This window comes from Cajanus cajan, chromosome 1 (genome assembly GCF_000230855.2).
Source record: "Cajanus cajan strain Asha chromosome 1, NIPB_CcT2T_4, whole genome shotgun sequence".
In the NCBI taxonomy this organism is placed as follows: domain Eukaryota; kingdom Viridiplantae; phylum Streptophyta; class Magnoliopsida; order Fabales; family Fabaceae; genus Cajanus; species Cajanus cajan.
In genome coordinates this window covers 90,787,867-90,906,848 of record NC_138517.1, presented here as the reverse complement: position 1 = coordinate 90,906,848, position 118,982 = coordinate 90,787,867, and the positions used below count along the sequence as shown (strand labels likewise).

Genomic DNA, 118,982 nt, shown 5'->3' with positions numbered 1-118,982 from the left:
CAAACATGAGATGTGCGCTTCTATTAATTACTGGACGAGAGTAAAAGAAAAAGGAGAGAGTAAGAATTGAGAAAGATAAATAGATGACAAGGTTGGGATGCGATCCTCTCGAGTGTGAGCCCTTTTAAATTTATAAATACTATGCAGTGGCTAATCTCCCTAACCTTGTTTAAGCGTGGATCAACCCCTACCACTGAACCACATGCTTGGGTTACAAACATGGTGCTTTAGTTATTTAAGAATTTAATAATACTTTTTTTCATACAAATAAAATATAAAAATCATCTTAAATAAGATAAAATTTAAACTCAATTAAATATAACTATTTAATACTTTAACTTTGTAGTATTGTTTGTGAGTGTCTTTTTGTTTTACTAATTTTGTGTACCAAAAAAAAGTCAACACTTTAATGACTACCACGTCAACATTTTTTTTATACAATTAACATAAATTATTTATAAAGTATATTCATAATTTAAAAATTGTATATTTAATTATATATAAATTTATATGGTTCAATCAATATATAGTTTGATTGGTATGTTCGTATAATATTGATTACAATTTTTTTGAAATTTTTTTAAATGATATAAATTTTATTAAAATAATAAAATTTATATATATAGATATGACATGAATATTTTGAAAAAAATAATAAATGTTAGGTCATGCAATTAAATTCATAATTTATTAGTTTAATTTTTATCCATTGACTTAGCATCTTGACTAATTCGATAATTAATCTGATTTTTTAAAATAATATTTAAAAGAAATATTTGATTTTTTAATTGTTGAATTTAATTAAGAGGTAGTGTTTTAAATTTTTTTACACACAGATAAAAAGTTTATGTGAAACCGCATTTAAAAAAAAACTAAATCACTTTTTATCTCCTTGTAAAATCCAATTCATGATTTTATTATCTATTTTTTAATTCTTCAATTTTATAAAATTTATAATTTTTATTTTATTATTAAATATTTATTTTTATCTATTAAAATTGTAATTTTAGATGATATAATAATTAATATTTAATTTAAATTATCTTTATAGTTCTCATTTTTTTTATCCCATTTCTATTTTATTTTACTAATTTTATTATAAAAGAAGAATAAAAATTTAATCTAACCTAAATATTATTAAGTATTAATTATCATCTCATTTATTTAATGTTAGATTATGATATATTATAACTTTAAAAGTTAAATAAACATTTAGTTGTGAAGCTGAAATTATAAATTTAATAAAATTGAGTGACTAAAATAATAAAATTAAAAATTAAAAATCAAAATTATAAGTTACCACAAGGACTAAAGAAAAATGTATATATATATATATATATATATATATATATATATATATATATATATATATTATTAAGATGAAAAAGAGACAACAACCGTAACAAATATTAGGTAGAGAACAACGGATATACAAATTGGCCAGTTGTATTGAAATAAACCATATATGAATAAAGAATAATATAATATTTATTTTCATAAGAACTACAGGGAATTGATAGCCACAGTGCCATATGGTCGATCAGAGAAATAATAAAGAAGAAGAGGGAGAGATTTACAATCAAATCTGAAGAAAGACTCATTAATTAAAAAATATATATTTTATTTTGATATTTTGGTGGAAATATTCATTTTGTGTCAAATTAAGAAATATTTCTTTTTGAAAATTAAGAACTAATAACTCAAAGTACGAAAATTTACTCGAAGGACTTACCTCTTCTAATAATCCTTTTCCAGAAAATATTTAATTTTTTGAATAGAAGAAAAAATTAATCAAGATCCTATGGACCCTCGATCAAGATATTCTCGCTTTTTGATCTAATACAAAAATATGCAAATCATGGAATAAAAAAAATACTACGGAGACAACATTATTAAGAGCTAAGATAAAGATACATTCTTATCCTCATTTCATGCATTTCACAATTATTTTTAAATGTATGTAAAATACTTATCATATACATTAAACATTATCTCTAACTGTAAAACATTCCATATTAAGTTCAAGCAGATATAAAAATAAAAAAGATACAAATATGCAAATAACTAATTTAAGCATAAAAAATATCCAATTTAAAATATAATAATAATAATAATAATAATAATAATAATAATATTTTTCTTTAATGGAGAGTATATATATCAATAGATTGATCACTCCCCTTTTCCTAAAAAAATTATTTAACATACAAGATAAATTAATAGGAAATTTATGTATTAATATATAATATGTAGCGAAGTAGGGGAAATGATGTTGGAAGCGTGTGGGTTTTGTGAGAAGCGAGCAGAAGAAGGAGAGAAAACAAAATTGAAGAAGCATCCAACCAGTAACCACCAAGAATTTGATAGTACGTAGCAACTTTCTCGGTGGTTGGATTGTTCACATATGCTTGTCCTCTCCTAACAACCTTCTAACTCCATACTCATACATTTCACCTTACTTATTTCCTAAACATTTATTAAATCAACCGTCTTTTGCCAAACATTATAATCTTTTTTCTCTCCTGTGTAAGGCCTTCATATTCATTTACATTTTCACAAATAATTCTCATACAAAACAATAGTTACGTGGAATCACTATAGTGGTATTTGTCAATTTATAAATTTTCTGCAAAATGAGATAATGAAAATACAGTTCAGTTGGTGTCTTGTTTTTTATTAGAATTTTTCATTCCAGAGAAAACTTCAAAACTACTTTATTAAAAAGAACATTCTAGAACTTAAATTAAATTTTCGCTAAAGTGTATTATGTTTTTCTTTTTAATTCTTAATCTTTAATTTTGGTATTTCTATTTTTAATTATGTAAGTTTAGTTTTTCATTTTTTAAAAATTCATAATTTTTATTCAACTAACAAATTTGTATAACTATAATGCATTAATATTGATATATAATTCATAAGTGTCCATTTTATTTTAAATGTTTGATCAATTAATTTAACACTTATTTAAGTAGGTTTAAAAGAAACTTATAATTTAATCTCTAAAATATTAAAAAATTCAAAAGGATGTGTAATTAAGTAATTTGTAAAGAATTGATGTGCATTTTACTAATAAACCTTTGTTTCATATCTTGTAGGAGTCAATGAAAATTCAAATTTTTAAAACACTCAAAATCGTTCAATTGTTTGAAAAGGGTTAAGTAGATCAAAGACATAAAGCACGATAAGGAGTAGAATCAAAACAACTCAACCATTTGAAAATGACTGAGCACACCAAGCCCAAAGAAAGGTGAAAATTGGTCTTATAAGGGCTTAGTAATTTCAAAAGGGCTTTACTAATAGAGTTTTTTAGCAACTATTTTTGAAAGGGTTGAACAATTTACTTTTTCTCCTTCATACTTTGTTGATCATATTTAAAGAAAGAAGGGACAAAAAAATAGAGGAATTATCAAGGAGAATAAAGCAAAAATAGCAAAGCAACAAAGGAGTTCAAGAATCAACTAGGAACGAAGATTTTATGATTACTTACTCTTTTTTCTACACCTTCTTCATGTACAGTATTTTGAATTGACTTTCATCACTGTGCATGACTAATCTTTCTTTTTTGTTGGGGTTGAATGTATTATTCAGTATTAGTGAATTTGATTATGTTTTTAATACTAATGTGACTTTATTACTTATCTTTAATCTTAGATTTTGATTTTGATTTGAAGACATTTTTTAAATCTGGTTTTGAATCAAAGCACCTAATAACTCTAAAGATCAAGGATAGTTTTGGAACTGTTAGTTGATTAAATTCTTAAACTTGATGCAATGTTTCTATTTTGATAAGTAGAGGAGTCATTTGTTAAGTTGAATTCCTTGAAGTTTTTAAATACAAGAAATTGATTTGAAATGATTTTAATGAACTTAATAATATTGAATGATATAAATCATATATAGATATTCCTAAGAGATCATAAGGGTGAAATAACCAAAACTCAATCTCAATAGTTTTTTGTACTATTATCTCTCAATTTTACCAATATTTGACTTGTTATATTTTTTTACAAACTTAAGATTGAAATGAGCATGTTTATATTCCATTGTACATCTTTTTATTACAAGTTTTAATTAGGATAATAGATATTACAAAATATGTACAAAGTGTATCTAAATTGACAATTCTTACTCAATTTCTATATTATAATTGATTTATTATGCTTGCAATAAAATCTCAACAACAATGTTAAGTGAAAGTGTTCAAATCACATGCATATTAATCTCAACAACAATCTTAAGTGAAAGTTGTTAAGTCACATGCATATAAATAATTAACGTGACAACATAAAAAAAATCTATAAGTTCTCACTTTTTGTATGAGTATTTTTTTGAATTCAAACAATCTTGTCTAATAATCATTTATTTTTAATATTTATTTGCAAAATACAAGAATTGTTTTAAACTTATTCAAAATGTTTTTTGATATTAAATAAGTTTTACATTTAAGACTTAAATATGTTTTTTAATTTCTATAAAATAAGCAACTTTTATAATCTATTTTTTTTATATAGTTTTTATAAAGTTTCAGACGAATGGAAAATAAAAATAAAAATTTACAGAGATAAAATTAAAATTTATTTATTTTATGATAATTAAAATCACATTTAAATCTGCATTTGACTACTAAATAGTTGTTTAAGTTAGAGGGGGATTTTTTTTTTTTGTATAAAAAAAGTTAAAAAGGTTTTTTTTTTTCAAGTGGTAGCATATAAAGATATGGGATTGAATAATCGCATTTGCAACTACTCACCATTATGGAGTGTTTTGTTGCGATAAATAAAGGAGAAATCCTTTCATAAGATAAAGAAAATGAAAGTACAAAAGTGTTATGTTACGAAAATAAAAATGTGATTCATCTCTTTTAAACAATCTCAAAATTTAAATAACGAGAAAATTTTCATTAACTCAAACTCTGCGTAACTATGAAGTGATTCTGATTCAAAATGAAATATATATATATATTATTTTATGGAAAATTTAAATAAATCATGCCATTGAATTCTTTCAAAATTTGAATTAGGAAAATACCTTTTTAAGTAATACTTTTATAGAAAAAAACTTTGAACTCGTTCTCCTGTGCTCTTAATCCATGGAAAAAAAAAAATTAAACTAATCTATGAGCAATTGGCAAGTGTACCTTACAGTCGTGTGCCACCGTGTGTCTGTATCGTACCAGATGGAATGAGAAAAAAGTATAGGGAAGGAAAAAATTTGGAGGAATAAACGTGGGCTGAATGATTAGGCCCATTGGTTTCTGTATGTTGGACTCTAGGAGATGTGAGAGATTTGGCCTATCTTAAAATTTTGTCGAGTCATAAAGTTTAATTAACTGAATTCATGATTGATTTTTGTTATTTTTGGTTTTTTAACAAGAGTACTCTTAACAGGAAATAAAGGATTAATTCTTTGACACAACGAGATGTATTTCAAGACCTCTTCAAACATATATTTTTCTATATACACAAATATGATACTATAGGAAAAAAAAAAAGTTATTTGTCAATCATGTGGTATGTTAATTTTGATGAAAGTGTTATATGGTGAAATATATAATCTTTTGAAATCATTTTCATATTTTGAGCATAAAATTGTTCAGTAACATATAATTCTTGTTATTATATAGTTACATAACACATGTTCACTTTACAACCAATTATAATGGTTGGCAGTGCATTAGCATAACCCATCTCTTCATGGCTCTTTTCACTCCCACAGCTACTCTTCCATTCAAATGTGTAACTGATTCCAACCCTTCAAAGCCAAATCCTCTATTCTCATCCTCACGACCAAAATTGAACACCACACACCTCATATTACAAGTAGGTGATTCTGGCAAGTGGAGGAACATGGTTTCATTTTTCCCAGGTTTTCTCACTAAAGGCAAAGATGTTCAGAGCCTCAAGTTGGAGCTCTTTGAAACAATTGCACCCCTTGATCGAGGTGCCGAGGCTACTCCTGAGAACCAACAACGTGTGGACCAGGTTCAACTGTTCAAGTGAAAACTAGCAACTAACATGTTACATGTTCCGTGCATAATTTAAGTGATTTTGTTTCACTGTCTTTTTTGGTTTCCATGTTAGTGATTATAAGTGGGTGTGGGTCTTATTATCTAGATTGCTAGTAAACTTGAAGCTGTGAATCGTGTTAAGGAGCCTCTCAAGTCTGATTTGCTCAATGGGAAATGGGAGCTTTTGTATACAACATCTCAATCAATTCTGCAAACACAGGTTTGTCTGTAGGGGCTTACAAATTCAGATTCCTTTTGCACCTTTACATTTCCTTGCTGTTCTTCCTGATATACAAAACAAATAAAGGTTTCATGATTAACTTGTATGTGTGTGTTCTAGATTCTGATGAAATTGTGACATAGATAATAAAGGCATTTTTTGTTTTAAGTAAATATAATCAACACCCTCATCAGAATGTGCTAATTAGCTGCATTTTTGTTGTACTGGAAATGTGAATTTTGAGACCACTCCTTGTGGTCTAATTATCTATTTTGAATTTTTTATGACTTGTCAGTTCTCAATGTAGCTGAGGAAAATTTTCATAGTTGGGACCTAGATCAAATCACATCAGTTATGAATGAGTCAATCTTGCTTGATTTATATAGGTCACATCGTTCCTTAGTTGATTTCACTTCAAACAAGAATTACACACAGGAGTCGTTCTTCCTTTTTCTCTTTCTTCACTTGTTAGAATAATATGACTGATTTTGTTGCATCGTTTTCAATTTTATTCATTTACCTAAGTAAAGAGAGAATTAATTGTTGAATTATCTATCCTAGAGACCAAAATTCTTGCGACCAAATGGAAAGATCTATCAGGCAATTAATGTGGATACATTGAGAGCTCAAAATATAGAAACTTGGCCGTTCTACAACCAGGTACTACAGTTCTAAGTTCTAACCACTATTTTAAGTATTTGTTATATGGTTTTTACTTTGTACATACTAGGTAATGCTAATTCTGTCCTATACTTCAGCTATTATTCATGTAATGGCGTTCATGAAGTATATCAACTGGTCATATAGTTGAAGAGAAACTTAATATGGAACGGACTTTTCACATCCCAAAATATGATCAGTTGTGGTTTCTTGTGAAAGTTGTGTAAATTTATGTAGTTGAAATGGGATCAAAATCTGGCCAAGACATGAGTTGTTCACACTTCACTGTTATCTAGAAGAATTCAAGAAACCCTGGGGATTTTCTCAGTGCAACTTATTCTGATATGATTTTGTTTTGAGATGAACATGAGCTTGACAAGTCTAGAGACATCATCTTGGACTCGGTGTTTGAGATAAATGGTTAAGGCATACTTGATATGTACACAGAGTCACACATGTATTTTTACCACTCTAGCACTAAGTTACAAGTGGCACTTCCAGTTACTCTTTGTCCATACATACTACATGCCAGCCAGTGGATCTAAATATTACTTTTTTCAGTTGGGCACTTGAGCTTAAATTTAAGTGGGGATTTCAAGTTTCAACAAAATGGTTTGAGTCCATTCAGTTCAGACTTCAGAGCTTAAGCTGTTTATTTGAATTCTTTCGAGTATGAATGTATGTAGTATCTGCAGCATGGCTTGTTATAATATGTCATTTTAGTGACCAGTTTTAAAGTCTTTGATAAACAAATATTTGGAGCTAACAGTATAAGTTATAGAAGGTAAACAATTGGTCACCATTTACCAGTAATTTGTCTGCTCAACTCCATTAAATTTACAATGCTTTGGAGTCTACATCGTGCCACTATTATTGCAGGCCATTGCGAATTTAGTGCCTCTTAACTCGAGAAGGGTGGCTGTCAAGTTTGACTTCTTCAAGATAGCTAGTCTGGTAGGTGATTTACTACTCGTAATTACTTTTCATATTTGGCCTACGCCTATCTGTCATTATTAAGAAAACTTCTTAAAGACTAATAAATTGTTGAAAACTCCACAATTAGCTGCAATTTCTTACGATGAACTCAAATGCATTTAAATTTAAAACTTGAGAATCTCAAACAAAGGCATAGATGAATCTTGAATTACATTTTATACTTGAAAATATGTATTATGTGTTTGTGCCACTGCCCCACCAGCTATTTTGTAACTTAGGCTAAGAGTGACATTCATTTCAGGCAGTATACTCCAGACTAGTTATTATAGTCTAGCTAATTGATCATGTTGAAGAGTTCCATGGTTTGTGCTTTGATGAATCTGTTTTACTGTTAAAAGAATAAAGTAAATGGTTTTTATTGCACTTGTACAGTAGTAAGATTCTCATGTTCCTTAAACATTCATACCATGATGGTGTTTCGTTCTTTCTATATTCTTCTTCTTCCACTTGTTTTTTGCAATTCGTCAAGTTTTTTTTACTGAGAAATGAGTCTATTATGCTAAGTACAGATACCTATTAAATCACCTGGGAGTGGTCGTGGTCAGTTGGAAATTACTTATTTAGATGAAGATTTACGGTAAGTCAGTGATATAGAATTTACTGTCCTTGTCTCACATGCTCGCCTTTCATTTCACTATTAATGGAAATATAGGATATGGTCAAATATTGGGTTTGCCTGTCACAATTTCAAAGCATACACAAATTCAAAATAGTAATTTTTCATGCATATACAAGGCCGGGGTTAATTCCATGCTGAATTTCTTTCTTATATGCCTGAACCTGACAGAATATCAAGAGGTAATAGAGGTAATCTGTTCATCTTGAAAATGGTGGATCCATCCTATAGAGTCCCTCTTTGACGTGGATTCTCCAAGAATCGTTCGTGGTGTCTTCAATCTTCACTTTTCTGGCATGAAGTAAAGCTATCCCTGAGCCAAAACAAAATTCAAGTCAAGAAGTGGTCCACTTTGTCTGTCTAGAATTTCTGCCAGTTTATGCTTTCTTTCTACTGTATCATGTATATTTTTTTTGTTAAAATTTTAAAACATTTACATATATTAATCGACCCAACTTATGTAATCAAACTAAACTATATTTAAAAATAATGTAAAATCCATTTGATAATATTTAAATGTATATTTCATTTGAATATCAAGTCTTAAGAGTAGATGGACAGAGAACATAATTTCACATGTGCTGTAGAGGCTCCACTCAATCTCTATCTTAGACTTGGTGCAATCTTAATACACCAACAGATTTATATATATAGAATTCTGTGTGACCTTTATAAAGATGGGATGGGACTCAAATAAAGAATAGTTCACTTGATAGAGAATATCCAATCACTGTTTGAAACCTAAGTATTAACAAAGGAAGTTTGGAAGATAATTATAAAGTTGCAAAGTTAGAGAAAAAGGAGGGTGACAATAGTGTAGGTATTGGGCAATAGTTTGAGGCGTTGGGTTTGTAGCCCATTGGGCAATCTTGTTTGAAGTGGGCCTGAAGTCCAATTGAGAATAACGCGTGAGACAGAAACATGCATCGTGGAAATCGGTATAGTAACGAAAAAATCAAAACGTTATATCACCGACCAAACCAACCAACCAAACAGAACATACATAAACAGAAGGAAAAGTGTGTTTGTATCGCAGCGCAGGGTCAGGGATGGGTCCGAGTATCTGTTCCTCCCATGCTTACGCTCACCGTTTCCCCTGCGCAAATCTGAACCCTAATTCCCCTCTTCTCCGTCGCCGCACGCAATTTCTCAGCTTCGCCTCCAATTCTCCGCCACCCCAGCCTCCTCAGGGAGGGGTCGAGAACGATGCCACCGTCAAGAAATCCTTCGCCGTGGCCACCGGCGAGCTTTTCCTGGGGCTGGCGACGCGGCTGATTAAGAGCCGCAACAGGGTAAGCTCCCCTGCTGGCGATTCCGCTTCGGTAGCCATGTTCGAGAATCCTGGGAAAGTGTACGAGAAAGAGAGAATCGGCGCGTTGGTGGAGGATGAGATCGATCCCGACGTGGTTTGGGAGCAGAGAGTGAAAGACGTTGAGGCGGAGCGGAATAGGTATAGCCGCGTCGTCACCACCCCTGGCTTTAGCTTCTCCGCCGCCGGACTTCTCTTCCCCTACCATCTCGGGGTTGCCAAGTTTCTCATTCAAAATGGTTACATCAAGGTCAGTTCATTTTTATATTTTCTTTTCAATTAAGGTGGCAAAGGTAAGACGTAACTTTGCTACAGTATTTAGTTCATGTTGAATTGAAGTTTTACTTCATAATATGCCTTGATATTTAATAAAATCTTTTATTACGCATATAATTGAAGTGAAACTCTAATTCTGATACCAACAACATTGCATGTAAGTATTATCCTTTTATTGTATATATTGGATTTATATATTGTTGAGTGTCTAATATAATGAGAGTGACTATTGTGATGCATGTGCAGGAAACCACACCGTTAGCTGGTTCCTCTGCCGGAGCTATAGTCTGTGCTGTGATTGCTTCTGGCGCAAGTATGGAAGAAGCTCTGCTTGCTACTAAACTATTGGCTGAAGATTGTCGGAATCGGGGGACTGCATTTCGCCTGGGGGTATTCCTCTATTCTCAGACTACTTTGTATGTTTGGTCTTTGTTACTCGTGCTTGTTTATTGTCTTTCTTTCTTGTAACATTTAGATATTATAGATTATTGGTGATTTTCTAAATGATGTTATATGCTACATAGAGTGGTCTGGTGGGCTCGAATGCTGATAATTGCAATGCCTATGTTTGGGTTGGAAATGCTTCATTCTTACAGGGTTTTCTCCACCTTGACCATCTATGTACCTTGCGTGATATGTCTGTTCATTCTCAAAATTCTTATATCTTTGGATTTTATGATTAAAAATAAGGAATTTAGTGATCAAGAATTCCTTCTGCTATATTTAGACAACGACTCTTCTAGTGTGATTTTTTTTTTACTCACTCTAATAATTTTAGATATTCCTTATTCACAAGCTAATTAAGTAATCCAAAACTCCTAAACTCGTGTCTTTTGTCTGGATGGCAGTACTTGATTGGATTTTTATGAATGATCTGTTGCAAGTTTGTAAGCCTTACATTGATCTTTCTCTTGATGTGTGTATTATGTGCTTCCCTAGTTCAGAAACAACTCAATACTTGTTTTTGTGCCGTAAGGCAGTCTCTTCTTTATGAAATAGTTTGTTTGAGGTGCTTGGTGAGCAGTAGGTGTGCCCATTCACTTGGGGAACAATTTCTGCTGTCTAGGTTTGAAGGTTTTCCCAAAAGAAAGAAAAATGCATGTGACAATGTACATTCTATGCATATCTTTGGTGCCTGAGGTTGGAGATTCAAGGGTATCTTGTTTCACCTCAATTTATTATTGGCTAGCATGGTGTATATGGGCCCGTTGGTGTGCACTTCATATAAATACTTATTTGATATTTTTTTCTTCTTTTGTCGTATTATGAATACTCATTATACATATGTTTTCTCTTTCTTTTCAATTCTTTCTACCCCATTTTCTTTCTATCTTACTCTTCATTTTTTTATCTCATCATCCATCACATCTATCACTTTCTCTCCTTACATTTTCTCTTTTCTTCTTATCTCTCTTATTTCACCTCGATGCACAGGCTGTTCTACGTGACATTCTTAACAAGTTTTTGCCGGATGATGTCCATATAAGATCTAATGGGAGAGTTCGAGGTAATACTGAATGTTCAGCACCTCAGTTATTTTTGTCATGGAACTGTCTTGGGCATAGAACAAAACTGGAAATTCTTCTTGTATTTTTCTAGGACTAGTAGAAGTAACTCATGATAAACTTGAAAAAATAGTGTATAGTTGTCTGCAACAATTTATACTTATCGATTAAATTACATTTATAGCCCCAGTTTATAATGTTATCAGAAAAGAAAAGAAGAAAATAAGCTTCTTTTTTTTAAACTATTGGGCCAAAAAGTAAAGATTGAAAATGACCTAACAGTTCTCTTTATTAGTAGTGATGATTTTTCAAGTCTTGTTGTGCCTTACAATGTACCTTCTTTCACAGTTGCTGTGACACAGCTTCTTTGGAGACCCAGAGGTTTATTGGTAGATCAGTTTGATTCCAAGGAAGATCTCATCAATGCAGTTTTTACTTCTTCCTTTATTCCAGGGTGATTTGTTAGTATACTATATTTCCTTGGTTGCATGTGATTTTTTTACTCGTTATAAATTATTAAGTAAATTTAGAACTTACTTATACTCACTCCAGATATCTTGCACCAAGGCCAGCAACAATGTTTCGAAATCGACTATGCATTGATGGGGGTTTGACATTGTTTATGCCACCGACCTCTGCTGCACAAACGGTATTTTTGCTATATACAAATTGTATTATTGATTCAATCGATTGATTATTTGTTGAAACCTCCGTTTAAGTGCACTTTGAGGTTTATGAAAAATGTTGCTTTACTTGTACTTTCTATTAATTTTTGCTGAAATGTACAATCTATTAATTTACTTATATGAAATACTATTATCTAAGGGATTTCTTTCCTTGGAAGACCTTTTTTAATTTCCAGTGAAATTATCTATCCAGGCCAAATTCAGAAATCATTCTAGTTTGCAAGGAAAATATGATTGCATTGCATGCACTACTCGTTTGGTCACTTCTTGGGAGACCTTACAAAGATTGGGATGGTTATTGAGTAAAATTCCCATACAACATTTTTGTTTGGATGCAAAGAGAAAATGAGTGGAGGGAAAATGAAAAGAAAAATTAATTTTCTCTTTTATTGTTTGGATGGAGACAAATGAGAAAAAAATGATCTTGTTAAATGACATTTAAATCTTTGCAATGTAACAAAATATAATTGGGAAAGAAGTATACTTGTCATTTCATTAACTTTTCTCTTCACTACCAGTTTTATCACTTGTCTAGGGAAGAAAATATTTTAATGTGAGCTGCATATTTTTTTTTTTTTTTTTTAAATGTTAGCAACACATTTTTGTCTCTCTCAATTTTATAATTTTCAATAAATATTAACAAAACAAACAGTAGAGTGTGTTAGAAATAGTTTGTTGCTATAACTCCTAATTTTTTTTATTTCTTTACATTCTATTTTCTTCCAAAAGAGTGAAGTTGCATGGGATGGGCTGATTTACTCCAGTTTTTCTCTGTTTACTTCCATCGTTCCAAATGATGACTTAACTAGATAAGCTACCAATATTTGTTGATTAAGGGGTAAACTTCAGTGTGGGAAATGTCATTTTAGGATATTCATATTCCAAGGTACTTTCCAGTTTCAAATCGATCCTTTGGCATTTTCCTCTGTCGATTATCTGCTTGAATGAGCTTTGAAATACTTGAAACCCCGTGATTCCTATTCAATATAACTAATTTGAAGACTTAAGGTAACAACGTGGTGGCTAAAAAAATGATTCTGACTTTCTTGGATCATCTGATAAGAAACGAAAAGTTAGGGTGTTCTGGATAGCAGGATAGTTAACTATACTGAACCTTGGCAGGTTTGAGTGAATGACATGATTGTAAATATTTATTCTTATGCACTCCGATTCATGTGTTTCAATTCAGATGTGACTAAACAGATCTATGATTTATGACGTTTATATATTGTCACGTTTCAAACTGTGACTATTTACCTCTTTCACAGGTTCGTGTTTGTGCATTCCCAGCAAGTCGATTGGGATTGCAAGGGATAGGAATTAGTCCAGACTGCAATCCTGAAAACGTGTGTAGCCCACGACAGGTAACCCTGCATTCTGTGAATTAACATAATAATTTTCTTAGGGGTAAGTAAATTAATATTCTGCATGAATTCATTGCAGCTTTTCAACTGGGCACTTGAACCAGCAGAAGACGCAATTCTTGATCGACTCTTTGAGCTTGGATATCTAGATGCTGCTGTGTGGGCAATGGAAAACCCAGTTGATGTAATCGTTCAAGATGACAGTCCTGCGTTTGGAAGTAGCATTTCAACATAGATTGATGATAGACTTACACAATGAACTGCATAATGATAATTCATTATGTTGATTGAAGATGCACGAGGAAACTACAAACCATTGAATCAATTGTTTCCTTGAAATGGAGCATCAAATTAAGAAGAACTCATAGGGAAAAGTTCTCATAACTATCGAGAGTATTATTCTTGTTTATTCATATTTATTGTATATCGCAATAGAATTAGAGCAAAGAAAGAGAAAAATTGAGTATATGTATTTAAAATTTACTAGTCAGAAGGTTCATGTAGTTTGAAATTTATAGTGAATTATATATAGAATTTATTGCTAGTTTACCTGAGCATGACAATGATATGGTACTTTAGTTACTCGAACGGGATTTTTTTGTTGTATTCAAAAACAAAAGGAAGAATTTTACCTTTTGTTTAAGTCTAAGAAGTCATTTAAATTGAAAATGAGTGATTTGAATTAAAATTTGGTACTAAAGACAGCGAAATCTTACAACATTATTTTTTTAATGTTTTCTCCATTAATGTTGTTTTTTAATTTATAGAATTGTGTTTGACTTAATTTTCTGTTTAAGGAAAGGTGATGTTGTGAAAAACAAGATAAACGCAGACAGAGAGAGATATACTGATGCGGAAACAAATGTGGGATGAAATTTGATTTCTACTTTCTAGCTAGTTTTTTAATAGGAGTATGTTGCTCATTTATAAGCCCAAACCTATAAACTTCAAAAAAATTTGGTTACAAAAAGTGTATGTGATAAACTTACACTGAATGGGGATTTTACTCAAGAAAACTTATTATAAAAATGTTTATAATCCCTTATACTTACATTTTACAACTCATGAGAAGAGAGTTGTTCCCTTTTTTAAAAAGGTAACAGAGGAGACCAACCTTCAATATCAATAATTTTCCCCCACCTTACATTAGTAAAAAGTCACACTCGATACAATTGGATGTTAATTACAACTCAATAATGAAACTATCATAAAAAAGTCCAAATAAAATAATCCTAAATTATTATAAACCCAAAATTTATAATCAACTAAAAAAATTACTTCTAAATTATTGCAAACACAATTTTCATAATTTTTTAATAATAATATTTCTAAATTATTACAAGTCTAGTTTAGATCTTATTGATCAGTAAAATCCAAAATGCCCGATTTAATTTTCTACAGGTTCAATCGACTATGACTGAATTTGTACAAACGTCACCAACATTTTGGCAAAACAAGGTACAAGTGCCCCGCTTGCCATAAATAACCATAAACCATGTTTAAGAATTCATTATTGGTTAATTAGTTACTTCAACATCAACAACATTTTGGCAGATTAGATTTGTTTGTTAATGCCTAGACAGGAATTATACCATACTCTTTAATAATTATAAATGATATGCTGCATATATGTAGTTTCTTCTATTTCACTGATGCAGAAAAAGACTTTTAGTAGTATTTGCATTGAAACAAAAAGTTTGAATTAATAACAGTTAGTTGACAGAGTAATTATAAACTAAGTGGGAGACATGGACAGCACATTTTGCATCCTCCTTTTGCAGCAAGTCAAAAAAGCATAGCGAAAGCGCATGCCAATCATATAGTCAAGGGAAACCAAAGGCACATTTCTGCAACCAGGTGCAACATAAATAATACCCTACAAAGCCAAGTTTCAATATAGCTTCACCTGAATTTTCAATGTCTTACACAAATATAAGCAGATTTTACATGTAAACTTATGCTGACAAAACCAAGGTTGAATTAATAGAAAGTCTTTTATCTTTATTGCAACATAAGCGCCCACCATATCCCCACAGATCGTACAACTCCATGCACGCTGATGCACCCTCTTTCTACAAAAAGCTACTCCTAAATTCAAAATACAATGATACAAAACTTTGTTGTTTCTTCCTCATATTTCTTTATTAATTACAACCTTTCTCTTCAGTAAACTTAAGCCACAATATTTCCATTTCCTTGTGTTTGTGCTTTTCCTTTGCTCTCTAGGGTTTCTCAGAGGTCTTGTTCCATAGACATTTTGGCATTCTGTCCACCTCCATTGATGGCCACATGATGGCAATTTGGAGGTGACCAGTATGCCAAACGGGCTCTGTGTATCTGTCTCTGAGAAACCTCTTTTAGGGCTCAACCATACATTGTAGAAACTTCTTCCAGATCTTTCACTTGAGTTTTCAAAGATATATAATAGAATGCCACTTTTGGTTCCAATGCAAAACAATTTCTTAGACATTTCAGTGTGTGTTTGGTAACACATCTGATGCCACTTGATGTGGATCAAGGAAGCAACTATTAGTTGTTTTTCCATTAAAATTAACATATGATTCTTGCTTGGATGCATCCAATATGCACTTAATATCTAATGTGTCTTGTTTTTGAACATTTTGCAGGTTCATATTAATTAATCAGAAGCACAATGCTTATCCTTCCTTGCTTTGATGAAAACACTTAACTGAAGAAGCAAGATTTTTTTCTTGGCCTGTTTGTTAGTAGACATGATATCATGATTATTTGAAGGTACTTAATTAGTTTTCGTTTTTCATTCAAGTGGAGCTAAGATCGATCTGGGGTGGAATCATTGAATCAACGTGTTGCAGAACCTTATACACTTATATGTTGATCATGCCCTAGTTCTCTTTTGATTACTTTGATTATATTTTATTGATTTTGGTTGGTGCAAGTCAACCACCAAACTGGAACATAAAAAGTGGAGTATGTACTGTTATTATTTTACTTTTCTCTTTTTTGTTACAGGCATAAACTTTTGTCTTTGCTTGTTATGATGGCCAAGTTGTACCTTTTATATACATTTTCAAACTTTAAAGGAATATGGATGATTGCATGTGCCTCCACTTGTTTAACAACCATTGGCTTTGAGGGCTGCGGTTGCAGCATTGGATTCCTGATTCATAGAAACATCAGAACTACACAGAAGTTTTTTGGTATACGCGGACAGTAATCTTTTGTCCATTCCCCCACGAGCAGAACAAATTGACGTGCTTAAAACACCGATAATCATAGAATTAATGAATGAAACTGAAAAATATTAGCAGAGAATTTGTTCTTGTTCCTTCCCCATTTATATATGAATGTAATGTTGTTATTGTTCCTTACTTCCTGCAGCTCAATGAATTGATATTGATCCATTCATAGGAAAATTATCACCATTGACGCTTAACAAAATTTCATATATAATGAATCACCGAAGTCAACTTAGTAGTAATGGGAAGTTGAAATAATATATTCAAAATTTAAATTATGTTGTTGTCATTGTAATTAATATAAAAAAATACAAAATTCTATATAATTTTAATTTCTACGTAACTATTATTGTTCTAGCACTAATATGAGAACGGAAGAGATTCACAGACGCGTTTGTAGATGAACTAATGATAATTATTAGCACAAATGACAGAATTCAGTACACTAAATAATGAGGGCTGAATTTTTCTGTACCAAATTTAGACATCTACGTAGTAAAATATTCTTTTTTAATTTATTTTTTTTTTCAAATATTTTATGTTTTATTATAATGAAAAAGTGTTACAAAGAATATTATGGAAAATGTTACATATATTGTTAGGGTTACACTACTATAAATTCTAAGATAAAAGAAGGAATTATAAAACTGAGAAAATATTCATTCATTCCCTTCCCTTACATCTCTTCTGTCTTTAAATACTTGTAATAACCCTAGAGCTAGGTTACAATATAATGGGCCGGTTGAGACTTTAGGAAAAAGGAAATATTTAGGGCCTCATATATAATCCTGAAACTTAAGTGGCTTTTGGGCCTTTCTAACGGGCCTCGCATTTGGAAGTGTATCAATGCCCATTCCATGAGAATTGTCTTGGTCCTCCAAGACACGTGAAGAATCTGGCAGGTTGGGGGTCTTAGTGGGGTTAGGTGCATTAATTGTTGTAGGTGGGAATTGAGATGGAACGAGTGGTGGAGATTGAGAGTTGAGACCATTGCCACGGATCAAGGGTGCATCTAAGGGTGGAGGATGAATTGTGTCATGTGAGTGGTTGCCAGCTGTGCCCACGTGTTGTGTGGAAGGCGAAGAGCTTGCATGTGAATTGTCAAGTGGCATTTGAAGATCGTTCAAAGCCAAAGCTTCATTTGGAGTCGCAGAAGCTTCTCTCGGAACAAAAGATGAAGGGGTTGTTGATGGGGGTACACCGTGGAAACGCCGGAGCAAGGACACATGGAACACAGGGTGGAGGCGAGCTTGCTCAGGAAGAGCGAGTTCGTAGGCCACCGCTCCGATACGGCGGATGACTTGGAACGGTCCATGATAACGGCGACCCAATTTGTGGGATATGGGCCTAGCTAAGGAGCGTTGGCGGTACGGATGCGTCTTTAAAAGGACCCAGTCACCCACTTCAAAGGTAACGTTGATACGACCCTTATTTGCTTGGTCCCTCATTCGCTGTTGGGTGCGACGCATTTGCTCTTTAATTATGCGCAGGTTCGTGGCGCGATCTTGGAGAAGGGACTCAACAGCCGTGTCTGTAGAAGATTCAAGAATGTAGTCCCGAACTGCCGGCGGAGGGCGACCGTAAAGGGCTTGAAAAGGAGTGGTGCCGATAGCGGAGTGGTACGAAGTATTGTACCAGAACTCCGCCAAATGAAGCACGGAATACCAACGACGGGGAATATCACCTGCAACACAACGTAGATAGGCAGAGAGGGAACGGTTCACGACCTCCGTTTGACCATCAGTTTCTGGATGGTAAGCTGTCGAAAACTTCAAGGTAGTGCCTTGGATCCGAAAGAACTCACGCCAAAACTGGCTGAGGAAGATGGAGTCTCTGTCGGACACTATGGAGCGAGGGGTGCCGTGAAGTCTATAAACGTCGGTGGCAAAACGATTTGCGAGCGCTGCTGCTGAGAACTTGGTAGGAAGCGCCAAGAAGTGCGCGTATTTGGACAAGCGGTCAACAACAACCCAGACCACGGTGTGACCGAAGGATGACGGAAGGTGAGTCACAAAATCCATATTGATATCCTCCCACACCCGTCGAGGTTGAGGTAATGGCTGCAAGAGCCCAGCCTTTTTGTTATGGATTGATTTGTTATGTTGGCAGGATTGGCATTCGCGAATGAAGGTTTTGACATCATGAGACATAGACGGCCATGAGAAGGATCCTGCAAGACGAGCAAGGGTGGCTTTGGACCCTGAATGACCCGCTGAGGGGGTGGCATGAAATTCATGGAGCAACCGTCGACGAAGATGAAGCACATCCGGAACAAAAATACGGTTGCGGTGGAAGATTAGTCCTCTAGTGGCGTGGTAATCGGAATCAGATCCGGGTGAGATGGAGTGTTGCTGCCAACATGCAATACCGGTAGGATCAGATTGGTAAAAGTTCATGAGTTCCTCAATGATAGATGGAATTGGTGTGGAAATGTGGAGGAATAAAGCTTCCGATGCTGAAGGGGCACGAGAGAGAGCATCTGCAACCCGGTTTGATCTTCCAGGTTTGTAATGAATCTCAAATGAAAACCCTTGTAATTTGAATGCCCATCTTTGTTGTTCAGGAGTTTGATAAACCTGTGTTAACATGTGCCTGAGGCTCTGTTGATCTGTAAAAATACGAAAATGATTGCCCAGCAAATATTGACGCCATTTTTTTACAGCTTCAGTGATTGCGTACATCTCTCTAGCGTAGGCTGAGGCAAGCCACATCTTGGCGCACAACTTCTTGCTAAAATATGCAAGGGGATGACCATTCTGCAGAAGAACGGCACCAATGGCTGTTGCGGAGGCATCGGTTTCAAGGTCAAAAGGCTTGGAGAAGTCTGGCAAGGCAAGCACCGACGACGTAGTTAGGGCCCCTTTTAATTTTGTAAATGCATCCTCTGTACTTGAATCCCAATGAAATGGAGTGGTACCACGGAGAATATCAGTGAGGGGTGCGGCTAAAGTAGCATAGTGTCGAATAAAACGACGATAAAATCCAGTGAGGCCCAAAAACCCGCGGAGTGTGGTGAGGGAGTGCGGAGGAGGCCATTCGAAGATGGCTCTGATCTTGTCCGGATCAGGATGAACCCCTTCAGAAGAGATGATATGGCCTAGATACGCAACACTAGGAACAGCAAAGGAGCACTTGACGAATTTAGCATAAAAACAATTAGTACTCAATAATTGTAAAACTGAATCTAAATGAACCAAATGGTCCGCATATGAGGAACTGAAAACCAATATGTCATCAAAAAAAACAAGAACAAAACGACGTAAAAAAGGTCGCAATAGATCATTCATAGCAGCTTGGAAGGTAGAAGGAGCATTGGTAAGCCCAAAAGGCATCACCAAAAACTCATAATGGCCATCATGAGTGCGAAAGGCAGTCTTATGTGTGTCTTCTGGTCGAACCCGGATTTGATGGTAACCGGAGCGTAAGTCAATCTTAGAAAATATAGTAGCGTGACCCAATTCATCTAGTAACTCATCAATGGTGGGAATGGGAAATCAGTCTTTGATTGTAATAGCATTTAAAGCACGGTAATCAACACAAAAACGCCAGGTATTATCTTTTTTTTGCACCAGTATAACCGGGGAAGAAAAAGGGCTATGGCTTGGGGTAATTAGGCCGTCAGAAAGTAAATCAGCCACAATTTGGGAGATAGTTTCTTTTTGAGTGTGTGGGTAACGGTAAGGGCGAACACGAACTGGGCTAGAGTTGGGTAATAATGGTATTGCATGGTCATGGGGGCGAGGTGGGGGAAGGCCCTGGGGTGACTCAAAAACTTTGGAGTGAGTGTGTAATAGTTCCTTAATATCGGGAGACAGGGACTCAAGGGAAGGAGGCAGTGATGGAGTTGGGGTTATGGGATTAGAGGTGAGGATGTGAAGAGATGTAACGGAGTCATGGTGAAGGTAATGGCAAAATTGGTTGAAGGTGGAAGGCATTGGGGTGGAAGAAGTAGACCCGGTGAGGGTGATGGTTGAATCCTTATGGGTAAAGGACATGCACGGAACAGCAAAATCAGAAATGATGGGTCCGAGAGTGCTGAGCCAAGCCATGCCGAGGACCAGATCAGCCCCTTGTATAAGTAAAAGGTAAAATGGGAGGGTAAAGGTGTGAGTTTGAAGGGTAAGGGGAACATTGGGGCAAAAACCATTGCAATAAATGAAGTCACCATTTCCAACCATGACTGGGAAGGTGGGAGTAGGGGAAGTGGGTAAGCCAAGGTGAAGGGCCAGACGAGGTTGCATTATGTTATGTGAACTTCCGGTATCAATTAGAACGGTAACGGAATGGCCAGATATTGAACCGTGAAAGCGAAGAGTTTGAGGGGATTTGGAACCATTAAGGGCTTGTGGAGAAAGTTGGAGATGGATGAGAGGTGGGTCTGTTGGGGAAGAAGGAAGGGGTATGGATGGTGCGGTAGGGGAAGAAAGAGGAAATGCGCAATCCTCCTCATCAACCAAAAGGAGATTAAACTGTTTGGGTTGACAACGGTGACCATTGTGGTATTTTTCATCACAATAATAGAATAAGCCAAGAGTGCGCCGCTCTTGTAGTTGGGAAGGGGTGACTTTCTTAACGGGTAAGGTTGTGGTGGAAGAGGAAAGGGATGGGGAGGGTGTGGTGGTAGGGTTAAAGGAAGGAGAGTGAACTTTGGAAAATGGTCTAGGGTTGGGCTTAGGTTTGGAATCTTTGAGTTTAGCCTCTACCAGTTTAGCAAGTCCCATGGCTTGAGACACATTAAGAGGCCGTAGAAGGGCTAGTTCAACCCGAATCTCTGGAATGAGACCGGAAATAAAGCTGTTAAGAAGAGCTTCAGGTGGCAACCCAAAAACCTTGTTGGAGAGGCGTTCAAAATTAAGTTGGTAATCAGCCAATGACCCTGTTTGGTGCAACTTGAAAAGAGCAGCCATATGATTTTCATAAGTAGAGGGTCCAAATCGTAATTCCAAGGCGCGGGTGAAAGAATCCCAATCATAAAGTTGATTATTCTGATGGAGCCATTTGTACCAAGAAAGGGCATCACCGGTCATATAAAAAGCAACCATGGAGAGACGTTGCTCAGGAGGTGTATGGTGAAATGCAAAAAATTGTTCCGCTTGAAAGAGCCAATCGAGAGGGGAGGAACCATCAAAGGGAAGTAAGTGGAGCTTGGGAAGACGTAAGGGAGGTGGGTGAGGTTGGGAGTGAAACGTAGGAGGTTGTGAATGGTGAAAAGGGTTGGCAGTGGAATGTGAAATATGGGGAGGTGGAAATGGGGTAAAGGCATGGGTAGGGGAAACAAAACCAGGAGGTGTGGAGTTATGGACAGTGCCAGAAGGTGATACCTGGAACACGGTAGGGGAAGCGAACCCCATAGAGCCCAAGGAATCAGCGGTTGTATTCTGTTGGGGTAGGGAGAGGGCGGCCACCTTATCCATCAACGAAGAAAGGGCACCGGTAAGAGCATCATGACGAGTAGTCATGGAAGAATTAAGTTGATCCAATCGTTGCTCTTGCTGGTTTTGGTATTGAAGGAGGTTGTCAGCCATGGCTTGGATGGCCTCTTCCAGGTCTTTGGTGGTTTTAGGAGGCATGAGGGTAAATGAAAGCACCAGATTGTTAGGGTTACACTACTATAAATTCTAAGATAAAAGAAGGAATTATAAAACTGAGAAAATATTCATTCATTCCCTTCCCTTACATCTCTTCTGTCTTTAAATACTTGTAATAACCCTAGAGCTGTTACAATATAATGGGCCGGTTGAGACTTTAGGAAAAAGGAAATATTTAGGGCCTCATATATAATCCTGAAACTTAAGTGGCTTTTGGGCCTTTCTAACGGGCCTCGCATTTGGAAGTGTATCATATAGTGACATATAAAAAGTGTTATTATAGATATAATATGTGTAGTGTATGTATAAATCTATTTGTCATATAACTACACACAATTTTAGTGTTGATTTTGAATGAAATTCAATAACATATAATCTATGCTTACAAATTTTAGCAATATACCAACATGTATTTTATTTATAATATAGGTAAAAGTAATTTTTAGTAACAAATATTGTGTCACTATATAATAAGTGTTATCACATGTCTTTTTTTTTTGTTCGTCCCTGCAGTATCCACCGCTGATAGTAGTGATTCTCCTCGCTACGTTGGAAGCACCTCAAAGGGTGGGATAACTGACCCCAAGATTTAACGCGACTGCATACACAAGACAGGATTCGAACCCTCGACCTTGCTTAAACGTGTTTTTAGTGGAAGTTATTTTTTTTCTTCTCTTTTTCCAATGATCATATTTAGGTTAAAAATTTATGAATCCAATCTCACTATTAAAGAAAGAAATATAAGAAAAGAGTGGTATCAATAAAAATATATATTTTATCTCTCTCTCTGTATATATATATATTCAAAAGTAACATTGAATGACCATTTATTGTAATCTATTACATATAATAAAGGAGATTATCTCATTTGATATAAATATCTTTTAAACGATTTTAATTTTTTAAATAATAAAAAATAATTTTAAAAATTAATCATTCTTACAAAAAAGTCAAACTCAACACTTTTAGGTTTAAAGACCAAATACAACACTAATTAATATATCAAACATTAATAATTTTTAAACAATTTTATTAAATAAACTATAGAGGCATGAAGTACCTCAATCCCACTGGTAAAAATAAAATCTATGAATACAACAATATTGATAAAATATTAAAATTAAATAAATATTATAACCTTAATAAAAGTAAAATCAAAATAAAAAATAAAATGTTTCTATAGTTATAATATAATTTAAAATATCTAAAATAATAGAAAAATATTGTAAAATAAAATAAACTATAAAAAAATGCACATATTATCTCTTAATAATAATAAATATGTAAAACAAAATGAATATCTTTAAAATTTTTATAAATATTATAATAATAATAATAATAAATATAATTAACAAAATTTATAAAAATTAAAAATTCTCAAAAATAAAAAAATTTATACATATTTATGTACGGTCTAATTATTAATATATATGAAATTGTATCTTAATTTTTAGAATTTTGATTTTAATTAATATCTTAATCTTTAAAATAATTATTTGAATGGAATCAGTTGTAACTATATATATAATTCAAATAAAAAAATAATAGTAGATCAATACTATAAATTAAAAAAATTACTACATTGATAATATATTAATAATTTAAAATAACATAAAGTAATCTGTAAAAAAAAGTAGAAAGTAATATTATAAAAAAATAAAAATAAAAACATATTCATACACGTACGAGGAACCAAGTAAAGTTATTAATATATATTTATATGTTTATTTTATGTTTTTCAATTAAAACTTTAGAAATTATAACAATTTTAATAATTTTTAATTAATTAGTATTTTAATAATTAAAAATAAATAGTTATTTAAAAAATTTGAAAAATTATTTAGACTTAAAAAGAGAAGAAAAAAAAGCATTAGAATAAAAAACATAATGATAAAAATTAAAAGAGTTAGTAATAATTTATAAAGACTTAGTTGCACCATTAACAAATATATGATATTTAATTATGTACTAAATGATGTGTCAATTAAATATATGTGGTTGTATACTATTGGACAATAGTAGAGAAAACACCAAACATGTTATATAAAACATGTACCAAAGTAATATGTTCCTCAAATTTAAAGATGGTTAGTAAGAGGGATTTAATCCCTAAATTTGTGAGGGATTTATGAAGGAATTGTAAGATACTTAATATGTAATTTCATACTCCCCTGCTATTTTGCAAAGGATCAACAAGGAATCAAATCTCTAGCTATTTTATAAGAGATTGGTGAGAGATTTGTAAGGGAATTATTACATAACTCACTTACGAGGGAGTTTTAACAAAATACCATCCTCGTTAAATGAAAGGTTCATTTTTTGTTTAAGTAAACAATTTTGCAAGTATTTTGCGAGGTCAATATCCCCTTACTAAATAACTATTGGCTATAACGAGAAGAAAAAATTGGTCGTAAATTAGTTACTAATTAGCAAGGGTTTTGCAAGGAAAATAGTCCTTCACAAATTCATAGTAAAATAGTGAGAGAATAGCAAAGAAAGCAATCTCTCACAAAGGCTTGACGAGGGATTAATGAATTTTTTCTATATTAAATTTAGACTTGTATATAGTAGAATATTCTCTTTTAATTTATTATTTTTTCCAAATATTTTACAAGTATATTCTATTATAATAAAAAGCGAAAGAAATAACAATATAAAAAATGTTATATATAATGACTTATAGTTACATATAATTTTAGTGTTAATTTTGAAGAAAATTCAATAACATATAATTTATGCTTACATATTTTAACAATATATCAACATATATTTTATTTATAATATAGATAAAAATAGTTTTTAATGACAAGTATTATATTACTATATAATGTTTTATGACATGACTTTTTTTTTCTCCAGTGAAAGTTGTTTTTTTTTTCATTGATCATATTGAGATTAAAAATCTATGAATCCAATCTCACTATTAAAGAAAGGAAAATAAGAAAAGAGTGATATCAATAAATAAATATATATATATATATATATATATATATATATATATATTAAAAATAACATTGAATGACCATTGATTTAAAAGTAAAATAGTATTTATATTATCAAAATACACAAAAGTGTTTGTCATCCATTTTAATTAGATATTTTTCGTAGGTTGAGAATAAAATATTTTGTGTATATAATGCAGTTTTTTTTTATGGCTTGTGTATAATATAGTTAAAATCAAAACTTTGATTAATGTATTTTATTTGGATTTGGCTTTTCTAAAATAAGGAGTGTAGTTTAAAGGACAAAGTGCACTCATATTTGTTGATTATATATTAAAAAAAATAAATAATTAAAATTTGTGACAAAATCAATTTTTGTAAAATAAAATAAAAAATTAATTATAATATTAATTAGTAATTATTATTATATTTTATCTTCTAAAGTGCAGTTCCTTCATTTTTAGAGGAACTAGATTTTTTTTAAACTTTGATTAATATTTTAAAAGACTCAATTATATACGGATATTGTTAATCTTATTAAAAAAATAAGACAATTATGAAGAAAAAAAGAAGAAAATAAAATATAGCAGGCCAATAAATTAATTTAAAAAGTATTCATGTAACTACTTTATTCTTATTAGTGAATTGAATAATTTCGTGTTTCTATATTTATTTAAAAATATTAATATTAATTGATATTATGTTTAGTCTTTAAATTTTAAGATTTTTATTCAAGTCTTGAGTTTAATTAATTTTTAATATTATCTTTATTATTTAAAAATTTAAGAATAAAATAATTTAAAAATTGTGTATACGAAAATAAAATATATTTTTTATAATAAGTATAGATACAAATTAACTTGATTGAAAAGAATTATATTTTTTTATTAAAAATAAATAAAATTAAATTGACGTAATGTTTAATAGAGTTAAACATATTAACTGATATACGAGTGTGGTATTTTTTTGTTACAAATAAATTTTTTTATTTTTATATAAAAATTACAATGATAACAGGGATTCGAACTTAGGTTGCCCATATTACATGTTACTCCCAATTACAAATAAGATTCAACATTTTTTATTTATTCAATTAAAATATTAATTGACCTTTAGTTTAAGAGAAAAAAAAATTTGTGCTCATTAAATTCCAATACTTCAAAATCAAAGTTAGTTTCTATATAGAAAAGTGTCATTTTTTTACAAATTTTCCTACACAAAAATATTCGTAGAAAGTTTTTGCGAAATTTCCTGCAAAAAATATTCGCAGAATTTTTTTGTGAATTTTCCTACAAAAAAATATTCGCATAAATTTTTTGCGAATTTTCCTGCAAAAAATAATTTACAGATATTTCTTACGAATTTTGCTACAATTTTAATAATCATGGAAAAAAAATTTCCATGGTAAAAATTTGCAGAAAATATTGTAAAAATTTTATTTTGTTTCTTGCAGATTTTTTTGCAAAAATAAATTCGCAAGTAATGTTTACTAAATGGTAGAAAAATTTTGCAGGTAACTTTTCCTGCGAATTTTCCTGCAAATTTTAATTCGCAGAAAAAATAAAAAAAATATATTTAAATTCATAAGTTTAATATTTTAAAAAATCTTCAAGTCCCACATCGATTGAAAATAAAACAATTAAAGAGTATATAAGTTAGGGCAACACTTACCTTACAAGTTGAATTGTATGGTTGAGTGTTAGGTTTATAATCTACAATCTTAGAATTTAAAAGATTATGTATGAGGCATGAAAATAAAAGATTATGAATTCTTAAAATATAGAATTTATAGTAATTTTTTTAATTTTTTCGTAAAAAATATTCCTGCAGAATTTCTTGCGAAAAAATTTGCAGGAAAGTTTCCTGCGAATTTTTTTTGCAGGAAAATTTCCTGTAAATTTTTTTTGCAGGAAACTTTCCTGCGAATTTTCCTACGAATTTTTTTTTGCAGGAAAATTTCCTACAAATTTTTTTTGCAGGAAACTTTCCTGCGAATTTTTTTCGCAAGAAATTTTGCAGGAAAATTTTCTAAGAATTATAAAATTCACAAAAATATATTATCCACGAAGGTATTACTTGCAAATAAAATTTCACAGAAAATTTTGTAGGAACAACGTTTCCTGCAAAATTTTATGAAAAATTCGCAAGAAAAGTCACATGTAATAAGAGAAATTCTAGTAGTGTATTCATTAATTGAGATATTAAATGTTTCCTTCATCGTGTAATAAATGTTAGACAAAAACAAATTAATTGGTGTAAGAGAATAAAAAAGTAGGTCTTAAAAAATAAGTGTTATTTTAATTTTTGACATAGTATTAATTATTAATTTTTTTTATTTATATCCTTAATAATATTATTTCAAAAATTATTGTGTTATGTCATTTTTAGTTAAAAATATTAATAATAAAGTTAAATATATAAAAAATTATTGTGTTATGTCATTTTAAGATTTTTATACATAGATTAAAGAAAATAAATCATTACTAGAATTTCTCTTATTACATGCGACTTTTCCTGCGAATTTTTCATAAAAATTCACTGGAAACGTTGTTCCTGCAAATTTTCCTGCGAAATTTTATCTGTAGGTAATACCTTCGTGGATAAATTTTTTTTGCAAATTTTAAAATTCGCAAAAACTTTTCCTGCAAAAAAAATTCCCAGAAAAGTTTCCTGCAAAAAAAAATTTGCAGGAAATTTTCCTGCAAAAAAAAAAAATCGCAGGAAAGTTTCCTGCGAATTTTTTCGCAAGAATATTTTTTACAAAAAAAATTAAAGAAATTACTATAAATTATATCAATAATTTTTTAACTTTCAAATGCTCACGATGAATTCATCCGAAGCATTTATTTTCATGCTTCCAACATGTGATACATAATCTTTTAAATTATAAGATTATAGATTATAAGTCTAACCCTCAACCATATAAATCAACTTGTAAGATAAGTGTTGCCCCAACTTATATACTCTTTAATTGCTTTATTTTCAATCAATGTGGGAGTTGAAGTTTTTTTAAAATATTAAAATTATAAATTAAATTTTTTTAAAATTTTTCAGTTGATTAAAATTTGTAGGAAAATCCGCAGGAAAAGTTACCTACAAAACTTTTCTACCATTTAGTAAACATTACTTGCGAATTTATTTTTGCAACAAAATCTGTAAGAAACAAAATAAAATTCTTACAATATTTTCTGCAAATTTTTACCATGGAATTTTTTTTATGATTATTAAAATTGTAGCAAAATTTGTAAGAAATATCTGTAAATTATTTTTCGCAAATAAATTCGCAAAAAATTTATGTGAATATTTTTTTGCAGGAAAATTCGCAAAAAATTTCTGCGAATATTTTTTTGCAAGAAAATTCGTAAAAAATTGCTGCGAATATTTTTTTTCAGGAAAATTTGCAAGAAAATGACATTTTTCTAATAGTGAATGTATCACTTTTAAATATAATTTTATTAAAATAACTCACACAATCTATTAATAAATGCATTAAGTAATATATGAATGAACAAATTAGAAAATAAGTTAATTAATATATTTTAAAAAAAGAGTTTAAAATGTTAAAAATAACATAATTCATTAATTTTTATTAGTTTGTGTAGAATAATTTAGGACAGTACTTATTATAGAAAAATGAGTGATAAATAAATTAAAGGGTGTGTTTGACTTTATAAAACATTTTCTGTTTTTATTTTCAGAAAAAAATTTCATTTTCTAATTTTAAAATTTAGAAAAATGTTTGGCTTGACAATTTTCAAGAAAAGTTCATAAAATTTTTTGGTATAAAATTTACAATCAAAATTACTTTTTATATATGAATTAAAATAATATTTCATTCTTTCCACCTTATCTTATATTTATTCTCACTCTTCACTCATAATAGGTGAATTTCACTCAAAAAAACATGTAAATGAACCTTATATTTTTTATTTGTATCAAATGAATAATTTATTATCTAATAAGTAATAATTATATATTAAAATAAAATGTATTTTTACCTTTATATATATAACACTTATTGTTTGAAACGGAAGAAATAAGTTTAATTTTGATATAAAATAAAGGGAAATTTTTAATATATTTGTAGTCCTTAAACTTTTGTTCATTTTTATTTTTAGATCCTAAACTTTCTTTCTGCTAAAATTTTTGGTTCTTAAATTCAAGATTTTTTGTTCATAGAAAAATACTTTAAGTAGTAATATAAAAGAAATTTTATGAACTAAAAGTGAAAATTAGAAAAAATTCAAAAACTAAAAATATATTTAATTTTTAAAAAAATAGGTTGTGCACTCAAAACGTAAAATAACTTTACATTGTCATATAATAAAAACATATAATATATGTTGACTTTTATAATAAATCATTAAAAAAATAAATTAATGGTAATTTATAATTGATTGACATTGTTTTACATTATAAATATACAGTGAAAAAAGTTTAAAATTATAATACACTCTTTATTCTATTATAAGTATCATGTAGATATCAAAATAAGTGTTATTTTAATTAATAACATTGTTTTTACATTTATATACCCTTCCTTTCTAAATTTCAAATCAATTTTTGGAGAATTTTTTGTTCTTATTTATACTTTTTTTGAAAATTAAATTTAAGATAACATTAATTATTATTTTTTCAGTTATATCTTTACATCTCATATAACTTTTAATTAATTTATACATTACCATGAAAGGAAAAAAAAAACTAATATACAACGATTGTCGAGTAGAAAAAAAGGGTGTACTACCGTAGATAAATAAAAGAAATAGAGAAATTGAAAATTTGATAACTATATCTAACTAAAATTAAGAAAATTTATTTTAGTTTTTTTATTCATACTTAGAAATCAACAATAAAATTAATTTTGTAAAATTGTTGTTTTTTTTATGTTTTTTTTTATTTTTTTTTTTATTTTTTAATTAATCCATCCGTTGTTTTTCAATTATCGTTTTCTTTTGTAAAATTATTGTATCATAATTTGTATGATTAATGGTTTTCTTACGAAGCGGAATTAAGTTACCTTACCTTAAACAAAACAACATAAAAATCTTTCTCATCTATTGCGACTGAAGCCATCTTTAATAAACATACATTGAGACACCAATTTTTTCGCACCCATTTATTTCCTACGTTCATCTAAAACGGATGATATCATCGTTTTCAAGATGCTTAAAATACTAGAAAACAAAAAAGGATAAAAAGAACTGATGAAAAAGGTGCAACATATGACAGATAATATTAATTAGGCTTATATCATGCAGCATTAACCGCAATTTTCATGTCAGCCTGACAATGACCAGGAAAGGTGCAGATGAAGTAGTTTCCTCCTTTGGCAAGATTGATGTGATCATGTCCTGACTGATATTTTTTTGATCCTTTTGAAGCACTGCATGAATTATATCCAGCCTCGTCCACTACCACCACGTTGTGAATCGAAGGATTATAGTTGAATTCTGCACGCATAATTAATGAACAAAAATGAGTCATGTCCTCTTAAATTTTCACAGAAGAATTACAAATTTGTTATTTGTTAGAAAGAGTATGATGATACCAACCAAGTGTGTCACCAGCCTTGAAAGTCTTTCCAGAAGTCCAGTTAGTCATCTTAAAGGTCCAACCAGCTGCATCTCCAACCACAAAGGATTTTGCATGAGCCATCTCAGAGGAAACCACCAACATATAGAATACCATCACTATTGCACTAATGCCTCTTCCCTGAGCCATCTTTTTTGTTGCTAACACCAATTCAGGATGTGGAGATATGAAAAGAGAGAGCCATGGAAGGATTTTATAGCTGAGGATGAAGATCTTAATCGTCATCATTTTAATATTTGCAGGTCCACCACTTACCTCTTCTTCTCTCTGTAGTTATTTGCGCACTCACATCCAGGATCCGTGTTTAATTGAAGTGGTCTAGGTTATTAAATGTTATATACACTTAAAGACATGTTACATATAAAAAATGTTGAGTATAAGTATATATTTATTTGATATATAACTGTACAAATAATTTTATTATTGATTTTGAATGAGATTTAATATATTTTGTGTCACTATAATTTATAATCATATTTTTTAATAATATATTAATATATATTGTATTTATTGTGTAGATAAAAATAATTTTTAGTAAAACGTATTGTATCACTATAAAGCGAATATCACTATATAACAATTTTCTTATAGTGAGAAAAATCATTAAGAAAAAATAATAATTAATATTTTTTTATAATTAAAATGGTAAATAGGGAATGATATTCTCATGACTATCAGGTAGAGAGTCAATAATATACTAAAGATCCTCAAATCAAATTCTACTGTTCACTTAGCAGTTAGTTAAAGCTTTAAGCCAACACATTATTTACCGAATTGATGGCAGTTGGCCCACTAGAGGAATTGAATTTCACCTTTGACGTCAAAAAATCTTCTTGAATAGGTATGTTCCAAAGTAAAATTTTATGATCATAAGGGATTTCAAACTCACATTATGGAAAACACAAACTCGAACTAGATCCTATACCATTTGTACTAACTTATAAACTAAAATAAAATTTTAAAAAATAATTAGTGTAATTACTTTTAGTTAATTCTATCGCACTTTCAAGTTTTATTTTAAAAAAAATGCTAACAAGTGTCTTTAAGACATCGGTTAAGAAATTATAAGTAGAAAGTTTTTATTAAAATGTGTGGACACTTTCTTTTGTGTAACTTTATTACATTGAAAACTTTTTATATATTAATTTCTTAACCAATACCCTTAAGGCACTAGTTATCAAGATCCTTATTTTAAACATGCTTCTAGTCTTAATTATAAGCATTATAAGATAAATTATGGAGAAAAAAATAGTAATTAAGAAAAATATTTTTAATTAATTTTGTCATGAATTCCAAATTTATTCCAAAAATACCCTCTATTTTAAGTGGTATATTTAATGTTGGTTATATATAAATGCATGGAAATAAAGTTAGCAATTAATTAACAGTATATAAAAAAATTTAGCCTTGAATAACTTTAAAAATCAAATGACTTTTACTTATAATTAGAACTAAAGAAAAATTTAATTTGTTATTTATAATTAGGAGCATATGTAGTATTAATGGTACGTGAATGCATGAGAAATAGAGTTAATAATAAATGAAGGATATAAAAAAAAATTAACTCTCAATAACTTTAAAAATTAATAATTGTCTCTTATGTTTAAGACATAAAAAAAAATCTAATTTATTATTTATAATTAAAATAAAAAATATTTCCTTAGAATTGTTAAATATGTTGGGCAGGTTAGTTTGAGTTTAGACCCACGTAAGCCAATGCATGTAAGCAAGTTGATTTAGTTTGAAAATTTTACAGATATTTTTTTTTTTTTCCTTTAAACTTTACTTTAAAATAAAAAATAAAATATACTAAACAAAATAAATGCCACCATTAATCCTCTCTATAATGATTGATATTTTGTATAGTGATATTTATTAAGAGAGTAGTTATTATATAACCAATAATATTATATTAGTAAATTTTCATTGTTGTAAAATTTGAGTTTTACCTTGAAAGCATATTAATTATTTTTAATATTATTCTTATTTTTTTATCAATTAAAATTACAAATTTATAATATACATTAAGATTTAAACTTAAGATCTTGTGTAAATTACTTAAATCCTTCATCGTTATGTCAATTATAATGGTTCACCACACTTGTTTATTAGTATCTTATATATAATTATTTTAATATTTTTATAAAATATTTTTTTGTCATAATTTGTATAATTATTGATTTTCTTACTAAGTGAAAGTTACTTTAAACATATAATAGAAAATAATTTTCTTTCTCATTTATAGTTCGTGAAGTCATCCTTAACAAACACACTTTGACACCTATTTTTTGCACCAACATTTAATTTTTAAGCTCATTCAAAAAATTTAAGATGAGGATGATATCCTTTTTATTTGACATGTTTTCTTTTATCAAGAACAAACATTATAATAATGATAACAAAGATAGTTGAAGTTGAAGTAGTAGTAAATTACTAAGATAAGCCTAAAAGACTTTTATCTTCTAAAATGCACTTTATATTTTACTACTAATTTAATTGTGATAATTTAACATGTTTAAAATACTAGAAAACAAAAAGGATAAAAATAAGATGAAAAGGACACATGTGCAACATGTGGCATATACAATACTTTTTGACCAAATAGAAACATTTTTCAAAATTATTTATCAAAGTCGAGCTTTATTGAAGCAAATATTCAACAAAATATATATATATATATATATATATTAAAAATAGTATCAATTGCACCATGTGATGTTGAAGAAAATGTCGTTACAGCTAATAACAACATCAACATTATTGCATGCATTGGTTGCAGCAACACGTTTTTTGTTTTGGTTTTCTTGTTGTAGCCCACAACAATTTTTTTTAACGTTGCAATGGGCTACAATGATAAGCGTTTTTTTCGTTTTTTGTTTTTAATTGTAGATGTAATTCACACCAAGTCCTCTTTCTTTTCATTGTGGCCCACAACGACATGCTTTATTATTATTATTTTTTACTTGTTTCACTGAAGTCCATTAGAAGAAAAAAAAAGCTTTCGAAAAAAGAGTAAAATTGAAAATTTCATAACTATTTTATTAAAATTGAAAAAAAATTATTATAGTTTTTTATGCTTAATTTATTATAATTTTTTATTCATACTTGAAAATATCAATTTTGCAAAAATTTTATTTTTTATTTATTTATTACTCTCTCATTCTTTTTAATTTTCGTTTTTCTTAGTAAAATTACTTTATCATAATTTGTATGATTGATGATTTTTTATGGAGCAAAATTAAGTTACCTTAAAAAAAATTTAACATGAAGCATTTAGTTAAGTGCTACACTGGTAAGGTAAATTTTTTTATAATTTTAAAGTATTATACATGTATCAACTATAATTTAGAACTGTTAGATATATGAATTAAATATTGAACGGTTGAAATCTATTAAACATATAAAAAAATATATATCTGAGTTATAAATAAATTTACATATTTGCCCTTTTATATTAAACATATTTCTATGCTTTTTATTACTTCACTTACTTGCGTGGGAGCGTGTTCACACAATCATGAAGAAGACACATAAACGAATAGAATGCAGAAGAAGTGGAGATGATATATGATGCTCCCATAATCGATTGTGATTGGATCAGTATAAGGAAAGCTCATAGGAATACAACAATCAAACATAAGTTGAAAATCACATACAGTTCAGTTCGGGGTTTTGATTTTTGGCTTTGCCTTATCGAAATGGGATTCAATGAGCTCTTTGTGGATTCGAACTAGAATGATGTGACGTATTTAGTTTTGGTTTTTATTTTTTTACAGTAGCAAGAGAACCATGAGGTGCTCGTGCCACACACAGAATTGCCCAGGAACAATCACCATTTGATGTGTAGTGATGATATATATTTATCATGTTGTCTGCTTATGTTTTGACTGTAACTTGGTTTCTATCCAAGCAAGAAACCTTTGATATGCCCAGCAAAAAGATATACACTCAATTATTTGTAAATTTGTGAATTTTGAAATGTAACTTGTTTCTATCCTAATTAGTGAAACAACTACATGGCTACCGGACTTGATTGAGTGATTATAAATTATTGGAGAGTTACTTTGGTTGGAAGACATAATGAGAAATCCATTGGGTTTCAAGAACCTATCATACCTTTTGATCCTGACATTCCAAACTAATATTCGCCCACTAAAGAGTAAAGACCACACCCAAAACCTCAATCTAAGCAAAGCAAACGGATAACCAAAAACCAACTTTATGATTATATTTTCTCTATTTTATGCTTCCATACTAAAATTATATGGAATATGTTGGTGGAAGACCATGACAACCATATGGGCAGACAAGTACTACATTGCTATTTTCCCATTCATTGTTATAATTACAGATTGATTCACTTCATCTTGTATCATTTCTCGGATGGTTTTGTATCAGTGATTTCAATATTTCATATACATGAGGGATTTCAAACGGATGTTTCATTGTAGGCTCCAATAGAGTCATTCATATACAAGAACTTTCTTAAAGGAATTTAGAACAACCAAAACAGGCTCAGACTCAGCTTTTGTGTAGATCATATTCTAATTTGTTATATTTAAGTGTTTTTTGGTCCTTTCAATTTCTATATTAGGTAAAATAGAGTAAATTAAAATAAGATATTTTTATTCTGTTAATTCACTGCTTCACGTTAGAAGCATTCCAAAACAAAATACCGTAAAAATGTTTCTCGTCAATTGTGACTGAATCCATCTTTAATAAACGTACACATTGACACACCAATTTTTTCGCACTCATTTATTTTCTAGGTTCATCCAAAACGGATGATATCATCGTTATTTAAGATGCTTAAAATACTAGAAAAGGAAAAGGATAAAAATCTGATGAAAAAGAGAGGTGCGCTAGATATCGATATGACAGATAACTAGGCTTATATCATGCAGCATTAACCGCAATTTTCACGTCACCCAGACAATGACCAGGAAAAGTGCAGATGAAGTAGTTTGTTCCTTTGACAAGATTGATGTGATCATTTCCAGACTGAAATTTTTCTGATCCTTTTGAAGCAGTGCATGAATTATATCCAGCTTCGTCCACTTTCACCACATTGTGAGCCGAAGGATCATAGTTGAATTCTGCACGTACGCATAATGAACACAGATAAGTCATGTTTTCTTAAATTTGCACAGAAGAATTACAAATTTGTTATTTGTTAGAAGACGTAACAAAAAGATCGATGGTATAAGGGTAGTGATATATAATGTTAAGGACTCAAACTATGTCTTTCTTAAGTTTAAAATGTTTATGTGTGTGTTTGTTTAATGAAATAGAAAAAGTATGATGATACCAACCAAGTGTGTCACCAGCATTGAAAGTCTTCCCAGAAGGCCATTTACTTATCTTAAAGGTCCAACCACCTGCATCTCCAACCACGAAGGTTTTTGCATGAGCCATCTCAGAGGAAGCCACCAACATACAGAATAATATCACTATTGCACTAGTGCCTCTTCCCTGAGCCATCTTTTTGCTGCTAACACCAATTCAGAACGTGGAGATTTTTTTTAGGTTTAATTCAGAAAGAGGTGATATGAAATGAGAGAGCCAAGGAAGGATTTTATAGACGAGGAAGCTCAAATAAATGAAGTGATAGAGAGAGATAAATGTAAAATAAAAGTGATGCTGATCATATCATTGCACACTGATAGCCAGGATCTGTGTTTAATTGATGTGATCCCGGTGAGTAAATGTTGTATGGACAGACAAAAATGATATCTTAGATAACTAATAATAAAATCTTGACATTTTACTTTCTTTCCATTTTAATTTTAAAGTCTAGTTCTGTTTCAAAATTTTAGATCTTATAAGATTTTAATATATTTTTTTAATTATACTTTACTAGATTTGATATCCGTGTGATACACGATTTCTTTTGTTAAGTAACATGATTTCATATTTAATTGATTATATGAGGAGGGATTCGTAAAGATTTAATCGTTGAATTTAAAGTTTTTTAAACCATTTAAAAATTTTAATATTTGTTATTATCTTTTTTTATTTATTGACTATAATTAAATAGATTACCGTTTTTGTCAAGTAATTTATTAACGTTTATGATTTTTTTTTGCACTACATCAAAATTAGTATTTTTGACAATTAATTTATTATTTAGCGGCCATATAAATGACTATTATTTTTTATACTAACATTTAAATAATGACTGGTGTATCCAGTATCGCTAATACTATTACCGGCATTTATATAAAATACTGGTAAAGATCTACTAAATTGTTGAAAAAAAAACTTATTTTTTTTAGTGGCCATTTTAAAGGCTATTAAAAATTATTTTTTTAATTAACTCCTTTACTTTAAATAATTTAATCCTATAATTTTCTTTTCTAAATTCATAACTTATATATTTTTTTTATCTCTACTCGATGTGAAATTTGTAAGATGAGGGTTGTCTTTTATTTATATATTTTTTAATATTTTTTTAATTTTCTTGTCTCTTAAGAGATGTAAGATTTATAAGGTAAAAGTTGTTCTCTTATTATTTTATAGTACTATTGAACTTGGTAATAATGGATGATTTGATACTAATTTAGAATAGTGAATTAGGAGTCAACCCTATAAAATGAATTTGTAAGGTGATAGTTATTACTCACTTATATACTATTTAATTATCTTATCTCTAATTGATGTGGGGCTTAAGTTTTTTTTAATAAATAATTGTCGCTAATAGTAAACTTTAGTGTAATATAAATACATTTTTAGTGGTTATTATATATATTAGCTATTAATATTTTTATATATGACGATAATTAAATTATTTTCATTAAATAATTGTCGTTAATAACAAATTATGTTGTAGTGTTGTTTTGTTCGAGTTATAACATACATTTAATATGTTATTAAATTAATCAGTCAACATTCTAATTATTTGAATGATTATAATAATTTTTTCTTTTGTTTATTTTGTCTGGATTATAATGATTATAAATCAGTTTATTTTTTTTATTTAATAATAGTATATTTTATAATATTATTTATATATAAAATATTTATGAGAAATTTGCTGAAGGCAATAAATATTTACAACAATTTCATCAAAGGAGATTATTAGAGGAAATTATTGGAGGGAAGTTATTCCCTTTATATATATAAAAATATATATATTGGGAGTTATAATTACATCGGTGTAACTTTTACCACATGTTACACCACTTAATAATTTTATATTAAATGTGAATTTTGTAAATCTAATCGTTAGATTGAAAGTTCATATTACTTTATATGTGTATATCAAATTTTGTTAAAATTGAACAACAATTTGAAGGTGATCAAAGTGCTCATATTTTTATTTTGAAATGAATATATTACGTAAATTTTGTTTTATAAAAATGAAGTATCAAATCATCTTGGATTAATATAAAATTTTGTATATATGATCTAAGATATATGATTTTTCAATTTAACAGTTGAATTTACAAAATTTGCATTTAATATAAAGTTATTGAGCGATGTAACACTTAGTAAAAGTTACACAGGTGTTATTATAACCCTCTCTCTATATATATATAATAATAATAATAATAATAATTAGAGATGATTGATGATTGAGAGTTGAAGGTGAGTTGTGTTATATGTCACATGTTATATGTTGTGTGTTGGTGGTATAGTTGTATTTAATGTGTTCTAAGAGCATCTGCAATAGAGGTTGCTTATAAGCAACTCTCTGTGCCACATCACTGCCACATCACCTCTGGCCCACTTTATGGGTTGCTTAAATTTTAACAGAGTTGCTTCTGCCACATCACTGTCACATTTACAAGCAACTTTGCTAAAATTTAAGCAATCTATAAAGTGAGCCAGAGGTGATGTGGCAGTGATGTGGCACAGGGAGTTGCTTATAAGCAACCCCCATTGCAGATGCTCTAAGCATGATGTTGTTATGTTGAGAATAATTTAGGTATTTTGGCATGGTGTTGTTGAGTTGTATTGATCAACCTAAAATTTGAAGAGAGTTTATTTTTTTAAGTGTCAAATCCCATCATATGGATATTGTATTGTAGTGTTTTAAGAGTCCAAATTTTGCTAAAAAACCTTCTTGGGATGTTAACCCTTAAAGAGGACAGTTGATTCTCCTCTAGAACCTTGGTTGATACCATGTATAGGCAAGGTCAAGGCACACATATATAAAGTAATCAATTGAGTAAAGTAAAAAGTCGAGAACTTAATTCCTAGCCAAGTATCAAAAGGGCATAATATTTGGAGGGTAGTCGATGGACTAATTCTATATAAGAAGTTTAATTAAGCTAGCTAATATCGTGATAGACTCATACTCAGTTGTTCTGCCCTAATAGTAGACTCATACTCAGTTGTTCTACCCTAATAGTAGACTCATACTTCCTTATTTAAGTGACAACATATATGAGAAACTAAGTTTTTGTATATATAAAGGAGGGTTCAAACAACATCGGTGTAACTTTTATTAAGTATTACACCGCTTAATAACTTTATATTAAATGTGAATTTTATAAATCTAACTGTTAGATTGAAAGTTCATATTACTTTATATGTGTATATCAAATTTTATTAAATTTGAACAACTTGAAGGTAATCAAAGTGTTCATATTTTAGTGTATTTTGAAATGAATATATTACGTCAATTTTATTTTATAAAAATAAAATATCAAATCATCTTGGATTAATATAAAATTTTATATATATGAACTTTCAATCTAACTATATGAGGGGGGTTATAATAACATCGGTGTAACTTTTACTAAGTATTACACCGCTCAATAACTTTATATTAAATGTGAATTTTGTAAATTCAACCGTTAGATTGAAATTTTATATCATTTTATATGTGTATATCAAATTTTATTAAAATTTAACAACAACTTGAAGGTAATCAAAGTGATCATATTTTAGTATATTTTGAAATGAATATATTACGTCAATTTTTTTTAAGAATGAAGTATCAAATCATCTTGGATTAATATAATTTTTTTTATATATGATCTAAGAGTACAGAACTTTCAATCTAATGGTTGGATTTTCAAAATTCACATTTAATATAAAGTTATCGAGTAGTGTAGTACTTATAGTAAAAGTTACACCGATATTATTATAATCCTTATATATATATATATATATATATATATATATATTAAACATAAATTAAGGGAGAAGGAGAGAGATAACGAGAGATAGAAAAAAGGCAAGAGAGATATTATATTTTAGAAATATGAAGTTCAGCTATATTTTTCTATTTTAAAATTGAATATTATGATTTTTTTATATAATTAAAACTTGCTCTTTAATTTGAAAAATTTAGATTCAGAATATATTTGTAAGAAAATGAGATAAAGATGATTTCCAAAAATAATATTTTTTAGGAATATTTTTATTTTTTTTAAATAGATACTAAATATGAGAAACAAATTTTTCCAATCTAAGATTTTCATAATTATAGAAATTCTTCCCCTTCCAAACCCTCGCTATCAAGGCCAATATTCTTGGGTTGTCTAGAGTTGCGATCACTTCGAACTCATGTATAAGGGGTGTTATATTTTAAAAAATAAATTTTATAATTGTGAGATAAATTATTTTATATAAACTCTAAACTCGTATTAATCGAAAATGGATATCATTTTTATTCAAGAAGTATAAAACACACTCGAAACATAACAAATAGAGTCCACATAGTGGTGGAATAAACCCCGTTTCTTTCATTGTAATTTGAGAGTGTGCATATGCTTAATTAGCAAAACACAATTAATTAACTAAGCAATCATATATTATTATACAGCAAGAGCTGCAACTTTCATCCCATGATCTTGGCAGTGACCAGGAAAAGTGCAAATGAAGTAAGTTGATCCCTTAGCAAGCTCAATGTAATCACGTCCTGACTGATACGTTTTTGATCCTTTTGAAGCAGTGCACGAATTGTATCCAGCCTCGTCCACCATCACCACGTTGTGTTGCGTAGCATTATAGTAGAATACTGCACGCACAATGAATAAGAATGAGGCATGTTCAATAAAATATAGAATCACAAAGCAAGAACTCTTTCTTAATCAGTTTAGATTATTTGTGTGCGTGTACATGTTTAAATAATGAACAAGCAAAAGTTTGATGATACCCACATAATTTATCACCAGCCTTGTAGGTCCCTTTGACCCAAGCAGTCATGTTAAAGGTCCAACCAGTTCTACCTCCAACCACGTAAGTGCTTGCATGAGCCATCTCAGAATAAAGCATCAACATACAAAATACTATCACTGACACTGCACCAATGCCTCTTTCCTTGGCCATCTTTTGGTTGTGTTAACAAATGTTGTCCAAATACAGAACTAAGGAATGGTTTTATAGCTCACAAAGTTCTTACTTTTGGGAGATGTTTGGTCATAAGGAAAAAAAAAAATTCATCCTCACACATTATAATTTTCTTTAGAATAATTAAAATTTGTTTGATTGGTAATAAATATTTTCAACAAATATTTATATACGTTATTTATGAATTAAAGATTTTTAATGTATTAAATAAGTAAATCAAGATAATATAAAAAGTATAAATTTTCCTATCATCCAAACACTTTCTGAACTAGTTTAATCAAAATAAATTTGTTTAATATACAAACTTATTTTAATAATTTTTAGATTATTTTCACAAATTGTAATTTTAAGTAGGTTATGAATTATAATTAAGCTGCTAGTTTATTATTTTTTTGTCTACGTTAATTTATTTAAAATATTTATTTATCTTAAATAATAAATTAATTTATCAATTAATCATTCTAAACACCTTTAATTTAATAATTATTTTATAAGTTTTTAATTCGTACATATATCTTTTAAGTTTCGACTAAAGATGTCAAAAATCACTTAACTTAACATGCTATGCTTAAAAAATCAAACTAAATTAACCTGGATGGCCAACTAAGCTAGACCCGACAAATAAATTTCAAGCATATTAGTTTTATTTTTTATATATAGATTTTAAATAAAATTGGAATAGAAAAATAGGTAAAATTCACCCAACACCTTACAACAAAATGTCATTGATACCTAAACCAGTAGTTTTTTTGTTTCAATCCATTCTACCACTTTTGAAAATCTCTATAAAAAAAAATCAAAAAACTATTTTTTTTTTTAAGTTTTTGTACCTTTATCTCTTTATAATTATTTATTTTTAATACTTTCTCTTGTTTAATCTTCTAACGTTTTCTTTATTGTTATAATCTATTAATTTATTTTTAGTTATATAATATAAACAAATTTCTCTTATATATAATTAGGCTAAATTAAATTGTTTCCCTCGTTTTGTTTATTTAGCTCAGTTTAGTAACATTATTATTAAAATGTTGAATTTAATTCCTTAATTTTAATTTAAAATTGATACTAACAATATTAAAATATATGTTTAATAAAACTAGTTTATCAATTAACTGAAAACTTATAATTTATAGAGAGATGACAAAGTGGATCAACTCATTTAATGTGAGATGCGACAGATTGACTCACAAAATATAATGAGTTGAAAAAAGTAATTCACTCTACTTATTGACAAGTTAACTCACTTTAACGAATTATTAGATTAAAAATAATATATCAACAAGTTGACTTATTTTTAAATCACCCTTTTTTTAAAAATAAAATCTTAATGAAATATTTCAATATATAATTTTTATATTTGTAAAATTAATTATAGGGGCTTTTTATGTAAAGGACCAATGTAATATATATTTGTATTAAAAAATAGTATAAATGAAAATGTACTGGTAAAAAATATGATTAAAACAATACACTTCTATTTCATTTAAAATGAAAACAATTACCTAAGATATGTTAAGCTATAAAATAAAACATTGATCTAACATAAAATCAATTACAAATTTATCTTAAAAAAATATAAAAACAAAAATGCCAATTGACAGGTTGACTCATTGAGTAAACGGATTTATGAATTGACCTATTGAGTTCAACCCACATTGTCATTCTTAAGTATAAGATTTGAAAAGCTTTGAAGTTGACCGAAAGATTATAAGTTAATAAGCTAACTAGTTGAATTAAAAGTGTTTAGTAAATTAGTTGATTAATATAAAATAACATTGTTATTTATTTAACAAGGAGCATAAAAGACTAATAGGGAGATAAAATAATTTTTAAATTAATAATATAAAAATATTTTAAATAAATTAGATAATAATAAAAAAAAGATAAACTAAGAGCTTATAAGCTATTTTAATTAATTAACTTATAAAAATAAATTATAAGTTCTTAAAATAAGTTTGCATAAAAAACAAGTTTATTTTGATTAAAAAATATATATAAATTAGTGAAAAGAACTTAAAAATTTATCAAATGTCTTATTAAACAGATTTTTAATCACTGTTGAATCAATTAAATTAAAAAAGAATTGAAGTAATATGTAAAAACTCCTAGATTTATACCGTTAAAACTTAGTTGATAAAAAAAAAAGTAATTTAGCCTTATAATTATTACAGAATATTTTATTGACTGATTTTGATTTATTACTTCATTCTTTTTATTAAATTTATTTATTTATATCATTTATACGTTGTTTGACTCTTGACTCTTTACATGGTATCAACATTTTAAATTTATTCTTTTAAAGTTTTGAAAGAAATAGTAGTCAAAGTATATTAATTTTCATAAACTAGAAAAAAAAAATATTTTATTACATATATTCATTTCACATTGAAAAAATAATAATTTGTAATTTGACTTTCTTAATTCCATTGACATTAATTGGTCTTAAAAAATTATTAAAGTACATTAAAAAAAATTTATTATGACACATAATAATCAATAAAATAATTATATTTACATAATTAAATATTTTTCAATTTTTTTATCCATAGAAATTACAACTATAATAATAATGTTTGAATATAAGACTTGGTGAATATTATCTCAACTCCACTACTAGGTCAACTTTGATAATTACTTTAATTATTATTTTTATAACAAAAGTATTTCTTAATTAATAATTAAAGACTATTTTTTTATGAGACATAAAAATCATAAGAGTTTTTACTATTCAGATAAAATTATATTTTTTTTATTTGTGATTATAATTTTTGAACTTCTAATAACATGTTTAAAAAATTTAATTATCTATCAATTATAATAAAACTTAACTAACATTGATTAATATAAATAGTAGTGAGTTTTGTCTTGAATATGAAATAAAATATATTAAAAAAAATATTCATTTAATATATGCTTATGATTTTAAAGATTAGTCATTACTTTTTTTTAGTAAATATTTCGCATCAATATTATGGTTATAAGAAGAAGAAAAAATTGACCTAATTAATAATACTTATTTGATATTTTAATAAATATTTTGAAGGATAAAATTATTATTTATGGAAACTTTATTTCATCAAATAAGTTATTTGATATTTTAAAGTAAATTTTAGTACTTCATTTAATGATTTTTTTTTTGTGTACAATAAAATTTGAACTTTTTTTTTTTCACACCAAATTTGAACTTAATTTCTTATATAATCTATCTAAAAAAATTTAGTATTAGACCACCCCTAAATGAGTTAACTATATACTAATTTAAATAACAACAGTCTATTTTAATAATAAAAAAAACTTTAAATGATTACTGTCGTAAGAATGGATCATATTTAATTTACAAACTCATTAGAAGTACATATTATAGTGAATGTTATTTTGAACTATTAAACTGATTAAAAAGATGTATCCTCTCATTCTTACATCTCTTATTTATGTTTTACAATGTAGTATTTAAATATAAAATTGTTCTATTTGAAATTATACAGGATTGTTTATTGAAGTACATATTATAGTCCAACGGCTTGTCTTTCCAACCGTATAGGTGTTTGCATGAACCATCTCAGACTCGGAGTGAAGCACCAACATGGCCAATAGTAGCACCACAAAAATCTTTATGAATCAAATTATTTTTTATAATGTCAGAGTGAATATAATGTCAGGTGTAAAAGAGAAATAAAATATATTTATGAATCAAATAATTTTTTTATAAGAACTTATATTAGAGTGATAATTAAGTGAGTTGGTTAAAATTCAGATGATATATATATACTAAATTACTTAAAAAGATAAAATGAGTTGTTTATTTGCAGAGTATCCAAAATGTTCTCATACAATATAGCTAAACAACTCCTTTTGACAATTCTCTAAAGACTTGTCAATGAAAAATAAATAAATAATAATAAATAGAAAAAACATTTTATAATTTATAGACCAAACTTAAAAAGGTTACATTTCATGTATAATATTATTCATTTTTTAATCTTTAACATGTGTATTATGAGAACTCAATAGCATTTGTTTAGACATTAATAATTTACAACTCTCATGATATTATGTATTATAAGTTGTGGATTCAAATTTCAATAAGTCTTCTATAAGTTTTTTTTTTTAATTAAGAGGTTTTTCATGTCTTGAATGGGACCATTGTCTCCTAAAATTTTTCTAGTGCAAAAAAAAAATGAATAATTTGAAAGAATAAAATTTCAAAACAATTTCTTTCTAGGTAATTTTAATATTCTCGAAAAAAAAATTGACTACTTCAATTATCAAAATAAAATTTCAATTAAAAACAGCTCTAATAAACACAATTTTTCCCGATTTGAACTCCTTTAATAACATTTCTTTTAATCCTTTTACTTACTAATTAGGATTTAATAGTAATGTTAGTGAAAAATTTACATTATCGACCAATAAAAAACATCAATCTTGACTTTTAAATAATTATTATAAAAATCAACAAACTTATAATTTATAATTAGACGACTGTTAAACTATTTTATATTATCAGCACATAGTCATTTTCTCTACTAATTAATAATAATCAACACATTTTATGTTTGCTAAGATATATATATGTACACACATATATATAGAGAGAGTTAATCATCCCTACACTACCAGTGTAAAGTTTTTTACACTGGCAACCAATCAGATCTTTTAAAGTTGCTTATTTTATTATTATTTCACTAAATAAGCAATTAACATGTCACTATTAAAAGATATAATTGATTGCCAGTGTAAAAAAATTTTACACTGAGAGTGTATAGGTGATTAACTCATATATATATATATATATAATAAAAGGATAATCTACGTGTTTCTTTTTATCTATTGTTTGAGGAAATAGTGTTTTTATTTACATATAATTTTAAAACTTCACCATATCATTAACTATTAGTTTCTTTCATTCTTATCTTTACCCTTACCATGAAAAATAGTGGAAAATTAGAAAGAAGATAAATGGCGCATTTAAGTAAATAATTTAATTATGTATTTAATAAAACTCTAATCTCCCTGTAAGAATGTACACATCATACTATCACCAAAAAAAAAAATGTTCACATCATAAAGTTAATAGTAGTTTCTTTAATCTAGTTTCAGAATGATCATATACAAGAATAGAGTCACTAAAAGAGAAAGTCTAGAAATATCTAATGCCGTCAACTACTGAGCTGAGTTGGTGACAAAATACCATGAATTTGAATAATGGAGAAGAAAAGCATGAGTGGGTTCTTGGAACATTTCAAACGCCTTCAATATCTCAATTTAAACCCAGCTCTTCCTTGAGGTACTTAACTGCCTCTGATACACCGTCCTGGAAATCGACCAAAGGATCATGTATATATGTATGGTTATAGCACCATTAGGCTTACATTTTTCAGATCAAATTTGAGACATACTTTATAAAAAAAGGTCTTAACTAGTAAATGATACATTTTACATTATAAAATACATAAATAAATAAATAAATAAAAGCTAAAAAAGGAATAAAGTGTGCAGAATAGAAACAGTCACAGCAGCAATAAAAATAAACATTATTATTCATATGTCAATTCAGATCTAAATCATGTTCCAGACCCAAAAAAAAGGGGCAAAATGACCTACTTTTAAAGAATAGTCATTACCTCAAGCAATATTCTTTCAGCAATTTCTGCAGCCCGTGCTTTGACTGTTGATGATAATGCAGCATGTATTGACAGTGATAGTACACAAGCAGCTTCTTGCACACTTGTGTTATCATTTTTATCAGGAAGCAAATGATTTCTATTGAGCGGTTCAGGTGAAACACCAAGCCAATGCATTCTCTCAGCCCAATAAAACTGATCTAGCATGAAAGGGCATACTACCTGCAAATTTGTTCCACCATGTCAATTACATCTAATAATAAGTGTTTCTCATGTATGAGCCACATTTAGATTGGAATGACGTCAAAATTAATGCAAAAGCAACTAATTGTTATTTCCATTAATTCACATTCCACGCAAATTGATGTGAATCCAACCATGCTCTAAATGATCGTTATTCATCCACTTCAACAGTTTTCTTGAGTTGGAAAAGTTAGTTTAATCTAACAACACTATGCATGCAACAACACCTGAGAAACATTCAGAAGATATGAACTGTTAAGCCCAAATATAAACTTCACTCGATTTAAGAGCAAATTATGCAATAGGAATCATGCAATGAAAAACCAATCTTCAACTTTTAACCTTTCACAAAAAGACATTACAAATACAGGTTAAGACACCACTACCAGTCAACAATTTTCCATTTTTTTATCATCCCAATTGCATATTCCCTAATTAATAATTGATCAATTACTCATTAAAGGACGCCCAAGTGTACAATTGATCTATTACTGAAGGCGTAAGTGTAGAACTGCACTCCCAATCATGTAATAGTATATTAGTGTCTAAATGACAAAACTATCAGAGAATATTCATGCTATAAATAAAACCAAATTCTGAGAATTCATGGTCAGCAATATGTCCGTAAATCTGAATTAGTTCAACAGGTTGTTATCCTTCACTATACAATATCCAAGTATCAAACAGATTTTAGTACAACTACAAAGCATGTATCAATGTATCATGCTCTGTAATGTATCATGCTCTGTAGTGTCCGCTGGCTCAACGATATATAATAAAAATAATAGCTATTAAAGAAAAAAACAGATCGGATCAATTGGTTGGACCAGGAACCATTCAGGTCACTGGTGTAGACAATTTCAAAAGCAATGGACCAAAAGAAAAAAAGTTAAGGACTCAGTCAAAACTAGGTAAGAACTAGTGATAGAATATCAGTTTGAACCAGTCTTTTCAAAAATAAGTGATCTATATATATATATATATTTTATTAAGGCTTTTATTCTAAAACATGTTTTTAAATAAATAACGGCTCAATCTCATATATAAGATTTATGCATGAACTATTATTATTTTTTATTAATTATAAATTATTTATCTAGTAGGACATGAAATATGATCCTTTTATGCTAATTTAAAATTTCAACTAAATTTTCTCATAAGTTTTTAGTTTATTACTTAATTTTTTATATAATATTAAAAATATATATTTAATTATTACTAGTTCAGTCCTAGTTCTACCATGATTTAAATTTGTGAATTAGTATCTTCACCTATTCAGCGACAGTTATGGTTTTAACAATGTTGTTATAAATCATGCAACTGAGCGTCTGCATCTAATATTGGATGTACGATAGCAAGGATAACCAACCTGTGGTTTGCCTGCTTGTAATGCAGCAGCAGTAGTTCCACTAATTACAGATACACATTCCATGCAAAAATATACGTTAGTAAGCACGCCTCTTGAATGCTTCAATTTAGTGACAATATCAAAACAGCCAGGGGATCAGAATACAAATTTTCCTACCTGCCTCCGTGGTGAATTACAGCAGCACATTTTGGGAAAAGCCAACCATATGGTACGGAACTATTCACATTATATAAAAACATGTCATTCTTTTAGCATTTTCTATCATTCCGAAGAATTTCAATTTAATTGAATCTCAAAAGATGGAAATCAAATCCAGGTTATTCTATTAAAAAAAAGGAGCCACTTTCCAGCCTAGCTTAAAGTTTGTTGTACTAAGGTAACTAAAGAAAACTCACCCAGAAAAACACAAGAGTTGCCCATTAAAAAGAGGGAGACAATCATCACTCCAATTTTTTTGCTCAAATGATGCTTCAGCAGCAATGGTACGAACGATTGCTTCTAAGGGTTCATATCCAGCTGTAAATAGAATAAATCTATAATTTGTGGTGCTCAGGACATTTTGGAGAACACAAATAAATGCACGAGGATCTTTTAAAAAACCCATGCTGCAAGTGAATAAGAAAATATCAGTTAAAAAAATATATATAATTGAAATGACTAAGATGTGTTTGAATCACCATTTTGTCACACCGAACGCCAATCCAATGAGAGAGTAAGATAGGGTTCAGCGTGCATTCAAAAGTGGGATCTCACTAAAACAAACACTCTGAATCAACAGCTCTACTGTGTTACAAGATTGATGGCAAAATTGAAGCAAGCGGTACCTTCCAATAGAACTCAGTCCGACAAAAACTGGTGCTGTCTGCATAAAGTTTTGCAACTCTAAATGACTGGGACACAAGGCATCTTTAGCATATACTGAAATTTCTCTGCATTTCATACACGTAAACTGCCACTCAATAGGGAGGAACCAATAACCACAAACCAGCACTTTTGATGGCCAATATGCTGTCAATGCACTAAAATTGATCAGGTGATGAAACTAAAAATCTAGAAGCAAGTGTACTAGAGAAATCATACTTCAAGTAAGAAATCAAAAACATCCTTACAACATCCAACATTATATCATTACGTGTAAGTCAACATTCATGGATAGGATAACAGACTTTGGTACATCCCCAAAAACCATGACTTCAAAAAGCTTTCTTACTAACACAATTAAAAGCAGAGAAAATTTATCATGACTAATAAATCACAACTTTTTTCCTACCAAAAAGTCACAGTTCACAGACTTTTAGTTTTACTGAGTGCTTGATAAGAACCACAATTTTATAACATATTTGTTTAGACACAGTAAAAATCCAATGTCTTGATAAATTCTCTATTTTCACTCCTACATAAGAGATTAAAGACTGATTACAGAAACTATCATATGACATTATCCCAATTTTATGGTTTAATATCAGGAGCATAGTACCTCCAAATGGATAAATAAAAGAAAATGGCATAGATACATGCAGAAGAGGATTAAAACAAGAGCAACTTAAACTCTAAACAACCAACATCATGGAGATAATTATTTAGGGTATGTACTTGTGTAGTTAAAGAAAAGTTTATACGAAAGGCAAAGAAAAAAACAAACATACCAGGACATTCAACTACTTCTTTACTAAAACCATACCTGTTGAACAATACATAGAATCAGTGATAAAAATCAGAACTAATATAGCATATCAATTCAAAAGATCATGTAAATTTATACAACAGTTGCCCTTTTGTTGGATTTACACAACTTTTACAAGAGAAATATAAGTATGTTTTATTACAAAATAAATAAATAAAAATTCCTTAAAGCCACAATAAAAAGGCCTTAAAATACATCATAAAATACATCATTTAAAAATTCCACGAGACTCTGGTCTAGCTTAGCTTAGCATACACACAAAATAGGGAATATTCAATTCAAGCAACAGTGCTAAAAGAACATCAGGATAAAGTTTGATCCATGTTCTTTAAGAGAATTACATCACAAAAAAAATATTGAAAACAACTTTTTCATTCAGAATCATTTACTTACATCACAAGAGGAGATTGTGGTCTATCATGCCAAGTAGGGATGCTTGTTACTGGATCCTGAAATCACCAAAGAAATAAAATGCCTGAGTGAATTTAAAAGAATGAGGGTGCCCCATACTTCTCTACAAGGGTACATGTCTACAGCAACCTAACTCAAGCGGCTGCGGCCCAAACATTGTTTTAAACAAAGACTAGTAGGCATAGAAATTAATTTTTCAAATGCAGCCAAAAAATAAGAATATGAAACACTAACAGTAAAAGGACATGTACTAAGATGCAAGACATCATTTCTCCATGATCCCCAATTTTCTGTGAAAAGTGGCCACATCCAATGAGTTACATCCTTCCAGCAGACCTACAGAAAACTAAGATGATTAAAAAATGAAAACAAAAAAAATGACAAATCAATATATAATTGCTAATTCTTGATATAAGATATTATAGTTGTAGTTGTGCTTGACCTAATTAGTAGTGTAGATAGTATTTATATGTAGCATAATAATCACGAATGTTAGGCATCATTCTTTATCTTCCCCTTTCCTTCTCTAAACCCTAAAGTTTCAAAAGTTCCTAACTTCAGTTTAACTGCTGCAGCTACTGAGAATATAAATTTTTTAACTTTACTTTACACTATGATTTGTTTCTTATAAAAAGACAGAGGAAGTAGTAAGTAGGAGAAGAGGCAAAATCATTTGACACGGTATCTTTCCAAAGTGAAAATATAATACAAAAAAATAAAGAAATACCTTACCAGAAGGAGCATCAACAAGGTATTTATACAAAAGAGGAAGCTCTATTTGGAATTGGCTTTCAAATGTTGCAGGTGCACTGCACAGTAAATGGATGATTGAATGATCAAAATGAGTTTTAGCTTCCAAAACCATATAGTCAATCTAATTGGATGTGACATTTTACAAGCAATTATCTTGAGAGATCATTTTATATGGAAAACCTATCATATTTCTTAGGTGAAAAATAAAAGACATTAAGCAACTTGTATGCACTTACAAAACTGTAACTGCTTGCCATAAACAAGCATAGCTTTATCAAAATTCCAGAATGTTTGATATCATGCATGATGGGGATGAACTTCTTAAGTACCTGTATGGAACAACATAAGGAGCAGCGACAACACAACGGACACGAAAACTTTCTGCAAGGCTCCAACCTTCCTGATCCATCATGAAAATCTCCTCAATTACCAGATCACTATTAGAAAAATGACTGTTGATTCTACTTTCTATTCCAGTAGTATTAAATGTCCCATTGTCTCATTGAACAACAATTCTATACAGTGATTCCGCATTCCTTGTGCAGCAATGAGCAATAAGACCATTTTTTTTATAAATCAATTACCATTAACAAGTCTTGGGTCAATTAAACCCCTTTCCCCCAATCACATCAGAAACTTATCAAAATTCAAAAAGGTTTATCTTGATAAAGTTTTCAAGTTAGAATACCAAAGCAAAAAAATTTATCACAATAAGATCACCGTCCAAGCTTGGGCCATCTCCAAATATCCTTTCAATTAAAGAATAGCATTCTTGTCTATGGTCTCTTGTAACTTTCCTTTTCTGCAAGAAAAAAGAAGATTCTGCTTTCCCTGATAAAATAGAAGACCCATTAGAAATATATGTTCTCCCCTCATAATGGCAGTTCCACATTTTATAATTAGAACCAAATCGATAGTTCAAACCTTCAGTGTCGTCATTCTGATCAGCAGAAAGAACTGGGGGCGATGAAACTGGGCAAAATTGAACTTGTTTTTCAGCCAAGTGAGGACTCAAGCTCTGCAAGGAAATATTTAGTTCAAGAGTAATAAGAAAAGCTACTCAAATGAAGTAGCAATACATAATTTTAACATCATTATCCCAGCAATAAAAAGTCAGTTCTTTGCATTACTTATGGACAACTAATAGGCAAAGAGTTAGCAAACAATCATTACTCAATGCGAAAAACAAAGCTCCATCTAGTACTAAGGGCAGCGAAAGGTATTATCGAGAGCATGTAATCCAAACCTCGTGTGCGGAGTGAGTTATTAACATGACATGGTATTGTTTCTGGTCACAAGCAAAAGCTGCAGCAATGGCCTGCAATCAATTACAGAAAAAAAAAAAAAAAAAAAAAAAAAAAAACCTAATAAAAATGTAACACTTGTGTTATGGTGGCAATTGTAAGAATCAATAGAAATTGAAGCACTGACAGCAAGAGGGTAGACATCGCCTTTAGTGCCGAAGGCCATGAACACTGCTTTCGCCTTCCTTTTCTCCATTTGTTTGGGTAAACCACATCGCACATCCTATTACCAGACCCTTTGTTTGGTTCAAATAGAATTTGACGGGAGAGAAAATATTAAAAGACAAATAAGGAAAAAATAAATATTTGAAAGAGTAATAAAAACGAGACTAAATTATAGTTTTTATCTTTTATATTATTTTTAATAATTATTTTGTTCCTGTAACTTTTAAAATATTTTTAAAGTTTTGATTAATTTTCTTTTAAAATAAACATTTTAAAAGATAAAAAATTAAAATAAATTTTAAAATAAAATAAAAGATTAAAAGGGTGTAATATTAAAAAGTAAACTAAGTTTTTTAAAATTTGAAAGTAAAAAAAAATGTTAAAAAATATATTATTAACTTATTTTTAATTTGCTTAATTGTGTTTTTGATCATCAAGTATTGTAATTGTATTGATTTTAATTACTAAAGTTTTAGTTGAATAATTTTAGTCTTCAAATATCATAATTGTACAATTTTATAAGAGATATATTGGATTCAAATTTTGAAAGACAATTATAGTATGAAAAAGTCTTGTAAATTTTAAAGGACTTTGTAATTCAATTTTTAATACATTTATATGATAATATTTTAAATGATTTTATGAATTTCATAGAAAAATATAGATTTGGAATACTAAAAAATTCAATAAAAAATATATAACATAAATAATAAAGAAAAAAATAACATAATTTTCTATCTTTCGATAAATAATTGACTTTAATGTCCTTCTAATTAATATTTTTTTACATATCTAAAATTATATTAAGCTCGTGTATTGAAATTGAACAATATTCTTAAAATTATTATTTTTATTAACTAGTAATATTGAAGATAAAGATTCATCCACTAATTCAAAAAAAAATTATTAGAATGACATTCTTTATGAATAAACTTATATAGTGCTACTTGTTAATCCTTGTGAAAATCCTGAGGTTAATTTGTGGAGATATTGATTGATATGTGTAAATTGAGTGATTTGAAATTCAATTGCACGTTATAGAACACTTTTATCAAATATATATGAGTTTATGTGTGGAATTGGATAAAGGTAACTTGGAGTCGCTAAGGAGACATGAGTTATAAGGAGGATTGTGTTCTCGCATAGCGAGACATGCTGGGTCGCTTAGCAAGAAGTCCCAAAGGGCTTAGCTCGTTCAGTTAGATGTTGGTCACTTAGCAAGAAGCTTCAAGAGACTTAATCTGCTCAATTAGATGTTAGTCGATTAGCGAGAAATCATAGGGGCTCAACTTGCTAAGTTAGATGTTGGTGGTTCAACTAGATGTTATGAGCTTAGTGAGAGATTCTAGGGAGCTCAGCTTGCTCAATGACTGTTAGATCTTAGATGGTTATTTTACTCTTATGATCTTAATATTACCTTTTACTAATGACTAATTGATGTATTTGAGAATATGCATGAGATACATGAGGTGATATGAAGAATATGTGATATGTGAAGTGAGATCATGTGTATGTTATTGCATCGAGTCTGTTTGACATGCATCATTTACATAAAATTTGTTTTAAGGGTACGATATGAAATACATCGCCAGAAAGGTTTCCTTGTGCAAAAGCTTGGGAGATAGTCCTTATAGATAGGTTGGTTTGTAAGTCTCAATCCTACCCTTGTGTGCATGAGATGTATCTTGTACAACTTAGTTATCTCGACCAGGCTTGATAGTATGTTTTTATAGTGAGAGTGTACAAAAGGTATGACCTGACGTGTGCTCCTAGACTATTTTATGTGTATTGTTAATAACAATGCACAATTGTGATATTTTTATTGGCACCACATGCATGATAACACATAATCCATGTCCATTGCATATGCATTATAATGTTAATTGTCATTGTTTATTATGTAATGAATGAACCAAACATGATAATGATAGTATTTGTGATGTTATTTTTGTTGTATGTCTTATTTGTGCTGGACTATCCAGTTTGCATTCCTACACCGTGAGAGTTAGAGTAAGATATTTGTCAGTCCTTTTGTCTTTGTTGTTGCTCTTGTTTGATTCTACAAGTGATAATCAACATGATGTTGAAGATATTAATAATAAAACTTAGGCTTCATATTAAATTTGCTTTAATAGGACATATAACATCAAAACATGTGACATTAGGACATAGTCAAGAATATTTTAAGACTTTGTTTTCATTGGTTCATGTGGAAAACATTCATTTTAATATCTTTATAATTCTTTTAATTATGTTATTTGTTTAAGATAAAATTTAATTTTCTCTATTTGTAAAGATTTTAAATTATTTTATTATATTAACTTTATTTATTTTTTATATTTTTATGTACTATGACATGCAGAATAAATAGTATTACATTAAATAAATTTTTTTTAAAATTAAATATAATATTTTATTAAATATATCAAATCAGACTTTAAAAACATAAACTTTTATTCAAGATTATATTTAAGACGTGACCACAACAAACATCTAAAAATCATGTTTCATGGTAGATTGCAATTTTTACTTGGTAGACCCGCGAAAAGGCTAAATAAATAATGCCACCACTCCTATATGTCTCTTACATTGCAGCACATGCCAGTGGCTCATACGAAACTAACAGTAGTTTTTCATTTCTTGTCCCCCACTGCCATGACAAAATCTGTATAACTTCGATTAACTCTTCCATTGTAGTATTCAAAAACACCTTCAAGTTATACTCTTCCATAAAATTCATTTAACAACAAACCACAACTTTTCAATTATGTGTAGTGTAGAGTTATTATCTCTTTACCTCTTATTTTTATAATTTAAATTTATTATGTTTATTTATTTTATGTTATTGACGCACATATAACTATTAAGTTAATTTAATATAAATAAATATAATTCAATCTTATAAATAATTTAATTTGATGTAAACATTTTTTCTATTTTATATTCCAATAAATTTTATAAATCACCCATGAATCACAATAGTTATAAAGAAAATAACTTCTCAATCACAATAATTAGTTATACATTTGTCAACTTATAATTTTATTTATTAAAAATGAAAAATACCGAAAACAGGCACGACAAAGCCAATTTCGAAGCTGACGTAGTTATAAATAATCATATAAATTATTATTATTATTATATTAAAAATAATTTTAACAATATAAATAAAATTTAAAAAAGCTGATACTATAATTATTATAAATCATGAAAAAATAATTATTATAAAATTAAAATAATGAAGAAATAGTATAAACAATATTACTAAAATATACAAATAAAAACAATAATAAATTACTGCTATAATTATTATAAATCATGAAAAAAATCATTATAAAGTAAAATAGCATAAAAATAATAACAAAATATAAAAAAAATAATAGAAAACTAATACTATAATCTTAAAAAAAATGAAAAACATTAGTACGGTAATAATATAGTTGTCTAAAGTTTAAAATAGTAGAAAAATAATATTATAAAAAAATAAAATAAATATAATAAAAAAATAGACAAGTCACCGAAAAAAATTATTATTATAATAAATAATGATTGATATAACTTAAAGATACAAATTTCTCATAAATTGACAAGAAAAACATACAGCTAAATTATTTGAACAAAAACTTAAAATACATTAATTATATACGCGTGTGTGTGATACAAATTTCTCATAAATTGACAAAAAAAACATACAGCCAAATTATTTGAACTAAAACTTAAAATACATTAATTATATACGCGCGTGTTATGATATTATAATTTATTTGTTTTTGAAAACTTAATACTATAATCTTTAAACAAATGTCAAGTAATAAAAACAACAATAATGTTGATAAATATAAAAAATACTAATAAAATATATTAAAAAAAACTAATTTTATAATTATTTTTTAAAAAATACTATGAAAATAACATAATATTATAAAATCTAAAATAGTAGCAAAATAGTACAACAATGATATTTTTTAAATATTATAAAAATAAATGTATTTACCACCGTGCTAAATTTAGTTTCAAATAACGCAAAGTACCTAAAAGTGTAAGCAAGAGTTACATCTAAGTACCACTATGTGCATGTTTGAATTTCATTTTGAAACGCGGATTATGCATTCTCTTTCCACGTCTAATGTTATATTTACCTAGAAGCAAAATTTTTTTGATTCAAGTAAACGTGAATTTTCACGTTACAAATGGAATGCAAACATGCACTATAACAAAAATTAGACCAAAACGGGGACAATTTCTCTCTTTTTAACTTTTAAAATAAACCCAAAAAAAAATCAGGAAAAATGTAGCAAAAGAACATATAACATATAAGTCATTGGATGGATGGATGTTATCTAGTCACCATTTCTTTCTTCAAACTGCCTGGGAATGTACTTGTCCATGAGTTGGTTTAGTTCATTCTTCATCTCCTTCTCAAGTTCAAGAAGTTGCTGTCGCTGTTTTCTCTTAAGAGCCAACTGTTTTTCAAAGTGAATTCTTCTTATTTCAGCTCTCTCTACTTTGAATTGATCTATGACCTTCTCTTGTGCCTTAAAGAAATCAGAGATTTTCTCCACCACCCTGTTGATACAAAATATATTAGAAAAAGTCAAAAGTCATTCACAAGCAACCAGAAAGTTGTAATAAAAAAAAATAATAATAATGTATATAAGGAAATATTAGATATACTTCTCTTTCTTAGAAGATTCTTCACAAGCAAACTCTATTACTTTATCTTGCATTTCTTCATGCAATTTCACAAACTTTTCTTCCTTTGCAGCTATATCTTGTTTAATAACTTCAATTTGCTCCTGAAAATGTTTTTCTTCTCCGTCGTCCATCTAGAAAATAGTATATTAAAAGATTAGCCGTAAAGAGAATTTCAGCATCTTCACAAAACTACTATAATTAAGAATCGGGCATGACAAATTTAAAATTCATAAAATTAACTTGTATAAATTAATTTTAATTTATAAAAAATACTTTTTTATTTTCTTTTTATATTAATATTTATAAATGTTTATAAAGAAGTTTATTTAAACTTGTCCATACAATAGAAGGAATGCTAAACCAAGCAATTTGGGATAGGTGCCTTTTGAAATGCTCCAAAATTTACAATTGGTTTTCCGTAGATATCATATTTTCATAATGGCAACCATCATTCACCAGCATAAATGATTACTCTCAAAATATGAAAGCTTATAACAAATTATATGCATACAGGTTCTTAATTATATGCTAGTAATAATCAGAGCTCTTACAAACCCCAAAGAGCACCACAAGAATAACATTCATTTCAGTCTCGTAATCTTACCTCCTTTTTCTGTTGATCAACACAGTTTTCTTTATTTGTTGGGCTTAACTTCTCACTTAATTTACAAACAGAGTCAGCAGAGAGTTGTGATTTGATTTGTTCTTTGTCTATGATGCTCTTAAAATAGTCAAGCTTCCGACTATCCTCATTTATACGTTTTATCTTGCCCTCAACCATCTCTTGATACGACCTCATTTGAAACTTCAGACTTGGCTTTCCTAAAAATATACAAGTATCAGCAACATCCATTTCAAATACTAAATGGAATTGGAAGAAGAAAAACAATTTCCAGAAAAAAAAAATATAAAAAACAACACTAGTTCCCTCTCTTGAAAGACAGAAAAGAATACCATCAAAGAATTATTAGACTAGCAAACTATATAAGAAATAGTTGTCTTCTTCAAGTCCATCATCAATTATTTCAACCAAGTATGAACCATACAAGGGTGACAGACAATAAATAAAAAAAACTGATTAAGAGAGGGAAAAAAAAAAAAAGACCTCCAGAATGCCTGTTGAAAATATCCAAATCTTCTTTAGAAGCCAAGTAACCATAAAGCTGGCGCTTTCCACCCTGGAGAAATGGATTCTTACAGCCATTCCATGCTTCCCTATCTCTTCCTTGCTCTTTAAAATGCTTGTGGAGCCGCACAGCTTCTAAATAACCTGCCGTTGTTGCATCAAAAATTAAAACACTCATCCCTCGGTGCCCTTGTGGACCATACGAGTTTCGAGCCTTTAAAGCGGCATAACTCCTGAAGCAATCAAGGAGCTCTTGGTTCCCCATTCCATTCCACTACAATGAATTCAAGGAGGTGAAACCACATATGCATATAACATAAAAGACTAAATAAAATTCAGCAAGTAGCTGTATACTTGATTTACCACGCACACATATTAACATGCACTTCAGCTCATATATGATTTTACCTTGTTGTTTTCATCCTGCTCAAATCTTGTATTCGTGATGATAACCATTGGGGGCCAAACTATTTCATGATCCTTGACTTTGTCATCAAGACCCTCCCATCTATCATGGGCTTCACAAACCTTTGTTAATGGAGATCCTCTCCTTAAGCACTCTTCCTCCAAAGTTTCAGCAAACATCCGGTGCAGTCTTGCCCTCCTTGTTTGTATTGTTCTAGAATGATCCAAAAGGGGCTGCAGCCCTTTGTACCAATCAATAGCACCAGGGCCACCTTGGCATGCTGGGCAATGCCACTGCTTTTCTAGTGAAGTCATCTCCTCGTGAGGCAGTGCATTTAATTTATCAAAAAATTTCCTAAGCCACTTGCTCTTCTTGCACCCTTCATGGCTTTTCTCTCCAGTATCAGAGTCAGTGTCATCTAAAGAACAATCATCATCACTATCAAAAACAATATCGGATTCACTGTCAGCAATCTCATCATTGTTGTCTTCACAATGTGGTTCAGGAATTGTGTCATCCTTGCATTGATCATTTTCGCAATCCTTGGATGTGGTCGTATCAACTTCAACAGATAATCCTTTCTCTAATGTTGGAGACATTGTTGACTGAGGAGGCAACTTGCTGTCATTCAGAACATCTGGAGAATTGCTTTTGTCTAGTAGGTTATTGCTCTCAGCCACTGTTGATCCACCATTACCCCACTTTGCCAGCTTCAGCTTCTGAAGCACATTTTGATCTTCCCATACATTTGGTCTAGAACTTTGAGAATACCAGGGTCTCAGAGCACTGCCATCAGAATTGCTCTCTAAGTGCCTTGAGTTCACCCCAGAGTCACCAGTTTCCTGAGAATTCAGTTTGCCTTTGGCTACATTCCGGCTCAACTGACTGTTTTTGACACCAGACACTCTATACACACTTCCTAACTCGGGAAATTGATCAGCACCATTATCAGCCATGAGTCAATTTTCACCACCTATCTGTGTCCGTGATACTGTAATTTCAAAGAATAAGTATTAATCACCTCGTGCAAACAAAACAGCTTCCATAGGTCTCAACAATGTAGCCTCAGGAAAACAGTTAACAAAGAGATGGATGGCTTAATTAAAAATACAATAAAATACATCTATCATCAGAAGTATAGAAAGTAACATAAAGGTGTATTTTATTTCTAGCTACCATATGGAATGTGTTCAAATATTTACAGCTATTGAGCCAGCAGAGAGGAAATAAAGTTTAGCTAAATGAGGGAAACAGCTATAACAAGAATTTAGAATAAACACACCTAACTAAACACAACAGCTATTATTGTTAGCTATGACAGATTTAAAATAAGGAATTAAGGAACAGAAGCCTGATAGGATCATAACAGTTCGTAACAATATGATAAGATCCTATCACGGGGTCAGTTCACCAATAAGAAGTTCCAAAGAAACAGTACAAAATTTCTAATTCATGTCAATGAAACTAAATTGTCAAATTCATAAACAGGGAGCCAAAACATTGGATCCATTCAATGATATTGAAAACGGAAAACCTTTCCAACAACTAATATTGAATGTAATTCCAGAGACCATGCGATACTGTGATGGAAATAGCACACACAGTCAACTCAAGAGACAAAGTCATGCACCCCAGAAACAATTCCACCAAAAAAACTGGACTTTTTTCATTAACAATCAATTTCTCATTACATAAGGGACAAAAAATTCATTTTTTTCCTCATCTGGTTAATTAACTACGCATACAATCGGTCTGTTCCTCTTTTTTCACCCCAATAAGGAAACAATCGAGGAACAGAGTTACCTGGGAAAGAGCAAATTCCAGGTACATTATAAATTCATGAAAAGAGTACAAGCAATAAATATAAAAGAATTGGACAGAAGGAGCAACGCGGGCGAACGTAGAAATCAAATGCAACAGAGGAACAAAGGCGTTTATCTATAATTATAATATAACTACCTATAAGAGTATAGCAATAACGCAAGCGAATTATGACTAAGGCGATTGTTGATGAAGAGTTTTGCATGCGAAAAAGGATTTAAAAAGAAACAAAAACAAAATGCATGGAATTGGAAAGAGAAAGTGTTGAATGCAGTAGCAGCAGTGATTACGATATGCTGATGGTCCAATGTGTATCACAGGACACACACAGTGAAAAGGAGCACTCAGAATACACGCGCAGTTCGGAGAGTGAGCGTCTACCTAAGTATATCTTCCCTGCAAATAAACTATAATATATATAAGAGAAAACTCTCCTCCTCTCCCTCAAATCTGTTTAAACCAGTTATATCTCCTTTTTAGTTTTCAAAATTACTTATCTCTTTTAAAATAATATTATTAATTAAAATGAGAAGAAAAAATAATAATAATCAATTCATATTTATCTTTCCATTCTGAATTATTTATATGTTTTATTTTTTAAAATAAAATTCGATGTTTTTCAATTTTAAAAATAATAAATTTTCAATCATCATTTGAAATTATTCATTCAAGTTAGTATATTTTTTAAATCACAATATACATGATATTTAAGATATAATTTAAAAGTTAAAACTAAGTAAAAAGATTAAATATAATTCAATTGTTAACATTTACATTAATAACTTGTACTCTCTTAGTAATGTACAAATGATGTTATCTTATATGTGTCACTTAGATAAATAAATAAGAGAGGTTAATGTTTTTTCTTTTTTGGTTCGTCCCTGGAGTATCCAGGGCTGACAGCAGTGACTAATCTCCTCGCTACGTTGGGAGCACCTCAAAGGGTGGGATAGCTGACCCCAAGATTTAACGTGGCTGCGCTACGTTGGGAGCACCTGAAAGGAAGATTTAACGTGGCTGCGCTACGTTGGGAGCACCTGAAAGGGTGGGATAGCTGGCCCCAAGATTTAACGTGGCTGCATACACAAGGCAGGATTTGAACCTCTGACCTTGCTTAAGCGTGGATCAACCCCTACCGCTGAACCACACGCTTGGGGTTAGAGGTTAATGTTTAGGATTTAGATAAAGAACTTAAATTGAGTAATTTCTTTTATTTTAAAAAATTTCAAATTCTGTCGAGCGAAATATTTTATTTAAATACAAAATTTACAAAAAGTTTGAAATTCAAGTATTTGTAAAATTTCTTAAGATAGTAAAATTTCAAATTCTCCAAAAAATAAAATTTGAAGTTCTTCATATTTTTTCTTTCTTATCTCACCTATATATCTTTATCTCTCTCATATCTTGTAATTATTAAATATTTAATAATATTTTTAAATTATTAAATATTATCTAATATTAATTTTTAAAAGTATTAAATATTTTAAACAATGAACAATATATATAAAGTCAATTTTACCTATGATAAAAATTAAATTATCATATTTAAAAGTAAGAATTTAAATTTTAAAAAATTTATCCAAACAAAATATTTTTAAAATAATAAGTTGAAATCAAAATAATTTAAATTTTAAATTTTTTAAATTTCTCATCCAAACATAGCATAAGATAGAAAATAAATGTATGTCTTTCATTTTAAAAGATTTTAAAGGAGGACAATATAATTTTTCCTAAATATAAAAAAAATTATTTTTTTTGATGATTGAAAATGATTTTAGAATTTTTTTAAAAAAATTATATCATTTTTAATCTATTCTGTTTATCTTCCGTTTTTAAAATCAAATTCAAAATTTTAAATTAAATTTCAAAAAATATATAATTTTTTTACTGTAAAACGTTAAGATATTAGTTGATATGTTTAAAAATATTTATTTATTATAATTTATTTTATTTATATCAAAAATATTTTCTAATCAATAATTAGATACTAGTTCCTTTTAAATTATCAAAATAAAAATTATCCTTCCAAAAACAACTTTTATCGTAAATTTTAGCTACGGAGAATATTATATTTTTTATTAAAAAAAACATTAAAAACACACTTGTACAAAATAAAAGTTTGTGTTTGTTATATAAAAGTTTATAGAAATTGATTGATTATAACAGAGAAAATATTTATTGGTGATTTATTTTAAAATATAAATATTTAATTAATAAATAATTATGATAAATTAAAATATAATTTAATATGAAGTTAAAAGAATTCTTATAAACTTTTTCATTGAAAAAAAATCCTAAAAATACTCTAATACAATTTAATAGTTTGAATCAAACTTGGGACTGTTAGGTCAACAGGCTTAATTATAAAAGGGTTGATTATTATCTACTAAAATATATTTGTAATGCATGTAATTTTACTCACTTTACATTTTTGTCCTTGTAGTTTAAAATGAAATTTTTTAGTTCATGTACTTACTTTTTATTCATCTCTTTAAGTCATTACCTTTAATTTGTGCATAATTGGTGTCTATAATTAGGACACCTCATTCTTTAAATAAAATTGATTTAAACTCGTGTTAATTAATTAAGATAATGTCATTCTCAAAAAAATTAGACAATGACCAATTAATCAATGAGTGTCATAAATAAAGATAAAAAAAAACAAGTATAGTTATCACTCATTAAGAGACCCGGTTTGAAATAATTCTAACAAAATAAATTTCACATAAAAAATATAAAATTGAAAACTTCAATCACATCAACATAAAATAGATGGTGTCACATACCACTATACGATAGAGAATTAAAGGGATTAAAAAGATAAATATAAAAATTAAAATATTTATTTTAAACTATAAATTTCAAAAGGTGAAGTGAGTGAAATTATAAAAATTAAAAAGATATTTTATCCTTATTTATTTTATATAATTATAACTATAATTAGAATAAATAAACATTTTTAATATATAAATGGCTTTATGACTATATTCTCAATAAATAATGGTAAATATTTTTAGTATATATACACCATATTTAAGATTATTTATTGCATTAATATTTTTTTGACTAAACTATCCTTAATTAATTTACAATAAATGTTAGTATACAATAATAAGATTAATTTACTTTCTCTTTGGAGAACATAACTCGTACGTATTAATTAATTAGGTGGAAGGTATTTAAGAAATTAAGAGAGAAGAGTGAGACATAGCCAAATAATAAGAATTGTGGTGATAATATAAATGAGAAAAGAGGTTTCAACCTAACCTTATTACCACTATGGAGGGAGTAATATATAATTCCCACAAACACCGATCTATTTTATATACTCATTCTCATTTCTATATGTAACGACCCGACAGGTCCTACACAACGTACTGAACACCGGAAACACTAGGCAGAAAGAGCAAGTATATAATTATAGGGTCTAGAATATAAAAATATACAAAGCCTCAATCTGACTAGAGTTAGAGTGTATAAAAAACATCCAATCAAAACGAAATACATCGTCAATCGCTACATCTAGTAGCTACTACAACAAGACATAAAAAAAAACAGGGTCAGCTCCGCCTACCAGCTGCCGACTCACCACGAACCAAAACACCTATTCCTGTTCTGCTCCCGTACATAATACGATCATAGCAGTCCAACCACAAGAAAATAGAAAAGGGTAAGCTAGTATAGAAAGAAACAACGTACAACAAAATTCAAGTAATTAGAACAACTTCAACCGCCAACACAACAGCATTCTACTACCCATCAATTTATACAACCAACCAGCAATTAGATATTAATGCATCGTCACGCATATCACCTCGGAGATCTCCTACAACAACTCAGCCGTTTTAGCCTACAACAACTCAGTCATTAAGGCCTACAACAACTCAGTCATTAAGGCCTACAACAACTCAGACCTTTAGGCCTACAACAACTCAGTCAATAACAACACTGCACAACTATACAACTCAACACATCAACTTGCAACACTACACAACTACACCATTCAACATCAACTTGCAACACAACACAACCTTGCTACTCAACATAAATCAACCAACATTTATCTACTAATTATCATCGATAGTTATCCACTGCAACTCTACTCAGTATAGAACAACATAATTCAATACATAAAAGGAAATGTCTCATTTTCGCGCCCGGCACCCTCGTAGTTGCGCCCAGTGCAGTACAACCAGAGAGCCCCAGGGCCAGCGCGCCCAGCGCAAGCATGCTCGCGCTCAGCGGGACTCAGCCAGAGAGCACAAGGCTCTTCCGCGCTTGGCGTAATATCCATTGCGCCCAGCGCAGGCCAGGCAGAGACTTCAAGGAGTCTCCCGCGCCCGGCGTACCTAACCCAGCGCTCGGCGCGGGGTAGGCAGAGACCATCCCTTGGTCTCGCGCCCAGCGCAATTCGGAATTGCGCCCAGCGCCTACGAGGCAGAGACTCCCAAGGAGTCTCACGCCCAGCGCGACAAGGGTCGCGATCAACGCAGCCTCTAGAGCCCAACAGCAAGTTACAATGGGTATCGCGCTTAGCGCAGTCCAAGTCGCGCCCAGCGAGGGCCAACCAGAGACCACATTCTCAAGCGCGCCCAGCGCACTCATCAAGGCGCTCAGCGAGCTTGGCTAAATGAGATCCCCTGGCGGTCACGCCCTCAGCGCGATGAACAGCGCTCAGCGCGATGAACAGCGCTCAGCGCAAAGCTCATCTGCAACCCTACCAAGTTCGAAAATTTCCCCAAACACCTGCAAAAGTCACTTTCAAGTACATGCAATCCAGCCAAAGTATGACATTTCCATCCAAGAGTTCAAAAACGCCCTCTTTTCATACATGCATCCACAAAATCATAGAAATAAAAAATTTCCCCAAAATTCCCAAAGTCCCCAAAACTCCAATGCCACACCCAACAACCAGAAATTTGAAAATCAACACCAACTACCTGAGCTCTCAGACTCATTTCAACCAAACCACAACCCGAAAACTAACTTCCCTTACCTCGGTGAAGAAATTTCGAGCTTCCGGGAAGAGAAGGACGAAGAACGGAGGAGAAGAGAGTCGGAGGAGAAGGGAAACAACTCAAAATCTACACGGCTCCACAACAAGATCAACACTTAATCAGCACTTCCACCTTGAGACAGCAAGAAGTAAAGATCCAAGGCAAAAGAGTGAGTACGGAGAGTGAAAAGAGTTGAGTGAGTGGGAGTGAAGCGGGGAAAGAAAAGGAAATAGGGGGTCTCACACTATACATTTTGTATCATATATATAATAAAATAATTTTAACTTATTTTTTTTCAACATAACAACATTTAGGACTTTTTTTTCAATATTTTATCTGTTTTATCTATTTTTTCATTTTTAGTTTTAAATTATATTTCATTATTTTTTTTAAAAAAGATTATCAATGATTAAAAATGATTTTGTATTTCAATATAAATATCCATCATAAATTTTAAATGTAATGTACATGTTCAAAAATACTTTTTTTTAATAAATTTTAGTTATAAGGATCTTAAAGCCTTTCTCTAAATATTAAATATTTATTTTATATAATTAAAATTTATAATAAATATTTTTTTATATAAAATATATTTTTAATTTATGATAAATAGTTTATATTACAATATAATTTTTAATTATAATATAATTTATATTTTCAAACTCATGAAATTTCAATAGACTTTTACCATAAAATTTATATAAATTGTACTAAATGAGATAATAAGGAAATCATGATGTTTTTTAAAACTTTTTTCATTGCATGGAAAAGTTAAATCTCCATCTTTTGTGTGAGAATAATTTTGTAAAAAAACATAAGTAAAAATCATTTTCATAAAATAATGAGTATGTTATTTTATGAAATAACTAATCAAATAAACATGAAAACAAATATTCTCAGTTCCATCATAAGAATGTAGGTTTTAGACTTAAATTTTTATAAAATAATTTATAAGATGAGGATTGATATATATATATATATTCAATGGAGATGTTGCCAACCAAAGGAGGGAAAGGAGTTGCATGTGGTTTTGTAAACAAAAGTGAAATAGTGTATCAATTAGTAGGGGTGGGTATATGGACTTGAGTCCGTGGACCGGTCCGTAGGTCCGCGGACTTCACGGATAACAGGCCCATGTTTTTTAATCCATATAATCATACGGACTTTTTAGGTCCGGCCCGTTAAGTCCGCGAATTTTGCGGATTTAATCCGCGAGCCCGCGGATTACCCGTTTAAATGTGGACTTACAAATATTTTATGTTTGTTTTTAAGATATTAATTAAGACTTTGATGTTTTAAGGTATTTAGACTTTGATGTACTTGGACTTACAAATGTTTTATATTTGTTTGATTGTGTATTAAGACTTTTAAAGTTTTAAGGTAATAAGACTTTAATATTTGGTTAATAGTTGGTATGCTTGGACTTTAAATTTTAAAGGCATTGAGACTTAAATATTTCTATTAGAAATTTAGAATGTGTAAATTTTTTTATTTAAGACTTTGATTTATTATTTACAATGTTTGATGTTATTATTAGAAGTATATTTATATCATTTTATATGTTTTTTTTTCCTCATATTTTCATAGGTTAAATAAAGGAAAAGAAATTCAAAATCTGAGTCAATATTCATTTAAACAATTTAGATTTAATTGGGTCCGCGGGCTTATCCGTTTATCCGTGGGCTTCACGGGCCGGATACAGACTTGAAGATTTAAGTCCATTTATTTCGCGGACCGGATTTATCCGGCCCGTTAAAAATGCGGACTTCGCGGACCGGGCCTTAAACGGGTCGGACCGGTCCGCATACCCACCCCTATCAATTAGAGATGTTAAAAATGGTTCAACCCGATAGACTCTAGATTGGTTGGTCCTAGATATTTATTTATAATTATATTATTTTTATTTTACTTTTTTTAAAATAATAAAATAATATAAATAAATATTATCCATTAATTGACATTTAATATTATATTATATGAATTATAATTTCTCTTTCTTATTTATCAAAATTAAAATGACATTAATACTTAAATTTAAAACTCGATATACTCTATTTCAACTTCTTTCAATAATAAGTTTGCTCTAATAATTTTATAATCTCTAAAAACATGAGTAAAGAGATCGAACAATGATATTATCACATCTAACTTCATGAGCTAGATGCTAAACACATATAATCATTGGGAGTGAAACTCATAAATTCAAATAAGCTCCCATGTTACTAATTGTAATAACAATAGTTAGATAGTGTTGACCAATAGCAAAAAATTATAACTAGTAGTGAAAATGTAACTTTATTTCATTAAATATTATCACAGACCCATTTAGTCCGTGAGGCCACACCTATTATAGGCCTTATGTGTTACATGTTAAGCCCATTACATTCACATTCAGCTGTAAAGAAGGAACGTGTACATTTAGCAATTACCTCTATAGTAATAAGATAATATCGGTTTGTTTTGACATCTCTATCCGTTTAGCATCACAAAAGGCATAATAATTTAAAATAGCATATATAAATTTATCTTTATGGTTTGAGTCATCTAATTAGTCAAATGCAACTATGTGACAAATCAATGTAATTATAAATTTTGAATTATTATTTCCGACAGATAATTAAAGTTTAGCTAATTTATTTCGAAGCATAAAGACCAACAAACAACATGCGGTTTTATCTTTTCTAATAAAGTCTTTTTTATTTATATGGTTGGAATCAAACCCTTCCAATATGCTTAAAAAACCTAACTATCAAATGATTGTGCTAAACCTTGTTTATAAATTTGAATTAATTTAAATTCATACAATGTAATGCTAATTCAAATTTATATCTCCCTCTATCAAGATGATTCGTATTTTTAGTCTCGTTTATTCAAAAAAAAAAAAAAAACTATCAAGCTAAGGATTTATGTGGTTCACGTGTATTTGGTTTTACAATAATGTTGAGGTGTGGAAGAATTTTTGTAATGTCACACACGTTAGTGTGACTGTTTTTAAATGAAAAATCTTTCTTTTTTACTTTTATTTTTGTTTAAATGAAAGTAATAGCCACTTGCTTATTAGTCAGATTTCACAAAAACAAAACCCATTCCTACTTTTTAACTATATTTTTTAAGGTTGTTTAATCTATAATTCGTTTGTGTTTGTTTTGACAACCTCAATTAATTATTGATTTTTTTTTTCAACACTAAAAAGTTTGCTAATTACCAAAATTCACATAATATTGAAATACATTCCAAATAAGGTAGCTCGTTGGATTCTGTCTTTTTTCGAAAAATAAATATACAACCACGTAGCAATTTAATACAAATTAATATTTAGAGAGAGAAAGAGGCATATAAAGAAAAAGAGTAAGAAAGTTGTGCTACTAAAACGAAAAAGCATTGCAAAAACAAATACAGTGGTATGATTGTTTTTGTGTTGAAATTTTATGTATTAATGTAATTGTAAAAATTAGCTTAAATGTTACTTTCTCCATCCCAATTATCAATCGTTGACATTCTATTCTATCATATATATTTTTATTATTATTGATTAACCATTTTTAATTTTTGTGTTATGAAGATGATTATCTACTAAAAAAATATTTCTTCCAATTAGTTGTTTAGTGGGCGAAGAAGCATTCTCTCATGGCGAAGAAAGGACCATGTTTGCATTGTGGAATTAGTTGTAAGTTCTCTCTTTTTGTGGTTGTTAGAGAAATTTTTGTTAGATTTTATTTCATTTCTTATTTCAAAAACATTTTTTCAATAAGTAAATTGTGTATAACACTAACATGCTACTAGCCACCTAGAGAAATAGTCATACAAGAAAGAGAAATGTAGATACAGTATAAGAAGAGAGATAGAAAAAAAAAAGGAGAATTAATATTATATTAGGTGTATATAATTTGCAAGTCTTTTCTCAGATTAAAATCGAGTGATTCGACTCAATGCATTGCTTCATAAAAGATAAAAATGATATTAAATACTAGAAGTGAGTATTTCATCTTAAAGATCTTAAAACTATATTTATAAAAAAATATTAATAAAAATGTTACAAAATGAAAATTTGAATTTATTCCACATAAATGTATTTTGCATTTTACAAAGAAAATCAGAATCTTATGATATAATAAAAAAAATATTAGGGAAATATTTTTTTGTTGTTGGTAATTTTAGGCAAATAAGTTATTTCTAAAGAAAGGCAAATATATCAAATAGCTTAGAACTGTGAGGGTCAATTTAAGAAAAATAAATTTATCATTAATATTTTAATGTAAGGGGTACATAAAAATATTATTAATTAATATTCTTTCCATAAATAATACGATTAGTCAATATCATTTATACGTTATAACTTAAAAGAAAAATGATCAACAAATTAAGACCCAGTTTCTCTTATATTTTTTTGTTTGAATAAGTTAGATCGTTACTATTAAATAGTATAAACAAGTAATTTTCGCGGCTTTGACTAGACTAATTACTACCATCTTGAATTTTAATAAACTTAGTTGAATTTGGTCAATTTATTTTTCTCTCTTTGCTTACTCTTAAAGCAAAATCATGTGATGTGTATTTTCTGTTTTGTTGTTATTTGAATTAAAAGTCATGTGATGAGTCTCTTAAATTATTAAAAATTTAATTTCTATACATTAATAATGTAAAATTTATACAATCAATAAAGAATAATGATTCATATAATCTTGAAATAATTATTACAAAAATCAACAAATTAATATTATATATATATATATATATATATATGATAGTTTATAATTAAATGACAGTGTACAAATATTTTAGAATGTCAATAAACATAATATGTACTTTTTAAATAAAAAATAAATTGAATTAAAAATATGAAAAATGGTCAAATCTCTATCATATATATGTAATTTAATATTTTCCAGAATACTATTATCATTTATCATAGTATTCCTTATCTTTCTTTATATATATATATATATTAATTAATTTATTAATTATTTTCAAAGTTTTATTTTGTTTTGAGATCTTTCTAAATGTCAGATTTTTTTTTTTTAATTTTATATATTAATTTTTCTCTTTTGTTCAAATCTCAATAATTTACAGTCTTAAAGTATTTTCTATTTTAAAAATTTATTTACTTTAATTTTAAGTTATTTATATTTTATTTATTTTTATTTGAATTAGTAATGTCCAATTTTGTCTAATTTTAAATATCTGTATTTAATTTATGAGTTTAATAGTATGCATGCACTCATCATCAATCAATTATAAATTATGATTTATAATTAAATTTAAATAATTATATAATAACACTTTATACAGTTAATGTTTTTATGTTTTAGAATTTAGAAGCTCTTAGCCTGGGCAATTGAGGATCTATTTTTTCCTAATTCTTCTTACATGGACACCCCTCGTTAACATAATTTGAATAGCTACTCCACTTTGGCGTAATGGACCAGCTGAGAAACCGACTTTGTGTAATGCTTGTGGATCACGATACAAGTTGAAAGGACACCTAGACAATTATCTCCCCAAGAATGTCCAATTTCAGCCACTCCTCAAGAATTTAAAAAATGTTCATGCAGATGGAAGCCATGTCAATGTTGAGAACGAACTTTCAAACAATGTTCCACCAACTGATCATGATGATGAAAACAGCAACAATTCAAGCCCAGATTTCCATCACATATCAGTACAAGGTATAACGGATTGTCTTCTACGATTCCACATGCATGCAACACTACTTGATTAAAAAAAAAAAGATTAGTCTCGAATTTAGATAAATAATTTATACGCTATAACCATAGACTATAATCAATAATATTTATTAATGGATAGTAATAAGGAGGTCACGCACGTGTACGTGTTTATTATATATTTTCTCTTTGTTAGAGTTTTTCATGTATTCGATCATTCTTTAGTTTTTACAATGTGTTCAGAATATAAGAATCAGAACAGTTTACTCTCACTATGAGTTTTTATATGATATGGGTAGAAAATATTTTGCATGAAGCGTTGTTAATCTTGACACTCTCACTATGAGTTTGTATAATTAAAAACTTTAATTTGTTTGGGTGGGATAAATTGATCAGACTTTGGGGAAAAAGTCCCTTCAAGGAAACGATCACCGGTGGAGTACAGACAGATGTCACCAATGGAGAAGTTTCAGAAGCAACTTCTGAGATTGTATGAATGTCAAAGGAAATCAAATGAGTCACCTCCAGAAGAGAGTTTATTGGTGGATAACGTGAACAACTTCATACCCAGTAATGAGATAGGACTTGGAGCCATGCTTCTTGTGACAGATGCTGCTTCTGCAGAATGCTCCTCAATAGATAACCAAGCGCAATGAGATTCGTCTATGAGTCTATGAATCTGACCTGATATTGAGGTTTTCATTTCTGATGTGTTCACACATTGGACGTGTAGAATTAATATTTGATCGTCTTAGCTTGCATTAGAAGCAAAGTAAGATGTCCTTTAGGTGCATTATATGATTATGAATTATCAGAATAATTAATACTCGTATATATATGGGGTATGGACCAACAACTGTTATATGTGTTTGGTGTGGACTGTGGCAATGTGCAGATATAGATTGTTGATATATAATTATATAATAGCCTCTTATCATACAGATGTTGTGTTTGTATACATGTTTTAAAATGAAATATGTATATAATAATTCCTTCTAAATAAACAATAGCGTACTATACACAAAATAATGTATTTAATCTTATAAAAAATGCAAACCAATTTATTGCAGACTTCGTCAGGGTGGGTCAAGATCTAATTTATACCATCATTTTGTTTGAAGTAATGTGATTTAAAATATTTTACTTCGAAATTTAATTTAATTTTATATTGTATTAGTTTTTTAATTTATTATTAAAAATAATATAAAAATAATCTAGACTCCATCCAAATGGGTCAAAACCTTCAACTCACTTTTGGGCAAGTAGATGAACCCGCTTCAAACCCATTTTTTTCTAGATTAGGGACAATGTAGGACAAAATAGGTATTCATTTTACTACCTCTCAATAATAAAATAATGTCAAGTAGGGTGTGAGCAAATGACAAATTGAGATTCTCCTTATTACTTGACTTTATTTTTTATTTTTTTTAATATTGAGGAGGATTAAGCCCAAATTACATATAGAAACTTCGGTGAAAGTCGAGTCAACATGACTTTTTAATGTAATATATCAATATAAATATTATGTATGATTAAATAGTATAATAAAAGGAGTATAAAACTTAAAATTTAAATTACTACCTCATTTCCTATTTATAAGATTTAAATTAGAACATTTCCCTTTATATAATACTCCATTCATATTGTTTCACATTTTAATTATTTTTAAACTAAAATACTTATAATTAAAATGTGTTATTTTTATTTGATAAAATATATTAATTATAATTTATTTAAATAACACACACTTTAATTAATTTAAAATAAAAATAAATATTAATTAGTAAAAATAAATAATATAATATATGTATTCTAATTAGTCAAAATTTATATGCGTATTAATTAAAAAAATAATAATATAAGGATAATTTTAAAAAACATTAATATATATAAGATAAATTTATTATTATCAATGAAATTAATTATTTTTTTAATTTTAATGAATTAAATAATTAAATCTTATGTATAAAAATAAAAATAATGTATTGTATGATCTATATTTTAAAATAAACAATATAATCATAAATATAACATATTATAAAAAAATATTATCTATTAAATTAATGATTTTATTGTTAAAACACAGTTGTTAAATCAAATTATACTTTAAAGAGAATATAGGACATTAAACCGGATTAAGAGGGTCTAGGCATAATTCCAACCCATCTTCAAAACACATTAACTCTAAATTCACATTCGAAAAGGTCAAAATTAACCTCAAGTCATTCACGTTGACTAATGCTCATGTTGAGGATGACACCAAAATCAAAATATCTTTTTATTTTTATTTTTATATATATTATTATTATTTATTTCTCTTCATTTTACCTATACATAAAAGAATGGCGGTGTGTAATTATAATTATCATAACATTCCAAAAAAAAAAATGGTGCAAAAGATGATGACGTGGTTGAAGCGCGCGTGAAGCAAGCGCCTGAGTCCCATCCCTTGCAAGGAGAGTGACGTTGCAACGATTTGGCAGTGACATCTCTCCTTGTTCTCTCACCGCATCCATTTCGGCGATCCAATCTGAGAGACTGAGAGTGAGAGTGAGAGTGTGTCTCGGCATGGATTCAGCATTTGCCAGAGCAAGATCGAGATCCATGTCCTTCGCACCTTCACTCCTCATCTACATATCATTATTATCTTCTTTCGCACTCACATCCTTTGCATCCATCCACGTATACGATCATGAACCTTTCAGAGAAGTCGGCAATGCCTACCTCCTCGCCGGCGGCAGCGAAGGCATCGTCGCTGCATCCGCCGCTCCCACTCCTTCATACATACGGTAATCTCTCATTTTCTCTCTCGCCATTCGAGCTGCGAGAGTGTTCGATTTATGTCAAAACTCTTTACATTGCTAGATTTTTACTCAATTTGGTAGCATGAGAGAATTAAAATGGAAATCCGAGGGTTACTTAGGCCTGATATAGGTTGATTCGTGAATTTCTGTCAAGGAAAATATGGACTCAATGGATTACGTATTATAGGCAGAGAAACCACATTAATTGAGCATATTTATCTGTTAGAAACTACACTAATTGATCATATTTCTCTTTAGAAATGCACCAATTGATAGACTAGAGCTAAATTGAGAGCTAAGCTCTAGAGCCTGGACAATTTTAGAATCTTAGATGCATCATTTATGAATGACGCTGCCGATATAAAGTATGAACTCTTAGTTGGGCTGAATTTTTTCATAGTTTCCTCAGAATAATTCTAATACTTCCTACAAAATCTTTTCCCCTAATAGATAAAGAAAGTATTGAATGTTTTTTTAAGTTTCCAAGACATGACATGTATTTATTTTTACATTAATATTTTATTTATAAAGTGTTAGGAACATTTGCAAGAAGATATAACATCACTCTCCTCAGCATACTGTTGTGAATTGTGATCTTTGTGAATCAAGGGACTAATAAGCATGAAAAATATACGCGTCTTTAGTATTTTTCATTGAAATTTTAGAAATTGTATATGAAATTAATAATTTATATCTCTTCCATCATCTTTGAATTATCTGTCAAACATAATGTAAAACACTGACTTTTGCTTTGGGATGGGCACAGATTTGAGAATATAACCTTTAGGAGAAGCAAAGGTGCAGCCAAGAAACTCGGTTCTGTTCCTGTACACATAATAATTTTTGAGGCTGCCGATCGTAATGATATAGGTGGTTCTGCTTATGGTGGACAAAGGGCAATCTGTTGCACTCCTGATTTAGCTAAGATGGGAGTTTGTAAGCAAGGAGAGATTATTAGGAGACCTTCTGCAACAGACATTAATTGGCCAGTCATTGTAGATGTGCGTTTCAAAGGGAAATACCTAAGAACTGCAAGTCTAGATTCTAAGGAAATTTCCATCACAAAGACCGGAATGTATAATTTGTTTTTTGTAGCTTGTGACCCCAAGCTCAAGGATATGGTAATGAATGGGAAGACAATATGGAAAAACCCTGATGGGTATTTACCAGGTAGGATGGCACCATTAAAGAAGTTCTATGTATTTATGACACTGGCTTATGTTTGCCTTAGCATCGTTTGGTTTTTTCAGTACGTAAGGTTTTGGGATGATGTACTGCAACTTCAGCACTGTATCACAGCTGTCATTGCTCTTGGATTGTTTGAGATGGTTCTCTGGTATTTTGAGTATGTCAATTTCAACAACACTGGAATAAGACCTATTGTGCTCACAACATGGGTTGTCACTGTTGGGGCTATAAGAAAATCAATATCACGACTTCTTATTCTCTCTGTTTCAATGGGTTATGGCGTTGTGCGACCCACTCTTGGTGGTCTTACATCAAAGGTTCTTTTACTTGGAATAACTTACTTTCTGGCATCAGAATTGCTGAATATTACTGAATATGTGGGGACCATCAATGATGTATCGGGAAGGGCAAGGCTCCTTCTAGTTCTTCCCGATGCTTTCTTGGATGCATTTTTGATATTATGGATTTTTACATCTCTGTCAAGAACACTGGAGCAGTTACAGGTATCTTTGCCCCAAATTCCTTTTATTTTGCAGCACCCTACATCTGAATTTCTCTGTTTATGATGTTTTTTCAATGTGTTTGATTTTTATTTTTTTTTTTGTTTGGGGGATTTGTATTGTCAGGCAAAACGAAGTTCTGTTAAGTTAGATATATACAGGAAGTTCTCAAATGCGTTAGCAGTAACAGTGATCTCCTCAGTTGCTTGGATAGGATATGAGGTATGACTTATAATAATTTTATTTGATCTTACACAAAATAACATGTACTTGTATTGAATAACTTAAATTAATGTTTTATCCAAAAAAACTGATATTCATATTTCATTGTTTGGATACTGCATTGCTGCAAAAGAAGTGAAGAAAAAGAAAACTTCCTGATCCTGACTTTAATTTACTAGCCCTTCCCAAGCTTTCTTTTCATATTCTACCCCTCACCTTTGCATTTAGGTACTAGACCTATCCCTTCATATTTCCTATTGCTCAAAAGTAGTCAAGTACTAGGTTCCAAAGTATTAGTGTAATTCAGATGGAGAGTAGCTTACAGTAAGGATCCAAAATACCACAAAACTCACGCAGTTGACCCTGAATGTCACCGCTAAGAGCTCTTAATCCTCTGAAATGAACATGTCTTTTTCCCTGGCTCCTATCATGCTTGGCAATTGGCTACTCTTGCAGACTTGATGGAATGGTTTTGTGCGTCAGTTTGTCTTCTGTTCCCTAAACTTCAGATGGGCATAATAGAATCAAATATCCCTTTTCATTTCATTCCCACTGGTTCAAACTGTGGAAGCTATGTTGTTTTTTCCCTCTCTTTTCTTGAATGCAAAAAGAAAGGTAAATGCAAGACATTGGGTTGACAACCTACTACACCTCAATGCAGCATGGAGGTAGATGCCTCAGGTCTTTTAGATAACACTGATTTTGTTAGTATGGAAAGGGAAAAACTGTGTTTGCTGGGAAGAATGAATGGGAGCCAAGGTAGTTAGTAACAGTTACAGCAATTGATTAGTTAGAGGGGGTTAGTTGATAAATAAATTGGAGGATGTAGGGAAGGGGGATTGTTTTGAATTGTTGGCATTTGGGAATTGAGCAAGTGCTCAGTTGTGAAAGGAGAGACCCTTTGAGGAAAATTCTTTCTCCTTGGTTTAGTTCATTTATCAAGTCAATTAATAAATCACTCATTCTTTTTTATTATTTCCATTGTGGGTTCTTAGCAGATCCCATAAGTCACTCATTTTAGGGGTGTATATCCCTGGGTTGAATTGTGTTTGGCTTCCATTTAACGATATGTTATCCATTTTTGTTGTAGAAATTTCTTATCACTATTGAACTATAAATTGTTGTGAAATGCTGTTTTCTCATGGAAATTTACTGTCATATTGCATTCATCTTCCAATTTATTATCTTGGTTGCAATCACTGCTAATTTTTCTTCTACAGGTATACTTCAAAGCTACAGATCCTTTCAATGAGCGCTGGCAGAGTGCTTGGATCATCACTGCATTCTGGGACATTCTGGCATTTGCATTACTCTGTGTTATATGCTATCTCTGGGCCCCATCCCAAAGCTCTCAAAGGTGAATTGTATTACCTAGTGGATAAGAGTTTTGTTGTTGTTGTAACATGACATTTTCTTCCCAATATTTATCATTGGTTATATTTCTATTTTAAAGTGATTCATCAAATGAATCTCAGCAACAATTAGCCTACAAGCTTTTGAAATCTATGGCTCCTCTGGTTAGATTGCCTTTTATTCTTTGGGTTGGATGATTTTTAGGTATATCATGGTTTGCAAGTGCAGAATATGGGATGCGTCTGGTTACCAGTTGAACTTTTTGCTAGCATCATCCATTAAGAATTATTTATTTATATTTATGTCATGCTTATGTCGCTGTAATGTTGTGTGGCTAGTTGTAGTGGTGAAGAAACAAATTTTTCGTGTAATTTCATGCCATAATATCTGATCCAAATGGCTTAGGGATGAGTCTCGCTTCTTATGTTTGATTTGCCTCTGCAATCTTTGTATAGGTATGCTTATTCGGAGGAAGTGGGAGAAGATTCTGATGACGAAGAAGCTCAATCTCTCACTAAGGGAAAGCAGGAAGGTCAAGGTGAACTAAGTTTAGTCCGGCAAGAGAAGAATGTCGGACATGATGGATCCTTTGATGAAGAAGACGATTCAGAAGAGGATAAAAGGGAATGAGCTCTTATCAACTTTTGTTAACCGCACTTGCACTGTTTTTATGGCTGGGTTTTTAAGTCTTAGGCTTGTGCCACAACCCTTCACAAGAAGTGTTGTAAAATTTTGTTCATTTGTACCGGAGTAGAACAGTTTTATATTCTTTGTTTTAGAATACGTTATATTGTGTATTGAATTAATGTATGACAAGTACTGAACGCGTTGATGATCAAATTTACTGTACTTGTATCCTTCTTCCCCTCACACTTGTGGACTTCGAAATCTCCTCGATTGCTCGATTAATATGTGTGTATAGTTAAAATTAAAATGCTTAATTGCATTTTTGTCCGTATAATTTTTTATTTAAGATTTTAGTTCTCCTTTTCTCAATTGTGCTTATTTAGTCTTCTAAATTTTAAAATTAAGTAGTTTAGTTCTTGATAATCTGCACTTATATGGATAGTTGATACTGTTGCTAATGTGGTGGTATTGATAATTTGATATGACACTGACAAGTTGCCTTCTATGATAGGATTTGCTCCTGCTCGCTTTCTTCTCTATTTTAATACAATGACATGGTATCAAAATACGGACAAGATTCAGATGTGGTTCCCTAGGTATTTTTTTGTGGTGTTCTTCCGTTAGAATTTGAATTTCACCTTCATAATATAAGTTGATATTTAATACAAACATTTATTTATTTATTATGCAGTTAACAAATCATCGAAGTTAAATTTTAATTCTAATTGAAAAATAGTATCAAAAGCATCCAATATCAATTTCTAAGTTAATTCCTAAAACTAGAAGTACTGAGTTGCTGCTGTCTATTCAGTATAATTATACATGACATGGATATGAATTAAGGAATAAGTTACTGGAATCAATATATCCCTAATTTTCAGACTGCAGATGTGTTTAACAAGCGTGTCTATATTTTGGCAAGAAGCCCGAATGAATATGTGCCATCCACAGTCAACTTGTTAATTGGTTCTAAACTGTGGGCAGTTTTTAGTTGTTTCCAAGGGAGTACTTGGTTCGTGAGGACTGATCATGTATAAGGTTGTTTCTTTAACATTGCTCTAGTTATATGGATGGATGCTTATGACACAGACACAGTTCATGTGTTTTAATTTCAAGTTTTTCTTGCTTAAGAACTTATCAAGGGCTCAAATAGTACTTACATTTGCCTCTTGGGTGCAGATTCGACTAACAGAAACCCTACGGCAGAAAACTGCGTAGCAAGATTTGAAGCCAGAGCAGTTAGCAAACTCGATATAGGCGCAAGGAACTAAAATTATTCGAGGATACAAGGATGAAAAAACAACAGCATGAATAAGGCATCATAAGAATGGGAAGTTCATACTAATGTTTTTTTAGAAAGATTTTATGTCCATCTTATCATGAAGAATTGCGGTTATATTTAAGTACATATCATTTTTTAACTTAAAAAATGATTAAGACTTTCAAAAGTCTTGATTTCTTGCTATAGAAAATCCAGTTATAATTTTATTTAAAGACCGTGCTAGCATAAGTTAAGAAGATCAAACATGCGTTATCTAACAAAAATCAAACGAGTATGAGTCTCACTTGAGGGCTGGGGTACCTAAATTGGATGATTGACTAAAATTACAAAACAACAGTGTCCCCTCTAAATTTGGTCAAAATATGCAAACACGGTGTTTAGCTTTCGCGGTAGCAGGATAATTTTCTTGATCGATAGAATTGGAAGTTTCAGGAGTTCCCTTAAAGGGATATCTATACTATAATCTTCAATTGATAAAAATTATATATCAGCAGCAAAATAATCCATCTAAACCGATCAAAACTTTATCACAGTAATTTGATTTTTTTCATAAGTTACAGACAATGGCCATACGCCAGTTCCCTGTTAACCACTCGGCCTAGTTCCCACAAATCAACTCAACTAAAAATACATTATCTAAAACAAAGGCTTTTGCACTGAGGATGCAAATTACGGGTCGTATCTTGTAATCTTCAACATTTTTTGGGGGGCTCCATGATCTTGAACGAGCAAACAGAAGTACTACGAGCATTCAACATCTGATTCATCCGGCCCATCAATGTAAAGCTCAAACTCATCGGGGCTCCACCTGCAAATTAGGTTCAGTCGAAATGTAGCCATCTTGATTCCCATCAAACGCTGTAATTAAGAAAAGTCACCATGTCAGCATGTCAGGTTCACTATCTTATAGAGCACGAATAATGTAGATACCATCATAATAGTCTCAGTTACTAACACTTTAAACGAGTATTAAATTGACACAGGCAGGTGTGACATAACAGAGGATAACATGCATGCCTATTACTAGCCTAAGTTATTGATTACAAAGGAAAGAAATTTGAAATATATATATATATATAGGGCATTTAAAGAGGAAACAAATCACAAGCAACAATTTCCTCCAGGGAAAAAAAATCTATAGCTTTGTTCCAATTGTAAAAATGCTACAACGGCAGTCATGAATGTATCGGGTAACAACAGAAAATAACTAACCAATATGCGAGCAGCCTCAGGTGACAAGGGCTTCCCTTCCTCACAAACAACAAAATCTGAAACAAGCTCCACAACTCCTGAAATAATTGGAAGCATGAATGATGCATGCCTGCCGTTGGCATGTGCGTTTAAACCAAAGTTAGAAAGTAATGCAATAGAGTACCTTTATTTAACCGAACAGGCATGCCTTGCTTCCGGAGAAAAGGTTCCATCTCATGCGTGAACTGCTCTAGAGGACCCTCCTTTAGATCCACCTACAACACCCATATCGTGAAAGTGTAAGTTTCATTCATAGATTAAAATAGAATTGAGTATCTAATGGATATGACAGGCAAATTGTTTCTATTGACATGGAAGATAATTCTGGGTTCATAAACAAGCCATGGACTCATTGCATCCATATAAACAAAAAACACGAAAGTAGTAATCAAAAAATTATCAACTTAAGAATGGACTACACTCTAAACACCTTTTCAGTGGCATTGCTTCCTGTTCTTGCAAAGTCATATTCCTCAAATTCTTTAAACAGCCTGCAAAATTGCATCAACAAAAAACCACGTAAGAGTCAGAAAGAAACAGGGACACCTGTAATAATCGCCAATAGTAATAGATCACCCCCTCACCAACATTATTTCCTCAAAGAAGGATGTTAATCACACCAAGTAAATAATAAATTTACATGATTTGCTTGTTACCTATGCATCGCTAAACATTTGACACCATTAAATTGCTAAAGAGATGAGAAGAATAAAACATATAGTAGCATAGCCTTTAATTTCCAGTATTGCAAAGGTTACCTCTCAACTTCTTCTTTAGGCAAATTCGTACAAACCATTCCAGCATCTCCACGCAAAAGCTATATATATATATATATATAAAAAAGAACATAATAAGAAAAATACACATAAAATATAATTTTTTAGTTGGTGTTTGGTTTGAAGGAGTGAGATGCAACCTTTGAAACCTTGTGAAGGCCGGGTCTGATTTCATCAGCGGCGGAGCGACCAAGAGCAACCTGCATTACTTTGTTAGAACCGAGAAAGAACCTGCTACTCGATTTCAGCTGTTCCCTGAACTCCTTGAATTTCTGATTCCTCATGTTCTCAAACGAGAACACGTACACCCACCCGTACTTCTCTGCTGCCTCTTTTATTCCGTTCACTATCGTCTCTTTATGATCCCTTCCCTTTTTCTTCGTCTTCGACAACGTAACTGCCATTTTTATTTCGTTATGTCAACAAAACTATAGTCTTAGCTTACAATTTTGAATGCACACAACATCAGCAACAAAAAAAAAAGGAATATTTAGAGAATGAATGTTCAGAACAACGAAACGCAACCCTAACCTTGTCTATTTCGCTTCGACTTTGGCATTTTGAGGCTGATTCGCTTAACCCTTTCGCAGTTGCAACTTCTCTCTCCGGTGTTTGTAGGGTTTTAGTTTTAAGATGAATACAATATAATAGAGACTCGTGTACTCGCCTCCTCTTATATTCGGGCTGGGCTTTCTTATTTAAAATGGGCTTTTTACATCCAAATTACTTGTTGCACTGTTCGTTTTGGTTAGTCGATTTGTGTTTTTGTTTTACTTTCAATTTTTTTTTTTCCAAAAAATTAATGCATTTTAAATTATAATTTTAAAAGTATTCCAAAAAATAATTATGAAATTAAACTATAAATTAATATTTTAATCTGTACAATATAATATTTATTGTATAATATATAATTAAATTTTATAATAAATTATATTTTAAATTTGTGATATATAATTTATATTTGTGACACAAAATTAATTTTAGTTATTGATAGCTATTTTTAAATAAATTAAAAATAATTTATAAATAAATATGATAAATAAAAATTAAAATAGATTAAAATGGTTAAAAAAATTCATAAAATCCTCTTATCAAATAAAATTACTTAAAAACATCATTATTATAAATAAATCTCTAAAAAAATTATTACATGTGTTTAATATATAGAGATGAATTTAAAATTATTTTTTTAATAATATTTAAGATATTTGAAAATCTCATATGTGTGTGAATATATATTAAAATAATTTTTATTTTGTAAATGTTTCACTTTTCTCACTTTCTCTCATAAATCACTCACAATTATTTTTATTTGAGTATTTTTCTCTCATGATTCACGTGGATAAACGTGTATTTTACTCTCTTCATATGAATCAAGTCTATTATCTATAAAAAAAAATGAATATTAAAATTTAAATGTAGATCTTATCTTCAAAATTTAAATATTATTTACATCATTTTCATACTTTAATATTTTTTAATCTCTTATCTATTTAAATATATTATTTTCATATTTGTTTCGATAATCTTTTAATTTCTTATCTTTTGAATATACCATTTTTCATATTTATTTTAATATTTTTTTAAAAATTATTAATAATTAAAAAAATTATATAAAAATTATTTATCATAAATATGAAATATGATATATATGTTCAAAACTATTAATTTATTATAAATTTTAATTATAACAATATAATATATAATAAAAATATTTATTTATCATAAAATTCGGTTACATAAAACAAATGTTTATACATGTTAAAATATTAGTTATTTTTAAAACAATATAAATAATTTAATTCACCTAACAAAATTAAGCAATACTATAAGTAATGTACATGAACGGGTTAGCATGCTGTTAAAAGGGTAAGACAGATAAAACCCTTACTTTAGGTTTGTAAAAAAGTATTAATAATATTTTAAAATAATAATTACATAAGAAATAATATTGGTTTATTAAGAGTGATTATCTGTTTTTCTAAAAAAAAGTCTTTAATAAAATAAAAAATATATATTTTGAATTAAATGGATGACTTACATATTAGTTTGTGTAATTTTATAAATTTCAACTGTTATTTTTTTTAATTAATGACTAATTTTTATTTATTTCTCAGAAATTAATATTTTTAACAGTAAAAAAAACACCATAACAATTATAATTATGCATTTATGTTAATCTTTACTACTAAGTCAATTATTCTAAATAAATATCACATTAATATCCAATCATTTGAACATATTATAAATAAGAAAAAATCACAAATTTTCACTCAAGGTTAGAAACTTAAGATATACAACTTGGAGAGGTTGTTTCAAAAAAAAAAAAAAATACAACTTAGAGAGGATTTATTGGATGACAGGTATTAACAGCTATGATAATTTGAACTCAATATTTAAGTTGTTGCAATTAAAAAAACTTATAGTGTAAAATTTTTATTTGTTTCGCTTAATTTGTGTGAATTAGTTTAATTGTTACCTTTATTGCTATTTTGACTTTTTTTTATCCTTCAAAATTCGATTTTATACATGTAATTATCTTAAAACCTAAAAGTTAAAAATACCATCACTTATCTATCATAATAATTTATTAAATAATTTTGCTTCCCAACAAGTTTTAAAGATAAACTTTCAATAAGAATACAATTATTTTATCAAAATATTACTATTAGTTTTAAAATGACTCCATTTTAAAATTCATTCAAGAATGAATAATCTTATGTAAAACTTTTACATTGCTGAACTATTAATATCAACCTCATGGTAGAAGTTGAAATAAAATACACAAGGTCTCATGTTAGAATTTTGATATTGTTATTGTAGTTCCAATAAATAAGTAAAAAACTTTTAACTTTAATTTTTTCACGTAAATATCTTTACTATCGAAATTTCATACATAATTTTTTATCATTAAAATATTCTCTACTTCGTTTTTAATTAAAGTTTGAGTATTTGATTTCTATGAATAAAAAACAATTATAGTCTAGAATCCTATCAGACAAAAATATTTCTGAAATGTGACTCTAATGGAGCTTTTTTTTTAAGATTTGGGTCTTACTGGTTTTGGGAGCTGTAATGAGTGAGGAAGGAAACTTTGTGCTTGCTATAAGTGGTTTAAATCATATGGATGTAGGGGGAAGCAGATGCTCTTCTAAGTTCAATCATTCTTATAACTTTTATTTTTGAATCAAATTGCAGTATACATAATGTAAACACGCAGTGGAGTGGATGATTACTTGCAATATATTCGATTTCCGTTCAATGAATAAGTAACACATTGATACTTGTTAGTTTTGCATTCGAAAGAAGAAATGTTCGTTTCTACGTGTATAAACAATTTTTCAAACACACATTTAAAGCGGAACTTTACTTGAGCTGATCTGAGATTAACTTAACTCATTCTCAAATCTAGTTTTAAAGCTCATTTTTGTTAAGAGACAAACAAATAATGTAGCAAACAATTAGTATGTTTACCCCAAAAAACTTTTTTTTTTTTTTAGTTATTCTTATAGAGCGAAATGAACAAAATGACGTAGAATTACATGGACACCCATTAACCAAATCATCACTCTACACTTTTCTACTAACATCACATATACTCTTTCAAAGGAAATTTAGAAGGAATGAGAACACCCTTATTTTCTAGGGATAAAAAAATTATTCAAGTTAATGATGTTTTTATATATATAAATTAAAATAACAACACAGAACTAACATAGTTATATAAACTATTTTTTAACGAAAGTATTTTTTAGCTGATTTTAAAAAAAGTTTTATAATTCAAGCACTCAACAAATACCAATACCTTTTCTTCACTTAATTTTATTAAACTAAAATATAGTATAAATATTTTTACATTTTCATCTAATAAATAATAATAAATTACCGTATCGTAAAATAATTATTTTTTTTTACCACAAATATTATTAGAAATGCATGTATGAATATTGTTTTTCTTTGAAAAAAAAAAGAAAAAGAAAAAGAAAAAGACCGTTATATATATATGCGAGTCTCCGTTCCATCCCCAAAGTTTTTGAAATAAAAGTAGAAGCGGTGTGGTTGGCGCCCTGCAAACTTAGCCCTCATTTCTTCTTCTTCGATTCACTGAACTCCAACTTCTCTCTCTTCTTCCCATGGCTTCTCCCTCCGAATCATCTCTCATTTCCAAGCTCCAGTCCTCCGATTCCACCGGCATCCACGCCCAAGTCTCCGACTACCTCCGCCCCCTCGCGGATCTCAAACCATCAAAGAAGCCAAGCCACGACCAAACCCTAATTCGATCACTCGCCAAGCGATTCCTCTCCTTCCTCAACGCCTCCCTATCCATCCTCCCCAAACGCCTCCCCGAGGTCGCCAACTCCCACCACGCCGTCTCGCTCCACGAACTGCTCCAAGTCTACAGGCTCTGCCTCCGCTGCCTCGACGCCGTCGCCTCGCAGTTGGCTTCCAAGCCCTTCTCCGTCGAGTTCCAGAGGCTTCGCCTCATGCACTGCCTCGAGTCTTGCGCCCTGCTCCACGAAGCCCAGGCCGAGGGTTTTGCGGTTTTGGAGAAGCTTCGGTCGCCCAAGAGGAAGGGTAGGATTCTCCCTGAGATAGATAAGGGCGATGGAGATGGTGGAGATTTGTGCAAGTTGGTAGTTGAGGTTGTAGCCAGCCTCGTGAGGTGCGCTTCCGCGGGTTTGGCTAAAGAGGATGGCCATTTCAGGAAGGTGCTTCAGTTGGTGGAGGAAGTAACCCCTTGGCTTAGGTACCTCCATGTTTATTGTTGCTGCGTCTAATTTCAGTATTTTGCTTCTTTCTGTGTGCGCGTAACTGTTGCTATAGCTTAGCCTGTGAATGCGTGGGCTCTTAGTTTACTGTGAGAACCACTGCACTGCACTTGTACCCCTTCTTAATTAGCTAGAGTTAGACAGTATCCAGCTTAGTACTTGGTTTTCCTAGCAGTCAAATAATTGTTTTAGGGGCTTGTCTTGATAAAGTTTTTCATAAGTACTTCTTTCTAGAGGCATGATTTGCTAAATTTCTCCATAAGTACTTCTAGGACAAGCAAATCGGAAAGAAAAACGAATTGAGCATCTCTTGTTTTCACATTTAATTTTTCCTTCTTATTTTCTTCTCTAGAAGTGCTTATGGAAGTCTATCTAAACAGGCTCTAGATCATTTGGTCTAGTGTATCTTGAAACTCTATAAATATAGAGTTCCTCATTCGTACATGTTCAACATTTTGGAAAGGTTTTAATGTTTTTAGTCCCTGAACTTTTGTCAATTTTCATTTATTCCCTGAATAAATTTTATTTGATTTTAGTCTTTGAAATTTTTATCCATGAACAAATCTTTTTGATGCTAGGGACCAAAATATTAACAGGAGACAAAGTTCAAGGACTAAAAGTAAAAATTGGCAAAAGTTCAAGGATTAAAATTAGTAAAAAAAACTCAGGGACTATAAACAAAAATTGATGAAAGTTGAGAGACTAAAAACATATTTAATTCTTTTGGAAATTAATAATTCTCTCAGATTACCTCATTGTACTTTCTCATTTTGTTTCACTTTTGGTTTTTTTTTACTAGTGATTTTCAATAGTGGGCAGATGATCAATGTTATCAAAGGAGTATGATCCCTTGCATGAAGAAGCTACTGCTTGTCTCAATCATTTGTTTCCTTTGGTGGTTGTCTTAAAATTCTGATTTGTATTTTCAAATGCTCCGAAAGAGTTTTTGTTTGGGTTTTAGTGCTTTCTTATTTTGCCACACCTACCTTTTTGTATCCCTTACACTGGTGTAAGATATTAAATTGCCTATTTATACAACTTAATTCAGGAGATTGGATTCCAATTCGTATGAGAAGTTGCACAAGATGTTAGTAATTCATATGGGTAAGTGCACTTTAAATTTATTGGGGAGGACGACATGTGCCGATAGGGATTTAGTGACATTGTTTTGCTGTATGACGTTGACTGAGTATGTGAAATCTCCAATCAAAGATCAAGTCTACAAGGTATTGCAGTACTGTAAACTTTTGCATATACGCATCAATTATTTTTTTACTTGCCATCTTGATGAAATTTTAAATGCAGATTGCCTACAGGATATGCTCCTCATTGTTCACAATGCGGGATGATAATTCCCTGTTTATCATGGATATACTGGATTGCATAGTTCGTGAGTGCAAGGTGCCCATTACCATATAATCTACTCAGGGTGCTAAATACTCCATCATTTTTATATTACATATATTTAGATGATTTACTAGCTTAATTTATTCAATTTTTTCTTGTTTTTTTGAGCAGGACCATATTAAGTTATTAGTTTGTTTTCCATCTAAATATTAAAGTTGGTGTTTTCTTGTTGAAGCACTTGATTCTTTTATTTATCAATTATATTTATCCTTTCAGGTTGAGGAGGGAAATACTGGAACAGAGTTTGTTGAACTTGTATATTACTGTGCAAATAAATGCCAAACTGCTAATGCAAGTTTTTGTTGTACGTTTGCTGCATATTTGAACAAAATAGCAGAACATTTCAAACAGGTATTTTTCTATAAAGCTTTTCTAGTGTATGCTTTTCATTTCTGCCGCTATTTTCCACATTTTGTATTCCACTTTGATTGAAGTAGCTGGGCAGGTTATGACACCCATTAATTCAATACTGAGGCTTTATGCTGCTGGGTTGCTCCTTGTTAGTTGTAATTTAAGGTTCAGAACTGGAGATCTTGCATCCTCTGCAAAATTTGAGTGTTTGCTCGGAACTTTACTTGAAAATGAGAAAATACTACAGAGTTCACCCCTATTGCTTGGTACCTTGCATATTTGCAGCAGAAGTAATTGTAAGCCGTCCAGTGTGGAAGAGCAATGTTTTGATAGTCACTCATGCACACTATCAGATTTTGATTGCAAGGCTTCTATGACTTATCTGCCAGTTTACTTAGATGCATTGAGATTTCTATGCCAACCACTTGCTAAATCAATTAATTCAGAAAGGAAACAGTTAGTTACCGAAGTGGATGATGCTTCTTCCATGCCTATGCTGTCCACTGTCCAAGATGCATTCCATATCCTTTGTCATCTTATTCTTTCTAGTACAAGGTATATCCAGTGAAATGTGAATCTGCTCTCTTTTAGACTATAATTTTCTTTTTGTGGTATTAAGTTTTGTAGAGCTTATTTTTTTGTCATTTGGTTTATATATAAGATAAGATATCTCAACAAGGTTGAAAGGTGAACCTATTTATTTCATATTTTGTTGTTTTGCGTGATAATATTTAAATTTCTCTTCTTACTGGCTGCAGCTTTATGACTAAAACCAATGGAGATGGATTTGATGAAAAGAGTAAAACAGTGCTCAATGTAGTTGTAGCAGCCTTCACTCTTTCCATCAGAACCAATCTTAAAGTCCAGGTTCTTCCTGTTACCATGAAATGCTCATATTTCAACTATAATTTTTTCCCTGCTAAATAATAAATTATTGAATTTCTGAACTATTAACAGAAAGTCAGAATGTTATTGGATTTTGTATTTTTAAAACTAATTATTTTTTTGTCTCTGTTTCAGGAGAGCAAACAAGTAATTATGCAGATCATTGCTAGCAAATGGATTGAAACAGAAGAACTAAAATACATAATTGCTTCTCTCTACAATATTGCTGTAGTTTTGTACAGAAACAGGCAACCAAAAAAGGTATTCCATTACCTTTTTTGTTGTTGAAATATTCTATTTAATATAATATATCAGAGACTTGAATTTGCTTTATGAGATGTTTTCACAAGCAATTCATGTGCTCGTGATCACGTATTTGGAAAAACAATATTATACCAGAACCTTTATCTCTTGATAGAAGCTTTTAGCTGTCAGTAAGAGAATTGGAGTATAGATATAACAATTCCTTGAATCTTGTTTGATTCAGTGTTAAACTTAAACAACCATTTTAGCTTGAAAGCTTCAGAATCTCAGATATTTACTTTGGGTCCATGAGTTGGATTTTTAACTCTACCATGGCAGGTTTAAAAGGCCACTAGGGTTGAAATGAGTCAAAACAACTTGTTAAATGGCGATGCCATGGTGGAATGGTGTGGTGGATTTTTTGCCAACCACCATAGGCCGCAATGGCATGCTATGGAATTTGTGTAGGAAGGCCTGCTATGGTGGCACCATAGGCTGCAATTGCAGGTTTATATGGTGGAATTTTGACCTTATTCTATCCACCATTGATAACACTCATTGTAAGGTGCACTCCTACTTTGAGCTGAATCAATGTAATATTTGCTAGGACCCAAAATAGTTTTCAATTTTTCATAGTTCCAAAGAATAAAAATGCTGCAATTAGTAATGAAGAATGGTTGAAAAGTGTTCTATCTAAAAGGAAGCATACATAAACTGAATTAAAGAACCTTCAGTCGTGTAAGATTGCTATTTTCTTACCATTGATTGAGTCTGTAAAATTAAAGGAATGCAAATATTTAGGTCATGGATGAAGAATGAGAATGTGAGAGTTGTACACTTGTACCTGAACATAAATAATAAGAATGTCACATCTTTTGTTTCACTGCTTTACTTTTGTTTCTCTTTGACGTATCATTGCAGGCTTCAAAGGTGCTAAACTTGTGTTGTAAAGCTTCATGGCTCTGTATTAAATATCATTGTGGTGATTTGTCAGAAGGTGCTTTGAAAGAATTTGTAATGGAAGCTTACACCAGAAGTGCCCTTCTTTTAGATATTCTATATGATGTCAACAATCTAAAGATAAACAAAAAAATGATAGAGATCCTTAAAAACTGGTCCACTGCTAATGACTTGTTTGAGAGGCTTCCAGCGCCTATACCCGTAGTAAAGCAGTGGGTAAAGGTAACATTTTGAAACATTTAGTTTTTTAAGTATTTGGTAGGTTTACTGTTTCTGTTTAAGTTTACATCTTCAGTCTCACTGATTGTTGTATGGTATGGCAGATAGAATGTAAACGTGCTACGCAGGTGGATGAGAAAATTGATTCTCTTACCTTGTATTGCTTGCTGTCATCTTCTACAGAATTTTCAAAGAGGAATATTGGCATGATCTTGGAGCAGGTTCAGCCTCTTTGTGAATATTTCCTTTGGATAGAAATTTCATTACATTTTTGCTGCCATTTAAATTTTATATGTATTGGTCCTGTTTGTTAATTGTGTATATTTTATTTGTTCTTAATGCCTGTTTAGGAGCTTTCTGCATATGAGGAAATGGGTTTTAAATACCCAGAATTATGTCAGGAAATGCAAATGAAAATAACAGGTATTCTCCTGCAAGATATATATGTCATGCCAGATAGTCGTTTTCAAAAGGCACAAATCCTAGTGAGAAAAGGAAAGGCAATTAGGTTTAGTGGCAAAGGTGGTCTAAGGAACTGCATTCAGTGTCTGTCAGAGGCAATAACTATTATGGTAAGCTGCCCAGTTCTTCATGGGTTTCCCTCAAATTTTTTAACCCTATTATCTGTATAGCATTTTATGTTGGGGTCCTTGGGGATGTATATGCCACTAATATGAAGTAATTCCTCTTCAACAGAAGGAAATTACTGGTGAGATGTGTGCTGATAATTATCCCATTGATCATCAATTGTGTTTGGCATATTGCTTGCGTGCAATATGTACATTGGAAGCCGAGGCTCATTCAAAGGTATTAAACATATATTGATAAGTTTCATTGTCTTTAAATTGTTTTATTTTCTTTTTGAGTTTCCTTGTTAACTCTTAGCTTGGTTTCCCTTATGGATATGTTGAGGGATTGGGCAGCTTCACACTATTAATGTTTTTTCCCTCTCTCTTTTAATGTTTTCTTGTTATTGTAAAGGATATTTTTTATCCTCCTAAATCTTTGTAAATTATCTTCTTTTTATCTTAATCAATTTCTTCTTTTATTAAAAAGTTATCTTGGTTTTGTCATTAAGCAGCAAATCTTTGAAGATGTCAAGGCTGCTTTGGATCTATGGTCGAACATTTCTCATCTTAATCACTTTAGAGAGGAAGATTGTTCTGCATCATCTGACAACATAATGATTCTACTCTATAACATAGTTGATTTATTACAATTGAAGGTCCGTTTTCCTTCTATAATCATTTTGTTTTCTGTAGTTTCTATGTAAGATTTATTGTAACAGTTTCTTAGTTTTGATGGCATATATTCAGGGTTTCATGGAACTGTTCAATGATTCATATCAACTGCTGATTAAAATGTTCAAATGGAAGAATGTCCCAACTGAGAAGTGGTTGACCTTAATGTGGGAAAGTAAAAGGCTTAGTCACGCCCTTTGTGTTTCACCTATAAATGAGGAGTTTGTCATGAATTCATTGGATGAGTTTAGCGAACTTTCAAATATTGATTTCTGGATACGTTATCTTGAGGGAAATCAATCATCATCGGTAGGGTTTCAGCAGAACTTTTCTTTCTTGTTTGCTGGTTCTCATGCGAATTCTTGCAGTCATGGGAACTCTTTTCAAACAGACATCACAATTGATGAAGTTCAAAAAGCAGCACTCAATCTAATTTCAAACGTAAGCTTATTTTGATTCAGAACTTATCATACTTTCTTTTATGCAAAATGATCACTCTGTTTGTTAATCTTCTCCTAGGTTCCTGTCCCAAGTTGTTCCATGTTTCTTGCTGGGTGTCTTTTTTATGATTTGTGCCCACGACTTGTTGCAAATGGACAGTTGATAGAGGTAAGTAGCATTGGTTCTGATTAAAAATCGTATATTACTGATCATCAGTCTCTTAACTTCTAAACTAAAGACAAGTGCTATTTGAAGCATGTTTTGTGTTTGTCAAGTGCTACTGTTTTGTGGGAGAGATTGCAAATTTGCAATACTGGTGAATTGGTGATTAATTTTTAATTCATGTGGTTTTCTTGTTTCTAACTAAAAACGGTTAGGACTTTTGGACTAGTTTACGCAGAGACGAAAATAAGAATGTTAAAAATCATGGTGTCCATGGACTTCATTATGTCCTAATACTTTTGTTTTTTTTTTTTCAATTTTCTCCTTGGCCTATTCCCATTTTATATGTATGCAACCAAACAGACCTTAATTCTTTAAAAACATCAAAATTTGGAACATCAAAATTATGTCTATTGGCTGTGGGAATATGTTGTCTTTTAATCCAAATTGATCTTTCCTTCATGAAAGGTATCTTGTTTCCATACAAGTCACACTTAATTCATTTGTTGTTGGTTTGTTGTTTGTAATAGATAGGATATGATAGGATCAACTGTCAATTAAATTTAAATGAATGTTAAGGTAGCGATCGAAGATAAAAGGGTAATACCTCAATACATGTTGAAAGCCCCAGCTAGGGCCAATGGTGCTTACAAAAGACCTACCAATGAAAGACATTTTAGTAATTTTTTTAAAAAAATTTATGTCCTTTTCATCTTGCATTGTTTCTCATCTTATAGTATTTTTTTCTCAAACTCGTTAGGCTCTTTCATCTGCAAAAGAAGCTCACAGATTACATGCCAAACTCTTCCAAAGGAAATTTACACATAATATTCAGCAGCAGAATCAAGAGCACAATGTAATGGTTGATTTCTCAAAGAATCTTTTGGATGGTGTTGATAATATTGGACTGAACTTAACAGTTGCCAGGGAAGTTTTGCTATTTGATTCTATATCATGGGACTTGAAAGATAATTATCTTAGTGCCTGGAAAGTTATGCAATGTTATCTCGAGAGCACTCTTCAGGTTTTGATTTCTATCCCATAATCCTCATATACAAAAATAAATATGTTCAGGCGAGGCCAGTCATGCACCATTTTTCAATTTCTTTTTCACTTGCAGGTAGGAATCATCCATGAAATGATTGGAGATGGAGCTGAGGCTGAAACCTATCTCCAATGGGGGAAAGCCATATCCTTGTCACTAAAGCTGCCTTTGTTTACAATTGCTTTCTCCTCCTCTTTAGGTATAACAGTTACTTTTAGCCTATTCTCCTTGCTTGGATTGTTAAGTTTCCATTCTCGGATTGTTATGAAATTGATTTGCCATTTTTGTGGTGTGTTATACTAGGAAAACTGTATATTAAGAAAAGACTTTGGGATTTAGCAGAAAAGGAACTCCAAAGTGCTGAACAGATTTTAAAGGATAGCAGCAAACCATTTTGTTGCTCAAAATGTAAACTGAAGCTCGAAGTTACTCTGTATGAGTATCTTGGAGATATATGTCAAAGTAAATTTGACACTTGTGATGGGGATATATCTGAAGAGACTGCCAAAAATTGGTATACATTAGCTCTTGATAAACTAAATCTTTCTGAGTGGAAAAATCCTCTTAGCTGTCCAGAAGATGGCAGGGATGGAACTGCAACAGACATAAAGTGTCCTGCTGGTAAGACTTGTACTTGCTTTATAATGAATGAAGCAGGTGAAAATGTGATGGAATCAATGAAATCAAGGCAAGAAACTGAGATTGGGGCAAAACAAAATCGGAAGACTAAAAGTTCTGCAAGGGTTTTACCAAAGGAACCAAACTTAAAAGTTGAGAACAAATCAAGGTTAACTCGTTCTAGATATCGATCTTCAGAGAACCAAGATACAAGCATGAACAATAAGTTAGAAGTCCATGTAAGTCTGAAGGGGAATCATGCTTCTGATCCATCTCATATGCTAAGTCAGAATGGGCCAATTTTGAACAAGATAGGTTGTTCCTTTGCTTCAATGTGTGGGATAACTTGTGATTTCTCGAAAATGAGGTGTTGGTACTGTCTTCCAACTGAAGTTGTAAAATCTGGATTACTAAATGATTTTATTAATTTTAAATGGGAGTTTGTCCGGAGGCAACTTTCGATGAAGCTACTCAGTCGATTAGGTATGAGTGCCCTTTCATATTTTCTGCTCTTGCCTCTGTTCCTGAGAAAATACAAGTGTTATTCAGTGGACATCTATGGCTGGTTCTTCTCACTTTTTTTTTTCAAGCTATTTTTCATTTACATGTCATTGTTTTTTGAATAAGTTAAACTTGAGAATTGTTTTTCACAAATTCTGACAATGCACGTTTTTTTATGTTACCAGTTCTAGAGGTATATATTTGCACCCTTTGGAAGTGAGATGAAATTAATTTCTTGCTGTATTTGCTGTTGCTTTTGTGGACTTTCTTAAATATAATTGTTGGACTTTCTTAACGATTGAGTTAGTATGAATCATCATGAGCTGAACGATAACAGGCAGAAGTAATTTCTTTCTTAGCATAGACCATAACTTCACTTGATTAGTGGTTGATTCAATAACTAGCTTGCTACTAAATTTGCGGGTATTGTTGCCAGGCACTTTGCACTCAAGTTGGCTCGTAACTTGCTTTAGATTATAAAACTTTCTTTCTTACTCGTTCTGGGTCTTGTATTTATTTATGGGATTAAGTTGTTTGCGTTAATTTTCTAATCTGTTTCTTTACAGTGAAATGCTATGCTTATCCCAGTCTAATAGACGAGACACGTAAAATTCTTCTGAGAAGCATATCAATTCTGGTCAGCAGAAGCCCATTCTACCACACATTTTCATCTATTCCTCTAGATTATTTTCATCATTCGGTTGCCCGGGAGATCCCGGGAGATGTATTTACTATTGAACGTGCAGAAATAGTTCATGACATATGCTGGTATTCTTTGAAGAGTTATCATTCCAATTTTGCGAGGTATTTGTACCAACTTGCTTGTTTCATACATTGTACTTTTTTTTTCTTTTCACGAGAATACAAATTTATATGGATATATGCATGTCCAAAGTGTGCTTATCATTAACTCCTCAGATAATTATGATGTAGTCATGACTTACTAACTGAAAATTAATCAATTTCACACATATTAAGATGTGCTTTCTTAAAATGTGCCTGCTTAAAAAGGAGTACCCTCTAGATCAATAAGGAAATCTTAATTATAAGGTTCCTTCTGTTGAAATTGTTGTTTGAGGTATTATATGGAATGTTCTTCATCCCCCCTCCTGCTTCTTCCTGCTTGTTTTCACTGTTAATTGTCTCTGACATTCTATTTGCACATATTGTGCCCGGAAAAAGATCCTGTATGTAAAATAGTTGATGAGAAATAAACATTTCTCATCAACTATTTCTTCAAGCAAACCTTTATCAAATTGTCGTTCTTCAGTTTTTGCTATATTATGGTGTGATCCCAAAACATTGTTTCCCAAGGGTTATATTTATAATATCATAGTTATAGATTTTTTGCATTTTGGTTTTGGCTTACAGGAACATTTTCTGTAATCTGTCTTTCTTCAAGTTTGAAGACCTGGCTTCTTGGCTGATGGTAGCCTTTGTACTGTCTCGTGAGGTTCCTGCAATTTTTCAAAAGGTCATTTTTCTCTATCTTTGTGCTAATATTGTATGACAAACTGATTCATTTAATTGGGTATAGTTTCATGACTATGAACACTTAATCATTTTCTTGGTGGTAGATTTATAGTATTGCATATAACTTGTCTTCACAGTTTTTGAAACGGGAAATAAAATTGAATCCTTGAACTTCTAGTACGCTTTGCCCTTTTATACTGTTTAAATTTATTGCAGCTGAAATCCACATTCCATATATATAATACTCTACTATCTATCTACTTTCATGTTGATAATTGAAACTTAAGTAAAAGTTGCTAATACAGAGATTGTATACAATATCCAGTTTATAGAATTAAGGGAAGAGCAAAATTCAAGAACATCAAAACTTTGATATAACATATCATGATGTACTCTATTGCCTGTAAAGCACTCACTGTTTTATGGAGAACATATACTTGTAGAGCTGCTTAATCCTAATTCTCAGCCTTTTGATCTCTCTGTTATTTTTCTACCACCAATTGAGATGGTTATGACCTTAGTGTGCTGATGATACTGCAACAGGTTTCAAAATTACTTGCTGTGATGTGTGTAGTTTCTTCTTTGAATGAGCAATTTTCTCTGTCATCTCTCAGCAAAGCTTTAGCTGAAAATTACTGGTCTTCATATTTCCACCAAGCTTCAATTGGGACTCATCTTACTTATCAATTTCTTTCGCATCTAACTGGGAGAGGCAAGGTACAACCCTGTATTGATGTTGTAGGCATATCTTCATACTTATCAATATATAGAATTTTATCTATGGCTTCTAATATAAATATTGACTTCAGGAAAGAAGCACTGGTTGTTGGTTTGCCAATTGGGAAATCCTGAATTTTTGCAATACACTAGTACCTTTTTTATTTTCTTGTTTATTTCATTGTTTAATAGCCTGTTTGGTTACATGTTTTGCCAGAAAATTCTCATGTTTGTTACCCACGTCAAAGGAGAAGCTAAATGGACTGGCTTCTGATATTTCATGTTTTCCATACATGTTTTGGGATATTGTCACAGAGCCAATCACACATATGTAGCCTTTGACTTTGATGTTATAGGATGTGAACAATGACAGCAATCTTTTTTGAACTTTGGACCTTGTGCAAATTATGTAACCAAACACACATTTCCTAGGAGCTACTGCAATCCTTTTTTATTTTTTTGGAGTATCATGACAGTAATATTTGAACTTAGGACCTTATGCAAACTATTTAAACCTCCAACCAATGGGTTAACTGCGATTCTTTTTGACACCCCTCCATTTGTGCTTAGCAGAAACTGAAGTAGTACGTGTAGGATCTTTTGAGAACATTGTAATTCAAAATCATCCTTTCACTAGTAAATAGGATTTTAAAGTTCTTGCAAGGACAGCTCTGCCCATTTCTGACAAAAATTCAAAATGGACAGCTGGACTCCAACAACATCAAGTCAAAGTACAAGGCTGAAGAGTGAAGACAACTGGACTGATGCAAGAACCCATTTGGATTGTGTTTGGCCTCAGTGTAAACTAACTAGTAATATAATGGTCCAATGACAAGTAGACTAATTTACTTAGAGCAAATTCTTTCTCACATGTCTCCCAAAGCGAGATTTCTTATAATAGGCCTAATTCAACTCTACAAAGCTGATAAGGATTTCCAAAGTTCTATAAGCACTACTTAGGTGTTATCTCTAATTAATGTGGGATCTCAATCCCTGAGACCGGAGCAGTTTCATACTATGATGCTTCACTTAGCCTTTTTGGTCAGCCTCTTTGAAGGTAGCCCTTTTTGAGACATCGGCAGCTGCAATTAATGGCTAGGGGTTGACTGCAATTAAGGTGGCAGTTTGACAACATTTAACATAATGCAATAGCAATAGGTTGAAAACATGCATTTGACCCTACAATTATGTATTGCAGATCCATGCACATAATGCTGACTGTTAATACTAACATAAGTGTATGCAATTTCTCACTTCTTGTTCAACGTTGTATTCTGCCTTTTTGCTATGAGACAAGTGCAGTCCATCAAAGGTTAATAAAATAAGTTCAATTTCAGGGTTCATATGTTACTGGGTCTTCTTGCATCAGCGAGTGCACATTTGACTTACTCAGGTAGCAATTGTTCTTATTGCATTACATATAGCTAGTGAAGAATCAATTGGTATACAACCTGAAGAATGCTCTCAATGTCTTTTTTCCTTCCCGTTGCAGGCTTGTGCCTGATACCGCTGTAGATCTTGCAGAGTATGTGAAAAAGTATTTGGCTGGTCTTCCATCCACGACAATTATAAGTATAAGTTTGCTTGGACGCGATTATACTAGTTTACTACAGGAATTGTTATCTTATCCTACACGTGTTCAAGCTTGGATGCTGGTGTCAAGACTGAGTTTTAAGAACGAACCTGTTGTAGTGTTACTGCCAGTTGATTCTATTTTACAAGGTATTTAGCACCCCTAAGCACATGTGTTCAGCCTCTGATATAAGTGTTATGCTTGACCTTATGAATTTAACAAGGTAATTTGTAACTTTTTATTGCCAGCTTCGGATGAGGGTGAACTGAGTACTAGTTCATGCACTTTTTCTAATTGTGAGGAACATGGTGAAAAATGGCGTTGTCCATGGGGTTTTACAGTAGTTGATGATGTGGCTCCTGCATTCAAAACAATTTTAGAAGAAAACTACTTGTCATCAATATCTCCTTTGGAAGATACAACACAAAACAGGATGCTATGGTGGAAGCGGAGAAAAAACCTTGATCACTGTCTTGATAAATTACTGAGGTGCACTACCTCTTTGTGATTTCACAAGTCACTTTGTATTAACTTCTATTTAAGAATGTACTCCGCAAATTCTTAACCTTTTCCATAGTTGAACAGCATGTACTCAATGCAACACTTTATGCATTCTTTATTAAGGAACTCTAAGACTTTAAAAAAGCACCACACACAATGACATCATTGACTTAGGTATTAGTAGTTTTAATTTTTCATAAAACTAATTGTTAACTCTCCTTGTACTATTGTCATATCTTACCAGGAACCTTGAAGAGTCGTGGTTTGGTTCATGGAAATGCTTGCTTCTTGGAGAATGGTTGAACAGTAAAAATTTTGACTTGGTGCTTAAGAATCTTGTAAATGATTTAAGATCTAAATGCAAATTGGATGTCAATGAGGGTCTTCTTAAAGTTATTCTTGGTGGCTCCAAATATGTTTGTGATGGGAAAACATTGGCTTCACGACTATGCTCAAAGAAAGACTGCTACATTGCTAAAGTAGGCTATTGTGATGAATTAAGGAGGGGGATATTGTTAAATGCCGCGAAGGGATTTGGAATATCATCTGAGGTTGCTTTTGAACTATTAAGCGAGGCATTAAATGCGCTAGAAGTGGATGACTCTGTGAATAGAGAGCCTATAATTCTTGTGTTGGATTATGAGGTGCAGGTAAGTGAGTTGTTTGACTCTCACTATATGTAGTTATGGATTAATTTTAAGAATCAAGTTTTACTGTTTGGATGTTATATGGTACAGTAAATTAATAAAATGCTACTATGCTTTTAAATTCATTTCAACCTTCTATGCAAAAATGAGCATTGGTTTTTATTTCTTTCGTGTTTTATTAACCGACATGTATAATGTTTTGTGCTCTATAACTGACATTCAAAGCAGCAATATTTTTAGAAGATATAATCAAATTGTTTATTTCCAATTCTATAATTTCTAGATTGATTATCCTTTTAACGCATTTCGTAAGCTAAATTTGTGACTCTCACTTTTAAGGAAAATGATAGTAGCAAGGAAATGTGTTTTTGCTTATGTTTTCAAAACTATATTATGTATATATTCTAGCTTTAACCGGTCACCTAGTGTGTTATTTTAATATTCACTTCAATAACAAGCTCTACTACTGCGACAGATGCTTCCTTGGGAAAACTTGCCCATTCTGAGGAACCAGGAGGTTTATCGCATGCCTTCCGTGAGCTGCATTTCTGCTGTTCTTCATAAAGGCAGCAACCATAAGGAGCAAGAGGGAAGGAATTTAGTGCCCTTTCCTTTGATAGATCCACTGGATGCTTTTTATTTATTAAATCCAGATGGTGATCTCGGTTTAACTCAGATAGAATTTGAGAATTACTTTAGAGATCAAAACCTGGAGGTATTTTAGCAGTTTGAATTTGATAAGAATTCAAGGGGGGAAATATTACATATATTTTTATCCCTTCTAATTGTTTTATCTATACCTAGAGTGAATGATTATTTTTTCTTTTCTCATCTTGTTACTTTACAGGGAAAGGCCGGTTCGAGACCCACCATCAAAGAATTGGCTTCAGCATTGGAAAGTCACGACCTTTTCATATATTTTGGGCATGGAAGTGGTAAAATGTTTTAAATATATATTTATCATCCCGTGTCTGTGTGCTGTGTGGCTCCCTATATTTATATGGGTGACAAATGTGTTTTTACAGGAGCGCAGTACATTTCCAGGCATGAGATTCAGAAACTAGACAAATGTGCTGCTACGTTTCTGATGGGGTGCAGTAGTGGTTCATTGACCTTACCTGGTCAATATGCACCTCAAGGTATTCCCCTGTCGTATCTGCTGGCTGGTTCTCCAGCCGTGGTTGCCAATCTGTGGGATGTGACAGACAAGGATATAGATCGGTTTGGCAAGGCAATGCTTGATGCATGGTTGAAAGAAAGATCAGATATGCCAACGGAATGCTTGCAATGCAACTTATTGTCTGAAGAATTTGAGGCCTTGAAGTTGAAGGGCTGCAAGGGTAGGCCAAAGAGGAAGGCTCCACGGAAGAAATTACTAGAATTGACGGCTGATGAGAGTGAGTCACCTAAAAACTGTGGTCACAGACGCAAAATTGGAGCTTTTATGGGTCAGGCACGGGAAGTTTGCACTCTTCCTTTCTTGACTGGGGCGTCTCCAGTTTGTTATGGTGTTCCTACTGGAATTTGGAGGAAAAGGAATATTTAGCCTAAACCAGAACCAACCCAACAACTACTGTTGCTGTAGAGCTGCAGCCAAAAAGTTCATGTTCGCTGCTAGGCTCGATCCCATTTCGCATAGTCAGCTTACTAAACAAGAACCTTACAATAGCAACTTCCATTTTCTAATCTTTCATTTAATTTATTTTTTCTTGCCCCCCTGTTAAGGGGGCATGCAAACTGGGCCTTGCATGGGCTGTGTCCATTATTTGATGAAATAACACTTGTGTAAACCATTGTCACGAGAAGAGAAGAGAAGAGAAGAGAAGAGAAGAGACGAGGGCAAAGGAGAAAAACAGTTCAATTTGTATATATGATGGACGCTGTATACTCGATATACACATGATGGGTATTCCATTCAAAATTTTGTTTTCATTTAATTTTTAATTTTACGCTGGACATTCTAAATATATTTAAACAACAGTAATTATAAATATTAACATACAAGCGAAATTGCTATGCAATGTGTTACTACTAAATGAATACTACCTCCGTTTGGCTATGAAAAATAAAATCTATATATAAGCAAACAAATTCATTTTTTATTTTGGTCATAATTATATGTTTAACAAACATATGATTACTTTTAAATGTATTAACTGATGATTAATTTTTATATCAATAATTTATTATAAAATTATTAACGGGTTATTTAATTTTTTTATATATAAAATGCATGTATTTATTAGAGAATTAATATTATAAGTAATGTTTATTGGTCGGAAGAATTATTCTTTGACTTTTGATTAGTGTTACTACAACCAACACTTTAATTTTATGAGTATTTTTAGAATAAAATTTTAAATTATGACATTATTAATTATTTTTATAAAAATATATTTTTAATGAATTTCAATTACTTTTTTATTTAATGATATTTTTTAAAAAAATATTTCATTTTAGTGTATGACTTTCTAGTTACGTTACTCTTTTTAGCAATTATAATAATAATAATTTAGAAAAAAATGTTATAAAAATAATAAAATTTAGTACAAATAACAAATTTTTTAATATATAAAATTATTTTTTTATAATATAAAAAAAAAAGTAAAAAAACAAAGAGAAAATTTAAATATAATTTTCTTATTTGTGATTGATAAAACTTCCATTAAATACAAGCATATAATCTCGGATAAGACTCCTAATTTAAAAACAGCACTGGCAGCATTGTTAAACCGACAACCACAATACACATGCCCACACATGAAGTCAAAGTCATGTATTTGAAGTGGCAAAACGGTGATAACTTAGGCCTGATGAAGAGCGGGAAAGTGGAAAGCCAAAATGAAAGTACCCAATTGAGCAGTTCCCATCTCGAAAGGCCATAAATCACACGAACACGAAGGCGCTCTTCAAATTGAAATGAGACCCGCCGCACGCAGGCAGGCGAAGGACTCCTTCATCCCGCCCACTCCGGTGGAGTACCAGCACCACCGCTTCTCCTCCCGCGACTCCGACGTGAGCAGCCGTCCCTCCTCGGTGGGCGTGGGAGGGCGGCCAACCCTAGAGCTCTACAAGGAACGGTCGTTCCAGCAATCGGTGGTTTCCACAATCAACGCCTTCCTCGGCTCCCACAATTTCCCAATCAGCTTCAAATGCAGCTTCCCCTCAGCCAAAGACATCCACGAAACCCTCAAATTCCTACTCTCACTCCTCGATTTCCCTCCCTCCTCGAAACTCGAAGACGATCTCCCTCTCCTCTTGAAACGCCTATCCTATCCTTTCAAACTCAACAAATCCATCCTCCGTTCCCCCGCCGCCCCTCACCAATGGCCTTCCTTCCTCGCCCTACTCCACTGGCTCGTCCAGATCGCCAAATTCCACCTCCACCTCGCTGCCTCCCCCAAACACCACAACGCGCTCTACCTCTACACCGTCAACAGCTACATGCACTACATCCGCGGCGACGACGACGCCGTCGAGGAACTCGACCGCAGCATCCGTGACAAGCTCCACCACGAGAAGGCCGCCGCCGAGGAGCGCCTCGACGCCGCGCGCCGCGCCGCCGCCGAGCTCCAGGCCGAGCTCGACGGCCTCCGCTCCGCGCCCTCGCCGAAGGAGGCCATGGAGGGGGACAGGGCGGTGCTCGAGGACGACGTCAAGAAGTTCCACAAGATGATCGAGGAGTTCGCGGCGCGGATCGAGCAGGCCGAGAGGGCTCTGGCGGAGAAGGAACAGCAGATGGCGGCGAAGGCCGCCGAGACGGAGCGGATCCGCGAGGAGAACGAGGAGCTAGGGCGGCGCGTGGAGGCGCAGACGTTCAATGCGCGCGACGTGGAGAGGATGAGGAGGGAGTTGCAGGCGGTAGAGAGCGACATTGCGGAAGCTGAACTTGCTAGGAGTGCGTGGGAGGAAAAGGTGTGGGGTCTTGACTCTGCTCTCTCGCACAAAATCAATGACCTCGAGGCTCTCGCTATGGACTGCAACCAAGCTCTTAAGAGGTCACATTTTTGTTACCAATTCGTTATTCACCGTAATATATGATGGTGCGTCTTAAATTCATTTTGATGTTGTGGAAATGCTTTTCCTGATTGTAGGTTGAAGATTGGGAATGATATTCAGTATCAGTTGAATGCTGAGGGGACTACTCCTACTGAGATAATGGGAATCGATCACAAACTCAAGCTGAAGCCTGCGCTTAGATCATTTGCTGATGAAATCAAGAAAAGTTCTATGGAAAAATTGGAGGAGTCGATTTCTTACCAGCAGAAGTCCAGTGAAAATGCTGCGCGGCTTGAGGGGAAAAGAAATCAGCTTGAGGCAGTGCAGTCGCGGATTGATGAAGTAAGTGCATTGACGTGTTTGGCTTTTTATATACGGACGATAATTCTGTTACTTGGTCTGTAGCAATGCCTATATTCAGTATGTAAGTCTTGATTTCAAGTTTTTGTTGTATGAGTGGAATAGTAGATGAAATATTTGATTTGGCTGGGTTGATGATTGGCCGGGCCAAGATAATAACAATCTTGATGTACCGTGGGAAACTCTTCTACCAGAAAGTTAGAATATTAGCTACAACTATGACTATGGTGAGTGGGAGCTGGTGCAGTGTGCATTGATGCCTGCGTTCTCTAAGTCGTTACTTGTACATTCCAATATATATTTACCCTTTTTTAGGTGGTAATCTGCTACTGTGTTTTGTCTTTTTTTTTTTTTTTTTTTTGTTAATTGAAATAATCACTTGCCATACTTGCATTGCACTATGACTTAATTATGAGTCCATGCCATTGCACTATCGCTTAAGTATGAGTCCATGCTGCTGTTTAACAGAAATACTGCGCTCCAGTCCATAAATTTGGTTTGAATAACACAGGTCTTTCGGCTACCAGTCTTACACTTGTGGAAAAATGTTATAGTATGGGACAAAAAATACTGAAATTTGTAATGATGAAAAATCAAATTAATACACACTTCTACTTGTCCTGGCAAAATTTTTGTTACACTCCTTGTTGGAATTAGATGGGTATTCGAAACAGGAATAATCTTTCCTTTGTGAGCACTTCTGTTTGACTTTCCTTTATGCTGGTTGTTGATTTATCTACCAGATGGAAGTTCAACTGAACATGATTAAGAAGGAAACACAAGAATACACTATTAGGTGTTCTGCTGAAGCTAAGAAAATGTTGGAGGAGGTCCAGTTTGCAGATCATGACCTGGACATTATGGAAAGAGAGGCAGCTGAGGTTCTCAAGGTAATTCCTTGGTCGCTATTTATTTCTTGAATAATCTATTGAATTTAAAATGCTAAATTCTTCAAGATATGGAGAATGTGTCTGTTCTCTTTGTAGTCTCAATGAATCTGGAGAGTCAAGCAAATTTCACTATCCATGTTGATAGGCCTATTTCTTTTTGGTTAAATTTTTGAATTAATTCTTATCTAATATGCCAACCGTTTCACATGTATTTTTTTTCTTTGGGTTCCTAACCATACAGTGCACAAATGAGTGTTTGTTTGCGAGTATTTTGACTGCATAATAGTGGCTGCGTTCCTTTTCTAGCTACTTATGTGTTGTGCACTTATGTTTTACTCAGTTCGTGTTCATGGTCTTCGTTTAAATGATTATGATTATGATTAAGTGGGCCAGTATGTTCTTAGCTTGCACATCACTGAATCCATTCCTTTTGAGAATAACCCTGCATATTGGGTATTCAAATAGGTAAACTGGGAAGAGAAAAGCAAACAAAGCTAATTACTGAATTACATACATAAATTTCATTTCAATTATGTAAATATGCAACGGCTAAATATATGTAGAAGTGTAGAAGTTACCAAATAAATGTAATTTGGGTGGGTATATGATGTTTGAGCTGATTCTATGGCCATTAAATCAAACTAACTACCGCCAAGCTTAGTAATAGGAAATAATCGGATGTAAAATGTGTACCTTTCTTTGCTGAATCAGTACTCCCTCTGAATCTATATATGAACATAAAGTTCATATATATTTTAGACTCAAATAAAAGCAAACTTCAACTAATTCAAGTTTATTTAAAATTTTTAATCTAAAAATACTTTTAAAATAATGAGAACACTATTTATGATAAATATAATTAAGGATATTTTAGTAAATGTAATGTATATTTTATCCGAGATTGTGAAAATTGAATACATTTAACTATTTTTTTAATGTATAAATTAGTTACTTTTTACTTATATATATATATATATATATATGTATGTATAAAGGAAGTATACTATTAAAGTTTTTGACATAAACGTGTTTTTCCTTTCTTTGGTGGCGTGTGTGGATGATAGTCATACCTCTGTCAAAATTAAACTGATTAATGTGATAATATTGTATCTAATGAGGTTCTTCGTCTCTTGTCAAGACATCTGAATTGAAGTTGCAGGAAGCGATTAAACAAAGTGAAGAAGAAATTCAAACGCGTGCTAGCGAACTGTTTCAGTTAGTTGATTCAGTGTCAAAATACAAAGAACATGTGGGGTCCAAAATTTCAAAGATGAGGCGGGATCTATCAGAAACTGCATCTGCTGTCTCAGATGCATATAAGGGTTCTCTCCCAACTCAAATTGATGTTCATAGTCCACGTTTATAATGTATTTGTCAACTCCAGCAACGTGTCATTTTGGGTTGCCATATCTTCCTTCCCGTGGTATTTACGTTTTTGCTGTACAAATGACGGTCATTTTGAATAGATGTTATTACCAATTTACAAAATCACGGACTTTATACCTTAACATAATCAATGCAACGTCCCAACCTAAAAAAAACTATTTAGCAAAGCATTATCCTAACTTGTGGAGATTGAAATACTGATATGAATAATGAGAGATTGGTTCTATATATTTTTCGTTAATGTTACGTTGTGTACGTGCCACGTGCCTTTTGATGTAAAATCATTAATGTTCGAATACTATTTTAAACAGCCAATAAATCTAGCTCGAAGTTGGATAACACCGTTAAAGTATCAAACTTGAGTTTTTTTGAATTAGTTGTATTCACGTTAACTATTAAAGCTATCATTCTAATAATTTGACTTAGTTCAAACCTATTTTTCAATTTAATGTATTAGATATGTTATATTTAAAAATGAGTTTCGACTATATTTTAGGTATCTTAGTATTGTTTAATACATTTTTTAAAAATTTAACTTAATATATAATATTTTATATGATTTGATATATTTATGTTATGATATTTATTATAAAATTGTTTTAATTCTAATGGTATACTTTAATTTTATGGTTTAATATATATGTGTGTGTTGTGTGTATTTTAAAATTGATATATTATATTAGAATTAGGGTTGATCTTACTTAAAGGGAAAAGACTAATGTCTACTAAGTATCCGTCCAAATAGGTGGTTAATTATATATATAAATATTGATCAAATAGTAAATAAATATAATTATATATAATTATCGATTAATAATGGAATGAGTCTATCGAAAATTTCAACCGTATTTAACATTGTTTAATTTAATAATATTACAGTTATTGATGATCACATGTAGTTAATTATATTCGTAAATACAATTAAATTTTGTCTCTAAAGTAGTTGCAAATTATTTTAAATTTCATTATATCAATTGTTGATTCGTAGTTAATTGTGTTATGATGCAATAATGATAATTAACTTTGCATCTCATGTTAAAAGTATAAAGAGGCAATCAAAATATTTAGTATTATCTATGTTATATATAAAAAATATATACATAAATTACAAATAATTAAATTAGTTAGTGATAATTAATAATGTCATAATTTAAAATTTTATTCCAAAGATACTCATAAAAATAAATATTATTTGTTGTTATATTTAATAACACTACTCAAGCTAAATTATAGTTTTAATTGTACAATAAACATATACACTTTCATAAAAAAAATAAAAAAATAGACAACTCATTAATAAATTGAAAATAAATTAAGAGTATAAAAAATAATAAATTAATATATTTAAAAAATAGTCTGATAATTTTTATAATTAGGACCAAAATAAGATACTCATTTATTTCTTTAAATATAGAATGATAGGTGGTAATAATTTAGGGTTTACTAATTGTTAAACAAATTTAATTTAGGCAGTAATAATTTACTAATTGTTAAATAATTAGTAAATTATTATATATAGGAAGATAGGCAGTAATAATTTACTTATTGTTAAACAAAATTAACAATATTTAATAATGTGCGTTGGGACACACTACACAATTAATAAACATTACTTTTTAACAAAAACATGAAAGTTCACCGTTGGTCTAGATGAAGAGATAGCCCAAAAAACCAAACCAATAAAGACTGCATCGTTTGTTAGTACCTACTTTCCCTTTCTTTGGCTAAACTATATCAAGTATCAACTACCAATCGTTACTCTAACTCTGGTATACATCTGCAAAACTACTGAACTTTTCCTGTATAATATTGGGATTTACAAATGCATGGTCCAATAACTTAGCAGCAGTTGGCCGATTGATTGGATCAACTTGTAAGCATTTAAGAATGAAATCTCGGGCATTTAGAGATAAAGATTCTGGAACAGTTGGAGTTTGACCCCTGCCAATCCTAAATAGCGCAAGCATCTGTTATAACAAATAAAATGAAGTATTTAAATCAGTTATATAATTTCAAAGGAAAGTACAGTCTCTTTTAATTGTCTATGAGGTGAGAAAGCAAGTAAACTAAAATCCTGAATTTAAATGTATGAGATAATGTAAAGGAGTGGACAAGAAATGATAATGGGAAAATTTCAGTCTCTGTAATAAATGAATCTAGGAAAGCAAGGAAAGTATAAAAATGAAGGTAAAGATTATAGTAAAAAAAATGCCGGACATACTGCTTCCAAATGAGAGTAAGGAAGTTGCCCTGTCATCATCTCTAAAACTGTGCATCCTAAGCTCCATATATCAGATTCTGGTCCATATCCAGGGTTCCTCCAGTCAAAAACCTATGATCCAACAATTCAAAATTAATCTAGGCACATTATAAAATTCCAAATGATTGAGAATTATGTCCTTGAAGCGAGAACATTTGGTATATGTGCTATACTGAATTGAACAGCCATATGAATCATCATATTCTAGTTCATCCAATGAAAGGAATTATGTCAAACATATGGGACAGGTAGAGACACGAACCTCAGGGGCCATCCAGTACGGGGAGCCTTTACTTGATTTAACATCATTCAACTTGGTTGCCTGCAAAGGAAGAAGAACCAACAATATAATTGCATGAGGTTAGCATTTGGAATTGGCTATGATAAGATGCTGACTTGTGAAAGTTGATTTTGCTAAAGGAAAGTACCTTTGCCAATCCAAAATCTGCAAGCTTGACGGATCCATTCGCATCAACTAATATATTAGCACACTTGAGGTCCCTTAAAATTTTAAAATTTTTGGCAAATTAATTTAGAATGTACAAGGTCCGTGTAAATTCAAAATATTTCAGCCATCAATTTCCAACCACCGCATCCAACTTCAACTATTAAGTGATTTCCGCAATCATAGAAAGTGGATATCAATTTAAAATAGAATATTCAGGATACAAAAGAAGAAATCAAATTCCAAAATGGACTTTATCTTTAGCAATGATTAGAGAACATTGGGGTTTCATTTTTCTTATCCCTTTTACATTAACCGAGCCTGCAAACTTCCTTATGTAAAAACACTGCTATGATTAATAATAGGTATAACCGTTGGATTGCATCAAGATAGAAAGTTCATTCATGTTACCTGTGAACCACATTCCGATCATGAAGATACTTCAAACCACTCAAAATTTGCCTTGTGTATGCAGAAACCTGAGAGTCCCTTAAACGATACTTTTGATAGAGACTTGCCAATGATCCTTTTGTTACAAGCTCGAGGAAGATATACAGCTTATCATTATCCTGAGAAATAATGAGATTTAAATACAATTAACAATAAAGTGGAGAGAAGAAAACAGTTGAAATGAAGTTACTCCCAAGTGCTAAGTAACATAATCAGACGAAAAATAATTCAGAGAGAACCAACTAAACAATGAGACAAGTGATGTCCAGAAGAAAGGACAAGAAAAGTCATCATGCATCAAATAGTCAGTCAATCCTCATCGGATTTCAAAAGGAATTCATTTCATATTATATAGTCAATGAACATTCTGTTATACCATTTAAGCATTTGAAAAATTTACAGGAATAGTATTGGGACTGTAAAACTGCAGAGAATGTCTTTCATACTTGCTATTTGCTGTTAAGTATGTAGAACTTAGTAAGAAGGAAAAAATCTTTGCAGTCCACAAGGAAAAAATCATGGGCAACTTTAATGCGCATATAAACCAAGAAATAGATAACTCATACAACTTCAAGGGTCTCAAAACAAAAACATTTTATGAACTTACACAGCACATGAATAAACAGAAATTCTTCAACTCAGCCCAATGGTATTTCATTCCCTCTAATTTATTTATAAAATAAAGCTATGTATTGTTTCAAACCCGTGACCTGTGTCATATACCCATCATTGTAAATAACAATTAGATTATACTTCAATACACTTTCGACAATGTTCAAGAATCAAGATGCTCAATGAAATAATAAATTTCAGCCAAATAAATGCTTGGTAATTTACAAAATACTTTTTAAATTGCCTCATTCCTGAAAGTGTAGCATACCTTGTCCGTGCCAAGATATCGAACTATGTTATCATGTCGGAATTGACTCAAAAGAGATATTTCCTGAATGGAAGAAAAAAAATCATATTATCAAATGCTTCTGTATAAGATGGAACAAACAGATAAAGAATATGTTGTTATGTCATGAAGTTTGATGAGAAGACCAAGTCCTCTCACCTGTTGAAGTTGGAAAATGCTCTGCTTGCCCTGGCTTCCATCATCCAGCAAAGACACCTCCTTTACAGCAAAAAAGTTCCCATCACTGTGGGAAAAGAAAATGTATGTGTTACCTCTGTGAAAACAAAAGCACATGGATGGCTAACTAAATGGTCTATTTGCAACTTACACAGCACTGATAAAATCCCCAAATCACCGCTAACTAATAGCTATTAGCTAGTGTTTATATATCAGCAGCAAGATTCTACTGACCAGATAAACCAACTTTCAATTATGCATGTGAATGAGAGAGACTTCATAAATAATGTAAGATATCAGTATCAAACTTCTTTGGATATCATGAATCATGATTCTACATTCTGAACACACGTACATACATACATACGAGACAAATTAGAAGAGACTTTTTGTTTGTAAGAGCGATAAAAATATCAATAATTGGATTTTACATGAATGGTCAAGATTAAATTTGAATATTATGATTCTACAAGCTACACTCTGAACATACACACAAATATGAGACATTATAAAAGGACCTACTGTACGTGAGAGAGAGAATAATATTACAAATTATTAAATTTTACATTAATGGTTAAGATGAAAACATAAGTTACGTGAGTTGTTTAAAATGTCAAACTATTAATCCTCTTCTCACTCTCATTAAAATGAATTAATTACTAGATTCATCTCCTATACATGATATGGAGTTGGAAACATGTTAAATAGTACGAATCTGTATTCCTAAGACGACTTAGGCCATGTTTGAATTTAAGTTAGAAACTCTTTTGAGAGTTTCTCTACCGAAAGTAAAAAATATTTTTCGGTAAAGAAGTTCTTAAAATCCCTTCAAGACTTGTATCCAAAGATGCTCTTAAAAGTGAAGGAATTTTGATAGGTTTTGTATACGAAGTAGTGTTATAGAGTTAAACAAGAGAATTGCATTATTTTTTATTTAATTTTGTTAATTTCCGAATGAAAATCGGAATATATTCACAATTGCTACTCCTTTAGATCACGTCTCTGATTGTAGTTGAAAATTGAATAATTAATGCGCAAGGGAGTGAGGCCGTATATAGTATAGTATAGGTATGTGGCGAAAGAAACGAAGAAAGATAGTATAGTATGTGTAGTATACTGACTCTGTGAAGCCTTCGTAGACGGTTCCAAAGGATCCTTTTCCTAAGATCTCGCCCTTTTGCCACGACTGAAAATACACGCTTCCATTTGGCGACAGATTATGAATATCAAAGGAATCATCGTCAACCAAAGCAGAAGAAGCCTCTACGGTTTGGATTTGAGCTTCATCAGCAACATCACTATCGTCATCACGTGAAACGGAATCAGAAAGTGGATCCGTCACCGTTTGTTGCTGAGAACTCCAAGTAGATGCCACCGGCGGCGGTTCCAACACGGGAGGCCTGACGCCCTTTATTCCGGCCTGAGGAGAAGCGACGCCGACGCGGGCCTTCTGGGCCTGGGCTTCTTCCCAAGCAGCGGCTGGGATGGCGAAGTCCTCCGGGCCGGACAGGCCCAGGCTGCGAAAGATACGGTCGAATTCGCCGTCGATTCCTTTGACTCTGAAATGAAGTGTCTCTGCGTCTGTGTCTTGGTCCTTGAAGTCATCGGGCCTTGACAGGCCCAGGGTGAAGTCATGAGAAAGTGGATCCCTCCTCCAGCTGCTCAAGGCATCGTCGACAACGGATGCAAAAGAATGGGCTGGGGAATATGAATATGACGCAGGCCTGCTCCATATGGCAGCGTCGACTACTGATGCAAAATCATGGACCGGGGATTCTCCCAAATCCGGCGCAGCGCTACTTCTTATGCTATTGTCCACTGCCCAACTAAAACCAAAAAACCCGTTTCCATTTAGCGGCAGATTATGAATATCAACCAAAGCAGAAGAAGCCTCCTCGGTCTCCCTTTGGTCATGAGAAAGTGGACCCCTCCTCCAGCTGCTCAAGGCATTGTCGACGACGGATGCAAAAGAATGGGCTGGGGAATCTCCCAAATTCGACGCAGCCCTACTTCTTATGCCATTGTCCACTGCCCAACTAAAACCTATTTCACTATCCATTCTTTGCTATGTGCTTTCGCAGAGGCAACTTAGGTTATCACACCTACTATATATTCTACAGAGGCTTCAGACTTCAGAATCAGAACGTGCGAGGCAATGCTACAGAAGCTTCACTTCTCTTCCACGCTCAATCATTCCTAGCTTTCACACTTGTAAATAATGTATTACCATTTCTGTTTTCTGCTCCTATTTCCCAGAAGCAGCACGCTCATGCATCAACATCCACTCTCCTGCCTTCTAGAGAAACATGTCCATAATAACCCTTTCAGACTAGCATATCCTAAAACGCCATGAATTTTAATCCCTATCTCTAGACGGCCATGCCTTTGTCTTTAGGGAAAGAAAAAGAAATCAAATGTTGAATTCTGATGAATAGATAGGTGTGGTTGTATCAATTGTCTATAGGCAGGTAATTGTGTCATTGAGTTATTGAGATGTCTAATGATAGGTAACTTAGTCTCACATACATACATGTTAATGATGATACAAATATTTAATACTTTTTTTTTATAATAAATGTCATTTTACATTTAAAAAAAAAATAAAAAAGAATATAATTTTACAAAATTAATCTTTATGATTATTTTTCCTTACTAGAAACAATACAATATAATAATTATTTTTAAAATATGATGAAGAATGTAAGTGAAAAAAAAATTAATACTCCATTAAAAAACTAACCGTACATTTATATTAGAATTTGTTATTTTAAATACGACATTTACTATGAAAAAAAGGTAATAATTTGTTAAAAAAAATGAATCATATTTACATACAGTATTAATCATGTGCGTTGGGATGGGAGGATGCGAGTAAACAACTTTCAGGGGTACAGTAACCATTACTCTTAATCAAAACGTGAACGTTCAAAAGAGAAAGTCCAAAAAATGAATACAATAAAGACTGCTTCCTTTGTTAGGCAACTACTTTCCCTTTCTTGGCTAACTATCTACACATGTTAAGGGAGCATGCCTGTGACTCTAACTACTACCAATCGTTACTCTAACTCCGCTACGTATCTGCAAAACTACTGACCTTTTCCTGTATATTACAGCAGTCTAAACCTCAGGTTTTATCACTCAGCTAGGATAAGCACTCCAGAACAGGGGACGGCTTCGACCTCACTGTGGCAATGTTAGAGGTGACTGAGAGCTCTCAAGACAGTAAAAGATTGATACTTGGAGAAACAGGACTCATGGGAGATAGAAGTGGTCTCTTTACAAATGCATGGTCCAATAGCTGAGCAGCGGTTGGCCGTTTGTTTGGGTTAACTTGTAAGCATTTTAAAATGAAATTTCGAGCATCTGTTGACAGAGATTCCGGAACAGGTGGAGGTTGACCCCTGCCAATCCTAAATAGCGCTTGCATCTGTTATAACAAATAAAATGAAGTATTTAAATCAGTTATAAAATTTCAAAGGAAAGTACAGTCTGTGTTAATTGTCTATCAGGTGAGAAACCAAGTAAACTAAAATCCTGAATTTAAATGTATGAGATAATATAAAGGAGTGGACAAGAAATGATAATGGGAAAAATTCAGTCTCCGTAATAAATGAATCTAGGAAACCAAGGAAAGTATAAAAATGAAGGTAAAGATTATAGTATGCTGGACATACTCCTTCCAAGTGAGAGTAAGGAGGTTGCCGAGTCAACATCTCCAAAACTGTGCATCCTAAGCTCCATATATCAGCTGCTAGTCCATATCCACGGTTCCTCAAGTTAACAACCTATGATCCAACAATTCAAAATTAATCTAGGCACATTATAAAATTACAAATGATTGAGAATTATGTCCTTGAAGCAAGTGAGAACATTTGGTATATGTGCTATACTGAATTGAACAGCCATATGAATCATCATATTCTAGTTCATCCAATGAAACGAATTATGTCAAACATATGGGACAGGTAGAGACACGAACCTCAGGGGCCATCCAGTACGGGGAGCCTTTACTTGATTTAACATCATTCAACTTGGTTGCCTGCAAAGGAAGAAGAACCAACAATATAATTGCATGAGGTTAGCATTTGGAATTGGCTATGATAAGATGCTGACTTGTGAAAGTTGATTTTGCTAAAGGAAAGTACCTTTGCCAATCCAAAATCTGCAAGCTTGACGGATCCATTCGCATCAACTAATATATTAGCACACTTGATGTCCCTTAAAATTTTAAAATTTTCGGCGAATTAATTTAGAATGTACAAAGTCCATGTAAATTCAAAATATTTCAGCCATCAATTTCCAACCACCGCATCCAACTTCAACTATTAAGTGATTTCCACAATCATAGAAAGTGGATATCAACTTAAAATAGAATATTCAGGATACAAAAGAAGAAATCAAATTCCAAAATGGACTTTATCTTTAGCAATGATTAGAGAACATCGGGGTTTCATTTTTCTTATCCCTTTTACATTAACCGAGCCTGCAAACTTCCTTATGTAAAAACATTGCTATTATTAATAATAGGTATAACCGTTGGATTGCATCAAGATAGAAAGTTCATTCATGTTACCTGTGAACCACATTCCGATCATGAAGATACTTCAAACCACTCAAAATCTGCCTTGTGTATGCAGAAACCTGAGAGTCCCTTAAACGATACTTTTGATAGAGACTTGCCAATGATCCTTTTGTTACAAGCTCGAGGAAGATATACAGCTTATCATTATCCTGAGAAATAATGAGATTTAAATACAATTAACAATAAAGTGGAGAGGAGAAAACAGTTGAAATGAAATTACTCCCAAGTGCTAAGTAACATAATCAGACGAAAAATAATTCAGAGAGAACCAACTAAACAATGAGACAAGTGATGTCCAGAAGAAAGGACAAGAAAAGTCATCATGCATCAAATAGTCAGTCAATCCTCATCGGATTTCAAAAGGAATTCATTTCATATTATATAGTCAATGAACATTCTGTTATACCATTTAAGCATATGAAAAATTTACAGGAATAGTATTATTGGCTCTGTAAAACTGCAGAGAATGTCTTTCATAATTGCTATTTGCTGTTAAGTATGTAGAACTTAGTAAGAAGGAAAAAATCATGGGCAACTTTAATGCGCATATAAACCAAGAAATAGATAGCTCATACAACTTCAAGGGTCTCAAAACAAAAACATTTTATGAACTTACACAGCACATGAATAAACAGAAATTCTTCAACTCAGCCCAATGGTATTTCATTCCCTCTAATTTATTTATAAAATAAAGCTATGTATTGTTTCAAACCCGTGACCTGTGTCATATACCCATCATTGTAAATAACAATTAGATTATACTTCAATACACTTTCGACAATGTTCAAGAATCAAGATGCTCAATGAAATAATAAATTTCAGCCAAATAAATGCTTGGTAATTTACAAAATACTTTTTAAATTGCCTCATTCCTGAAAGTGTAGCATACCTTGTCCGTGCCAAGATATCGAACTATGTTATCATGTCGGAATTGACTCAAAAGAGATATTTCCTGAATGGAAGAAAAAAAATCATATTATCAAATGCTTCTGTATAAGATGGAACAAACAGATAAAGAATATGTTGTTATGTCATGAAGTTTGATGAGAAGACCAAGTCCTCTCACCTGTTGAAGTTGGAAAATGCTCTGCTTGCCCTGGCTTCCATCATCCAGCAAAGACACCTCCTTTACAGCAAAAAAGTTCCCATCACTGTGGGAAAAGAAAATGTATGTGTTACCTCTGTGAAAACAAAAGCACATGGATGGCTAATAAATGGTCTATTTGCAACTTACACAGCACTGATAAAATCCCCAAATCACCGCTAATTAATAGCTATTAGCTAGTGTTTATATATCAGCAGCAAGATTCTACTGACCAGATAAACCAACTTTCAATTATGCATGTGAATGAGAGAGAATTTATAAATGATGTAAGATATCCGTATCAAACTTCTTTGGATATCATGAATCATGAATCATGATTCTACATTCTGAACACACGTACATACATACATACGAGACAAATTAGAAGAGACTTTTTGTTTGTAAGAGCGATAAAAATATCAATAATTGGATTTTACATGAATGGTCAAGATTAAATTTGAATATTATGATTCTACAAGCTACACTCTGAACATACACACAAATATGAGACATTATAAAAGGACCTACTGTACGTGAGAGAGAGAATAATATTACAAATTATTAAATTTTACATTAATGGTTAAGATGAAAACATAAGTTACGTGAGTTGTTTAAAATGTCAAACTATTAATCCTCTTCTCACTCTCATTAAAATGAATTAATTACTAGATTCATCTCCTATACATGATATGGAGTTGGAAACATGTTAAATAGTACGAATCTGTATTCCTAAGACGACTTAGGCCATGTTTGAATTTAAGTTAGAAACTCTTTTGAGAGTTTCTCTACCGAAAGTAAAAAATATTTTTCGGTAAAGAAGTTCTTAAAATCCCTTCAAGACTTGTATCCAAAGATGCTCTTAAAAGTGAAGGAATTTTGATAGGTTTTGTATACGAAGTAGTGTTATAGAGTTAAACAAGAGAATTGCATTATTTTTTATTTAATTTTGTTAATTTCCGAATGAAAATCGGAATATATTCACAATTGCTACTCCTTTAGATCACGTCTCTGATTGTAGTTGAAAATTGAATAATTAATGCGCAAGGGAGTGAGGCCGTATATAGTATAGTATAGGTATGTGGCGAAAGAAACGAAGAAAGATAGTATAGTATGTGTAGTATACTGACTCTGTGAAGCCTTCGTAGACGGTTCCAAAGGATCCTTTTCCTAAGATCTCGCCCTTTTGCCACGACTGAAAATACACGCTTCCATTTGGCGACAGATTATGAATATCAAAGGAATCATCGTCAACCAAAGCAGAAGAAGCCTCTACGGTTTGGATTTGAGCTTCATCAGCAACATCACTATCGTCATCACGTGAAACGGAATCAGAAAGTGGATCCGTCACCGTTTGTTGCTGAGAACTCCAAGTAGATGCCACCGGCGGCGGTTCCAACACGGGAGGCCTGACGCCCTTTATTCCGGCCTGAGGAGAAGCGACGCCGACGCGGGCCTTCTGGGCCTGGGCTTCTTCCCAAGCAGCGGCTGGGATGGCGAAGTCCTCCGGGCCGGACAGGCCCAGGCTGCGAAAGATACGGTCGAATTCGCCGTCGATTCCTTTGACTCTGAAATGAAGTGTCTCTTCGTCTGTGTCTTGGTCCTTGAAGCGGTAATCAATGTTCTTCATGGCGTTCCGTCGCTCCAGCCGCGGCTTCGACCGCTTCCCCACTGACTCTTTCTTCTCCTCCATCATTCTCTTCTCACTTCTCACTTCTCACTTCTCACACCAAAACCAATTACTCTTTCTTTTTTATTTCTCCCAATCCCAAACACCATTAGACACAGACGGCACTTCACACCAACGCAACATTTTTTTTTTATATATATATTTCTTATTTTGTTTACCCAATCATTGTACTTGTGTATCCAAATATAACTAATAAATACCTCCTGATGCCACGTGGCGCGCAGTTTAACACATCCACTACCACTTTCTTTTTCCCTTTTCGTCAAACCAAACATTTTCTTCTTGTCCTGTCTATCCTAAGTCACAATGTTTTCAAATTTTTTATTTTTATGCCCATCTATCTTTTAAGAAAGCAAAAATTTATTCAAATATTTACAACTTATTTAAATATATTTTTATATATAATATATAATTCTATAATAAAAATAGCAAGGAAAAAAAGATACATTATTTTTGTCAACACTTTTTTTTATTAATATGGACTCTCTTTCAAATTCAATTAGAACTCTTCCCACTTTTTCATAATATAATAAAATAATACAGAACACTTTTATTGAATCAATAAATCTATTACTCAAGGTGTCCGAATGCCGCCTAAATATGATATTTTTTTTTTGATAGGCAAATGTTAGTAGTTAGTAATTAGTAGTTATCTCCGCTGGGTCCTAGGGGGACTCGAACCTCCATCCTGCCTTATCCCTCCAGCCCCAGGACCACCTCCTTTTACCACCAGACCACCTTATCACTCCACCTAAATATGATATTTACTTTGTTGAAGAATTAATATGAATTTTTTTTCCTGAATTCAATGTGAACTCTTCTTACTTTTTCATAATATAATATAATAAAATAATACATATAATATAATGTAAACATCTTAACTATAACCAGTTATTTGACCATTGTTCTTGTGGCGGCCAACATTGGATATCAATCCCATGATTTCAAGTTTTCAAACAAAGAGTAAACAATTTGTTAGGCACACTTGTTCTTCATCAAATTTTATTGCACATCCTATTGTAGATAAACTATTACAAAATGCAGATGTTTTTAATTGGCTGGGAAATAATTTATATATCAAAAATGATTTATAAAAATAAGTAAATGAAAACTTATAAAAAAATTGTTAAGTAAAAATAAATAAATGCTTTATAAAAAGTTATAAAAAAAAATGGGTGAATGAAAATTAAAAGTAGAAAAACAAAGTGAAAATTAAGTAGAAATAATGGTATCTAGTTTACGAGAAATAAAAAATAAAACAAAAATTGTTAATAATCATTTTTTTTTATTCAACGTAAGGCTGCTTAATAGATTATATAATTAGGTGTTTTCAACACATGTTAAAGTATAATACAAAAGAATAATATAAAAAAAAATATTTAAATTACTTGATAAATTTTTAGTTTTATATATTATTTAATAAATAATATTAAATTTATTATAATTTCTTTAATATTACTTAT

The 118,982-nt window shown here is 31.2% G+C and overlaps 14 protein-coding genes across 23 annotated transcripts; 6 read left to right on the top strand and 8 right to left on the bottom strand.

The window, feature by feature from the left end:
• The first annotated feature begins 5,632 nt into the window (after positions 1 to 5,632).
• LOC109803273 (putative plastid-lipid-associated protein 4, chloroplastic) lies at positions 5,633 to 9,010 on the top strand. Of its 2 annotated transcripts, XM_020364778.3 has the most exons (6): positions 5,635 to 5,981; positions 6,114 to 6,227; positions 6,789 to 6,887; positions 7,767 to 7,841; positions 8,393 to 8,460; positions 8,671 to 9,010. In XM_020364778.3, exons 1-6 carry the CDS (start codon positions 5,694 to 5,696, stop codon positions 8,741 to 8,743), a joined length of 717 nt encoding a protein of 238 aa, XP_020220367.1. In that variant the 5' UTR covers positions 5,635 to 5,693; the 3' UTR covers positions 8,744 to 9,010. The 2 variants fall into 2 exon arrangements, with proteins under 2 accessions (XP_020220368.1, XP_020220367.1); XM_020364779.3 differs by lacking the exon at positions 8,393 to 8,460 and having other exon boundaries at positions 5,633 to 5,981.
• Positions 9,011 to 9,158: 148 nt separating this feature from the next.
• Positions 9,159 to 14,183, top strand: LOC109803272 (uncharacterized). The gene is made up of 7 exons (XM_020364777.3): positions 9,159 to 10,058; positions 10,331 to 10,474; positions 11,519 to 11,591; positions 11,938 to 12,043; positions 12,142 to 12,238; positions 13,544 to 13,639; positions 13,719 to 14,183. Exons 1-7 carry the CDS (start codon positions 9,549 to 9,551, stop codon positions 13,872 to 13,874), a joined length of 1,182 nt encoding a protein of 393 aa, XP_020220366.1. The 5' UTR covers positions 9,159 to 9,548; the 3' UTR covers positions 13,875 to 14,183.
• A 6,168-nt stretch (positions 14,184 to 20,351) lies between these two features.
• LOC145956237 (uncharacterized) lies at positions 20,352 to 22,427 on the bottom strand. The gene has a single exon (XM_083071805.1). It carries the CDS (start codon positions 22,425 to 22,427, stop codon positions 20,352 to 20,354), a length of 2,076 nt encoding a protein of 691 aa, XP_082927931.1.
• Positions 22,428 to 30,428: 8,001 nt separating this feature from the next.
• On the bottom strand, positions 30,429 to 31,165 carry LOC109804503 (basic blue protein). The gene is made up of 2 exons (XM_020366342.3): positions 30,943 to 31,165; positions 30,429 to 30,840 (listed from the first exon to the last, which is right to left on the bottom strand). Exons 1-2 carry the CDS (start codon positions 31,109 to 31,111, stop codon positions 30,641 to 30,643), a joined length of 369 nt encoding a protein of 122 aa, XP_020221931.1. The 5' UTR covers positions 31,112 to 31,165; the 3' UTR covers positions 30,429 to 30,640.
• A 4,422-nt stretch (positions 31,166 to 35,587) lies between these two features.
• On the bottom strand, positions 35,588 to 36,685 carry LOC109804575 (basic blue protein). Its single transcript, XM_020366429.3, has 2 exons — positions 36,295 to 36,685; positions 35,588 to 36,078 (listed from the first exon to the last, which is right to left on the bottom strand). Exons 1-2 carry the CDS (start codon positions 36,461 to 36,463, stop codon positions 35,879 to 35,881), a joined length of 369 nt encoding a protein of 122 aa, XP_020222018.1. The 5' UTR covers positions 36,464 to 36,685; the 3' UTR covers positions 35,588 to 35,878.
• Positions 36,686 to 46,294: 9,609 nt separating this feature from the next.
• On the bottom strand, positions 46,295 to 52,953 carry LOC109804283 (UDP-Glycosyltransferase superfamily protein). Of its 2 annotated transcripts, XM_020366088.3 has the most exons (15): positions 52,800 to 52,953; positions 52,615 to 52,686; positions 52,293 to 52,386; positions 52,057 to 52,199; positions 51,698 to 51,768; positions 51,343 to 51,424; positions 50,850 to 50,951; positions 50,598 to 50,653; positions 50,167 to 50,201; positions 49,345 to 49,528; positions 48,916 to 49,125; positions 48,677 to 48,736; positions 48,521 to 48,560; positions 46,909 to 47,130; positions 46,295 to 46,598 (listed from the first exon to the last, which is right to left on the bottom strand). In XM_020366088.3, exons 1-15 carry the CDS (start codon positions 52,866 to 52,868, stop codon positions 46,545 to 46,547), a joined length of 1,494 nt encoding a protein of 497 aa, XP_020221677.1. In that variant the 5' UTR covers positions 52,869 to 52,953; the 3' UTR covers positions 46,295 to 46,544. The 2 variants fall into 2 exon arrangements, with proteins under 2 accessions (XP_020221677.1, XP_020221678.1); XM_020366089.3 differs by lacking the exon at positions 50,167 to 50,201 and having other exon boundaries at positions 49,345 to 49,449.
• A 4,060-nt stretch (positions 52,954 to 57,013) lies between these two features.
• LOC109804139 (protein SUPPRESSOR OF GENE SILENCING 3) lies at positions 57,014 to 61,334 on the bottom strand. Of its 2 annotated transcripts, none has more exons than XM_020365919.3 (6): positions 61,176 to 61,334; positions 59,067 to 60,055; positions 58,638 to 58,932; positions 58,137 to 58,354; positions 57,512 to 57,663; positions 57,014 to 57,403 (listed from the first exon to the last, which is right to left on the bottom strand). In XM_020365919.3, the coding sequence occupies exons 2-6, from the start codon at positions 60,018 to 60,020 to the stop codon at positions 57,178 to 57,180; spliced, it is 1,845 nt and encodes a 614-aa protein (XP_020221508.1). In that variant the 5' UTR covers positions 60,021 to 60,055; positions 61,176 to 61,334; the 3' UTR covers positions 57,014 to 57,177. The 2 variants fall into 2 exon arrangements, with proteins under 2 accessions (XP_020221508.1, XP_020221507.1); XM_020365918.3 differs by lacking the exon at positions 61,176 to 61,334 and adding an exon at positions 61,024 to 61,167.
• Positions 61,128 to 72,201, top strand: LOC109803880 (uncharacterized). Its single transcript, XM_083071797.1, has 3 exons — positions 61,128 to 61,254; positions 71,282 to 71,548; positions 71,942 to 72,201. Exons 1-3 carry the CDS (start codon positions 61,128 to 61,130, stop codon positions 72,199 to 72,201), a joined length of 654 nt encoding a protein of 217 aa, XP_082927923.1.
• A 1,735-nt stretch (positions 72,202 to 73,936) lies between these two features.
• On the top strand, positions 73,937 to 78,482 carry LOC109804156 (Lung seven transmembrane receptor family protein). Its single transcript, XM_020365941.3, has 5 exons — positions 73,937 to 74,334; positions 75,116 to 76,040; positions 76,164 to 76,259; positions 77,480 to 77,616; positions 78,068 to 78,482. Exons 1-5 carry the CDS (start codon positions 74,114 to 74,116, stop codon positions 78,240 to 78,242), a joined length of 1,554 nt encoding a protein of 517 aa, XP_020221530.1. The 5' UTR covers positions 73,937 to 74,113; the 3' UTR covers positions 78,243 to 78,482.
• Positions 78,483 to 79,986: 1,504 nt separating this feature from the next.
• LOC109804026 (Ribosomal protein L10 family protein) lies at positions 79,987 to 82,232 on the bottom strand. The gene is made up of 7 exons (XM_020365764.3): positions 82,080 to 82,232; positions 81,689 to 81,945; positions 81,531 to 81,589; positions 81,203 to 81,263; positions 80,897 to 80,987; positions 80,734 to 80,810; positions 79,987 to 80,379 (listed from the first exon to the last, which is right to left on the bottom strand). Exons 1-7 carry the CDS (start codon positions 82,105 to 82,107, stop codon positions 80,263 to 80,265), a joined length of 690 nt encoding a protein of 229 aa, XP_020221353.1. The 5' UTR covers positions 82,108 to 82,232; the 3' UTR covers positions 79,987 to 80,262.
• Positions 82,233 to 85,568: 3,336 nt separating this feature from the next.
• ESP (separase) lies at positions 85,569 to 101,238 on the top strand. Of its 5 annotated transcripts, XM_083067612.1 has the most exons (28): positions 86,156 to 86,295; positions 87,117 to 87,157; positions 87,366 to 87,543; positions 87,623 to 87,718; positions 87,941 to 88,075; positions 88,170 to 88,630; positions 88,834 to 88,942; positions 89,096 to 89,221; positions 90,125 to 90,385; positions 90,487 to 90,603; positions 90,733 to 90,954; positions 91,079 to 91,189; positions 91,461 to 91,607; positions 91,699 to 92,064; positions 92,143 to 92,232; positions 92,987 to 93,250; positions 93,347 to 93,470; positions 93,575 to 94,372; positions 94,957 to 95,194; positions 95,762 to 95,864; positions 96,407 to 96,580; positions 97,918 to 97,973; positions 98,073 to 98,302; positions 98,402 to 98,642; positions 98,899 to 99,304; positions 99,777 to 100,016; positions 100,149 to 100,236; positions 100,327 to 101,238. In XM_083067612.1, exons 2-28 carry the CDS (start codon positions 87,144 to 87,146, stop codon positions 100,845 to 100,847), a joined length of 5,916 nt encoding a protein of 1,971 aa, XP_082923738.1. In that variant the 5' UTR covers positions 86,156 to 86,295; positions 87,117 to 87,143; the 3' UTR covers positions 100,848 to 101,238. The 5 variants fall into 5 exon arrangements, with proteins under 5 accessions (XP_082923737.1, XP_082923736.1, XP_082923738.1 ...); XM_083067611.1 differs by lacking the exon at positions 87,117 to 87,157 and having other exon boundaries at positions 85,569 to 86,295; positions 91,464 to 91,607; XM_083067610.1 differs by lacking the exon at positions 87,117 to 87,157 and having other exon boundaries at positions 85,569 to 86,295.
• A 793-nt stretch (positions 101,239 to 102,031) lies between these two features.
• On the top strand, positions 102,032 to 106,038 carry LOC109803111 (kinetochore protein NDC80 homolog). The gene is made up of 4 exons (XM_083067617.1): positions 102,032 to 103,299; positions 103,396 to 103,642; positions 104,404 to 104,550; positions 105,689 to 106,038. The coding sequence occupies exons 1-4, from the start codon at positions 102,221 to 102,223 to the stop codon at positions 105,914 to 105,916; spliced, it is 1,701 nt and encodes a 566-aa protein (XP_082923743.1). The 5' UTR covers positions 102,032 to 102,220; the 3' UTR covers positions 105,917 to 106,038.
• A 1,424-nt stretch (positions 106,039 to 107,462) lies between these two features.
• Positions 107,463 to 112,756, bottom strand: LOC109803881 (mitogen-activated protein kinase kinase kinase 1). 2 transcript variants are annotated; one of them, XM_083067615.1, is made up of 8 exons: positions 111,288 to 112,756; positions 110,149 to 110,263; positions 109,972 to 110,034; positions 109,053 to 109,210; positions 108,625 to 108,697; positions 108,459 to 108,518; positions 108,158 to 108,268; positions 107,463 to 107,903 (listed from the first exon to the last, which is right to left on the bottom strand). In XM_083067615.1, the coding sequence occupies exons 1-8, from the start codon at positions 112,223 to 112,225 to the stop codon at positions 107,697 to 107,699; spliced, it is 1,725 nt and encodes a 574-aa protein (XP_082923741.1). In that variant the 5' UTR covers positions 112,226 to 112,756; the 3' UTR covers positions 107,463 to 107,696. The 2 variants fall into 2 exon arrangements, with proteins under 2 accessions (XP_082923741.1, XP_082923742.1); XM_083067616.1 differs by having other exon boundaries at positions 110,149 to 110,233; positions 111,288 to 112,746.
• Positions 112,757 to 113,055: 299 nt separating this feature from the next.
• On the bottom strand, positions 113,056 to 117,646 carry LOC145953840 (mitogen-activated protein kinase kinase kinase 1). Of its 2 annotated transcripts, none has more exons than XM_083067618.1 (8): positions 116,960 to 117,646; positions 115,815 to 115,929; positions 115,638 to 115,700; positions 114,740 to 114,897; positions 114,312 to 114,384; positions 114,146 to 114,205; positions 113,841 to 113,951; positions 113,056 to 113,593 (listed from the first exon to the last, which is right to left on the bottom strand). In XM_083067618.1, exons 1-8 carry the CDS (start codon positions 117,523 to 117,525, stop codon positions 113,381 to 113,383), a joined length of 1,359 nt encoding a protein of 452 aa, XP_082923744.1. In that variant the 5' UTR covers positions 117,526 to 117,646; the 3' UTR covers positions 113,056 to 113,380. The 2 variants fall into 2 exon arrangements, with proteins under 2 accessions (XP_082923744.1, XP_082923745.1); XM_083067619.1 differs by having other exon boundaries at positions 115,815 to 115,899; positions 116,960 to 117,644.
• Positions 117,647 to 118,982: the final 1,336 nt, after the last annotated feature.

Coding starts and splice junctions, on each gene's coding strand:
- LOC109803273 (XM_020364778.3), top strand. CDS start 5,694: ATGGCTCTTTTCACTCCCACAGCTACTCTTCCATTCAAATGTGTAACT. Junction 5,982..6,113: donor ACCAACAACGTGTGGACCAG/GTTCAACTGTTC, acceptor CTTATTATCTAG/ATTGCTAGTAAACTTGAAGC. Junction 6,888..7,766: donor CTTGGCCGTTCTACAACCAG/GTACTACAGTTC, acceptor CTATTATTGCAG/GCCATTGCGAATTTAGTGCC.
- LOC109803272 (XM_020364777.3), top strand. CDS start 9,549: ATGGGTCCGAGTATCTGTTCCTCCCATGCTTACGCTCACCGTTTCCCC. Junction 10,059..10,330: donor TTCAAAATGGTTACATCAAG/GTCAGTTCATTT, acceptor ATGCATGTGCAG/GAAACCACACCGTTAGCTGG. Junction 13,640..13,718: donor ACGTGTGTAGCCCACGACAG/GTAACCCTGCAT, acceptor AATTCATTGCAG/CTTTTCAACTGGGCACTTGA.
- LOC145956237 (XM_083071805.1), bottom strand. CDS start 22,427: ATGCCTCCTAAAACCACCAAAGACCTGGAAGAGGCCATCCAAGCCATG.
- LOC109804503 (XM_020366342.3), bottom strand. CDS start 31,111: ATGGCTCAGGGAAGAGGCATTAGTGCAATAGTGATGGTATTCTATATG. Junction 30,841..30,942: donor CAAGGCTGGTGACACACTTG/GTTGGTATCATC, acceptor TTATGCGTGCAG/AATTCAACTATAATCCTTCG.
- LOC109804575 (XM_020366429.3), bottom strand. CDS start 36,463: ATGGCTCAGGGAAGAGGCACTAGTGCAATAGTGATATTATTCTGTATG. Junction 36,079..36,294: donor CAATGCTGGTGACACACTTG/GTTGGTATCATC, acceptor GCGTACGTGCAG/AATTCAACTATGATCCTTCG.
- LOC109804283 (XM_020366088.3), bottom strand. CDS start 52,868: ATGGAGAAAAGGAAGGCGAAAGCAGTGTTCATGGCCTTCGGCACTAAA. Junction 51,425..51,697: donor CCTTATGTTGTTCCATACAG/GTACTTAAGAAG, acceptor TTTACTGTGCAG/TGCACCTGCAACATTTGAAA. Junction 48,737..48,915: donor CAACTCTTGTGTTTTTCTGG/GTGAGTTTTCTT, acceptor TAATGTGAATAG/TTCCGTACCATATGGTTGGC.
- LOC109804139 (XM_020365919.3), bottom strand. CDS start 60,020: ATGGCTGATAATGGTGCTGATCAATTTCCCGAGTTAGGAAGTGTGTAT. Junction 58,933..59,066: donor AGCAGGATGAAAACAACAAG/GTAAAATCATAT, acceptor AATTCATTGTAG/TGGAATGGAATGGGGAACCA. Junction 57,404..57,511: donor GAATCTTCTAAGAAAGAGAA/GTATATCTAATA, acceptor TTGTATCAACAG/GGTGGTGGAGAAAATCTCTG.
- LOC109803880 (XM_083071797.1), top strand. CDS start 61,128: ATGGAATTGGAAAGAGAAAGTGTTGAATGCAGTAGCAGCAGTGATTAC. Junction 61,255..71,281: donor ATACACGCGCAGTTCGGAGA/GTGAGCGTCTAC, acceptor TAATTTGAATAG/CTACTCCACTTTGGCGTAAT. Junction 71,549..71,941: donor CCATCACATATCAGTACAAG/GTATAACGGATT, acceptor TAAATTGATCAG/ACTTTGGGGAAAAAGTCCCT.
- LOC109804156 (XM_020365941.3), top strand. CDS start 74,114: ATGGATTCAGCATTTGCCAGAGCAAGATCGAGATCCATGTCCTTCGCA. Junction 74,335..75,115: donor CCCACTCCTTCATACATACG/GTAATCTCTCAT, acceptor GGATGGGCACAG/ATTTGAGAATATAACCTTTA. Junction 77,617..78,067: donor CCATCCCAAAGCTCTCAAAG/GTGAATTGTATT, acceptor ATCTTTGTATAG/GTATGCTTATTCGGAGGAAG.
- LOC109804026 (XM_020365764.3), bottom strand. CDS start 82,107: ATGCCAAAGTCGAAGCGAAATAGACAAG. Junction 81,590..81,688: donor GCCTTCACAAGGTTTCAAAG/GTTGCATCTCAC, acceptor ATATATATATAG/CTTTTGCGTGGAGATGCTGG. Junction 80,380..80,733: donor CTGAGGCTGCTCGCATATTG/GTTAGTTATTTT, acceptor TCTTAATTACAG/CGTTTGATGGGAATCAAGAT.
- ESP (XM_083067610.1), top strand. CDS start 85,682: ATGGCTTCTCCCTCCGAATCATCTCTCATTTCCAAGCTCCAGTCCTCC. Junction 93,471..93,574: donor TGCTTTCTCCTCCTCTTTAG/GTATAACAGTTA, acceptor GTGTTATACTAG/GAAAACTGTATATTAAGAAA. Junction 95,195..95,761: donor TATCATTCCAATTTTGCGAG/GTATTTGTACCA, acceptor TTTGGCTTACAG/GAACATTTTCTGTAATCTGT.
- LOC109803111 (XM_083067617.1), top strand. CDS start 102,221: ATGAGACCCGCCGCACGCAGGCAGGCGAAGGACTCCTTCATCCCGCCC. Junction 103,643..104,403: donor TGCAGTCGCGGATTGATGAA/GTAAGTGCATTG, acceptor TTTATCTACCAG/ATGGAAGTTCAACTGAACAT. Junction 104,551..105,688: donor AGGCAGCTGAGGTTCTCAAG/GTAATTCCTTGG, acceptor TCTCTTGTCAAG/ACATCTGAATTGAAGTTGCA.
- LOC109803881 (XM_083067615.1), bottom strand. CDS start 112,225: ATGGATAGTGAAATAGGTTTTAGTTGGGCAGTGGACAATGGCATAAGA. Junction 110,035..110,148: donor GCATTTTCCAACTTCAACAG/GTGAGAGGACTT, acceptor TCTTCCATTCAG/GAAATATCTCTTTTGAGTCA. Junction 108,519..108,624: donor CAGATTTTGGATTGGCAAAG/GTACTTTCCTTT, acceptor CTTCCTTTGCAG/GCAACCAAGTTGAATGATGT.
- LOC145953840 (XM_083067618.1), bottom strand. CDS start 117,525: ATGATGGAGGAGAAGAAAGAGTCAGTGGGGAAGCGGTCGAAGCCGCGG. Junction 113,952..114,145: donor CGTACTGGATGGCCCCTGAG/GTTCGTGTCTCT, acceptor GTTGGATCATAG/GTTGTTAACTTGAGGAACCG. Junction 113,594..113,840: donor CTTACTCTCACTTGGAAGGA/GTATGTCCAGCA, acceptor TTGTTATAACAG/ATGCAAGCGCTATTTAGGAT.